At 31.5% G+C, this 122676-nt stretch overlaps 12 protein-coding genes and 1 non-coding gene across 19 annotated transcripts; 8 read left to right on the forward strand and 5 right to left on the reverse strand.

Moving 5' to 3' along the window:
• Positions 1-18812: 18812 nt before the first annotated feature.
• Positions 18813-23082, forward strand: LOC100808651 (indole-3-pyruvate monooxygenase YUCCA6). The gene is made up of 4 exons (XM_003527773.5): positions 18813-20049; positions 21038-21286; positions 21904-22026; positions 22201-23082. Exons 1-4 carry the CDS (start codon positions 19324-19326, stop codon positions 22423-22425), a joined length of 1323 nt encoding a protein of 440 aa, XP_003527821.1. The 5' UTR covers positions 18813-19323; the 3' UTR covers positions 22426-23082.
• A 10180-nt stretch (positions 23083-33262) lies between these two features.
• Positions 33263-33335, reverse strand: TRNAF-GAA (transfer RNA phenylalanine (anticodon GAA)). The gene has a single exon. It is a non-coding gene; the product is annotated as a tRNA-Phe (tRNA).
• Positions 33336-35587: 2252 nt separating this feature from the next.
• Positions 35588-42181, reverse strand: LOC100809192 (DNA ligase 1). Of its 2 annotated transcripts, XM_041016338.1 has the most exons (9): positions 42163-42181; positions 39874-39944; positions 38728-39761; positions 37506-37556; positions 37312-37419; positions 36390-36485; positions 36107-36205; positions 35973-36032; positions 35588-35866 (listed from the first exon to the last, which is right to left on the reverse strand). In XM_041016338.1, the coding sequence occupies exons 3-9, from the start codon at positions 39739-39741 to the stop codon at positions 35801-35803; spliced, it is 1494 nt and encodes a 497-aa protein (XP_040872272.1). In that variant the 5' UTR covers positions 39742-39761; positions 39874-39944; positions 42163-42181; the 3' UTR covers positions 35588-35800. The 2 variants fall into 2 exon arrangements, with proteins under 2 accessions (XP_040872272.1, XP_040872273.1); XM_041016339.1 differs by lacking the exons at positions 35973-36032; positions 39874-39944; positions 42163-42181 and having other exon boundaries at positions 38728-39741.
• On the reverse strand, positions 39874-45495 carry LOC100784426 (GTP-binding protein At2g22870). Of its 3 annotated transcripts, none has more exons than XM_041016340.1 (5): positions 44942-45495; positions 44392-44461; positions 43523-43685; positions 42163-42410; positions 39874-39944 (listed from the first exon to the last, which is right to left on the reverse strand). In XM_041016340.1, exons 1-4 carry the CDS (start codon positions 45369-45371, stop codon positions 42192-42194), a joined length of 882 nt encoding a protein of 293 aa, XP_040872274.1. In that variant the 5' UTR covers positions 45372-45495; the 3' UTR covers positions 39874-39944; positions 42163-42191. The 3 variants fall into 3 exon arrangements, with proteins under 3 accessions (XP_040872274.1, XP_006581420.1, XP_006581419.1); XM_006581357.4 differs by lacking the exon at positions 39874-39944 and adding an exon at positions 41279-41483; XM_006581356.4 differs by lacking the exon at positions 39874-39944 and adding an exon at positions 41279-41910.
• A 2904-nt stretch (positions 45496-48399) lies between these two features.
• LOC100809730 (beta-adaptin-like protein A) lies at positions 48400-58583 on the forward strand. Its single transcript, XM_006581360.3, has 12 exons — positions 48400-48575; positions 48679-48804; positions 49742-50258; positions 50747-50871; positions 52752-52950; positions 53825-54053; positions 54195-54361; positions 54525-54734; positions 56159-56272; positions 56382-56558; positions 57056-57508; positions 57870-58583. The coding sequence occupies exons 2-12, from the start codon at positions 48749-48751 to the stop codon at positions 58158-58160; spliced, it is 2538 nt and encodes an 845-aa protein (XP_006581423.1). The 5' UTR covers positions 48400-48575; positions 48679-48748; the 3' UTR covers positions 58161-58583.
• A 1821-nt stretch (positions 58584-60404) lies between these two features.
• On the forward strand, positions 60405-66634 carry LOC100810262 (proline-rich receptor-like protein kinase PERK15). The gene is made up of 8 exons (XM_003527776.5): positions 60405-61915; positions 62555-63007; positions 63211-63297; positions 63885-63955; positions 64143-64228; positions 64494-64638; positions 65027-65188; positions 66150-66634. The coding sequence occupies exons 1-8, from the start codon at positions 61165-61167 to the stop codon at positions 66414-66416; spliced, it is 2022 nt and encodes a 673-aa protein (XP_003527824.1). The 5' UTR covers positions 60405-61164; the 3' UTR covers positions 66417-66634.
• A 3466-nt stretch (positions 66635-70100) lies between these two features.
• Positions 70101-75616, forward strand: LOC100784956 (signal peptide peptidase). 2 transcript variants are annotated; one of them, XM_006581361.4, is made up of 12 exons: positions 70101-70248; positions 70492-70599; positions 70876-70991; positions 71099-71250; positions 71339-71424; positions 72193-72320; positions 72590-72640; positions 73037-73123; positions 73258-73327; positions 73958-74094; positions 74191-74268; positions 75409-75616. In XM_006581361.4, exons 2-12 carry the CDS (start codon positions 70560-70562, stop codon positions 75487-75489), a joined length of 1026 nt encoding a protein of 341 aa, XP_006581424.1. In that variant the 5' UTR covers positions 70101-70248; positions 70492-70559; the 3' UTR covers positions 75490-75616. The 2 variants fall into 2 exon arrangements, with proteins under 2 accessions (XP_006581424.1, XP_003526473.1); XM_003526425.4 differs by having other exon boundaries at positions 70224-70383.
• A 9101-nt stretch (positions 75617-84717) lies between these two features.
• On the forward strand, positions 84718-89704 carry LOC100810784 (sulfite exporter TauE/SafE family protein 3). Its single transcript, XM_003527777.5, has 12 exons — positions 84718-85516; positions 86383-86542; positions 87011-87211; positions 87291-87355; positions 87602-87629; positions 87731-87810; positions 87886-87972; positions 88064-88117; positions 88295-88516; positions 88885-88978; positions 89096-89236; positions 89346-89704. Exons 1-12 carry the CDS (start codon positions 85301-85303, stop codon positions 89429-89431), a joined length of 1434 nt encoding a protein of 477 aa, XP_003527825.1. The 5' UTR covers positions 84718-85300; the 3' UTR covers positions 89432-89704.
• A 2069-nt stretch (positions 89705-91773) lies between these two features.
• Positions 91774-95096, forward strand: LOC100785488 (uncharacterized). Of its 2 annotated transcripts, none has more exons than NM_001255281.3 (6): positions 91774-92165; positions 92719-92846; positions 93111-93214; positions 93366-93453; positions 93634-93695; positions 94636-95096. In NM_001255281.3, the coding sequence occupies exons 1-6, from the start codon at positions 92053-92055 to the stop codon at positions 94786-94788; spliced, it is 648 nt and encodes a 215-aa protein (NP_001242210.2). In that variant the 5' UTR covers positions 91774-92052; the 3' UTR covers positions 94789-95096. The 2 variants fall into 2 exon arrangements, with proteins under 2 accessions (NP_001242210.2, XP_040871923.1); XM_041015989.1 differs by lacking the exon at positions 91774-92165 and adding an exon at positions 92286-92357 and having other exon boundaries at positions 94636-95032.
• Positions 95097-98174: 3078 nt separating this feature from the next.
• LOC100786016 (la protein 1) lies at positions 98175-101751 on the forward strand. The gene is made up of 10 exons (XM_003526427.5): positions 98175-98445; positions 98534-98612; positions 98725-98874; positions 99056-99195; positions 99613-99761; positions 100093-100194; positions 100273-100660; positions 100913-101060; positions 101346-101424; positions 101546-101751. Exons 1-10 carry the CDS (start codon positions 98395-98397, stop codon positions 101640-101642), a joined length of 1383 nt encoding a protein of 460 aa, XP_003526475.1. The 5' UTR covers positions 98175-98394; the 3' UTR covers positions 101643-101751.
• Positions 101752-103903: 2152 nt separating this feature from the next.
• LOC100811335 (transcription factor MYB3R-1) lies at positions 103904-110637 on the forward strand. Of its 2 annotated transcripts, none has more exons than XM_003527778.5 (12): positions 103904-104132; positions 104898-105097; positions 105485-105539; positions 105931-105988; positions 106265-106359; positions 106500-106603; positions 106795-106923; positions 107000-108734; positions 108813-109090; positions 109432-109546; positions 109626-109859; positions 110286-110637. In XM_003527778.5, the coding sequence occupies exons 2-12, from the start codon at positions 105021-105023 to the stop codon at positions 110403-110405; spliced, it is 3000 nt and encodes a 999-aa protein (XP_003527826.1). In that variant the 5' UTR covers positions 103904-104132; positions 104898-105020; the 3' UTR covers positions 110406-110637. The 2 variants fall into 2 exon arrangements, with proteins under 2 accessions (XP_003527826.1, XP_040872275.1); XM_041016341.1 differs by having other exon boundaries at positions 104901-105097.
• Positions 110638-111597: 960 nt separating this feature from the next.
• AAT (aspartate aminotransferase glyoxysomal isozyme AAT1 precursor) lies at positions 111598-116340 on the reverse strand. The gene is made up of 12 exons (NM_001250612.1): positions 115983-116340; positions 115452-115523; positions 115176-115237; positions 114996-115079; positions 114803-114902; positions 114585-114705; positions 114312-114475; positions 113899-114036; positions 113566-113687; positions 113102-113196; positions 112678-112798; positions 111598-111829 (listed from the first exon to the last, which is right to left on the reverse strand). Exons 1-12 carry the CDS (start codon positions 116187-116189, stop codon positions 111745-111747), a joined length of 1371 nt encoding a protein of 456 aa, NP_001237541.1. The 5' UTR covers positions 116190-116340; the 3' UTR covers positions 111598-111744.
• Positions 116341-118041: 1701 nt separating this feature from the next.
• LOC100786533 (eukaryotic translation initiation factor 3 subunit L) lies at positions 118042-122081 on the reverse strand. Its single transcript, XM_003526428.5, has 6 exons — positions 121090-122081; positions 119959-120298; positions 119179-119327; positions 118970-119063; positions 118404-118475; positions 118042-118305 (listed from the first exon to the last, which is right to left on the reverse strand). Exons 1-6 carry the CDS (start codon positions 121938-121940, stop codon positions 118261-118263), a joined length of 1551 nt encoding a protein of 516 aa, XP_003526476.1. The 5' UTR covers positions 121941-122081; the 3' UTR covers positions 118042-118260.
• Between the last annotated feature and the right edge of the window lie 595 nt (positions 122082-122676).

A 122676-nucleotide genomic window follows, 5' to 3' on the forward strand; every position in this document is an offset into this window, starting at 1 on the left:
TAAGTTTTGAGTTAAGTGTTAGAATGTCTTTTACAATTATCTTACTCTCTAGTGATTCAAATAGTTGAATACTTGAAAAAAAGACCTTAAAGCAAGGGAGAAGAAGAAAGTTACCTTGTTAGTCGTTACCCTTTTTGACAAATACAATTATTTCTTTTTTCTCTTGAGATTCTAAAGTTCTTAGAATATAAAACCTATAACCTGAAAAAACTTGAGAAAAAATTATTTGAGTTATTAAGTTTGCCACTGGATTGGACTTCTTGGAAAACAATGAGGTGTAGCAGGAAGTAATGGTGGGGGTGCAGGAAGCAACATCCCTGTTTTCCCAGCTCTGTTTTTGTACATACGGTATTGGGTTGGCCACTTCTCGTGGTTAGTCTAATATTTTACTAATAAAATGTTTTGCCTTTAAAAAAAAAGAATTATCAAAATAGGAATAAAAATAATTTAAATGTTAGGTAAAATACTAAGAACAAAAAGGCGAAAAAAGTGTATAGTAGAGGCTTTCATGAGATAATAATACCTTACAAATCTCTTCATAAAATTGAGTCACAGATGTATATCATATACTATATATTTACATTATATTATTTTGAATTGTATTGCATTCTACTATAAATGCCTTTAGAAGTTATTATATTTTATCATTTAAATAAAATTATTTATTTCAAAAATATTTCTAAAATTTTATCATCAAATATAAACTAATTTGTTAATATTAACTCTGTTAAATTAATTATTTTAAAATCTAAAGTGGTTCTTTTTGCCGGGTCCAAAAAGTTTTTCATGATTATTTTTGGTGGGCAGGAATCAAACGGGTTATCCATTTAATGTGGACCGATAATCAGAAAACACTTTCCTTTCACATGAACGAACATTGTAGTTGGGCCGTTTTCTGGGCCTTTTGTTTGTTGGTTGGCTTGATTGGAGGCACTGCTACGCGCACCCTGCACAGCAATTTCACAAATTTCCCATTTTACCCTTTCATAAAAAGATAGGGATCAGTTGATCCATATAAGTCCAATCCGAAAGTTTTTTTTTTCAAAAATGTGTTACAAATTAATTTAAAATTAATGGCCCAAGCAAGAATCTAACATGTGACTTTTAGGTTATTAGCACAACACTCTAACCAATTAAGCTAATAAACCAATTATATTGTAAAATAAATAATGTTGCTATACATAACACTAAGCTTTCTAATAAATAAAAAAGTACGGATTAAATAATTCGTATGAGTTATATCAAAATTAATTGTTACAAAATTTATTATCTAAATTTATATGCGCATTAAATATACATTAGAAAACTTAGTGGTATGTATAACAATATTATTTATTTTATAACATAATTAATTAATTGGGCTCTAATAATACTAAAAGGCTAAAATGAGAAGTTTGCAAAATTGGTAGGTGTCCCAGCAATTTCACTGGGTGCGTGTAGCAGTGTCCCTTGATTGGATTGATTTGTACTCTCTAGCCCCACTCCTCAAGAAAGAACATCCAATGACATGATGGTACCATTTTCTCTCCCCCCCCGGTTCGTTTGTTATGGAGAATGGCGAGTGGATTTTGATTATTTATTCCCAATTGATTGCAAAAAGGTAACAATGAGTTGGGTGCTTGAGTACCACTGTACCACCCTAGATAAGACCAAACAAGTTATAGATAAACTCATGGTTTTTACCTCAAATGAAACCAAAGCACGTGGTAAAGCAATGAGTTAGGCAATTTTGGTCCTTTTTTTTTCAAGTTTAACATTACTGAACGTGCTTCTCATCCTAGGCCAATGCACAATAGCTACAGTAGGCACTACCCTTCCTCCCACTTGACATCTATCTCTTGTAACTCATGATAGAGGCTACAACTCAGCTAATAACTAGTAAGTATCTAGCTAAAAACAACACTTTAGTCCACTAATGTGTCTTTTTGTAAGGCTTTAGTAAAACCCTATATTTTAAATTGGTAATCTTTGGTGGGGAAAAGTGGTATCCCCTAATTGAAGCTAAATTTGGGTTCCTTCATGTTAAATTTAAATTAGTTTCATGAAAGCAAGTAAATTGGTGTGGTTTGGATGACATTTGGCAGACCAACAATGGTGGGGCGGTTTGCTTATTCAATAGCTTCTCCCTCATTGGCTATTGCTGGCGGCGACGGTGAACTAAGTTTGAAATCCCTATAAAATAAATTATGCAAATACAAAGATTGATAATGAAGGAACAAAATGGAACGATGGACCTGTTTCATCATTATCTCGTTTAGGAAATGAAATCCATATTCATTTTGTTTTCAGTTATTTAAACAAAGAAAAAACCAACCAATGTTCTAACAGCATTAAAGTATGGATATTTTTTTATTGGAAGACAGAAAATTATTTTGTTCATGATAATTTTTACATTCTTCCATAATTTATATAATATTTTTTTTTAATTTCTTAAATAACGACAGAACATTAATTAACAAAACTCTTAAACAAAATATGAACAATCTCCCAAAGGAAAAAGAGAGATGCTCAGTTAGTGCGTTACTGACTTATTGTATCACATTGTATTTTTGTTCGATAGGCTACTGATATTTTTTATAATAATTCTATTTGAGTCAGCTTATGAGTGATAATTTTTTTTTTCTAAATATTTAATATAATTGGATGACAAAATTTTGAATTTGAGATTACTGTTTAAGACAAAATAACTCCGCACTAATTGATGCATTGATTCGTCTTATTTTACAAAACCGTGCTTTTAGTTCTAGTTCAGACTTCAGAATTGACAAATTAAAATTTAATATACACTAAAACAAAAGACGTACTCAAGTTTGTACGAGTATCTTTCCATTTACTCTTTTTGTTAAACTCACAGCTCAAGCAATCTGGCTGATAAAAAAAACCAACTCAGGCTATCTCTTTTGCGAAAGTTAACAATTAATTAGTTTTATCAATAGAGACTAGGTATTTTTTACTGGAATTAAAAGACAATCTTGTTCGTTTTTTTATTTGCAAATGATTATACCTTTTTGAGGGAATAATATATGCACTATTAGTGCAAATATCTTTTATATTATCCTCAAATCACAATCCTGTACGTGTTTCCAATTACAACCCTGTGAGTTTGGGTCGATATTTATAAATTTGATTTTAATTAAAATTAATTTGAGATAATATGATTTATGTTTAAATATTTTTATTTTAAAAATAAGCTAGTAGAAAATTTTAGTGTATAATTTTTAATCTAATATAAAAATTATCTAAGTTACTTCAAGTCAAAATTAACTTCTTAATTTGAAATTAAGCGTGTGAACATTTATCTAAAACTAAGTTAATATATATTTTAATATGATTTTAAATGATTTGACATGATTAAAAAAACATACGCAATAATATTAACGGAAATGAAAAAAATTAATTAAGTTTCCGTAGCAAAAAAAATAAATAAATTGGCCACTTCACTAAAATGGTGGCCACTTCTAATTCCATTAATTGCCCATTCAATAAATAGTTGTTAAAACATTTCAGCGTCCAGTTGTCAACAATAACTTTCCTATAGGCCCAATTCTTTTTTCCCTCTCTATTGGACACTATTTTTACAACCCTACATTTCATTAGCCATGGACATGTTTATCACTTATCAAAGCATTTCATCGCCCTAAATAATCCCCAAGTTCTTTTTTTTTTCCAAGCTAATAGTCCCCAAGTTCTAATAGGCCGTTTTAATGCCAATTTTATTGCTTTTTATGCTTGTTTTACGGCAATTTACACTCATATTAATTTTAAAAAAAATAAGATTATATATAAGTTGACCTGTCAAAACATAGATCAAAATGAGTTGACCTATTTTGAAATGCAAGTTAAAAATTCTACTTCACCTCATATGTGGTCTAGACAATTTTGTTTGAGTATTGTAGAACTATTATGAGCAACAAACTCTTCATTTAAATATTTAATGTAGTTAAGTGTCTATAATTCAAACTCAGGACCTAGTTTGCATCTCCATCGAGCTTAAGGACAATAGAACAAGACGCATATATAAGACTTCCAGGATTGGTTTTTAAAATGCATCGAGAACTTGGAGAGGACATTTGTGCCATGATTTGCAGTTTGTGTTGGGCAATATGGTTTGGCAGAAACCAGTTTGTGCTTCAAAATAGGAGGCTTGAGTACGTATAATCAGATTATCCAGAAGATGCTCTCTAATCTGAGAGAGGCAGGAAAGCATAAAGGCCCAGCTATTCAGGAAGTCCAAGACGAGGTTATATCGAAACCACCAACAAAAGTAAGCTATAAGGTGAACTTTGATACAAAGATTAAGAAGAATATTGGCACAGGATTGGGGATGGTCATTCGCGACCATAAAGGTCAAATCATTGCAGCTGCCACAAAATTTATGGACATGGAGTTGTGCCCTATAGAAGCTGAAGCTTTTTCATTGCGATGGGCATCGATCTTGGTGTGGGAGTTGTGCGTTCATGGTGCAATTTATGAGACGAATTGCCTGGACTCTGTCAAACATGGAATAACCAAAAGAACAAGATGGGAAGAAACTTATTTCACAGCTTAGTTGAAGATGTAAGAAGATTACATGGTGATCCGGGATTTGTTTTTTCAAGAAGACAAGGAAACAAAGCTGCTCATATGTTAGTCTATTTGTCTTCTTTTTTTCTTTTTCTTTTTCTTAGATAGATGCCGGATTGAGGAGGTCCTCATCCAATTGGACCCCATTACTATTAATGATGTATCCTCATTATTTGTTTCTTATGAATAAAATCCGCACCTCCAACGTAAAATAAAAAATAAAAAATTAAGCATACAAACTTGCTTTCAATAAATAAATGGGTCTAAATTCATATAAAGTTGTTGGCTTAAATCTTTAAATAGATCAATAAAGATGTAATATTAAACAATTTAATATGATAACAACAATAAATTATTTTAGTGACATTCATTTATATAGGTCTCAGGCTTCAAAAGTCTTTTTAAATGTGCTAGCCTAAAGTCACTTTTTAGTTAAATAGATTTCAAATAGCATTTTAACTTAACTTATCTAGTGTAAATAAGTCAGATCTAACTTTGTGTAAGTTAGGCTATAAATTCTTGAGGAGTCACCTATCATATTTCTATTCATATATTTATATAAAGTAATTTTGTTAAACCTCATAAAGTATGAGTGTAATTTTTCTTCTTTTTTTAATGTCTCAAAAGACGTTCTCATTCATATGTTAATTAATTACTCTAGCTAAAAATGCTTCACTTAAAATAATCCCTATACATGCATTCAGAACACATGCTAACCTTTTATTTTTTAGGAAAATGCTAACTCTTGATAAATAAAAAGTACATTGTTTTTCATTTTAGTGTTTATCAATACACTTGCATTACTACCAAAAAACCAATACATTTGCGTCGTAATTTTTAATAAAAAGATTTATTTGCTAGCGAGATTAATTTCTTACTAATCAAATAAAAAAATAAAAAGGCAAACCCACCGTAGTCGTGTAGTTATTAATTGTGGAGGATGGGATTGGGGAAAATGAGCTTGGCAAGTGATTTAGCATTTGATTTTAATTTCTCGAATATTTGATCATACGAAATAATATTAAGTTTTTTTAGAGGAAATAATATTAAGTTTAGACACCTTTTTTTTTTATCTATTAGATCTTACTAAAAGTACATGTTAGACATAGATTTCTTGTAAGCTTAGTAAAGAATTCCTTTTCCTTTTCAAAATGCTGTAAAAATGTTCCTTTACCAAGCTGTCACCAACCTTTTATATAGACTAATTTGTTGCTTTCTTTTTTATATATATATATATGTAGTTAGCAGGTTCTCAACAGACTCTGAAGCTATTCTTTATATATGAGTTGAAATATTCTTTATACTTTATCAATAAATTTTTGGCTTATATAAAAAGATAGAGCATAAGTTATAAACTTATATTGCAGACCCGTACAGAATATGAGTTAGGAAGTATTCGGCAGATAAAATTTAATGTGAAAGGAAGCTAAGGTTATGTATGGCTCAGTTTTTTTAGAAGTTATTTTAAAGTTAAAGTTTAAAATAACAACTTTAAAAACAAAGTAGAAGTTAGTCAATAATTATTATTGTTTTTCAGTTTTAAAGCTCTTTTTTAAATTAAAATCTATTTGATAAAAATATTTAAAATTTATTTGAAAATAATTGTCTCACTCAATATATTTTTAAAATATAATTTTGAAATATAAAAAAATTATTTGAAAATAATTTAATGTAAAAAAATGTCAAGTTATATTTAAAAATATTTAATAAATATGTCATTGTAATTAAAATTCAAAAACTTAACTACAAAATAAAAGTTAAAAAAACTGAATTTAAATTAACTTTAAAGAATAAAATAATTCTATTTTATTTTATATAATAAAAAAGAATAAAATAATTAATATTTTTATTTTTAAAAAAAATTAAAACAAATTAAGATTTTAAAATAAATAAACACACTTTCAAATAAACTAAAATTTTGGAGAATATTTTATATGATAGGGTGCTTGCTTTGCCATTGTAAATAATGATATTCTTCTTATAATTATCCTTTTCAGTACTTATTATTCCATTGCTAAATTTCACAAGTCTTAATTTTTTTACTGTTGCATCCTCCAACGAAGCTATGATCGCAGACAATTAGTAGTGGTTTTGTGCCTTGTGGCCTACGTTGTAATAGCTAAAAAAATCTTCCTACTTGTTTAATTAAAGGTTTAATTGTATTTTTTTAATAAAGTTTCATAATATTGAAAATTTTCATCTTCATTTTTTTTTAATTTGATCTCATTTTAGAAATTGTCTCAAAAAAAAGATAGTGACTGAATTAGAGACAGATAACATAGCGACCGATACATTTCGGTCGCTATATTGCCCAGTCAGCGACCAAAAGTTTTGTTTAAAAAAATTTAATTAAATCTTAGCGACTGAAATAGAGACAGAAAGTCTCGGTGACTAATTCAATACTTAGCAATAAAAGGATCAAATCACCGGCGATTCAGTAATTTTTGTTATGGACTTTTCAGTCGCTACATAGTTACGAATTCGAATTTTTGAAGTTGAATTATCTCGGTTTCTATATCCGTTGTAAACACAAATAACGACTGATATTTGTATCAATGGGAACCATTTTCGGTCGCTAAATTACGTTTATATAGTAGTGGACAGTTCTTTTTACATAGAGGCAAAATTTTAGATATTTTATAAATTATGAGAAAAAATTTGCTAAAAAAAATTTAGGAAGCACAATTTGCAACATTGTAAAACTTTGAAGAGAAAATGCAATTAAACTTTAATTAAAAAGTCTTTTTAAGTTTTATTTTATAAAAATAAATTACTTATTATTTTATTAAATTTTTTACAAAAAGTTTGTGGCCCAACAACTTCTTCGAAGATAAACTCACACAAAATCAGACGTAACATATGTGACGAAAAGCCTAATTAATTGTATACATTTTATGCTCCCATTACATTTTTTTATAGAAGGTAAGAGGCTTGGATTCAACTTTTTTGAACGTACTACATGGAGTATTATAGTATTTGTAATTTTGTATAGTTTGTGACTCTGAGGCTAAGGGGAACTCGAACCCGAACAAGATACTAGAGAAAAAGACTGTTTGGATTCCAAAGTTCAAACTATTGTTGGGTATACAATTCTTTATAGTGATATGGTTGCCTTACTTAGCAAGAATATGAATGACACCATGAAACTCAGCTTGTGGACAAATTAAATATCTAGTCGCTATATATCATACTAATATTATACTCGAAACCCTTTATTCACATATTCTTAATTGGACAAATGTGCTTTAAAATCATGGGAAAGTTGCATCCCCACGCCTATCTAATCAAGCCTTTGAGAGCTTATAGTATAGTAGTAATGATTAAAGTTGTTGATATTTAAATACATGAGAAGAAGTGGAGAATATGACCCATGTTGATTCTGTCCAATATATATATGTAAGTTGCTCCATATAAACTATAAAGAGAGTGGAAGCAACGATTTTTCTTCTAAAGTCACGTCCTTTGCTTTCCTATAATTAACCATGAGTTTGTGACTACTGATCACTACTGCACCTTTGCCTTTTAGTGTCGGTTTGATCAAAACAAGAGAAATAGAGTAAATTGAAAAATAAAATAAAAAACTAAAAAAAAGTAAAAAATAAAAATGTTTGATTGATGGGAAAAAAAGTAAGTGAGTGAAAATAGATAATTAAAAAATAATATAATAAATCTTATAGGTTTTAACAAAATATTAATTTTATTCATTCTCCTCCTCTAATATTTCTCCAACCAAACATAGGATTGGAGATTATTTACTTCAACTTGAATTGGATTGACTAATGAGCTTAACAATAAACTAATTAAATTGATTTAGTTAATTACTTTTTTTATTTCAAATTCAACCTAAATCAAGTAAAATAGATTTAATTTACAAATTTATCTTTTTTTTATATATATAACTTGAATCAACCTAATGAAACAATTAGTTATTTTTTAAAGAATGGATTAATTACACCGGTGTAACTTTGACAACTATTATATCATCTTTATAACTTGAAGTAAAATGTGATTTTTATTGATTTAAACGTTGAATTATATACACATATTATCAATATCGTTTATGTCAAATTTTATAAAAAATGAACAACAATAAAGTAATCAAATAATCTATATTTTAGTATATTTTGAAATATTTATATTACATTGATTTTAACTTACATGAAAGAGGTAGAAAATGTTTTGGATTAATATAAATTTTGCATATACGATCTATCTAAAAAAATTTAATCCAATGGTGAGTTTAGAGAAAACATAATTAAGTTAAAAATTATAAAATGATGTAATAATTATCAAAGTTACAATTTGATCCCTTCTCATTTTAACTCTTAAAGTAATATATTTGAGTTTATTACTTAAAATTTTCTTATACTTTTTACTTTTCTTTTTTTTTTGGTCTTTTTTTTTTATCTTCTCGTGATCTTATTTATTGTTAGCAAGTGTTTTCATAATTTAATTTTATCTTGTTTAATATGTTTTTTTTTACCACATTTTGGGTAAATAAATTAATGAGATATATAAATTGATAACTATAGAAAACTAAATATTAAGTCAAATGAATAAGTAATCATTAAAATGTTAAGAAACATTTTACGTTGAATTAACAAAATTTTAAAATATACAAAGTAAATAATAAGTGAAGATAAATTTTTTAAAAAACAAACTTTTTATTGTAATCCAATAATTCGAACCAAACTAATTGGATATTAATTGGACCGTTTTATTCAGATAGACAAAAAAAATTATTGTATAATTGTGAGATTTTGGTATCTCAACTATTAATTATACTAATTGATCTTCTATGTATCATCACATTTACACAATAAAAATTTAAATCAACTGTGACACAATTAAAATATTTGCCAAAAGAAAAAAAAATTAGAGCATTCTGGTTTTCTAAATTTTTGGAATGTTCTAAATTTTAATAAAAATACGTGAATCTAGCAGCACCTTCCTTTATTGAATTTAAAATTAAGTCCATTCTTGTTGCCTTTTCAAGTGTGGAAAGGAAAAAGAGAAGAGCAACGCACAACGCAAAACGAGACACCATTCTACACTTAGATGCCAACAAGTTCATCTCACCAAAAGAATTTTTAAAAAAAGGAAAAAGAAGGGGGAAATAGAAAAGAATGGAAAAGGAAAAGGCGAACCAAGAAGAAGACATCTGATTTCTTTGTAACTTAAACTATACTCACACAAAGCCACGAGTTAAAAAAAAAGCGACATATTATACCTTTCATGTTTCTTAACTCAATCAAATATCAAAATCAAATGTTCCTTCTACTTTGGCCGAAAAAGCATCTTCTAAAACCTCTACAAAACAACTCATACTAATAATAATGATAAATAACAAAAATATTACTAATGCTAGAAAGTGCTCTGCATCCTTAATTCTTTTGAAGAAACTTCAGAGTGAAGTTATTTCTTTCATCGAGTATCTTTGGACTTTCCTTGGCTGCTTGTGACACTGGACGCCACATCTTGTGTCTTAATTAACACTGGTTTAAATGTTTTTTATCCTTATGATTATTTCTGTTTTGTTTTTCAATTTTTATTTATATTTTTTTAGTTCTTAACAAAGATTTTTAGTATGTTTTGATGGAGGTGCACCAATGGAAGAACTAAAAGTGACGGGGCCTTTGACTAGGTCAAGGTCCAAAAAACTTGAAGAGGAATTTAAGAGAAAACTCAACACATTTGGAAAACATGATCATGAAGTAGAGGAATTGGATTTGGAGCGGTTAAATTTGAGCCAAATCTTAGAATAGATTATTATGTGTAATTTAGTATTAACCTTTAGTTATATTTGAAACTTTGTAGACCTTATTATTTCATTTATTTGTTGGGTCTCTTTTGATGTAATTTAGTCTTTTATGAGAGAGTTTTAGTAATTTTGGTATAAATAGTTAATTTTTAATTTTGAGAAGACTAAAACTCATTTTATTGAATTAATTATAAATTGTGTGAGAAAACTCTCTCTTGATTCTTGAGAGCACTTTTTTTATTCTTATATTGAGTTACTAATTCAAGTGATGTATCTTTTTTTAACTTATCAATTTATCATTAATTATGTCGTTGTTCTTTATTCTTCGTCTCGGGTCTTCTAGTTTGTAACAGAATTTTAGTATGTTTGATTTAAGAATAAAAGGAAAAAGAAGTGAAAGGAGAAAGAAGGAAAATGTGTGAAAAAGTAAAATTATATTTTAGGTTATTTGGTATGTGACGAAAATGAGAGGAAATAATTTTTTTCTTTCTTCTTATTTGACGGTATAAATGGAAGCGAGTCTAATTTGTTTCATTAAATATGCAAGTGCTTAGCCCCGTGTTGAAGTACTTTCTCAGCCAAGGGCTTTACTTTTTAACCTTTTGCTCACGTCCCCACTAAATTCTATGATGATTAGATGGAAATTGTTATGGTGTTTCACTATTAACATATAAATAGGATAATCTCCTTATGCTTTCGGTTTTTAATGCATAAGCAAAGTGAAATGCATAAGAAGTTCAACCCAACAACCATATAAAATTTACTTAAGCCCTCTTAAAGTACAGGTAAGCGCACGCTGGATTCTGATTTCTACACATAATTAATGGCACAATCACTTTTAACCTCTTAAAATATGCATTGTTGAATAATTGATTTTTTTTTTGTCCTTATATAAACATAATAAAATTATTTTAAAAATCAAAACAGCCTTTATGTGTACTTTCATTTTTACATAATTACATATCATTCTAATTTGTAACATTTGCCTATTAAACTAACATAAAAGATTAACTTAATATATTTTCTTATTTAATTAATTAAATATTCGAAATATTTATTCTTCTTAATTTGTTTATTCAGTTCTCAAATATTTATTAAATTTTAAACATAACGAGATATTCACATGTCATAAAAAACGTAACTTTCTCTTAACCAAACTATTTTTTTTAAATTATCTAAAAACAGAAAGTTTCAAATGCTGTGTATTTTTATATTTTAATTCATTTTTTACTATCAATAAATAATATTTATTAATTAAATTGATCTATTCTTAATTATTTTATATTTTTACAAGCACTTCAAAATATTCATGAAATAAACCAAAGAAGAACTTACTAATTAATATTGAAATTGAATTTTTTTTTATCATATCCAAACCACTTATTAAAATTTCTCTTAAAAATTATCAATAAATGTCTTTATGACACTGATTTTAAAAAATAAAAATATTTAATAGTCATTATATTGAAAATGAAAAAAAAAACATATTTAATATTACTTTTTATAGTCAAATAAATAAAATATAATGTATTTGATATAAAAAAATATGATACATTAAAACTTAAAAAATAACATATATTTTTAATATTTTTATATCGTTAACAAATGTTTCTAAAATTCATATTGGGCTGAAATTTTCCTTGCCCAGGCCAAACTGGTTGGCCTATAGTCTAATATATATTATAACAAGTAAATAAAATACGTTTTAATGACTATAAAAAAATTATTTAATTTACTAAGAAAATATTAATAGTTTTTATTATTCACTTAGATTGAGGGGGGAGGGAAGATAGAGTGAAAAAGAAAGGTTGAGAGAGAAAAAGAGTTAACAAAGTCTGAAGATGAAAGTGTTCACAATGAGTCCATAAAAAAGATTAGAAAAATCTAAAATTTTCATTTTATATGTTATTGGAAACATATTATTAGAAACATTTTCGTTTTGCTTGAAAAAAATCTCTGTAAATTGCTGATCATTTTAAAAATGTTTTGAACATGATATCGAAACAATTTATATATATATATATGATATTTTATATTCACATAAAAATTAAGTTTCTCTCCCAACTTTCCATCCAAATACCATAAACAAATCCAACTCTTGATCTCTTATTTTTCATACTCTTCACAAAGTAAAACTTAATTAAAAGCTACTATAAAATCACTCAAAGAGAAGATCAATCTGAACTTACTAAACTAAAAATCTAATTTTTTAAATATTATCCGCAACAGTAACGATAAATGAACTTCCGTTGATAAAATAAATGATTGTTTGACCTAAAATATTATGTCAAATTAATGCACTCGCGTCAAAGGCTAAAAATGGTGTGGTGTTGTTGGATTAAGAACAACAAATGATACTAAATACCGGCCCCCAGAAATAATGCAGCCATCAGTGATTAAAGGCTTAGGGCAAGAAATCAGGTTGACGAAGGGATTTGATTAAATTCTATCAGAATAAAACCGTACTCAATCGACCTAATTCAATATTTTTGTTGTATGTGGCTACAAGGATGACAATTACCCGCATGAACGTTCCAAGATGATAGCTTTATTAACATAATTAGTGTGTACTATGTATCAGGATATGCATTTTTTAGAAGACCTAAAAAGGTTGCATATGAAATCTCACTTCACACTATTTTATATTGAGTTGTAATAAACCTACCAATTGTTGTAATTAAAGTTATCCGACAATATTAATTGTGCTTAGGTAAAGGCGGGGTCTGTATATACCCCGAGTATTTAATTAAATAATTATTAGTTCAGGTAAGACAGAATTTATCCAGTTCAACCCCTTGTGTCATAGAACTTTCATGCTGGGATAGTGGGATACTTCAAAAATAGTATAAATAACGAGAAAAAAATTATTTTCATATTATCATTTTTTTCATGGGCAAGAAAGCTTCATTACGAATATCCTGTGAATTCAGCACAAGTGCTACTTCAGGGTTCCGATCTCATATTTATTTTTAGGGCATTACCTTTCTGATCTTTACCTTTGTTTCGAATTGCTTGGTTTGGAAGAGTGTCATATATATAGAGGTGACGACAGTTATCTTCTGGGGCAGTGACGGGAAAAATTGTACTGTCAGAACTTTAACCCTCTAAATTAGACAGGAGCTGAATTAAGAATGAATGGATATCTCACGGTGTTGCATATTAAGTTGATATAACTCAAACGATGTGTCATTTGGTGAGAAGTGTGGTTGTATTCAATTATTTTCACAATGTTCAAAAAATTGTTAGGTTGATACAAATTATTGAGAAATAGTTATATAATATTCATCACTTGCCCATTTGTCTTCGAAACGTTCATTAATTATAAGCTTAAACATCAAATCAATTTACCTACATCCCAGCCTCATAAGTTGTGATCAAGCCAAACCCTGTCCAGAAAAAATTTTGTCGATAATGAAACCAATCCGTTTATACTTGAATTGCACAACATACAGTTCTAATTTTAAGTGGAGGGATATACATAAAAAATTAAAAAACTTTGTAAATTAATGGAAGAGGTTTGTTTTAGTTACATAGATTTTTTATTTTTACAACTTTTACCTACTTAAAATCGACGGATGATATTTTTTTCACTCAATTTTTCACCGCATCCTAAAAACTTTGAACCACACTCATTTATATCGTTTTAAGTCTTACCACAAGAGGCCACAACTAAGGAGAGACAGAGGATCCACAATTAAGACACTTTCTAACAAAAATAAATTTAAGCCAATGACGCAACTACAAATTTTAGTTTTTCCAAAAATAGATGATCTAAGAATTTCTCAAGCTCTCATCCCCTGATTAAAAGTTGAGCCGATGGCACAACTAAATAATTTGAATGTTGAATTGAAGAATAAAAACTGTGCTAATATTTTGGCCAAGAATTGTCAACCTCAAAGGACTACGGACAAGAAGCCCCATCCCTCTCTCACCTACTCTCTACTCTCAACAAAACTGTGGCATTAATTGTACAACTACCATGTTACTATTATCCTTATTACTAAACAACACCGTTGTTTTGTCATATATCTATATATCCATTTGTATCCAACAAAATGTATGATTGTTTCACTTTGATGATGAGTGAGCCAGTCAAAACATGTATAAATGCACATAACAGCACACTATATTTTCCCGAAAGACAAAGATATTGTATGCAGGTCTAAATTGGCCATCACATTTGGCCAAATTCTCCTTTTCTTATAGGGTTGTGTTTGTATGTGCATTTTTTTTTTTGGATAAATGTTAGTTTTGTTAAAATATGAATGAAAGAATTTGAACTTGTAATCTTTTCTTTCCTTTTATCTTCAATCTATTATATCTTCTCATGGGTATGTGTAGTAATTTATCTTCAATCTATTATATCTTCTCATGGGTATGTTGTAGTAATTGGGAAGGAATGGAAAATAAATATACACAGAAATGATAGACCCATGTAGCTATCTGTCACAAGAGTATGCTTCCCCTTCTCAAATTTCTAGGCATGTGCAATTCCTATTCATTACGAATAAACTTAATTTGATGGAGATTGGACGACAAAGGATGTAGAACAATTCATTTTGTTGTATACATACTTGAGTAAGACATTTGTTCTATATATCTATATATATCTTCATAGCCAGACATTTGTTCTATATATCTATACGTACCAGTTCATAACCATTTCGTTTAATCTATATATAGCACAAATTTTGTTTATTAATTTGATTAACTGAAGAACTCGGTGTTAATTTTCTCTCTCTTTAAATTATGTATAAAAACATGAAGATATTAATTAATGAATCAAAAGTGAATTTCTTTAGTAAGAAATATTGGTAATATACTACGTACTACTGTAATTTTCAATACACTCAAAACGTGACTTATGATTAAAAAAAATTGTATAGATTCCTTCTTTAACTAATATTTTTAGAGTGTTCGCTAGCAAGAGTACTTTTAAGTAATTAAAAGTACTAGTTAATAACATGTATATTAAGGTTAATATTAACAAAATCGTGATAATAATTAAGGAGCTTTCCTAAAAAATACATTTATTAAACTAGTTTCTTTTATCGACAATTATTAATTTTATTATTTAAACTACATTTATTAAACTGCATGATCATTAAAAACTTCTCTTCGATAATAACCGTCTATAATGTCAAGTCCAAGGTGGCCCTCCTTTTCTCCATGTCATTTATTTATATGGCCTTCATTTGCGTATATTCATTCTCTTGATATCCTTTTCCATGATTAGGCCACTCATTGGCGATTTGGGGAGTTTAAGGGAATGTGTATCTACTATATATTTAATGAGTTTGTCAATTGACAGTAAACTCAAATGATTGCTTTCTCGTGACCCTACATAAATTTTAGCTTTAATTTAGTTTGAAAATTGAAAAGCATTAACATGATTTTAACTAGAGTAATTAGTCTCTATTAAGGAAGTAACACAAACAAAAAAAAACTAAAATTATTTCAAAATTTTCTAATAAAACATCTGTTATTATTTTTCTAATATTTATACATACTTTCTCGTCTCAAATATAAGTTAATTAATATTATTTAATTTCATTATTTTTTTAACTACTACCTTTCATTGAAAAATGGTTATTGAAAATATACTCCCATTTAAATAAAAGATATTTTTGGGATGATTTTATTACAAAGGGTGAACTGGTGAAGCTAATTATGATTTGCTTATTTTAGACTATATACATTTTCCCCGTATATTCCATAGATGTCACAAATTGGATGGTTTGACCAAGTCCAAACCCATCGAGCCAGATTGAACTGACGCAAAGTTTATTCGAATAGAAATTTTAATATTTTAATTATTACTTTTGCTTTGTTTTTAATCGTTTTATGAGGACTCTTGTGAGCATTAAAAAATCATAAGCTAACTGTAAATTAGTAAAATTTTATTCTTTAAACTTGTCTCTCTTTAATTTCCTCAAAAAAAAAAAAGACTTGTCTCTCTTAATATAAATTTTGTCTATCGAAAATGAATTTAAAAAGTTTACCGAGTATCATGGATAGGGCAATATACACAATTCATGAAAAAAAAACTTAAAATCAAAACAGAGAAGATATCTACAATCAGTGGATCAACAGAAATCGAGTTTGAATTCAAAATCTAACAAAGGGATAAATTAAGTCACTCTCATTCAAAATTATAATTTAATAGATAGGGATACATGTAAGCTCGGACAAAGCAATTATTATCTGTTGAAATTGTAAGAGTTTCAAATTCTTTGTAACAAAAAGTGCTGGATACCTCTCTTCTTTTTAAATTTATTTGAATAGTAAGTTTTAAATAATTATTTCATTTAACATTTTTTTTATAGAATGTAATTAAATAAATTTGATAATAAAATATGTGACATGGTTCTGATAATTGTTTATGTCTAATATTAAAAAAACACTTATATGCCTGGAATTTCAGTTAGCATTTTTTTTCATACTATCAGTTGTTCATGTTTTAATCATCAATCGTAAAATGTATTTTATTATTTCCATATTTAAAAGGAGCCCAATACACTTTGTTTATGTTTTAAAATACAATATTATTTTAGTATGCACATTGCACAAAATAAATATTTTTTATATCATTAAAATTCACAATAAATAAGTATTTTTGAATATATATATATATATATATATATATATATATATATTATAATTAAAATTCAAAATAAATAAATATTATTAAATGTAGACATTTATTTTAGATTCATAATAAATAATTTTAATTGTGATATAAAGTAAATTTAAATATTGATGATTTTTAAATTTCAGAGACTAAAAAAATATATACCCTAAATTTTGGGTTTAAAATAATAATTAAACCTTAAAAAATTAATGATTATTAACATACTTTTACTTTTCAAAGTATATAATTTCACTTTAAATGAAGCAAATTCAAAAGTATCCACTAATTTTTAGTCAACTTAAATTGTTTGACAAGACATTTTAATTAGTTTATAATTTTTTTATTAACTGAAAAACCCATTTAATAGGTTGTTCAGTAAGCAATTTTTTTTAATAATTTCTAACTTTTTTTTGAAATATTAACTTTTAATTTTTAGTTTTTTATATTTTCTTATACTTTTATGATTGATATATTTATTCATATTTCTTGTTATATTTTAAAAATAAATTATGGTTTAATTATTTTTCTATCATTTTATATTTTTCAGATATTTTAATAATTAATTTTAATGAACATTAATAACTTAATAAGTTAATTTTTCAGTTTTCAACTAATTTTTGAGTTAGTTTTGTGAAACATATATAACCCTGCTTTATTTAACATGAGTAATATTAATACAATAATTGATGAGTAATGCTATCAAGTAGTTGTTAATTTATTCATTGAGATTACTTTTTTTTTAAAGAGTAGTGAAATAAAATTAACTATCAGAATTTATCATAAATGATAAAATGAAAACACATAATTTAAGATTTTAAAAAAGTTATGTGATTTTCTTAAAATTATCACATGACTTAAATATTAATAATATATGTATGTTACATATTCTAGATTTTCCACTCTACTCTCATATAAGATCTGTAGATCTGTTTTCTACAGTTTTTTTTTTCATAAAAGAATAATTTCTGTTTAAAAAAATTCTTGCATTTGTTCCAACCTCCCAAATTAATCAGCAGATCGAAGATAAAAAAAATTCTTATAAAAATCAGGAACTATTTTAAATAGTTTCTCATAAGATCACCCAATTGTTAAATAGTTATATACAATCTTTGACTGTATTTGAAAATGGAAAATAAAAATATACTGACGTGGTTACAATTCGGATAGAATTCAGAAACCACCCAGCCAAGCTGAGTCACTATTGCCCAACGAGAACTATCGCCAACTGCTATTTTCTAGTTATTGTCTGTTAAAACTAACTCTTTTTAACTGAAACTGGTATCACATTGGATCTGTTAACCAGTTGCAAAAGCTTGAAAAGGAATAATCATTTTCTGCAATCTACTCTTAATGAATCTTCCCTAATATTGACGAATACAGTGACGTCGTTTCCATGTGGGGTTAAATATGTAAAATGCCCAACTTTAATTAATTAGCCTACAAAACTTTGTGATTTAATTTCTATGTGCATTCATTTAGTTTATTTAATTTAAATCAATAACAACATATATACTACTTTTTTTATTGAATAAAAAAACAGATAATTTACAATAGAGAAATTTAATCACACAACCCACCATGTATCATAAATTTATTTATTTTATAATGTAAATATTAAGTTCTTTATAATAATTCATGTATGATGTTGAATTAGTTATGTTAAAAAGCTCAACAGTAAACCAACAAATATATACTACTTAATTAAATAAATATGTATTATAAAATGTCCCCACCATGGTTGCTTCTGTTTTTACCACTTGGATTTGGTCCATATAAAATTCCTTGTATGATGCAATAGGAATATATATATATATATATATATATATATATATATATATATACAAAGAGATATCCCCCATCATTCTCAGTCTCTCTCTGTGATGAATGCTGATTTAGCCCCGTACTTGGTGCTCATCCTCCCGCTTAACCCTCCTTCATATTGAACCATACCATACTCACACACTAGATACATACATAGAGAGAGAGAGAAAAGAAGAAATTATCATTCTTGTTTAGTGGATAAGACCCTCTTAATCCACTCCAATTTTAACGGAAATATTTTTCACACAGGCCAAATCCTCCTTCGGATAAGGCACCAAAAAATTACCCCTCAGCTCACCCTAATCCTTCTACAAATCAAGACTAGAGAGAGCCAGAGAAAGAGAGAGAGAGAGAGAAACAGCTTTCTCTCCAACGTGGTTTCTTCTTACTTACCCGTTTCTCTGTCTCAAGCTGAACCTGTTCCTTTTTTCAGTTCTCCAGATATCTCTGGTGGGCCGATTGTTTGAGACTCATTAATCCTCCGATATATCCAGAGACCTGAATTGTTTGTTTTTCAATTTCCTTTTCTTTTTTCATTGCATTCTTCATGGAATATTTCTTGAGAGAAATAGAAGGAAAGCAAGCACATGACCCGTTGTTCATGAACAATTACAACAAGTCGTCGTCATCGTCATCGTCGTTTTCGTCATCATCTTCTTCCACCGTGTGGGTTCATGGGCCTGTGATAGTAGGAGCCGGGCCTTCAGGGCTGGCAGCAGCAGCATGTCTGAGGGACAAAAGTGTCCCAAGCGTGATACTAGAGCGATCCAATTGCATAGCATCTCCATGGCAGCTCAAAACCTATGATCGCTTACGCCTTCACCTTCCAAAGCAATTCTGCGAGCTTCCCTTCATGGGGTTCCCTTCTCACTTCCCAAATTACCCTTCAAAGCAACAGTTTGTACAGTACTTGGAGAATTACGCGGAGAGTTTTGGGATTAGGCCGAGGTTCAATGAGACGGTGCAGCATGCGGAGTTTGACGGCAAACTCGGCTTGTGGCGGGTGAAGAGCGTGGACAAGGTGGGGAAGACGACGGAGTACATGTGCCGGTGGCTGATCGTGGCCACCGGAGAGAATGCGGAGGCGGTGGTGCCGGATATCGAAGGGGTGGAGGAGTTTGGCGCTCCTATAAAACACACAAGCTTGTATAAGAGTGGGGAAGAGTTCAGAGGGAAGAGGGTTTTGGTGGTGGGGTGTGGGAATTCGGGGATGGAAGTGTGCTTAGATCTTTGCAACCATAATGCTACTCCTTCTCTTGTGGTTAGAGACACAGTAAGAACTCTAACTCTCACTCATCTTTTCGCCTTTGAATTATGGTTATGAAAAAATAGAAAACAAGAAAGAAAAACCTGTGCTTGTTTTTTTTTTTTTTTTTCTCTTCTTCTTTCCAAAAGTTCATGTCCCTCCTTATTTGGAATTTCTGATTTAATATGAAAAAGGTTCGTTTGCAACAAGACGCCCACTTTTTTTATTTCCACCTTTTTTTAATCGTGTTGTGTTGTTGTGACTTTTGTCATGTTTCGAAATATACACCGTTTGCTCTGCAAATTAAACCAACGATATGTTTTTCTTTTAAATTTTTTCTCTTCTCATGCAAAAATTTTAAAAAAACTTTCGTAAAATATAGTTTTCAAGGTTCGTACTTAAAATTTTGCATTACTCATCACTATCTCACTATCAGAAAAACGAAATTGCAAACATTTTTTTCTTCGTTCTGAAAACAAAAAGGAATCAGTCCAATTAAGATTCATGTAATTAGATATCCACAAATTTGGCTTTTCTAGTCTAACACACAAACTTCACACAAATTATCAAACCCTCGCTTCATTCTAGTATCGATCGGCTTCAAGTTCCAATAGATTGTTAAAAAATGATTCAGAAGCTTTTTAATTTTATATTCTTTTTATTCACATTTTTTTTAATATTCTTTTGAGGTAAAAACACGAGTCTTAAAACTTGATCTTGCACTTTCTTGGATTTTTAATTAAGCATGCGCAACATAGGTGTGTGTGTGATCAGTGATATTTTCATTATTTTGAACCCAAAACTTCTTTTTCTCTTGATTCGATTTTTCTGAGTGTTCTCCCAAAAAAATCAGGAGGTAAAAGTTCTCGTGCATCAACTCCCACCTTTTAATTATTTTTAATTCTTTGTGGTACTGAAGTTGTTTTGTTATAACTTTTTACAGTTTACAATTTACAATCCAGTAATTAATATTGTTGGTGTTAAATATTTTTGTTCGTGGTTTGGTTTGGTTAAGGTACACGTCCTACCACGAGAGATGCTGGGAAAATCAACTTTCGGGTTGTCCATGTGGTTGCTCAAGTGGTTACCCATGCGACTTGTCGATCGATTCTTGCTAATGGTGTCATGGCTTCTGCTTGGTGACACTTCTCATTTGGGATTGGATAGGCCTCGTTTGGGTCCCTTAGAACTCAAAAACCTTTCAGGAAAAACCCCTGTGCTAGATGTGGGTACCCTTGCCAAGATTAAAGGTGGAGACATTAAGGTACTAATTCCCCCTTGCCTTTTTATCAAATCAATTTCATCTTTCTTTTTTAATCTCAACAAAGATATTATTTTTCATTTGATCAACAAATCTTAATTTATTAGTTTTGTTAGAAATTTCAGTCAAGAATTTGAACCCATGACCTTTCTTTCTTTTTTCTTCCTCCATTTTTTAACCACTAAACAAATCTTATATTTTTTATCTTATTTTTCACTTACAACATGCTTTTTCATTCTAAATGGTGCTACCTAATTTTTTCTTTTGCTTTTTCATCAAGTGCCACATTAAAACTAATTTTCAATTCCCCCTCCTTTTTATATTTAATGAAATGACCCCCTTATTGTGTTCCCTTCTCTCTTTTTTTTCCCCTTAGATTTTGATTTTCCATCATTGTGCGTTTTCAATCAAATTGTGGGCGGAAAGCACAAGATTTAGAGTATTTTTGGTTTGTTTAATAATAAAAAATATCCGAAAGCTAGTCGACAAAAGACGTTCAGTAATCACTAATCATTGTTTTGATCACGTTTGGTGGGGTTAATTATTTCCCTTAGATTGGTTTGTTTGAAATCAACGCACAAATGAAAATCTGAGTGTGTCAAACTCAAATTTTGATGTAGGTACGTCCAGCCATTAAGCGACTTAAACGTCACACTGTGGAATTCGTGGATGGAAGGACAGAGAATTATGATGCAATCATATTGGCAACTGGTTACAAAAGCAATGTGCCCTATTGGCTTAAGGTGTGACACAAGACACTTACCCGTTCCTTCTCTTAAATTTAAATTCATATACTATTAAATACAACAAGTTAGTAAACTTTAGCAAAATTATTTTTTGAATGACTTTGAATTCTGAAATTGGTACTATAAAGCAAAAAAATATTAATACACTTAAGTGGTTGGAAAATTGTGTAGGAAGAAGATATGTTCTCTAAGAAAGATGGGTACCCTAGGAGGCCATTTCCAAATGGGAGGAAAGGTAGAAATGGGCTCTATGCGGTTGGTTTTACCAAAAAGGGTCTACTAGGTGCGTCCATGGATGCAAAGAGAATAGCCGAAGACATTGAACAGTGTTGGGAAACTGGGGCAAATCATAGAACTACTCTTGCTCCTTCACACTTGCCGCAACCAAATTCATAATTTAATAGTATTAATTTGGTTTTGGCTAAGTGTAAACACACTACGAGAAAGGGTTCATCAAAAGAAAGATATTGGAAGGAAGGGAGAAAAAAAATCATAATTGATGTTTGGGTTTGGCCAAGGGGCAAAAGAGAAGAGAGATTTATTCAAGTTGGTACATAAATGGAAATGGAGACTTTTGGTGGTATTACGCTATCATACGTGTTCAATGCTAGTACCAAAATGATGCTCCTCCAATATCCATGCATGGGGTGAAGTGGGCAAAAGCGAAAGAAACATGAGGAAGAATTTACTTTGATGCCCTTCAGCTTAATTTTGATGGAATCTTCGGTCATGGGGTTGGGAAGATATTGAATTGAAGTTGAAGGAAAGAAAGATGGTGGATTTTTGCTGGGGCGGGGGGACCTAGCTTAGGTCCTTGGTTTTATGTACTTCTTGTACGTTGCATTTTTTATTTTATTTTTTGGCCTAAGTAGGTTGACTTACAAGAGAGAGAGTGTGAAAGAGAAACAGAATTAAGAGGACATGTTCAGTTTAACCTATATTTCCTTCTTCTTTTTCCCTTTTTCCTAGAAATAGAGTATAACATTTTTTATGTTTTTTTGGTTGCATGTTTGGCTCTATGAATGCTTAAGTCGTTTGGCTTGGGGTTATCTTTCTTTATTTTGTAATCAAACTTCGGAGAAAAAACCAAAAGTTAATTAAATGAGAAGGGGGAAAAACTTATAGCTTGGGATGAAGTGTTAGATTGTGTACCATTTTCATTACCACTTCCATGCAATTTCATTGTCGAAATGATTTCATTACAAGTAGGAATGAGGACCACTCCCTCTATTCAGCAGAGAAGCTTGAGAATGTGCGTTTGAAAACAGCCAGAAGCAATTAATTTCAGGGAATTGCAGTATATTTGTAATCACATTTATTACCTACTCACCAACTTCATTAAATTGGCACCACCATGAGAGTTCAAGCAACGGGAAATGGCTGGGACAAGCCTTATGTAGTGGCTTTGCATCATCAGTCGCAACCACCCTTTTACAATTACCACTCATAAATATGAAATATGTAATTGAAATTTTAATTTAGTAACATTATTTTACTTTTTGCCTTGCTTTGTCAGAAAGAGAGCAGTGTACAGAGTCACACAACCCACCTACTATGTGTAACTTCTGATGGGAATCTAATGTGTGGAAGTTGATTAAGATATCAAAGTGATAGAGCGGAACAATCTTAAAAATATTTTTTCACCAAGTCTCTTAATTAAAGTATAAGATTTGATCTCATAAAATCACAATTTATCATTAGTGGGACTCAAACACAGGTTGGCAAAAGAATTCATCCCCTCATGCTTTAATTAAAATTAATTTTAAAATGATATCATTTATATTTAAATATTTTATCATCAAATCAAGTTAAAAATAAAATTTGATATAAATTTTTTGAATTTGACATAAAATTATTTTAATTCTAGAATTAATTTTAAATTATTTTTCAATATAAAATTAAACATATAAAAACATATTTAATATTAATTTTAAACCGAAAATCAATTCTCAAACCTTAAATCAAATATTTATTTAGGGTATCTCCTGCTCGAATACAATGCAAAAGTTCCAACGATTTTTCAAATACATTTTATTTTAAAACAGATCATTTCAGTAAGACAATTAGTTGGATGTAAAAAAAAAAAAATCAAATACGTACTAGTTACATCAAAAGAAGTGATCAAACTCTCTAGCTAGTCACATTGATTTGATATGATCTGAATCATTGTAATGATAATAAGAAAAAGGGGGAACTATTTATCCAGAAAAAGAAAAAGTGTAACAGGGTATGGGGGGTCAACGTCACACCCTAGTGTCAAACTGTCAATTCTGGGAGGTTAGAATAGCAATGATGATGTGCTTATTCCTTTCCAGGAATGGCTTATAGTGCCCAAATTTATGGTTCTAAGCAGCTACCGTTAATTACACTGATGATGTTTGATTTTACTCCAACTTTAGAACAACACTTGTGATTTCAACGTGACCCGCTCGTCAGAAAAAGGAGAAGTCATATCATCCTTGCTTTCCTTTTTTTTCCCTCCAGTAATGTTACTGTTAATTAAGCATTGTGGGGGAGGTACATCACTTACATAATTGATAGGTGGTTGCTAATGGTGAAAACTGAAAAGGAATAAAAAGAAAGAAAGAAAATCAGTGAAAAAAAAGATTATTTAAAATATTTATGATGTATAATTGTTTAAATAACTTGTTTATTTAAAATTTATGGGTCCTATTACATAAATTTAAAATTTTACATAAAAATTTACTTTGATGTTAAAGTTATTAGATGAGTGTTTAACTTAAATCATATTAAACTTTTTAATTAAAAAATGATTCTTGTAATTGGTGAAACACCCGCATTGAAAATACTTTTTTATATTTTAAGACTAATCATGACTCAGGTTAACTTCAATAACTTAACTTGATTTTATCTATAAATATCAAATTGTTTGTGTGTGTGTGAGAGAGAAAAAGAATGATATATTAACAATGTAAAATTGTTTACACATCCATTTAATTATAATTTATCATGATAATATTGTTGATTTTTATGATATTTATTTTAAAAATCATATAAATAGTAATTTGTGATTGGATGAAAATATAAAATTGTTTTATAAATAACCATCAAAATTTCTCTCTCTCTATATATATATAATTATTTTAATTTTTAATTTTTATTTACTATTCTCTAAACCCAATTTATGTGACAAGATATCTATTATCATTAAATTGTTACATCTTTTTTAGTTTTTTTCTTCTTCTATTTTTCCATTTTATGTTTTTTAGATATATAGCTCAATGACACTATCAAATCCATTTCGACTGCGATTGGGTTGGATTGACATGATCAAAATTAACAAACGATCAAACTCAAATATTTTCAATTGGTTAGAGTTCAAAACTCCTAAATTTGATTAGACGCATATTTATCTACAATTTTTGTTTTGATTACCGATATATAATTTTTTAAAGATCTTTACCTCATAAATTATTACCAAATTAAGTTGCCACTTATGTTATTTAATATATTACCTATTTTTCAACAATAGTTCTTGGAATTGGAATATTTGGACGGAATCTATCAAGTTCTTGTGAGCTAAACTCATGGTGTACTTGCAAGGACTCAAACACAAATGAAGAATTAAAGTTAGAGAGAAAATATCTCAAATCCTATCCATTAGATAGGTCTATTTATATCATTCTTTATTTGGTTATGTTGACTTTCTTACTTAAGGTGACTTGGGAAATGCATATTCTTTGGGCAAATGATACCAGAATTGCTACCTCTAATGCATTTTTTGCTATGATTTAGTGTTTCACATCCCTGTAGTTGTTTGTCCACCATGGGAAGATTCTCAATAGCGTATTTTAAGATGCGATTGATGGTTTTTGGTCATCGGGCTATGCATTAGCTTAATTCACCATATTGTCTCCAAACCAAAGAGTTAACGTACACCTATATAAATTAATTTTCATATTAGAGTTATATATTAGCTTAATAATCACCAATGGTTTTTCTCTATGATTTAAAAAAAAATAAAAGATAGTTTTTACATTCACCAGGTCACCGTTGAGGTGAAATAGGTAAGAAGAGAAAGATTCAGCATAAAAAAAAAGGTGAGAAGAGAAAAAGAAAAGAAAGAAAGGATTTTAGTTCTCTTAAAGTGAACAAATGTATAAATTTAAGAAAGTAAATAACGGGAATTACATTTTGATAGAAAATATATGCATGAAATCACAAATAAATTAAAGGTATTTTGATTATTTTTTATTTTTTAATTTACTATTTTCAATCAATAAAAATACAAATACCTCTGTTCATACTTTATTTGTGTGAAATCTTGAAGTAATTTGCAATTATGAAATAAAAATATATTTATTATTAATTAATTTGGATTAAAGTATTTCCTAATCTTAACTAAATTTAAATCATAAGGAGGTATGTATCAGACTAGTAAAATGGCTATTATAAATTCATTTTTTTAAAAAATAATATATAAGTTCTTACCTATTTTTTTATATTTTATTTGATCCTAAACTCCAGGTGATTAGCCACCAAATAAAAATCCAGTTGATTTTATAGGTGAAACTTGACGAGTCTAATTCACTCATAACAATCCAATCCAAGATAGAATAATTAAAACTTAAACTTTAAGGCTATTAATATTTTTTATTAATTTTTTTATGTAAAAAAAGATTAATATGTTAACTAAAAAAATCTTACAAATCACTTTTTCATTAAAATATAAATTATTTTATCAATTTTTACTTTAGGCCTCATTTTATGTTGGCTTGACCCTGAATTCAGTTTTGCTATCAAATTATCTTGTCAAAGTTAATTAAAGAATCCCAAACAAACTGGAAAAGAAAAAGCAAAAATTAAGGAGAATTTCATACATGGAAGCTCTTCAACATGGATAAAACATTTCACGTGGGAACATTTAATCATGACTAGGTAAAACAGGGTTCATGTTCCAGTAATAACAGGCAAAAAAAATTAACCTTTTATCCGGTCTAGGTTCCTAAAATTCTGTTTTATCTTTAAAATATAACTCACATAAGATATATTTCTTATAATAGGTTTATGAAGTTAAGACCGACGTTTATAGTTCAGACAAGGAAATTATAAAAATAAATCATTATGTTAAAAGTATAATCTTTTAAAATTTTAAAAAATTATGAAAATAAATTAATTTTATCTTTTTATTGCATAATATATTCATAATTATAGATAATAAGTTTATTATTATATTTTTTATATTTTATTATTTATTTTGTACTATTATACTAACTCAACTAATCTTAGCTACGAACTTTCAATTGGTTCTTCAAGGGGTTCAACAATGACATCCTAATGCGCCATTGATTGCTAAGATTCAAAGTTTCAAATCTCTTGTGCATGAAGCGTTTGGTGACTCTTATCAATCCTCCTGTGGGCTGTGGATGTTCAAGCTAGTCTTGCAGTTGATGCTTTAGACACTTTATTTCTCCGTTGTAATTAATCGTTTTTCTTTCACCAACATAAAAAAATAAAAACTATAAGTTTCAGTTACCAATTATCATTTTAACTACTTTTTGTTTAACATAGCCATAAATTCTCATAATAGATAAAAAAATATGAAAATAAAAACTTTGACTTTTTTACACAAGAGTATGTAATGAAGTTATTTTTCCAAAAACAACACTTACGGTATATATTAAGAAGAGTTCAGTCAAAATTTAAAACCAAACATCAAATTCTTTGATTTTCAAGAAACATGTATAAATATGACTAACTAAATAAATTTTAATATTCCTCTACCAAAGTCATGATTCTTAATATTCATAATTTTCGGAAATAATTTTTTCCATATATGAAAAAAGTTTATCTTCTACCGAATCCTTCCTAAGTTAAATTTCATACGAACAATAAAAGTACAGTATGTATATATATCATTGTTATATTTGTTAACCAAAAAGGGAAAAGTGTATCGTTTCTGACCTTGAACAGAACCTAGTTGCACACATGAAATTTAATCATGAGTCATTTCATGCTGCTAAAATTTAATCATGAGTCATTTCATGCATTGTTGCATGCTTGCAATACACTGTGAAGTGAGCAATGCGTATAAATATGATGTGTACTAATCATGTAGAAGAATGTCCGAGAATTTGACAATGCATATACTTCTGTCATCTATTATATGACATTACATGGGTGCTAAGTTAGGATTTTTATTTTTTGAAAAAATTGCATCGGTATTGTGTCTGACAGATGCAAACGTACGTCGAAGAGCTTCGTCTTATGCAGCATATTTATATTTAATCAAAACAAACAGAACGTGAGATTCACCCAAAAAAAGAAATAAAAAAACAGAAAAAAAGAGAGATTACCAAATACCAGTTGACATGTTGCCTACAAAATCATTGAGCCATCTACATTGGGCCCATCTTTGAATGTTATCACCTGTCCTTTCCCATTCCTCACTCCCTTATTATTTCCTACTTACACTCCCCCTTATCATTTCTTACACGACATCGATCTATCTTCCAATTCGAATCTTCATTTGACCATTAATAATAATATCATATAAATAACGAACAAAAAAAAAAGATATTTTATAAATGAGAGCATATGTTATTGGGAGAAAGTTGAATATTTAATTACCAATCCATTAGAAACAAGAACATAAAAAACACCCAAAACAGAGATGTTGTTGCGAGCTTTTTACCTCATACTGAAAACCTCTAATCACCAATCAAAACATTGAAAATAAAGAATCACATGTTTTGAACCTTCTGGTGAAATTTAAGCACGATCCATCTATGAATGCTTCTTTGGTTGTGATTTATTTTATGGTTATTGTCACGTAAGTATGCGAGTTGGTTTCTCACTTATCTCTTCTTTAATTTCTAATGGTGGTTGATTTAACTCAGAAAATTGTTTCTCTCTTAATTCTAATTATCTCTTCTTTAATTTCTAATGGTGGTTGATTTTTTTTTAGTTAATTTTAAACTTTCACGGTTTTTTATTTAAGGATCAAATGTTTTGTTTAAAAAAATAGTGCAAATATGTGTGAAATATTGGTTTGTCAAAATAATATTACTAAAATAGACATATTTTTTTATTACTTAGCAAGAATAAATTTTTTAGGAAATTATAATTTGGATTTTTTTTAGTTAATTTTAAACTTTCACGGTTTTTTATTTAAGGATCAAATGTTTTGTTTAAAAAAATAGTGCAAATAGTTTCATAATTAAGATAAACAACACTAGTAAGAGAAATGACAAATCAAAAATTTCATTAAAGAATTAAAGATATATAAAAATGAAAAAAAAAAACAATAGCAATTAATTTAAACACTATTTCAAGTCATGCGGGAGAAATTATACCTTCATTTATCAAACATGTATGTAACAAACAAACTTAATTAATTATAAAGTAGTCGAACTTTTTTTTTTTTTTAAGAAATAAGGTAGTCAAACTTGTGCTTTAATATCTCTGCAATAATTAAATAGCAGAAACCAAATCAACAATTAATTGGCATAGAGGAGTTGCAGAATTTATACGTACCTTACCCATTTGTCCTAGTCCTTGTCTTCGATATCCATGCTACTACAAGAAGAGCATTCACCTCAATCGTTTGGACTTTCAACTAATATTACTTAACATGTGCGCATATTAAAATACAGAAGATCCTGTAATAAATGAGAAATATTTTTTTTTCATTATAATTAAAATTATATAAGGGTCCTGTGGATGTGGATGCTTATGTGTTGGAAATCTACTTCAGGTTTCAATCAAAGTGCAAAATGGGAGATTAGGCCCTATCAGCCATCTTGAAGCAATTGCTTTTTTGAACAAAAATTGCAACTCAAAGTTCTGCACTTAGGAAAAGCCACTCAACTAAGGTGGTCCTGCTATGGTGTATAGTATTGCATCCACAAGCTTGATAGGGTAATTCAAAATGAACGTACACATGGTGCACATGGAAGCTAATCAGATTAATCCTTCAGGACCATTGTAGTTTGAAGGGTTAAAAGGACTCGATTGTCTGTGGTCCAAAACTCCAAATTATTGATTATCCTAACAGTTTTGGTGAATCCGTCTTGTAGCGGATTTCTCTCTATGGGCCATTACATTCTTTTCTCATTTCTTTATTCTAATAAGGTAGGTAGGAACTAATTTTCTCTGATTTTTATATCCCTGGCTTCCATATTAAAACCAATTTCTCTCTCTCATGGAGACACATTCTATAGCAAGATTCATGATTAAACTTAATTTAAATTACAATTTTCAATTACAAAATAATATAAAATGAATTTTATGGGATTAATTATGTTCAGTTTTCGGTATATTTTGATTAGAGGAGAGGAGGAATTTTTTAACTTTACCTTAATTGATTTAAAATTTTAGAAGGGAAGTAAATAAATGAATTAAAATCTCAATAACATAATTTATAATTTTGAAATTGTGCAAACTAAATTATTTTTAAAAATGAGTTTATCTCTCATATCTTTCGTTATTATTTATAAGAATATAACAATACGTTATCCTATTTAATTTTCCTTCCCTACACAACGATATATCCCTTCTCTATCTTCCCTTTCTTTTGGTTCTCTTAAATTAACTTGAATAAAGGAATTTCTCTTTATTTGCCTTCATCTCTCCTTTCCTTCTTTGAACTAAATAGACTGTAAAACAAACATCTTTAAAATTTAATTGGTGATTTGGTGGTTCACACACGTTAATGTATGTATAGACTAGAGAGATGGCATAGAGAAAGAATGGTGATCGGAAACAGTCAGCGTCAAAGTCAGACGGTAAGCAATATAATTATTAGTCAACAAAAAGGTCATCTATCAATAGTCCAAATCTGTCGTTAGGGTTGGATCAAATGATTGGCTTTCCTTGGAATGTTTGTCATGGAAAATCACCTCTTACACAAGTTCAATTCCCAAGATAATCTTATACTGCATTATTTCAAAAATTGACTTTTGAAAAATTAAAATTTCCTACTTGGCCAAAATTAATTAATTAAGTACCTCATTTTTTTGTTACAAACTTACAATAGAAGTAGCTTTTCACTTGTATTAATTTGTTTGGTCAAATTCAATTTCGTGGAGGAAAAAAATGATTTTAGAAGAAGAAGAATTTTAATATTTTTACTCAAAAATAAAATAATTTTAATGTTTTTTATATATAATTAACTCTTGATGTATAATATACAAATTGTATATTATGAGTGTAGTATAATTTGAACTCATTAGAGATGCCAAAAGGGTGGCTTTCGCATGCCAACCAATGCCACTTGCCTACTGTACACGGACAAGTCCCTCAGCACTTAACCCATTAAATTGACTAGCTGAAAAAATTAGTTCAAACCATGTTAGCCAGTGATGAATAAAACGTTTTTTTTATAAATAAAGTAGAAATCATTATAAAGTAAGTTAAATAATAAATAGTGATTAGCTTGACATACCTTGTTTTACCTCCTTATATATATTGTTCTGGGCTAATATTTTGATTCATACATATAACCAAGTTATTTTTCTTACACTCAACTTTTTTTCCACACCAAACATATTTTTAAAAAATTTAACATTATCCTTTTTTACTTCTTCTTAAATTATGGTCTTATACATCTAATAGGTTAATTATGTTAAAAAATAATTAATATTGCTATATATAATACTAAAATTTTTAATGTATATTTAATATACATATAAGTTTACATAATAAATCTTATAACAATTATTTTTGATCTAATAATATATTTTTTTACATATATAAACTTTTATTAACCCATACAAATTGGGACCATACAGATCATGAGTTCATACAATTTGATCTTACGGATTATTAATTTGTAAGTTATACGAATAAAAGGAAAAAAAAAAGAAACAAAGAAGAAATATATATATATATATATATATATATATATATATATATATATATATATATATATATATATATATATTTTTTTTTTTAAATATGTTAGATCTAGAAAGAATAACCCACAACCAATTTAAACCAAATGTTGATCTAAAAAACATAAAGCCCAAAACATGATCTCATGGATAACAGTCCAACACACAATTTCAATGGGGAACCTTCCCTATAGTGTATTAGGGCTACCACAAGCACAAGGCTGTTATGGCACCAGATTATGACCAAACTCCTTCGTATTGCATAGGAGTGTATTAGGGCTACCACAAGCACAAGCTAGGCTGTTATGGCCCCCAAAAGTTACGGGATTCCAGAAAAAGATAGGAAGAGAATAAAGTGGGAAAAAAATAAATAGAAAAGCAAACAAATCTATGTTCATAATCAGCCACAGTTTATACTCTCCTATGCAATATCATCGTTTGGGAGTCGTCGTTTTCGAGTATTGATCATCTAGTACTTGAAAATTTTCAAACAAAAAAGTTTAAGGATAAAAAAGTGTTGCACGCTTATCCTTTTTTTCGAGATGTTTGATACAAAGAAAAGAAAAAAGTGCGATATATATACGATATATGAAAATAGAAAAAAAATAAAAAGAGAAATAAGAAAAAGATAAGAAAGGTAGTTTTTTTTTTCATTTTTAAAGAGAAATAAAAAATATGTGATGTCTCCACACCTTTTTATTTTATATTCACCTATTTCTTTTCTTTTTTTTATTTATTTCTTATATACAGTCTCTCTATTTCTTCCTCCTCTTTCTTAATTCATCTTCATTTCATATCTACCAAACAAATCATTTGTGAGTATCTCATTGCTACTAGAAATTTCTTCAAGAAAATACACATGCACGTTGTTTTCTTTTTTCACCTTTTTCTCCGTACAGTTGTCCCTTGGATGAGTTTTTAAACGAGAGTACAGCAACCCAGTTATCAAATAATGTGAGCGTAATAGTGTGAGATAAAGTATAATTAATCAAGTGATGTGAAACTCGCGAAAACAAGGAACACTCATTGTAAGCTTTTGGGGTTGAGGACAAACACGCGGAAAAATAAAAAGGGTACAAACACACTACAGAGTTACACACTACTTGTGCTTAATTATTAGTATGATGACAAGCTTTTCTGGCTATTGCTTGCTGGTACGCAAATATTTATCAGTTTTTTTTTACTTTTTTCTGACACTGTTGCTTATGAATCTAACAAGATCTATGTCAAGAGTCATTAAAGAAAAAGCATTCATGAATGCTTTTCGTACCATCTCTATTTTTCAATGATTACTGTAGCCCTTTGGTTTGACAGAAGGAGGAACAACAAATAAGAGTAAAAAATGAACAAAATAACTGATAGGAAAAAATTAATAAATATGCGGTGAGCGTGGATCGAACACGCGACCTTCAGATCTTCAGTCTGACGCTCTCCCAACTGAGCTATCCCCGCTAATATTTTTAAGTTACTTTTTTATTAAGATATTAAATTTTAGACAGGACCAGAATTACAAGAATGCATAAATTCGTATATAATGTAAAATTTTAAGAAATTAATCGAAAATTTAAATATATGTCTTGAAATAAATTATGTTGCACACTTTTTAATTTTTTATTTAAACAGTATATTTCTAAAGATTCTTCTGAATTTCAATCTTGAAACTTGTTGGCTAAAGATTTTTGCAATAGCTTTTTCACATGTCAGGTTTGGGAATGACAAAAACTTTGTTATTTTGGTTGTAGTTTCTTGCAGCATAGATTAGTAACTTTGGATTTATGCTTGGGTGGTACGGTTGCAAGTCTGAATGCATTTTGATTTTTATTTTAATTTTCAATTTTGAATGTTTTTTTCCTAATTTTATTCTTTTGAGGTTCTATGTTACTACTTGACTAGTAACCACTTGAATTTTGAGGTGCCACGTAACTACTTAGTCATACATCTCATAAAAATTATCTTCTTTTGCAAATAATGTCTTAGACTTGATGAGACCTCGTCGTCAAATTTCAAAGATAATGTGAAACTAATCTCTTTTAATATTTCTTCTCATTCTTCTGAGAGATTGTGAAAGTTAAAACTGCCATCATCTTTTGTTTCTCTCTGCTAAGAATAATAATTCTTTATTAGCTTGTTCCTTTACTCTAGACCTTTGTTGAAACATTCTTACCCATTCATAATTTTTTTTCATGTTTGACTAAGGAGATATCAAATTTGTTCCACCATTTAACATGTATTGATCTAGTCAAATTGAATATTGATCTCCTCAAAGAGGTTTACCGAGTCACAAATCATATCATAATCCTAGAGCATAATTGATGTTATGGCTTGGCTGACCACAAATAATATAAAGCTATAGAATTATTAGTAGTAGTATTAGTATTATATAAATCAAAATTCACCAAAAAAAGTATTACATAAATCAAATGCAAATGATCCTAGATATTTCAATTTTTTTCCTACTACTCCACTACTCCACATCACCAACAATATAAGATCAGTTATGCTTACCCAATTAAGCCTTTACAATGAAGAATGTAGTTGAAAAATCACAGTTAAAAGAACAAGACTATAGTAAAAAAAAAAAAAGAAGCTTTTAATGAAAATAGAAAGTCTGGCAAACATTTTTTCTATTATAACGGTTGTCTTTCTAGACTTATTTTCTAACAAAATCATGTTTAACTCTGTTAAAATAAATTACTAGATTAAAAGGAAAATTTGCTATTAATTTTATGAAATAAATTTGATTTGAGTGTGAAAAATACAGTTAAAATAATTCAATATGATAGTTCTTTTTACCCTAAAAGTTATAGAAAATAAAATAATACAGAATATTTTCAAATTGTTTGAAATTTGTCAAAATAATAATACTTGAAATCATCGGAGATTTCACCATTGACAAACTACGAAGAAAACGCTATTTTTTTGTGACATAAAGAGACAAGGAAAAGAAAAGGTTGAAACAAGAACAAAACTAGGCTCTTGAAGAGTCCACTCCTAACGCATCCGCAAACATCCGCACCCGCGTTTGGCAAGTATATCAGCACATCTGTTGCCTTCACGTAGTGTATGCCTAACCTCACAGAACATTCTCTAGTAAGGATATTTTTAATTCTTGAAATAACATAGCTATGTCTATGTTGGGGTTGAACTTCCTGCTGAACCATTCGCCAGCATTGTTTTATTATGAAATTAATTTAATAAAGTTCAATTATGAATCATTTTAACTTATTTATTATGAAATTTACTAATATAAAATATAAGGAATAATATTTTTAAATAAACGAATGAACAAGCAATTATTTTTAACTAATCTAAATATGAAATGAATATAATTTTAAAAAAAATCTTCACTTGAGTTCAGAAATTTCCTTTAAATTCCTTTTTCGAACTGCAAAAGATGAAACTTGAATAATTAATAAAATTTCAAGGTCTAAAGATGTCGTAGGAAATGTGTATTTTCAAGGCAGAAAGCCAAAGGCAACCGTGAAGACATCATCTGCAGCTTCTACTCGAACAAGTTTCCAATCGATATATCTCGGTAGATAAAGGAACACTTATTTTGCTAAACATCATTCATTGAGTTTTGTGCTCTCACTTTTAACTATCCTTTTCAAGGCGTTAGTGTGAGAGATTCTAAATGTAAATTGTATCCAGCTAAAAGGGTTGTGAGTAGAATGCGTCATTAAAAGTGAGGAAAAACAAACACATTAACCAAAAGGAACCTTCCTAAACTATTGTTCCTTATGCTTTTAAGAACAAAAAGTTACAGCCAAAATTCCATAGCTAATGTTCACAAGTAAAGCATTTTGGAAACTCTCTTCCAATTCTTGGTAAATTCACATGAATAAAAAGTAAAAATTAAGAGATTCAATGGAAGACAACCGCCAAAGGCCACTGAACTCACCACATTGCCATGTCTATCACAAGAGATACTTCTCAACCACAGTCCTGCCAAACTTCTCTTGGACATCCCTTGGCGTTTCAATCTGGAACAAACAAGAAATACCACATGAGATATCACACTATCACAGGAAAAGTTGTTTGAAATACTTGCATTGCAAGTTTGAAACATCGGCAAGATGAGTTACTAACTGCATTCAGTGCTTTGAAGACAGCTTTAACTGTATTATGAGGATTTCTGGAACCAATGACCTATCAGGACAATAAAAATTAGATCTAGCACTAAAATTACAGGACCATGCTCAATTTTTCTAGGCAACAGTTACCTTTGATTTGACATTCTTCAAACCAGCTAAATGCAGTATGGCTTCGACTGATCTGCCGGCTTTCATGCCAGTTGTAGTAGGAGCGGGCCAGAGATAAACCTATGGAATAATGGAGAAGACATGAAATTTATATAATATACAGGATGAATACAGGCAGGATAAACTCGGTCATTACTCGTCAAATGCAATTAAAACAAAACATTTCAATTTTTCTAACAGAAGATGAACTTTCATGAGATAAATGGGGGAGGTACTACTAGAAGAAGGATAAGAAATTGACTACCTTGGTCTTTTTATAAGACGTTTGTACTGCATGTGCAATTGTATGCTCCTCATGTCGCTCTACATAATGCAAATTCTGGAAGCATTTCTCATACGCCTGATTGTAGTTAAATCAACCACTAATTCAATATGCTATGTTGTTATCAGAATAATAAATTATTAAACTGCATTAGACATAATGCACATAAGATTTTTACTTCGAGATAAAATAAATGTACTTATTGTTTTAAAGGCATACTCAAGAATATAAAATTTAAAACATTCAAAATTGGATTTCAGTTAGTTAATAGAGAATCTACAATAACAACTGACCAATATCTGATTTTCAGTTAGATTAGAAAGATGTAAAATCGGTTAATGCACCTTCTGCAACTCATTATCAACAGTATATAATGAAATAATGGAAATTCTTTGGATTCTCTTTATAATAATCAAAACGGATATGTTAATTAAATTAGTATGAAGCTTGTTGAAACACAAAATTTGAAAGAAATTCGTGCATGCTGAATAAGACATGTAAAGTTTGTGGAATCATTAGGCAGGTGTTTTCCATCGAACATATCTAATAACAGAACAGAAGTCATAGTCATCAATCCTAGCTCCTCCCACTAATTATGACCCAAATATCACAAGGATTAACCAAAACCTATGTTGATTCAACATCAGAATGTTGGCCAAAGACAAAGCCCCTGGGCAGTATAACTGCCATAAAAAATCACAAGATTTGTGACATAAATCAAAACTTCAATAAGCTTGAAACTAACTACTAGTAATTGAAACAAAGGCAAATCTATCTCTTCATATTTATGTCGGGTAATGAACTCATGAAACTTTTCTACATTGAACACAGAACAATTGGAAACAGTCCACAGCCAAACCACTTTAAGGAGAACTTGAAAGACCAAATAAGATACTGTGAATACCTTTTGAAGGGCAACTGGGACTGCAGGGCCTTTGGCTTTTGCAAAACCAATGACGCCATTATAGTTGCCACAAGCTACCATGGCAGTATACTTCACAACTTGTCCTCCCTAGATCAAGAGATTCAAACCAAACTAAGAACATACACAAAAGACAAGAGGGAAAGCATAGCAGGAAGCACAGATTTATGAAATACCTTTGTGACTTTACAAGTTCGGTTCATGTCTATCAATCTTGTATCAAAACCCTGGTAACATGTACAAAAACCCAAACAAAAAACAAAATCATAACTCAGCTTTATTAAAAGCAAAATAAGAATATGGGAGAAATAACAAAGTTTATTTAAACAAGAGCAATGAAAGTGCACAACATAAGAATCAATTAGAACTTCAAAAAAAGATCAAACTACAAGAATGCTATGCTTTGAAAAACATCAAAATATTATTTTGTGCTTGGTAAAAGAAAAAGAAAATTCCATGAACAACCAAAGAAGGCATCTCCAAATATATATAAATTGAAATCAAAACCAATAAGATTTGGAGGAAAAGACAAGTCAGTAAATTTAAACAAGCAGTTGCCTTGCTATGAATGCATAATGTACCTCACCTACACAGGCAGACCTTTCACTTCATAAAATTAGTAAAGAAACAGGACACTTGATATATTATTAAGCAGGAGAAAAGGGAATAAAATAAATAAAAACTAACCAGTTGAAATTATATAATTTCTATTTTTAGGAGTTCTTTTGCTTTTTTTTTTTTCTTTTTTAATTGTTGAATATTAATATTAGGAGCTCTCAAACTCAGAAGCTCCTCACTCTATCAGATTGTCAGGAATATCAGTTTATTTTACTATCAATTCATCACTCCATCTAATTCATTCCCCAAAATGATTCCAAAACCAAACATACAATTAGTCAACTAATCTGTTCAATTGGTCAAGAAATTGTTCTTAGTTGGTCAAAGATTGAAGTGGGGAAGTGCTTCAAAAAAATTTGTTTCGTATTTCTAACTGATCATAAAGATAAAGAATTTTTCTTTCTATAAGGATTACAATAAAAATAATCATTAGGCTAATAAGTAAAAGAAACGACAATGATAAAAGTTTTGCACAGTGGTTAAACGTATATAAAAGAGCAAGCTCCTATTAAGTGAATTCATCAGTAAAATGAGCCAGTAAGAGTGCATTAACCCTCAGTGCATGGTGAATCTGTGATCTTAACCTAATAAAGAATTAATCTACTCTTTGCAAGCTCACTTTAGAGAACACTTGACGTAAAAAATGAGTAATTGATTATGGTTCAAAATGCCAAGACAAATAGTGTGTTTGGTTCCACATTCCAGACATGATTTCTTACTTCTCAACAAGGTTTCCAAACACGCTAAAAAAACCAGAGAATTATGTAAGTACGAAGCTACCTTCCGGTAAAGTGGCTTTCTCTTCTGCTCAGTCAATTCATTTCTCTCCTCAGCGAGATCCTTGATCTCTTCCTCGAGCGCCTTCCCCTTCCTCCCAAATGTATACTCGAGCTCCGCCAACTTCTCCTCGAGCTTCCTATCGATAGCCTCAAGTTTGGCCATCAGTACATTATCCTTCTCCTTCATGTCATCAAACTCCTGCTCCTCCTCATCATCAGCATTATCTCCCTCCTCAATCTGCTTCTGCTTCTCCTTCTCGAACTCAGCCTCTTCCTTCGCGTCTGCGGTTGGCTGCTCGCGCTGAATCACGCCATAATTGGCAGGGTTATCAGGATCATAAGCCTCCTTCCACCGCACCAACCTCAACGCCCTATTAAGCTTGTTCTGCAAAACAAACTTGTCCTTCAGCTCTGTCGCGACCTTAAGCCGATTCATGAGCTCACCAATAACCCTATACTCAGGCCTCAGGCGGAAATGCTTGTTTTCGAAGTTATCTATTTTGGCCATCCACTTAAACGCGTCGTCTAGGGTTTCGGCTGAGGTGAATTTATCGAGAAGGTCCATGTGCTTGTCTTTTTTCTTCTCGAAATCACTCACCTTCTTGTCGGCGTCGTCCATGGTTTCCTCGTCGGAGTCGTCCTCGGAGTCGGTGGGCTCCTCGTAGCGGTTCAGCTCAGCAGATTCCTTGAGCATTTCCTTCTCGAGCTTCGCGATGAGGGGCCCCACGCCCATGTAGTCCTGCTCCGACTCGGCGTCGATGTCGGCGGTGTCGAGGCCGAGGCGCAAACGCTCGTTTCGCTCCCTGCGCCTGTCTTTCTCCACCTCCGCGGTAATTTCGTGCAGGAATTTGTCGCCTGTGGAGAAAAAAACCACGTTGTTGCCGAGGATAGGGGAAGAATGGGAGAGAAATGCAGTGCGTAATTGCGATCTCGCGGAGTTTTTTACCACGCCGGTGGCGGTTCTGAATCTGAATAAGTGCCTGAGACCGGTTCTTCCATGGTGGATGTAACCCATTCAGATTAACGCCTCTCACTCTGCGTCGAAACAATTGTAGTTGTGAGTTTGAGGAGACGAAATGGAATACCCATTAAATCATTGGTGGAAAGAAAAAGAAGTTCTGATAATTTGTTTAACATAGATACATACCTCAGCAGGAAAAGGATGGCGCCTGATGAAATGCAATTTGGATTCTCTCCGGTCTCTAGCTAGCGGGATGCCTAGAGAGGAAGAGGGTTAAGGCAGTGCATTAAGGGTTTTAAGTTTTTTTTTTTTTTTTTTTTTTTTTTTTGTGTTCTTGGATATTTAGGTAATTTCGTGTATTCAGTGAGACTAATGCTAGCAACAAGTCCTCAAGAAAAAATAAATCAATAATTAGTGTAAGAAAATTAGGGGATGCATTGCAATAGGATTTGAAAAGAATATTTTGGCATAAAAATATTTTATAAATTTTAAAAAAAATTATAAAAATGTAATGATTTTTAAGATTTTTTTTAAAAGACGTTTATTATTATAATTTTATAAATTAGATTTTAATGAATTCACAAAATTTAAAAAAATATTTTAATTTTTAAGATTTTAAATGACTTTTATAATTTTTTTTAAAACATTTAAAATTATTGTTAATTATACCAAAAAAATTTAAACATGTTTATAGCATTATTAAATTATGTGTATTGTTAGTATAAAAATATGTTTATATAGATATTTAATAAAGATGCATCTTAATGTCTTATCATATTAATGAATAAAAATATGCATTCTATTCAATATTGTGCAAAAAAAAATTATATTGATTGAGTATATAAATTAATTTTTTATAATAAAGAGTTAAAAATAATATAATATTTATTTTTCTAAGTAATTAATAAACATTACTGTAAAAATAGTAACTAATAAGTATTCTATAAGAAAAAATAGGTTATGATAATTATTTTAAAATCATATTAAGGGTAATTTTTTATTGGATAACAATTTAAAATATTTTACACTATCGTGATCATTAACAATTTTATAAAGTGTGTGAATATATTTTAGTTAAATAAAATTATATAGTTAATTTAAATTAATAAAAATATCACCAGTTTAAATTTAGAGGAGACGAGAAATTAAAAAAATAAAAATATTTGTAATTAAATAACTTATATTTGAGTAAAAAAATTAAAGTAATTAAAAGCTAAGTGGGTCTCCAGCCTTTACCTTAGCTCATATCTAATATGAAATTTTATAAAACTAATAAGGATATTAGTAGAAAAAAGCAATTACTAAAAAGCTAACAAGACATTTATTTTGGAATAATTTTTTTCCAAATGAGCACTTATTTTAAGTCGAGAGAAGTACTACGTACATCAGGTCCTAGTCGTATTCAGCAACGATTATGGTATGTTACTAAAAGAAGAAACTCCACTTTAGTCCTCAACGTTAATCCGTCTAATTTTATAAATGTTTACTTTAATCCATAATTTTAGCTGTAAAAAAAAAACCCTTAACTTCACAAAACATTTATTCAATCTTCAACTTCAATGAAAAATGCAACAATCTGATAAACATCGAGAGCATAAAGGATAATTTATAGATTTGATAAAGAACAACAATGGGAAAATGATACTACTATCTGATATCTCATTCTTCTCACTGTCGTATAAAGAGAAAAATGTTATAAGTTTTTACACGGGTGCTGTTTTCCAGTTGCATCCTTGCGTGTATTTTGATTCTTCAGCTCATCTCCAGCCGGAAAAAAAAAAAGAATATGCAGTGGCCTGCTAAAAGTAGGATGTTATGAACGTTCATGAAAAGTGATGGTTTTCCATGAAGTGATTCGGGGGAGAGGAAACAATCTCACATGGGTTCTTTAAAATCAACGACAATAGAACTTTCGAAGTATCCAAGTATTTGAATAAAAATATCATTACTAATTTACAGGTGATAATAACCATTTGTGTAAATCCAAAACAAATTTCATTAGAACAATCGTACAGGGCTGGGAGTAGAACCTCACACAGGCATGGTGTTGTACAGTATCAAGCTTTGTTCTAAATAGTTTTCTTTATCCGGCTTTCATTTCATTAGATTTAGCCTTAGGCCTTGTAGGTACTAGGGCAATGCAGAGAAGGCACACCATGGAAAATAGATAAATTGATAACCATATTAGCTGGTAATCAAGCAAGTCTATCTGGAAAAGCGTATCTGCGAGGATAAATATTAAATAAAATATTTGTTTTTGTGGACATAAAAAGCATGTCATTTTATTTTTGACACAATATAAAATGTTAATTAATTTAAAGCCGTTTCTCTATTACTGTAAAACAAGAGATATTGGACGAATTTAGAACTTAAATAATCAGCTAGATAGAGTCTCCTACTAGTTGGCTCTATGAGGGAAAACATAAAGCAACTCAAATCTATATATAATCACTTGAGGATTCAAGATTGACATACCTGCTCTAACTATGTCATGTTTCTCAGAACTAGTGCTTGAGCCAGTAGTTCCGTAGCTGGGCCATATGGAGGAGTATCTCATCACGACCCTGATTAGTAACGCTACTGGTCATGATCCACGGAGGCACGGATTGGAAGAAACCTCGAATCAAATCCTGAAAATCATTAACATTGTCTTCTGGTCTTTTGCCTCCATTCTTTTTCTTTTTCCGCTTGTCACATTTGGTGAAGATTAATGTCATTGGGATCTGAAAGAAAAACTATATTAAAAAATCCACTCTTGTTACCGAAAGAAATTATTAACTCTGTTCTGTTAACGAAGCAGCATGAGTCCCATATGGCTGGGTGTGAGACATGAACTAGAACTACTTTATGATGCTCCCATTAGAAGTAGGGGCTAGAGGCTTTTCATGCTTAATTACCTGACCTGTAGGACAGGACTCTCCTATACATCAAGTGATACTATAGCTTAGTTGTCCATCTTGGTGTAAATGGGCTACTGCCACTACTCTATTCAACACACGATTAACACAAGGGTGTAATGCAAGACACAGAGTTCCTATTTGGATTGAGGGAAAATGTTAGCACCATGCTCTTTTAAGTTTTATCATTAGGTAAAATTCAAGTGGGAATCATTATACAATGTGCCCCCACCCCCTTCTAATGTAATGGGTCTGACATGAATTTCAGCCAATAGCAAAGAATGTGCTGAAAAAAAAAATATAGATATATTAGAGGGTGTATTGTTAGCATTCCTCTTAAATGAAGACCCTGCTCTTGACAGCTTGGCAGGAGTGGGCTCTTCCATATAATATTTACATCACATTTTCTTCAAAGTCTATAATAACCTCAGTTCTTGACAACATTTAAATTGTAATAACTAGTTAAGTTGTAACCGTATTCTTATTTGTCCTCATATCATATAATGAGTTCTTAATGCAAGTTGTTACTGAATTTTATTTGTCCTCCATATAGATAACTGAGTGCTAGCTGAGCAAAGTCAGCCCCTTGTAGATATTATCAATTATCTAACTAAAACATCTCAGTGATTCCAGTTTCCATAACTGAAATGTAATATTCTTGGTATCATAATTCTCACATGCACATTACCTACTTGACACCAAGATGAAGTGGCAGTAACACCAATATGCCAGTTAATTATTACCTATAAGGAATTCTACTAGGAAATACATAGTTTTAGCTGCAACTACACAGAAAAAGGTAGGAAGACAAAAGTGAGCAAAACTTCCACACAAGGTATGCCATAACCATCAGATCAGGTAGCACATGCAGGATTGATGGTAAGTAAACATAAAGCACGTCACTTAATTCTGCTAATGAAGAAAATTTGACACATTACCTGATTCTGACCCAACCAACTGGCATAGTCAAGATCAATTTGTTTAGCAGGAATGCTAGCATCTATTAGAAGGAATACTGAAACTAAGGTTGAGCGGTTAAGGAAATAGTCCTTGGTGAATTTTTCCCAATCCATCCTAAGTTCATGTGGTGCAGATGCATACCTAATGACAAGAACATAATGGCAAATAAATGTCATTGGCTTAAGAATAACAAGATCATATTATTCATCAATAGTTATCCTTAAAAAACAGTATAAATTAGCATTTAAATAAAGGCAAAAGAAATGTCAAAACAGAGCTTGAGCACTTCAGGGACTCATGTGGATAATGTATCACAGAAAAAGCCTTTATAAAAATCATAAGACAACACATCAACATATGAAATTATTTGCAACCTTGAATATTTAATCAGTCAACCTAAGAGAAGTAAAAACACAATTGAAGTCTGACACTCAAATTTCATCAACAACATTTGCACAGCATACTAGTCCAACAACAACAACAACAACAACAACGCCTTATCCCACTAGGTGGGGTCGGCTACATGGATCAACTTCTGCCATAATGTTCTATCAAGTACCATACTTTTATCCAAACCATTAATTTCGAGATCCTTTTTGATAACCTCTCTTATAGTCTTTTGACACTGTACTCGAGCCATACAGCGCGTTGCTTCAGGGCAACGACCTAGCATTCACATTATTACGTAATTGATCCATGTCATAGAGATTCACATTATCCACAGCATACTAGTCCATTGATATCAAATATACTAGTCAATATTTCCAATCTTTAAGACTTCACAGAGGCCAGAATCTTTAACATACTGTGAGAGTATAGCAGGAGTATATGTGGTAGCAAGTCATACCCATAACCAGGCAAATCAACCAGGTACCAGCTATTATTAATCCGAAAATGGTTTATACATTGTGTTTTGCCTGCAAAAAATTGAAAACAGACAATTTAATACTGTCAATAAATGCATAGAACAAAGAATAATGTGAACTACAATAAATTAAAAATCACTTTATTATGTCTCAACACTGTGAATGCACTGATGCTATTATACTATATCCAGCACCTTAATAACCAATATTAGCCATTACTTGATTCTTTATAGTTTATACAATATCACCTAATCCCTACAAAACTCCCTTACCTTTGTCTGCATTGAATTCCAATCCACCAATTCATAAAACTCCATCCCTCCAAAAATACCCTAACCCTAATCTAGAGCAACAAATCCTCTCTCCTACCTCATCATAGAAACGGTTCAGATGCTTGAATACACGTAAATCTAAAATCTAACACGTCATTTTCAAATAAGTCACATTCAACCTTTCAACACAATTTTTTTCTTTACACTGCACAGAAAACGATAATTTAAAAAAGGATTCGTTGTAATAATAATGGCTAACCGGGTTTCTTCGAAGTTAAGGCGAGTTTCTTGCGGCGGACGAGGGAATTAAGGAGCGAGGATTTGCCGACGTTGGAGCGGCCAACGAGAGCGAACTCGGGAATTCCATCGGAGGGACAGTCTTCAGTCTTCACACTGCTTTTCACAAACTCGGCCTGCAATACCTGAGCATCGTTGGCGTAGTTACTCAGCAGAATGTTAGAACCGTTCAAGACTCTTGAACTTTCGAGGGACACGGTGGTCTCCGGCGGAACGAAGAGCTTCTCGAGGGATAGCTCTGTGGGGGAAGGGTTAACGGTTAAGGGTTGTGAGGTTGTGAGAGTGGATTTGGGTGGGCGTAAGAGGGTGGTTTTGGAGTAGGTTCGACGAGGGAGGGAGTGAGATAAGGTAACGAGGTAGAGAGGAAACCTTGGGAGGTATAGAAGGACCATTTCACTGTGTTTTTTGTTATCTCTGTGCACAAGTTAGGGACTCTCAGCAAAAATATCTTGGGCACTGCAGTGTTACTCCAAAACCCCGTTTGGATGATCATAAACTTTAGGGAAAAAAATAGACCAAGGAGAACAGATTTCGATCAGCTAATTATGTTTTGTTTGGATGGTGAAAATCTCTGAGAGAAAAAAATTGAGTGAAGAAAAAGAGAATCAGTGAAAAATTGAATTTTTTTAAATCATTTGCATTAAAAAAATAAAAAGTATATGTTGTAATTTGTAAAGACGTATTTTTCTTTAACAATTATTTCATAATATAAAAGAAAAAAAATAAATGTTATTCTAATTTTTTTTAATGAGTTCTTCAACTTTTTCTTTTCTCCACAAAATATTTTTAGGCTAAAGAAGAAGATTTTTTGTGCGTGATTATTTTTCATTTCCCCGCAACAGTTGCATCATAATGCTTATTTTTATAGATCATGAGATATTTGTATCATCTTTGCACTTTAGATTTATAATTAGTCAATCCTTAAATTTCGAGTATAAAACATAATTCATTTAATAGTCCCGCATGCGATATGCAAAGCAACATCCCCTCAGAGTGTGCTCCATTATTTCCTCACAAATATTGCATAGAAGGATAAATGATGGGCATTAAGGCCACGAGATTGATGGAGTTAGATGGGATTGTTGTCTCTTTCATTATCTCTTAGTTCACATGAAATAAAATTTGATCAACAATTACTCTCCTTGCGTTGGATTTAGCTTGAGTTGGTGCCTTTAGGCTCATTCTTTTTGTAACTAAAATAAAATTAGAGGATACTAGACTATGAGAGCTAGTTGAGGATTATTTGTTATTTTTTCCCTGTGATTGTGTTGCAAAATTGCTTTTGGCATGTGGTGAGTAATCTTAGGCCCGTGGGATTACAAATGTTATCTAAAATTATATTTTTTAGCCATGTATGGTCATTTTAAACATGCATATCGTCATTTTTTTTTCTCTTCTAACACACTCTGCCTTTTTTCCAATGACCCCTCATGATGATCATTCAAGGGTCTGTTTTTTTGGCTTTGCCTCCTTGACATGATCGTGCTTTCCTACTCCACCTCTGGTTTCATGTTAAACAGTATAATGGGCAACCCTGTGCGTGTTTTCCAAAATCATACTTGGTTAGTTGTCACCATCGACCCTTGGTGAGATGAAACCATTGTTTTAGTTTTATCAAATACCACTTTCAATGGCAATATCTGCCACGACAAAAATAAATACAGTTCCACCCAAATTCTAACAAATATTTTCTTTTATTGGATAAGGTGAAACATTTTACTCTCACTGTAGTCCCAAGAACATAACTTCGTTGAGAAACCTATTATTGTATACAGGACGGATCTACTTGTTGTATTGTGGGGGCAATTGGCCCACTTTTTTTTTTTATTTATATACGTGTAAGAAAAAAAATCTTCTCCATAAAAAATATAGGTATTGTTCTTATAAGATAATATTTAAAAAATATACAAAAAAATAATAAATTGATACTAATTTTTCTATTTTATTATTTTATTTTTAGAATTTTAATTACTATTTTGTTTTTTTAATTTATTTTTTATGTTTAATTTGACTTTTTAGTTTTAAAAGGTTCAACTAGGTTCTTTATTTTTTAAAATAAGTTTAATTTGATATCATTTTTTTCATCACCTTCAAATATTTTCAAAAAAATGAGATCAAATTAAATCCATTCTAAAAAAGACCTAATTAAAAATAAAGGGACTAAATTGAATTTAGTATATATAAATTAAGGGATCAAATTGAATCTTTTAAAAATAAAAAAGACTAAATTGAACCTAAAAAAATTAGAAGAGCAAAATAATAACCTAATTTTTAATACTCCAACTCATCTAATAGACATTCAATACAGGACAACGATTTATTTATAACTTACATCATATGTTTTCATTTTAGTGATTACACCCCAATTTCCAAATAAAGCAAGAAATAGGTTAAGATAACTTGTCATTTAAGATGTTTCTTTATAATTATTTTTGTAAAATAGTTTACCAACAACAGTTTACATAAGTGATAGGGACTTGTGTTATTTAATCAATTGATTCTTGATTTGAATATTAAATGAACCTTTAGTATAGAATAAACTGTGTTAGAATTTGAATATTTAACTTGTGAGTTCTTGATTCCTACCTAAAATTAATCATCACTTTGAATAGAAACTACTTAATACAATATCATGATCAATAAAAAATAAAAAAAAATGATTGGATGATTATTTAATTATATATATAGATATATGTTTTTATAATATCAACAATAAAACAACTAGAACATTAAAAATGCATAGAAAATAATTATAGTTTATAAAAGTCTAAGTATTTTGAATTATTCTTTTATCATATGTATTTTATAAAAACTTATGTCATAAAGGAAAATTATAATTTATCATAATATTATGTGTTTTTTTAATTGAAGGGTATCAAATAACAAGAAAAATTTTAAGAACATGCAGGGCTCACATAATTTTTTTTGCATTAACTTGTGAAAACCCCCGAAGAAATGAAATGTAAAGCGACATCCAATGATTATGTTAGTCTTTGCAATTTTTTTAAGTATGTTTTCTTATTATAATAATAATAATAACAATAATAATAATTTATCCTTTTCTTTTTTATCAAACAAGTTTAATTTAAATATTTTATCTTTCCAACCAAACAATCTATGTTTTTATTATATTTCTCATCTATTTTTTTATTTTCTTTTCTCTTCAACCTACTTTTTTTCTTCCTCTACTTTTTTCTCTCCTACTAAACACAGCCTAAGTCTTAAAGAGGCCGTGTTAATTTTAGTCTATTTATTAATTGATTTAATATTTAATAAAAAATATTAAGATAATAGTGCATAAAGCATCACATCAATATATACGGACCTACCGATATAATGGAATATCAATTTATTTATTTATTTATTATTATTATTAGTACTATTTTTTAACATCGTTTCTAGAAAGTAATGAAACGTGATTTATTTTATTTTATTTGCAGTGTCGCAAAAAACATGGCTTAGAACTTAGAAGTGGAAGAGAGTCCAATACAGGCAATCAGATCTCGCCACTTCAGCCTCTCATACGTCGAAAGTATATGCACCATGTGCATTTTTTTCTTAATTTTTTTTGGTATCGTTTCTTTCCACCAGACACGGTAATTTCTAATTTCCATCTCACCAAATCCTGACTCCATTTTTTGATTAAAAAAATTAATTATTGTAGCTACGATTACCGATCACTCTTCTATCTTCGTTCAGATCTCACTTTCTCTGAAGAAGCAAAGAGTCGATCTAACCGTGTCGTCGTTCCACTCAACTTTCAGTGGCTATGGCTCCACCGCCTCCGCAGTCTCATCGATCGCCCTCACCGTCGCAACCGTCAGGGTCAGTTCCCAAATCAACTTTTCTTTCTTTTTCTTTATCTGAATGATTCACAATTTCAATATTGGGCTCATCTACGGAAGCAAGTACATAACAATTGCCGCCTTTATCTCGCAACATGCATTAGACAAATAGGAAATTTCGCGTGTTTTGGTTTTACCTCACAGCATGCCTTCAAATGTTTGAACGCGCACTTCGCTTTGCTCTCATTAACAATAGAGATCCAATGCCGTTGAGTTTTGTCCTATTTGGCGTACAATTATGCAATCTACAGTGCTTGTGTGTTATGACTTAAGTAGTTGAGTTCTGTATACCGAGCCAGAGGGTGACTTGGCATAGTTTCTCGCGGATTCATCAACTTTGCGTTATCTCTTCCATTTCAGAAACTTGTTTCTGGAATGAGGAAAGGAGCTATGTTAACTACATTGAGTTGGTGCATTAGCTTTATATATATATATATATATATATATATATATATTAACCTCAAATGTGCTCTTGATATTGTTCTCCAATCAGAATTGGAGTTTCATTTCAGTTGATCTATGTTGACGTTTAATGCAAACTTTTATTACATAGAGCATGTTTGGTTTGTAGTTGAAATTGTTGCGACGCGTGTTCCAATTCAGATCCAACGGATTAAAGCAAAATGAAAACAAAAACAAGGGTCCTATCCTTTGGCAGAATGAATTTTGCCCCAAAAGTCATTTTGCACTTGATTTCCAACCATGCACGTAGATTACCGATGTGAAACTCTGATTTTGATTGAAAAGTATCTAGGGAACTGCATCCAAGTTTTACCGATGTGAAACTCTGATTTTGATTGAAAAGTATCTAGGGAACTGCATCCAAGTTTTGTCTTTATTGATATCCCAATTCTCTTCTGTCTACATGGTTGATTATTTTTTACCTCGAGTACTGACCTAATGTTTAATTTAACCAGGAAGAGTGAAGTCTCCGATCTGAAATCGCAGCTCCGGCAGCTTGCTGGGAGCCGAGCTCCGGGTGCTGATGATTCTAAGAGGGATCTCTTCAAGAAGGTGATTTCCAACATGACTATAGGTATTGATGTCTCATCTCTATTTGGCGAGATGGTAATGTGCTCCGCAACGTCAGACATTGTTCTGAAAAAAATGTGCTACCTATATGTTGGGAACTATGCTAAGGGCAATCCTGATCTTGCGCTTTTGACGATTAATTTTCTGCAAAGAGATTGCAAGGATGAGGATCCAATGATTCGGGGACTAGCATTGAGGAGTTTGTGTTCGCTCCGGGTGGCAAACTTGGTGGAGTATTTGGTTGGGCCATTAGGGTCTGGGTTGAAGGACAATAATAGTTATGTCAGGATGGTGGCAGTTATTGGGGTTTTGAAACTATATCATATATCAACTTCCACCTGTATTGATGCAGATTTTCCAGCAACACTGAAGCATTTATTGCTTAATGACCCTGATACTCAGGTGAGGATTCTATTTCTGTGGAAATTTTATCTTCAACCTATGATAAATCATAACAGTTTCGTTCAACTTTTTGTAAAGAATTAAGAGTTTAACTTAGAACCAAGCTAATCTAAATTGTCCAATGATTAATGAATTGCAAGCAAATAGGTTGTTTAAAAATTAGTTATAATAAACACGCAATTCATTAATAAACAGCCTATTTGCTAGCAAATGAGTGATTATTAAACAACTTTTAATCCTAACGATCCATGTATGGTATATAGTTCAGATTTACTCCTCTCAGCCTCATACAAACACTCCTCTCACTTGATATGCCCCATACCTACATATGTGTGTGTGTGTTAATTTTTTGTTCTTGTTATTGCTTTTCAATTGTTCACCTTCATATCAGAACAACAGCAGTCTTCCTGTTTCAAAAATTTAAAATAACAGCAGTCACCAAATAAATTGTACTTTACACATTTCTACTGTCATGCTTTTTTCATCAGGTAGTTGCAAATTGTTTGTCTGCTTTACAAGAAATTTGGACCTTAGAGTCATCCACATCAGAGGAAGCAGCCAGGGAGAGAGAAACTCTACTTAGCAAGCCAGTTGTATATTACCTTCTGAATCGGTAATCTTTTCTCAAGTAATTCCTTGCTCTCTGATACTTTGATGAACACTACTTGGGAAAGATGTGGTGCTTAAGTTATCTTTCCCTAAAGGACATCACTGTTTTTTATTTTTTGCACTGCAAAGGACAGCACTGTTATGTTCTTTCTTTTGCATTTTTTAGGGGAAGCTAGCATTCATCAGAACACAATAGATAAACTGAATTTTCTCAACCACCCTCCTCTTGGATTTCCTTTCATAGGAATTTTGTCTATTTCCATTTCTCCTTGGCAAAAAGGCTTATAGCTACCGTATAATCTGGTAGTTTAGTAGCTTCTTCGTCCTTCTGGAAATTATAAATCAATCATATGTAGTATGATTGTGGGAGTAATGGTTGACTGAGTAGTATCTTCACAAATGTGATAAAAAATGTTTTATTACCTTATTATAAGTGCTAACTGTTGTCCTATTAGACTATAAAGCGTGTTGATAATTGTAGCAGTCATTTGCCTACCAAAGGAGAAAGGGGGCCTAGGAATCAGGGACATCAAGAATTTCAATCTTACTCTTCTTGGAAAATGGAGATGGAATCTATTCCATCACCAAGGGGAACTGTGGGCTCGGGTGTTGGATTCAAAATATGGCGGTTGGAGGAATTTGGATGAGGATAGGAGAGGCAGCAATGAATCATTCTGGTGGCAGGACCTCCGCTCAATGTTTCAGCCTTTGCAGGAGGGTAACTGGTTTCAAAATGAGATATCTTGGAAGGTGGGTTTTGGAGCTAGAGTGAGATTTTGGGAGGATTGGTGGAAAGATGTTGGTGTACTGCTAATGCTAAAACACCCTAGGTTATATCTCATTTCCTGTCAGCAAGAACAGTTCGTACAGCAAATGGGGAGATTCTCAGACGCAGGCTGGGAGTGGAGCTTTCAATGGAGGCGATCACTTTTTGATGCTGAGATTGACGTGGCTGATAGGTTCTTGGGAGACACAGAAGGCATCTCAATTCATCCTGACCGACAGGACAAGTGGGTGTGGAAGGGAGATTCAAGTGGTAATTATTCAGTGGGGAGCGCGTACAAGCTGCTTTTGGGAGATTCCATGGACGAGAATCAAGATGGAGTTTTTAATGAGCTGTGGAATCTAAAGATTCCAAGCAAAGCATCCTTTTTGCTTGGAGATTAATCATGGACAGGCTGCCAACAAGATCAAATTTGCGCAGGAGAAATATCGAAATCAATGACTCTTTCTGCCCATTCTGCAGAAACAATGAAGAGGATGCAGCTCATTTATTTTTCAACTGCAGCAAAATTCTTCCGGTTTGATGGGAATCGATGTCTTGGTTAAACATTTCGGGTGTTTTTCCGCAGACTCCAAGACATCATTTCCTCCAACATGGTTTTGGGAGGCCTTCTGGAGTCAGGTCTCAGAGATGGCAGATCTGGTGGATAGCTTTAACCTGGAGTATATGGCAGCATAGGATGGGATCATTTTCTCAAATGATAGCTTCAATGGCAGTAAATTGATGGAGGATGACATTTTCCTTTGTTGGTCGTGGTTTAAAAACTTGGAAAAGGGTTTTGAAATACCTTTTAATCACTGGTCCAGTAATTTGAGAGAGGGATTTTGTAATCAGGGGAGGGATACATACATAGGATTTGGGTAGATTATAGACAACAATGCAGTCAGATTTATGGTTTTCTAATTCTAGTATTAAAGCCTGTATTAGGAAACCATAATTCTGCTAATCTTGGATATCAATTGTACTCCTTCAGTACCCCTGGTACTATAATATTTTATCTTTGCTGATAAAAAAAAGAGATAAAAAGAAAGCACCTGTAATATCTTGCAAAAATACCAATTTTAAGAAAATTTATCTGTTCTTTCTTTTTTCACCTGCAGCATTAAGGAATTTAGTGAATGGGCTCAGTGTCTTGTGCTGGAATTGGTGTCCAAGTACATTCCATCAGATAACAGTGAAATATTTGATATAATGAATCTCCTTGAAGATAGGCTCCAGCATGCAAACGGTGCTGTTGTCTTGGCAACTATTAAAGTATTTCTACAGTTGACTTTGTCTATGGCTGATGTGCATCAGCAGGTATGCTTTGATTTGTGTGTCTGTGCAAACATCTCATTTAATCTTCTTGTTTTTCATTGCAGCATTTTTTTTTATGCATAGTTATTTTTTCCTTAACATAAAGTTCTCTCGTCTGAATCATGCTTGCTTTGTATCTCGTAACGATTTTACTTTTAACTATTATCTTGCTCAAGCATATAGAGGACATATATTGGGCATTTAGATTTTTCAGCTGAAAGATTAGGCTTATGGTATTCATATATGGATGCATATAAGAAAGAAAAATAGCAGAGAAGGTATTCTTCTCTGCCCTGTGGCAAAGCCACCCAAAACTATCCCAATGATTATAGCCTACCCCTCTCATTTCCCCTCTTTTTCCTTATATCCCACGCAGCCTGACAATGCTTCCCACACTTGTTGCCACATATGCAAGTTTGTTATAGCCTAAGCCTACGTAATCCCTCTTTGCCCTTGCCCATATATCACCATGTTACATCGCCTTCAGTCATAACTCATGACAATTCCCTTTTATGTCTATCCATTATATGGTGTTGCATGTTTTTGAAGTTTTGTGTCGGTTTTAGGTGTTGATTTTGTGTTATGTTTCTGTGACCTCAATTTGTAGGTGACATATAATTTAAATAAATCAGTAGTTCTTATAAACAAGCTGGGGTTTTTGCTAGGCTTTCACCTCAATTCAAGCTCAGCCTCAAGCTTAGGTTTCGGCTGTGTTTGCATATGGCTTGGCCAATCTTAGCTTGGCTTGATTACATACTTATTGAAACTACCATTGTTATTATTTAAACCTTTTTTCTTGATCTTGAATTTATTTTTACTTGATCTTGTCAGTTTGGTTGCTTCTCTGTGATTTATGTTGCAAATTCTTCTTGTTTAGGTATATGAGCGCATCAAAGCCCCTCTCTTAACTCAAGTGAGCTCGGGAAGTCCAGAACAATCGTATGCAGTTTTAAGCCACCTGCATCTTTTGGTCATGCGTGCACCTTATATATTTTCCTCAGACTACAAACACTTCTATTGCCAGTATAATGAGCCATCATATGTCAAAAAGTTGAAGCTTGAAATGCTGACTGCAGTTGCAAATGAAAGTAACACCTATGAGATAGGTAAGAAACTTCAATTTGCTATAGAGAGAAAGGGTTAGGGGAGGGAGCGATTGATTTAAGATTTGCATTTGATGTTCTATTCCCTGGTCTGAGGCTGCCTGTCTTATGACATATTCATGAACTTCTTGGATCTCATTTCAGTGACAGAATTATGTGAATATGCTGCAAATGTTGACATTCCCATTGCAAGGGAATCAATTCGAGCTGTTGGGAAGATAGCATTGCAGCAGTATGATGTCAATGCTATTGTTGATCGACTTCTCCAGTTTCTTGAGATGGAAAAGGACTATGTTACTTCTGAAGCTCTGGTAAACATGACAAGTGCCTGCTAGCTACCCTGAAATTTGTGCTTAAGAGTAGTATTGCTTTGTTTTATATTATATGCAAACATGTGTTGAAAGTAAGGCATTTTGATTTGACTTAGATATGGTATGGTAGACTAATGCGAAGTTTGAAAGTTCATTTGTTCAGGTGCTTGTGAAAGATCTGCTAAGAAAATATCCACAATGGAGTCAGGATTGTATTGCTGTTGTTGGAAATATCAGTAGTAAAAATGTCCAAGAACCCAAGGCTAAGGCAGCTCTTATATGGATGTTGGGGGAATATTCTCAAGACATGCATGATGCTCCATATGTCTTGGAGAGTTTAGTTGAAAACTGGGATGAGGAGCATTCTGCTGAGGTAATTACATAACTTCTTATGCTTTACAGTCGTGCAATTTCCACATTTGAGATTTAGATTTTCATATTGAATGCCAAGTTATGCCCAGCATCATGGGACATTGTAATCTTAGTTATATATTCAGCTCTGCCCATGTTGAATTTATATTCTTTGATGGTAGGATTCAACCTTTTTCATTCAGCATATCAAGCTCTGACATTTAAGAAAAGGTCTCAACTCTCAAGTGCTTCATTCTCATCTGGCCATCTACAGCATGAATTCCTGTACATCATTCTATGATGTATAATCGTATATATGGAAACTTAAAAATATTATAGTGGATCATTTGGATGGTAAAACTCAACCATTGTGTTACACTTGGATTGTAGTTGAACCAGTTTCTTCATTTTTTTTCCTTTGAAACAATTGCAGAAGGAACATTGTGAACAACCTATGTTGAAATTATGGGCTTTTAGGTATTGAGGGAGAAATTGAATAATATTCTCTTGTATATTGTCATGTGTTACATATGATGATAAAAAACATAAAGCACTAATGCTTTTTTATGCCAATACTAGATCATAATCCTAACATAATAAAGAAACAAATCATTTTTGACTGCAAAGAAACAAATCATTAAATGTTCGGAAACATGTAAACTAATAAAATAGGGAAATTAGTCCTAGGAGATAATCTCTATGATACATTAAAATTTTCTAAATATAATCAGCATATTTATTGGATATTTTTCATATATTCTAACACTCCCTCTCAAGATAAAGCTTACTAACTTAATCTTGTTACAAATAAATCTTTTCTGATGAGGGCTCCACCAAATATGGCTGGAAAGATAATCATCCTGGAGAGTTGGTGTTGGAATGTTTCATGACCAAGTAAGGAATTCATCACTTCATGACTCATCAATGAGATAGGAGAAATCACCATTGGTATGATACTTGATAGGAAGCTGCTAGGAATCACAGCCAATTCATCATTGTACAACTCTGGCGAGTGTTTGATAGTGTATTGACCTTCACAAGACTCTGCTCATTTTGAATGAAGTGTTCTTCCATTTCATGCACTGTCACCTTGGTCGTGTTTTTGTAGCATGGACGGCTAGGTTCTAGATACCACTGATATATAATTTAGGTGGAAAAGAGAAAGAAAGGGGAAAAGAGAAGAAGAGAAGAGAAACAGTGAGATCAAAGAAACTGTGCACTGCACTTCCATTCTTATTGTTTCAGCCTATCTAAAATACAACAGCCCTACTTTATTTATAGCCAGCTACTCAACAGCTATGAAATCTTATCTAATAGTAGCTGGCTGACTAACATACATTCTTTTCTTGTTTATGTTTACATATCACAATGAATGGATTATTAGCTTGTATTTATGTTTACTTATTTATATTTTGAACAACTGCTGTCTCATGAATCATGATGCAGGTTCGCTTACATCTTCTTACTGCAGTTATGAAGTGTTTCTTTAAGCGACCACCTGAAACTCAAAAAGCATTAGGAGCTGCATTGGCTGCTGGGATTGCTACTGATTTTCACCAGGTTTGAATTGTTGTTACTGGTTACTACTTTGTATTGTCAAAACAATGAATTGTTTGAATATTTGCTTGTATTGCTGCAGTAAGTTAAATGAGCTTTTTGTTGATTGCAGGATGTTCATGATAGGGCCTTATTTTATTACAGGCTTCTGCAATATAATGTATCAGTGGCAGAGAGTGTGGTCAACCCTCCAAAGCAAGCAGTTTCAGTATTTGCTGATACTCAAAGCAGTGAAATCAAAGATCGCATATTTGATGAATTTAACAGTTTGTCTGTTGTATACCAAAAGGTAACTAATCTACTGTCTTCCCTCCCAGTGGCTTTAATGAAACAAATTATTCATTGAGTTTGGACTAATTTTAAGTACTTCGCACCATTTCTAAATTTAATAAAATATTGTACTATTTTTAACAAATTTAAAGATAAAATGGGGAGAAAATAATAATTCACCTTACCATTTAAAGTGTTTTTTCTGTTTCTTCCCTTTATAAAACATGTTTGACTTCTTAGTGTTTCATGTTTAGTCTTGCCTCAACTGTTGAATCACCTGAGATATTCTGAATAATATGCTGCAATTTGTTATTTACATTAGAATTCAATTTTAGCATTTTAAAAATATAAAACATTGTACAGCTAAACTTTCTTCCTCAACACCTTGTGGTGCGATAGATTAAATTAAACACCTTGTCTTACAGTAACGTTACTTGAAAGTTCAAACATGTTTATATTACTGTGATCCTTGTGTATATTAAAATCTGTCAAACTAACAATAGAAAATTCATGCAGCCTTCTTATATGTTCACTGATAAGGAACACCGAGGGACATTTGAATTTGCAGATGAACTTGGAAATCTATCTATTAGTGCAGAATCTGCAGATTCTGTTGTTCCAGCCCAGAGAGTGGAAGCAAATGACAAGGATCTGCTTCTAAGTACTTCAGAAAAAGATGAAGGAAGAGATCCTGGTAGCAATGGTTCTGTCTATAATGCGCCTTCCTATAATGGTTCATCTGCTCCTACAACTTCACAACCACTTGCAGATTTGGCATTTCCAAGTACTGGCATATCTGGTCAAGCTCCTGCTTCTAGCTTGGCAATTGATGATCTGCTTGGTTTAGATTTTCCAGTTGAGACTGCAGCCATGCCTTCACCTCCTCCATTGAACCTAAACCCAAAAGCTGTACTGGATCCTGGCGCATTTCAGCAGAAATGGCGTCAACTGCCAATATCCTTATCTGAGGTTTGCTTTGAAATTATCAGTTTCATTAATGTGATAACTTAGGCTTGAAAATATCTATTTAATTTGAATGCATTGGTATTATAAAAAAGTTTTACAGTATCATCCAATGATGTGTTGCCGCATCATTTAATGAATTTGACATCTTATAAGTTGTTAAGCTTATTAAGGGATGTGTGGCAACATATAATTGAATGATTGTGTAAAATTGGAGTATACATTTTTACATTGATAATAAATCAAAAATTCAAAATTGAACTATAGAAATGTTTTTGTGTACTCTTTTTTTTTTGCCACACCCAATGAACAAAAAATGTCAAGCATTTTTGTCTATATGTGGTCTATAATTCATTATCTGGTGCAGGAATATTCTCTAAGTCCTCAAGGAGTCACATCGTTGACAACTCCTCATGCACTTCTTCGCCACATGCAAAGTCATTCAATACAATGCATTGCATCCGGTGGTCAGTCTCCCAACTTCAAGTTCTTTTTCTTTGCTCAGAAAGCAGAAGCAGCATCAATGTATCTTGTTGAGTGTATAATCAACACATCGTCAGCCAAGTCACAGATTAAAATAAAAGCTGATGACCAAAGTTCATCCCAGGCATTCTCTACTTTATTCCAATCAGCCTTGTCCAAATTTGGTTTACCTTAAATCTTTATGGTGCCTTCAGAGCTTTGAAATCAGCTGTTATGAAATGTTGCAATCCTAGATTGAATATATAAGGGAATGGAGGATATTGACTCCATACCTCCCCCCTCCCCGAAAGAGAAAGAAAATTCAGATTGATGTATAACAGGAAAATGCAGGGGGGTTCCATTGGCTAAAAGATTTTGTAGTTGTTCTGTATCCAAATCATCGTGATCCATCAAATATTCAGTTGTAGAAAACCTAGTCTGGGTTGCAAGTTTGTAGAGGTTTTATGTTGATGTTCTGACGTTTATTCAAGTGTTCATTGTGTTCTAGGTCATTGCCATTGATTGACTTCTGGTTAATTTCTGTGCCGGGTTGGTGCTGAAATGTGAATCTGGACCCTTTATCAGTTGATTGCTTAATACACAAATGATGCTTGATGCCTGTTGTGTTGTGGCTTGTTGGTTTGCGTTAGGTGATTTTTTAAGTCTTTCATTACCTTTTCTAATTACTGCTGTGAACTGAAGTTTTTTTTAACGATACAATGTGTCACTTAATTTTTGTTTCAGTGATAGGGATCATGCTCTTTTTTTGGGATCAAAATCTTTAAGTACATGGTCAAAAATTTGAATCCTCGTTGGTTTGGTGCGAATGGGAAAAAAAAAAAAAAAACTTGTTGGAGGGAACAATTCAACTATGCGTGTTAATAGTTTTCTTGAAAATGATTGAAAATTTCGGTGATTGTTTGGACTAATCCTTGTGTCACACAAAAAATGGTACATAACGAGTATTCAATGGAAGCGTGAATTTTTAATAGATGCTCCCTTTAAATGTTCACTTTTAAATGAAATTTTGCATTGATAAAGTCTCTATAATGAAATTTATTTATTTTTAACCAAATAATGTTGTTAGGACAAAAACTGAAATATCTTGAATTCATATTGAATTTGTTTTGTATTCGTTTATTATAAATTATATTATACAATTTGGAGAATGAGATTCTCTTTTTTTTTTTATGTTTTTTAAAATTGGAAATTAGTTTACAATGTAAATTATTTATTATAAAATCTACTTTATATATTCAAATATATTTTTTATTATAAATTTTAATTATAATACAATTCATATATTTAAAACTATTTGTTTATTATAAATTTTAAACGAGTTTAATTTAAAATGACTTTTAAATAGTTGTTGTAAGAAGGTTTAACTATATTTTAATCTCTATTTTTGTTTTTGGTTTTCCAAATTTAAATTGAATTCTGTAATACCTCAAATTTAAAAATACTCTTTTTAGTTCCTTTTAAGTTCTAACTGATTTTGGCATATTAGGGGTATAATTTGTGGTATTTTTTTATTACATGAGAGATTAAAATTGAGAGACTATAAAAAAATTTTAATTTAAGTGATCAAAAACAAAAATAATCAAGAGATTAAAAATATATTTAAAATTTGTAAAAATGATAAATTTATTATATATATTGGTTCATTATTGAATGATATTGTAAAAAAAATTACATTGTTAATACATAAAATATTTATTTAATTTTAATTATATGAAAATAAATATTTACTATGTACAATAAATAAGTTAAAATACTAGTCTAATATTATTCTTAATCTTATTCAAACCAAATGGCAAGTGCATTTTATGATCACTTCTGGTCTTAAAACTAATTTAAACCGAACCGGAAACACATTTCTGTAAGTTATTGTTCCGCTGAAACGTTGCATAGAGATGTCGCATGCTTTAAACAGAGCTGCAAAGGTAAGAGTGTGTCTTTGTTCATGTGTGCCAAGAAACTTGCTTTAGTTTTGGAAAAATGTCTAAGCCAGAAAGTTAAGCAAATTATATGTTAAACCCAGGGTAACGAGATCGAAACGGTTAATCCGGCAGCTAGTGGCTCGAAACATTTCCCTTCATTTTTTATTTTGAGCGGCTATTCCGAGGTACATGTGACATCTTGGGATACGGGAAATATTCACCTCGGATGATGAGATGTTACAATTGTTAATGTTAAGTGTCTCCATCTTTGTTCTGACTATACTTTGTCTGTACTAACTTCTAATCCAAATGCAACAGCTGTATTCGATTATAATTGGTAAATACTAAAATGCTACTACTATATTTGATGCTTAGTAGCTAACATTGAAGATGAGGGTGCCTCATTGCCAGTGATCTGCCACACATCTTTTTCCCATCACTAGAGAACCACGATTACTTTCGTGCATTCCTTCGTTTAAGTTTTTTTTTTTTTTTCAATCTCAACCACTCTTCTATGTTCTATCTTAGTAGATTCTGAAAAAGGTCACTCTACGGGGACCAATACTATTATATATTTTTCGTAAAGGTCAACCACCACATGCAGGTCACTCTCTCTCTCTACTTTGATACCAAGAAAACATTTGAAATGTTTATGAATTTGTCCTAATAGTTGGTTAAAGAAATTTTGTTTTCTTTCAATGACTGTTTTCGTTCTTATTCTTCATGTACTAATTAAGTTTTTAACACAAGAAAACAATAAGAAAAAAATGTGTTGTAAGTTTGTTTACTCTTGTACAACACTTGTTCACTCTCATTATAACTAAGTTAAAAACCATACAAAATGTTATTTGTGATTCAATAATGTGCAAAATTGTAAGTATAAATCATTAAACTCTTAAAAAAAAACTGTTATAAACTTTTCTTTCTAAGTATTTGCTATCATTAGAGTTTATACAATTATGTCAAATATCCAAAAGATAGAGGTTTGTTGTCTATGATCTCTGAACCAACAAATTAATAAACTTATCCCAGTCCAAATACATGTGGTTGATAAAGTGTTGGTAACTAGAGTTGGATTGCACTAGCCATTAGTGGAGCAGTGGTGCTGGCACCATAGCGTTCGTAGCTCTTCATTTTCACTTCTCACTACAAATTGCAAAACGGCCACTATTATAATCATGTATTGCTTCGCTGCTTCATGTGCATCAATTTCTTCATAACCATTGTTTATTTTATACAAAGAAAAGGAAGACAAATTTCATGCTTGCAGTTGCACCATATTCCCCGGCGGCCCCGCCACCACTGTCGTTGCTGTTTGACATAACTCCTCCGCCGTCACCTTCAATGTATCCGACGCCTCCAGCACCTCCAGTCACCCCGCCGCCGGAAACTTTACTCGTTCAAGATTCGCCGCCGCCATCTTCAGTCACACCACTTCCTCTCACGGAGCCGTTGTTGCCGTCTCCCTCGCCGGAATCTCTGCCACCGCCATTGCCATCGTCCACTGTTACGCCATCGCCTCCAACTCCGACCGCCGAATCTCAGCCACCGCCGTTTCCATTTGCCACAGCTCCTGCACCGACAACGTTTCCGCCGTTTGCAGTTGCACCGTCGCCTCCAACTCCAACCGCCACTTTTCCACCTGCATTGCCAGAAATGCCTCCGGCGACAGCGGCGACTGTGACTGTTCCTTCGCCGCCTCAACATCCACCATTCATGACGGAACCTACTTTGGCAACGCCGTGGTTTCCTGCGTTGCCGGCATCGGCGCCGGAAGTGAATTTTCCGTCAACAGCACGAGGTGGAAGTTTGCCGGTGGCTGTGGATGTTCAGAAGCCTTCAACATTCCACGTGTCAAGTGGTCTCATTTTTGGGCTTGTAATTGCAGCTATCGTTTTCGTCTTTGTTTTTACTGTTGGATCAGTGCTACGCTGGAATAGGAAGAAAAACAAACACAATAATCTATCCACCCCTCACTATAAGGAATCATCTCCCTCTCTTGGATCCAAGGGTTAGAAAATCTTATCCTTTTACTTTCTTTGTTAATTAAATTTCCAATAAATTTATGGACAAAGCTTAAAATTAGATTTTTTTTCCTGCTCCTAATGGGTATTTTCACAAGTCACAGAAAGAGAAACTAATCTCATTTGCGTTAAATGAATCATATATTCATTTCTCACGTATAAACACATCAAAACCTTATAATTAAAACACTTTCCTTTCTTTCATAAGTTTCAATAGGTATTTTGGATGATGTTATCCAATAAGAAGTTTTACTAAACTATGTTAACCTTGAATGTAGATCTTTATTAAATGAATTATTGAGAATAAACTTCAATTTTTATAGAAAACACTAAAAAAATGCTTAGAATTCTATCTAAGTTTTGTTCATTCTTTAATATAGTTTCATTTCCATAACTCATGCTAACCTCTAATTTAAAGTTTTATTGCCTATTTAGCGAGAGAAAACTTCACTTCTAAGAAATATTACTAATAGAATTTAAAGGTTGCATCTAAGTTTTTTTTCCCCTATATTGAAGAGCATAGTTTAATAGTACATGTGATAATAGAGTTCAATGCTTTTCATGTTTCATTAGATTTGTTTGATAATTGTTGAGATGCTTGCACACTAATTTAAGCTCATCATCAGGGTCTCATGTTATTCGAGTGTCACCAAATCCAACGCTGCCACCACCGCCACCTCTCACTGAGGGCGGTGGAGCTTCTGGCTCTTTTAATTCAGTATCTGTGAAAGCAATTCCAAATCATGCTCCAAGAGGTGCCTTTGGTCCCGCGAATGGTATTTTCACGTATGATGAATTATTAGTGGCCACTAAATGTTTCTCTGAGTCCAACCTTCTTGGAGAAGGTGGTTTTGGGTATGTGTACAAAGGAGTTCTCCCATGTGGAAAGGAAATTGCAGTTAAGCAGTTAAAATCAGGAAGCCAACAAGGAGAGAGAGAGTTTCAAGCTGAGGTTGAGACCATTAGCCGAGTGCATCATAAACATCTTGTTGAATTTGTTGGATACTGCGTTACAAGGGCAGAGAGATTGCTCGTTTACGAATTTGTTCCAAATAACACATTGGAATTCCACTTACATGGTAAGTCTAAAGTCTAAACTAATTTAAGGTAACTTCATAAAAGCTTTTCTGGTGTGCTGATGCTTGGCAATGGCCTAGTGGTTTCTTGTGACATAATGTTATTTTAAGTACCCTTGCTTTGTTATGTCTAGAGTGGACAGGTTTTTTTGCTGTTCCATTTTACAGTTGCATGGTATCGAACATGACATAAAAATGTATTGCAGGGGAGGGGAATACCTTCTTAGAATGGTCGATGAGGATTAAAATTGCCTTGGGATCTGCAAAAGGGCTGGCATATCTACACGAAGATTGTGAAAATTCTTCCCTAATCTTTTGCTTTCTTGATTTTTTTAAAGCCTGTCTATATCTATTAAAAATTTGTTGCTGCATATCTCATTACAATGACAATTTCAAAAAGAAAAAAAGGATTGAGCGCCAATAAATTCATTCAGATGAAAATTTAAATTTTAATATCTAAAAGTAAAAAATATGCGATAAATTAATTCATCTATTAATTTCTGTCCATTACTGTTAATGAAAAAGTATTTCAAAGACAAAAATAACTATTTACCTAAAATATAATTTAACATCTTTCTAGTTAATGAAAATTAAATTATATTATAAATAAATAGTCATTTACGTCCCTGAATGTATAATTCGTCTTTGAATGTTACATTTTTTTATTTTTAAGGATTAAAATTTAAATTTTCATCTTTTGAAGACGAATTTATTAGTATTCCATACGTTTAGGAATGAAAATTATTATTTATTCAAGAAAAAAAAATCATTTCTCACATGAATCCCTTGAAGTTTACATACTTATGTCTCATATAAACACACCGTGCTTATGGGGATTAGGAATGGTAATTGGTTTCAATTATGATCATAATGTCCACAGGTAATCCGGCAATTATTCACCGAGATATTAAAGCATCTAATATCCTTCTTGATTTTAAGTTTGAACCCAAGGTAAGCCATACTATACTATCTTGTTCCCATAATTGCTTATTACTCTTTAAGACAGAACTTTTGTCTTCTATATTTTCCCAGTGCATCATCCAGCACATGAAGTGTTCCTATGTTAATACTTTGGTCTGAGACGTGTGTTTCTCTAATTCTTTGGAAATATATTGATGATGAGCTTCTGTTTGTTTAGGTTTCTGACTTTGGCTTGGCAAAAATCTTCCCTAACAACGATAGTTGCATTAGTCACCTCACCACTCGAGTGATGGGAACCTTTGGGTAAGACCACTTTTCATCTTACTACACTACACGTATCATAAATGCACTACTTGACATTGGTCCTCATTGTTTTATTAATAGAATTGTTTTTATGTAAATAAGCATCTCACAGTTTAAAATCAGGCATGCAGAGTATACGTGTTAACAAAAATGGGTAAAAATGCGCAGTTTGTATGTTCCTATACATCAATGATGTGTTGACAACGTTGTCTACTGTACTACTATGTCAAGAGCAGCTTTAGTCAACTTTAGAATTTCGTTGCAGGTATCTAGCTCCGGAGTATGCATCAAGTGGTAAATTGACAGATAAATCAGATGTATATTCCTATGGCATCATGCTTTTAGAACTTATAACCGGACATCCACCAATCACTACAGCAGGATCAAGAAATGAGAGCCTCGTCGACTGGGTGAGTTGACCAAGTTCTTTCCTATAACATGTTGGAAAATGTCATTTTGTTTTTTAATCAGTTTGAGTGCTCATGCGTGTGGATGGTTACTAGGATGATAATAGATATTTTATTGTTGAAGTACAAATATAATATGAGATGAAGTCCCATAACATAAAAATGAGAAAGTTTCAAGGTTTTGGGTTGAAATGTGTATTCAAATTCAGTAGCTTGGTTATTCATTACCTATTAATGTAAATTTCGGTGGTGTTTACTCCTCAGTTTAACAACATTTACCAACTCAAAGCTGTAGTGAATTTGAGGGGCAGTTTTTTCTTGTTGCTCACAAGGTCTATTTTTCTGCTAACCCTCATAGTATAAAAATGACATTGCAATATGGTGATTACAGGCTAGGCCATTGCTTGCTCAAGCACTACAAGATGGTGACTTCGACAATCTTGTTGATCCAAGGTTGCAGAAAAGTTACGAAGCTGATGAGATGGAAAGAATGATTACCTGCGCAGCTGCTTGTGTGCGCCATTCAGCCAGGCTTCGACCTCGAATGAGCCAAGTAATAATCTGTTTGTTGTTTTTCATTTACATCAGCAATTCATAAGGGGAGAAAGACGAAAGAATGAATCTAATTAGAACCTTTTTCTCTAAATCCCTTGCTAGATCACTGAGAGTAATTCTGACAGAATGATAATTATAGAAAAAAAGATATGGAAATAAATAAAGGCAATTTTCTTCATAGAAATCAATTAAGGACATTAGACAACACTTAAAAATCTTAGAAGTAGTTCTTTAAGTGTTTAATTATATTGTTCTTCAATCCCTTGATAGATCACTGAGAGTAATTCTGACAGAATGATCATTCTAGAAAAAAGATATGGAAATAAATTAAGGCAATTTTCTTCATAGAAATCTATTAGGGACATTAGACAACACTTAGAATCTTAGATGCAGTTCTTTAAGTGTTTAATTATATTGTTCTTCAATCCCTTGCTAGATCACTGAGAGTAATTCTGACAGAATGATCATTATAGAAAAAAGATATGGAAATAAATTAAGGCAAAATTCTTCATAGAAATCAATTAAGGACATTAGACGACACTTAGAATCTTAGATGCAGTTCTTTAAGTGTTTTATTATGTTGTTCTTCAATCAAAATGAATTTTCACTTCAATATTTTGTGTAATGAAAATTTGTATTAAAGGTCAACATAAATTACCAAAGTAAAACACTTATGCAATGGTATCTAAGTTCTGTCCATAAATTAATATCTTGGCGAAATTCTTTGGAACTACTTTTTTGATGGATTTGCTTCAACCTCTTCCTAAATAAAATGTATCCCCAATCCTCTTACAAAATTATGAGTATAAAATATTTCAACCTTCAATTCGGACTTGCAAGTAGACAATTAATTCTTAGTAGCTAGATTTCCTTTGTTAAAATCCCAAAACATGGAATGTTTTCAAGAAGTATAAATACATATATGAGTCTCTGATCACAAAGTTCACAATTTGTAACAGATAGTTGGAGCCTTAGAAGGAGTGGTTTCTCTAACCGATCTTGTTGGGGATGTTACAACAGGGCTTACCACAGACACGGTATACAATTGGTCAAATATTTTAGATTATGATGCTGGCCATTACCAGCAGGACATGAGAAATTTCAATTTGGCATTATCATGTCATAAATACAGCTCCAGCGGGTATAGTGAAACCACTAGTGCTTATGGGCTTCACTCATCAGGCTCAAGTAGTGAGGCTCAGCAATCATTTCGAGACATAGTATAAAAGAGGTCAAAGATAGTGGAATGTATTGTGAATTCTGAACTATGGTAATTATGTTCTGCTCAAGATGTAAAGCTCGTACTGTCCAGAGACTTGAGTGACTAGATGTTCAAATTCTTAATCAGTTTTCAATTTTTTTTAACTTATTATTAAAAGCTTCCTCGGCTTACTGAATTAGAGGTTTCAAACGTGAATTAGAGTTGATATATATTTTGGCAAAATGATGAGGATTGACACTTCGAACAGTGGGTCCAAAAACACACTAGCAGGCACACAAGAGCACTTATAGGAAATTTGAAGTTCTTTTTTTCTGATTCAACACTACAAGACAGCAGCACCAATAGACTTTATGGATCTTGCATGTTTCTTTATTGTTTTCAATCCATCTATCAATTTACTTATCCATATGCCATCGAATATGACTGATAATATATATATATAGATAGATATATAAATCTGATGCGCAAGATGCACGTGGAGTCGGCATATCTAAGGACACTCACTATTATCAAACCATGTTAACATGATCATTCTTTGTTAAAAGAAATGATAATTCTCTATTATGAAACCACGTCATTCATCCTTACCTGCAATTATAATTCTTATTTACATTAATGTTTCTTTAATTAGAATGCTTCAATTTTTCCATTACATAGCAATGATGAGTTTGGATAATTTGCTTAAGATCTTTTTTTATGTCAATTTGCACAAGATCTTTGAACCTTATTATTGTCATAAGTGGCGGATCTAGTAACTTGAGGCGTCGGTGTGGGCAACAAAGCTAACTAGGATGTAGTGGTTTTAAATTAAATATACTAATTAACTAAAGGTGCTCAAAACACGAAAATTTAAGATATTTATTTGTAGTTTTATCAAAGTCAGAGGAGTGCATTGCACACCTTAAATTATAGATAGGCACATCAATGGTAGGGATGTTCAAAGGGTCTTGTGAATCCGTGATTTTACCTGATCTAATCATATTCAATTTAGGTTGAATTTTTTTAAATGTTTATATTAAACTTAATTAGAATTCGATTATATACAGGATGAGTTATGAGTTTTATTTTTTTAAGTTGAATTTAACTTATATTATATAATTAAATTTATTATTATATATAAATTAATTATTAAATAAAAATACATTAATTTTTAGTTCATATGATTTATTAAATTATAAAATTAAATTACTCATGATTTTTTTTGTTTTTTAAGTTATTATTTTATCATGTCTTGATTTTGTTTATATTTTTTCATATTAATATAATATTTTATCTCTATCTAAAATAAAAAATATCGTATTAGCATTAAAATTATTAATTTTATTAGTAAAATAATATCACAATTTTATCTCTTTTTGAATGCATTGAGTCATTATATAATTACAAAGTTTTAAAAAAAATAAATTCTTATTCTAAAAAAATAATTTTTACAAAATAAAAAAGAAATTAGATATTTAGATCTGAATAATAATTTTGAATACATTAAGTCATTATATTATATGATTGGATTAGATGATGTATGTATTTTTTTTTTTACAAATTTGATTCAACTCAACTCGTTAAATTTTGATCATGGATAATAAATTTAACCAAACTCAATCCAACCCAATCAACAACCAGCCTTAATCTATAGTTGGCATTAATCATTATCCACGAAAATGAATGTTTCAGTTTTGTAACTCTAACTCATTGTAATTGTAATTATTCATAAATGAGGGATATCAATGCTAAATTTTCAGTTTTTACACCTTGTAATTAAATGTAATTATTCATAAACGAGTGGTATTAATGTTGAATTTTAAATCGATGAAGAGATGAAATATGTTTTACTAATTTTTAAGATGATTTTTTTTACGCAATGAAAATGATTATTATTATTCATATTATTGCTAATTATTAATATTAGTAATGTTGTTATGATGATAGTTGTCATTGTTATGGTTTTTTTTTTCATCCATCCAAGTTTAAAGATGATTAGAAATCCATTCTTTAAGAATTTCCTTAAGTAAATAACTTTCTTTCTCTTTTTTTTAGAGAAAGGAATTTTCTTTCTCTTAAGGTATCACTTAATTGTCCATTATAATAATCTTCTGCTTAATATTTAATTTATTCACCGAATATTCTTTTAGGTCTTTATCTAGATTTTAAGCCATTCCTTTCCTTTCAACCAAATATTCTATTTGTCATTGGTATTATGAACGTTGTTGTTGTTCTTGTAATTATTATTATTATTATTATTATTATTATTATTATTATTATTATTTATGTTTATAAAAATCTGCACATATGTTCTTATATATATACCCGAATTGTATTTATTATTCCTATGATCATTCACATGTGATTTAATAAGTTGGGTTTATATCTCAAGAACACAACCTGGCTTGGCTGAGTGGTTCAATTCATTATTATTTTATATTAAGACTTATGAGAGGCGTAATTTCTTTTTATTATCATATTATTTACATTTATCATTTTTTTATCTTATTTAAGAAAATCAAATGACTCAAACAACTAGTAGAAACATATAATATTATTAATTTTTTTGTTTACATAATTTATTATTAATTGAATTATTTATGTACTCGTAAAAAAAGTTGAATTATATATATGTAACTGCTTTACTATGAATAGGTTGTTTACACTTGAATGGAAGGCTTGTTAATGTTATTGCTGTTACACAATTAATATACCCTTCTTAAACTCCTTATTTAATACATTTTATAAATTTAATATGTTTTAATACTAGGGGTATTTGCGGCCGGTTCAGATTGATTTTGGTCAAATTTTTAAAAATCAATCCAATCAAATTTTATTGATTTGATTTTATTTGGTTTATACAATTTCTTATAAATACAATTCATTCATGAACACTTTGGTTTGGGTCGATATAATAGACTATCCATTTAAATTTGATATTTTTTTATGATTATTATTTTATATTATGATTCATCTAACCACATAATATAATTAACATAATATTATAAAATATTTAAAAGTAATAAAATTGATTCATTTAATACCATCAACATAATATCCTAAGGTAAACTAATATAAATTAAAAAAAATTCAAAGAGATTTACTATCAGAATCTTAATCACAATTATTTCCTGCCAACTAATTTATTGTATTAAGCTTTACTACAATTCAGATTTGCTAAAAATAAATGAACAAAACTTGATCCAATAATATTATAAATATGACAAAAAAATAAAAATGAAAAAAAATGAAACAAACAATAATATTCCTGAAAGTAATATGTGATTGTTTTGGATTGGTTTGAGTAAATTCAAAATCGCGAATGAGTGATACTTGTGAGTACCCTTATTTAATAGATTACATATTTTATTTTATATATTTACTAATTTGATTATATATTATATTTAATAAATATGATATTCTATAGTAAAATTTACCTATTATATTTTAAATATGACATTTATTATTACATATAATATAATTATTAAATTTAATATATATTTTAATACATTAAAAAATTCTACATTTATTTTTTTATTTTTTATTCATTTAACGGTTTGACTACATATTAAATGCGATATTTATTGAATGTAATATATTTATAAATAAAATTAAATAAATAATAGTCGTGATTGAGATTTAACAAAGACAGAAGTTCCGAAATCTTACGTGGCGGCTTGCGAAAATTTGATTGGGTGAGATAGCTCAAACTACGTGGGTCGGTTTAGCAATAGCAGAGTCAAAGTTTGATGTATCGTCACCGTAAGTAACCGCGGCCCAATTGATTTCTCACAGCACATAACAATCACGGCCACTTTGCCACGTTCGCAATCAAACCTCTCTCTTTCACTCTTCCGGTAAATCTTAAAACCCTACTCTTCAATTTCTTTTCTTTTTTTATTTTCATTTTCCCAAATCAATTTCTCTCTCTTTCTCCGATCTGTTTTGCTTCTGGGGCTACCCGCTCCTGCAATTTGCTTTTGCGATTGGAGGTTCCTTTCTTTCTTTCATTCACCACGTTTTATCTCTCTCTTACAAAATTGATCGATGAATATTTTTTTATTATTTTTTTAAATTTTTTTGCTGTTTCTTGATCGCAGTGGAAGGCCATTCTCGCAACGTTTGAGTTCAGCAGATCCAGAATTTTTCAGAAACCAGGTTAAGGAGAATGAAGAATACGGAACGAATTGCCAATTTGGCTTTAGCAGGTTTGCTTCTCGTGTTTCATGCTTCAGTTGATACTCAAAATTTATTATAAGAAAAACCTTCAAAGTTACTACTGTCATTATAAGAAACCTTCAAAATTGATTATAAAATTGCTTCTCTCTTTTGGCATTCTAGTACAATGTAGTTGCTATATCATCCATTTTCTGATGGACTAGATGTTTTTCGAAATTTGATTCTGAATTACTAGGGTCTCGGATTGGGGGAGTGGGTCTTGTTTTTGTTTCTCAATGTTGATGGCATTTTATTTGTAATCACAGGTTTAACCTTAGCGCCGCTTGTTGTGAAAGTAGATCCGAATTTGAATGTTATTTTGACTGCTTGCCTCACTGTGTTTGTGGGATGTTACCGCTCCGTTAAACCAACCCCACCAACTGTAAGTAGTGATTCTCTGCTTATCCTATTCTTTGTATTGTGTTTTTCGTGGTCCAAGATATGATTTCCGTGAATCGTGTTGTTGATGTGTTGCTAATGGTTTTGCAGGAGACAATGTCCAATGAACATGCCATGCGTTTTCCCTTTGTTGGGAGTGCAATGTTATTGTCACTTTTCTTACTCTTCAAGTTTTTATCTAAGGACTTGGTGAACACTGTATTGACAGGCTACTTCTTTGTACTTGGGATTGTTGCACTTTCGTATGTTCTTTCCTCCATGCCCAATGTGCTTGTCATTTAGATTCAATAGAATATTTTTTTTAACATATTTGCTATTTTATGTCTACAGGGCAACATTATTACCATTTATTAAACGTTTTCTGCCAAAGCATTGGAACGATGACGTTATAGTCTGGCATTTTCCATATTTCCGTTGTATGTGACACCCTGCCTCCTTATTTTGTTTTTTCTTAATGTTAATATTCTTGCTATGAACTTGTGGTGTATCTAGCCTTTGGCTATTATTACCACTGATGACATTGACTGCTACTAGTTTTGTGATGTACTCGATGAAATATCAAAATGTTTGGGTTCTTTATTTAATGTCGAATTGACAATGAATATATTTTCCTCTTTTAACTATATATGTAAGTTTTAACCCTCCATTTAGTGATATTAATATCGATGAGTTGGTTATGGTGTATTTGCCTATACTTATACTACTTGCACGACATTATCATCTTGTAGGTTCTAATTGCATTCTTGAATGAATTTTGAACTATTTTCTAGAGAAGGGATTTGAAATTAACCCAGTATAACACAAAATAATGATAAATACACTCATACCTCACAGATCCCACATGGCTTATCACAATAATTAGAAGGGTAGTCATTCTATGATCATTGTAAAAATGGTTGACTAGCTGGCTATTCTAGCTATGCCCACTAATTATATGATTTTTTTATTTATAAGTTCTGTTGGTCAAAGTATGATCAGTAATTTCTTTGGCTAATTATTACACTTAACTATCTATGTTGTTGGTTTTTTAATACCTTATTTATTATCATGATATGATTATCCTCTTGTGTTGAATTGTTTGTATTGTTCTGTTACTTTTAGCTGTTTGCACTTGATCTAATTGACATTAACTTGCTTGTATCACGCAGAATGATATACTTTTGCTTAACAATTTTCTTACACAGCTTTGGAGATTGAGTTTACAAAGTCACAGGTCGTTGCTGGAATCCCTGGGACTTTTTTTTGTGCATGGTATGCTTTGCGGAAGCATTGGCTAGCAAATAATATATTGGGTCTTGCCTTCTGTATTCAGGTTTGTTGCATTTTCTATATATAAATGTCTGATTTTTTGGTCAATTGCGCCAACCAATTGATTATATTTTTTATACTAAATTTTGGGTATCCATTTTCATGGTTTGAAGCAATAAAATTTTAGAATTAAGCTTATTGCTTAGAAAATTAATTTAAAAATAAATTAAAATATTCTATCATATATGCTATGAATGTTTGTGTAATACTGTGAATCATTTTTGATTACTAGACAGTATTTAACACCGATGACTACATATTTATCACTTACAGGGAATTGAAATGCTTTCTCTTGGGTCTTTCAAGACTGGTGCTATTCTCTTGGTAGGTGTTTTTCTTTCTATCTTTAGTAATTAATGGTGCTCAAAGCTTCTTTTTAAGAAAACATATATACCAATAATCCTTTGGCTGAAGATAAACCATACCAATTGTCTTTGTCTCGTTCATCAAGACAAGCATTGACCCTTTTTGGTCTTAATGGAATACATTTAAAGGCCTTGACCTCAATTTGCTCTCTCATCTGATTTCTTAAGTTTCTTTGACCTTTTCAATCAAATGTGAGCTCATAAAATGTCGCTGATTGCATATTATGTTTTATTCCATGCAGATATAATAGAATTAGTCAGTTATTAAAAGATCAAACATATGCTTTTCATTGTATAATTCTCTCTTTTTGTTTCAATATGGTCTTTGACTCTCTTACATTCATGTATTTTACAGGCTGGTCTATTTGTGTATGACATTTTCTGGGTTTTCTTCACTCCAGTGATGGTTAGCGTTGCAAAATCATTTGATGCTCCAATAAAGGTTAAGTTTTTTGCTAATGAAATGGAGATTTCTGTTTGTCTTTGTGTGAATTTTAATTGTATATTTACTATGATATCAGATAAGAAAAATGTAATAAATCTATTCCTAATATTGTCATTCAAATTATTTTGCAGCTTTTATTCCCCACAGCAGATTCAGCAAGGCCATTTTCAATGCTTGGCCTTGGTGATATTGTTATCCCTGGTAGGATGACCCTCAAACTCTCTTCCCCTTCACAAGTTTTGGAACTTCCATTTAAGGAGACTTGTTCCCTTTTCTACCTTCTTACTTCAATGCCTGAATAACTCCTTATCCAAATAATAACAGACTCCTAAAGCTAATTTCAAAATTAAAAACTCTTGTGGTGATACTATCCCACTCCCCAACTAAAAACTCCTTCGTAAGAGACATTTTTCTGACCCTTATTTTTCTCATTGTGTGTAACTGTTTTGTTGAGTTAAACTGTTAAATTTGTTGAGTTTGCCTAACTGGTCTAACTTTAACATATGGCAGTGGTGACTGTATTTTAATGTGGATTTTATAAATATATTTTGCATTTATAAATCCAATCAGGTATAGTAGATGCAAATTCATGCTTTTGCTGGTTTAGTTTTACAGTTACAACGTTGAATTAGATTGATAAATAAGTATCTGTCCTTAGCTTTATGAGGATCTTTGACAATTTTGATGTGTTTTTACTTCCACGTTTGAAATGTTTATGCTGCAACCAATTGATGTATAAGATCCATGCATACATGTGAAAGGAAAAAATTTCTGTATAATCATTTGGTTGTTACTTCTATTTATTTTGACTACATATTTTTTTCCCTCCAGGTATTTTTGTAGCATTGGCTTTGCGATTTGATGTGTCCAGAGGAAAACAGCCCCAGTATTTCAAGAGTGCATTTGTAGGATACACTGTTGGCTTGGTCCTTACAATTGTTGTGATGAACTGGTTTCAGGCTGCACAGGTAACTGTGGTGTGGGGTTGTGAAACTATCATGGATTTTTGGTGATCAACCTTCTCTATTATTTTTCACACTTTCTAATTGTATTTCTTTTGCCAGCCGGCTCTTTTGTATATTGTACCTTCTGTAATTGGGTTTTTGGCTGCTCATTGCTTATGGAATGGTGATGTCAAACAGGTTTGTTTTCATTGCGTAGTTTTTCGATTTCTCTGGTCTCATATCAATGTTAATCATCCTTTTTATGCATCTAGTTTTCTTTCAATCATTAGTTTTACTTCAGTATAATGCTTCATGTTTTGTATTACTATTATGTAATTTGTATATGAGAAGTCTGTAAATTTGATTTATATCACGTGTTAAACTATTTACCCATCAATAAACAATAGGTGCGACATCAATATAATATTGCTGTAGACCTTTTGATGATTTTTTAGGAGGCATGAAATAGTCACTAATATTGGAAATTGAGTCATTGACAATATACCAAAGTTAAATTCTGTAGAATATTAGAGTTTGTTTGTTTCAAGTCATACAAATTTATTACCGGGAATGCGAGTTGGGAATGGATCATTCTCATGTTTGATACAAGTTATAAAAAATTATTCCGGGCATGATCTATTCCCTGGAATATATATTACAAATTTCTCTTTCTTTTTTAAAAGGGTGGGAAGTTATTTTATGAAATAACTTCTTACTATCACTTTATTCTATTTTTTTAGTATTTTTATTTTTTAATTGAAATAAATTTTTAAAATATTCCAAGAAATGTTAAGTAGTTACCAAACATGTTGAGGGGAATAGTTCCTAGGAATATCATTCCCAGGAGTATAATTTAGTCCGCGTAACAAACACTCCCTTAATTGACATGATCCTTAGCACCAGTGTACCAGTAACAATATGTACTAATTTTACCTTTAAGTAGATTGCTGAACCCTCTTTACATTTAAAGGTGCACCAAGTTATGAAATAGCTAAGCTATTTACAGATGATTATATTATATGTATCCATGCTTTCAAATTAGTTTATGAAGGATATCATTACCAGCAATTTAAGCAAACATGTAGAAGATGGGCTTCTGTTTACTACTTTCTAAAGGAAATTTTGCTTGTTATACACAGTTTTAAAAGGTTTCATGCAATGTATTTTGTTGGATTGGAAAACGACTATATTTTGGAAGTTATTGGAGATGTGATTGTGTCATTTTAAATGGTTACATATTAAGATTTAAAGATGGCTAGGATTTATGCCTACCGTGTATGCTTCCAAAATGTGGTTTAGCTAGTTCTAACAGCTTTTCTTCCTTTCTATCAAACGCAGTTGTTGGAGTTCGATGAGTCAAAGACTGCCAATTCACCTCAAGAGAGTGATGACGACAAGTCTAGCAAAAAGGTTGAATAAGTTGAAGCGTGCCCAATACCAATACTTTCGAGTCACAGAAAACCGTTACTTTTAAAGCTAACTTATTCAGCAGCACACCTATGTAACTGATTTTGATTTTAAAAAAATGTATTACTTATTTTTCAAATTGGCATTTTGCTTTTACTGCCTGACTGCCCGCCCAATCTGGGTTTCCATAGCAAACTTTTCAAGAATTTTCTTCTCTTTTCTCTCGAGCGCACTCGCACATGCAATTATGCTCTGCCTAAGATAATGAAAATGACACATTTTCAGCGGTGTTCTGTGAATAATTCTGAAATCTAGTCACTAGTTAATATTCTGTAGCATCTGCAATTGTTTTATTTGACTTTAGTTTGTTTACCATCCAATAAATGGATGCACCATGTTTAACACTCACAGGTAGAGCTGTCAAAACGGTGAGCACCCTATAAATGATCAATTTGATGCGACCCACTTAAGGTTGAGTCTTGAAATAAATGACCTTGTCCGATCCACCACGTGTTGGTGGTTAAACGGGCTGGTTCACAACCTACTTAAAATAAAATTAAATAAAATTATTTTTTTAAAAAGAAAATCCAAAAATTCATTTTTTTAGAAAAATTAAATTTTGAATAAATTAAAAAAATATTAGTTAAATTAAAAGTTTTACTATTCACACATCATAGCTAGCTACAACAAGAACTATGATAACAAAAATTTAGAAAAATAACAAGGATTTTATGTTTACATAATAATCTAAAATAAAATAATTTTGAACAAGATATTAAATAAATAAATTAAAATATAAAACTTTGAAGTCTTAAAATAATAATACAAAATAATAAATATATTTTGTAAGTGAATTATTTTTTTAGGTGAACCAACTAAATCCAACAGCTGGAATGAATTTGATAAGTTTTTCAACCAATCGTAAATTCTATATTTTTATGGGTCCAATTCGATCAAAATTCATGATGGGCTCGGTTATCTCGTGGGTTTAGACCCATTTTGATGACTTTATGGGTGGATTTTCTCTTGGGTGTTGCTAGGTGCACCAGGAATGTTGCTTGTGCACCCAGCATACAAAACAAATTTTCTAAAATGCCCTTCATACGGATCATCCGTATGAGTTATACCGATCACCTCCTGATCCATAAGTGTTTTTCCCAAGCAAGAATCGAACTTGTGACTTTCGCGTTATTAATGCAACATTCTAACCAACTGAGCTAATAGGTCAATCATGTTATAAAATAAATAATGGTGTTATATATAACAATAAAATTTCTAATGTATATTTAATGCGCATGTAAATTTAAATAATAAGTCTTGTGACAATTAATTTGATATAACTTATACGATTAGTATTAAATATACATTAAAAATTTTACTGATAACAACATTTATTTTATAACATAATTGGTCTATTAGCTCAGTTGATTATAACTTTGTATTAATAACTTGAAAATCACATAAAGGACATTTTGGAAAATTCACTTTATATACTGGGTGCAAGCAACGTGCCTGCTGCACCCTTTCCTCATTTCAACTAATTTTTTTTCTACACCCTCTAAGTGAGGACTTAAACCATTAAATATATATTTACGAGACCCGAGCCTATTGTTATCATTAATTACTTATTGGTTGGCTTTTAAAAACATGTCAACAATGTTCTTAATACATGGAAAGAAAAATATAACAAAATTATATAAAAAGTAAAAAATAAAGATAATTAAGATAAAAAGTAGATATACTACTCACTAGGATCAATTTAACGATAAGGGTTAAGGTAATTTGTACGAAATTTTGTTACTGTTATTGTAAAAAAAATTAATAGGCATAATTTTTTTCAAGTCAAAACCCACTTTGTAAGACGTGACCGATAAGAGAAAGGAAAACAGACTCTCCATCTTATTAGTAATTTCGATTGGAGGAGAATGAGAGAAAGAGAACAGGAAATATTTTTTTTTTTAATTTTATGACATTTGATTTAGAAATCTAAAAAAGGGAGGAAAACATAGAAGAATGAAAATAAAAGAGTACGTTGAAAAATTGTATTGTTAACATGTTTTAAAATATATTATTTTATTACAATTTTTTTAAGGTATCCTAATTAAGATAATAGACTAAATCAAACACATCACCAATGATTGATTAGACACAAAGTATTTAAAATGTAAGATTGTAAAGTATAAGACAAATGCTAACTATTAGGGGAAAAAAATATTAAATACTGCCGTTAATGTACCTTTTTCATAATTCTTAATAAGTATCTCAGACATTGTTTAACAGCATCCTAATTCCTAACTATAAATATCGGTGGAAGTAGTAGCACATGTTTTTTGTAAGCAAATAGTAGCAGCACATGTTAAAGTTATATTTTTTTTTCTTTTTTTCATTACTTTTCTTTTCATCTTTCAATCAGTTGCAGGTTGCAACTCAATAAATAATAGCAATAATTTAGTATATGCGTCAGCAGATTATTATAATGTGAATCTCGAGGACACAACAAAGGTACTTACTACATATCTACAGTATTCAATTTAATATTTATAATTAGCTGGTGCTGGTAAGTATAAGGTTTCGACATGTATATAATTTTTTTTTTATGAATCGACACGTATGTAAATGTTATCATGTCACTTAAGAAAGGCTTAAATATTTTCCTAAAATTTAAATATTTTATTTTTCAATGTCTATAATTTTTTTGATTATTTAATTTTTAAAACATATTTTTATTTCTTCAGTTTTTATCATTAGATAATTATGTAAAAAATGTGATGAGAAATAAAGTGGTACCTCACCGTATTAGTTTTTTTTTCATTCATTCTCACCGTACTAGTTGTCCTTAAAAAGTAAATAAAATATGTTGGTTACGAATATTTTAGAATATTAGTTAAAAATTAATAAAAATGCATTTAAAATCATTAGTTAAAGTTTAATAAGAAAATTATTAAAAATACATCTAAAATCATTATAGTATGTATTAATAATATTTTCTAATAATTTTATAATTTTAGTTAATACTCTATCGAGTTACAATAAATAAATTACTTTGGAGATGTAAAATCCATAAAAATAACATAATTCTTTTGAAAGAAACTCACTTATTTATTATCCGAAAGAATTAAAGACAATATTATAAAATTTATAATATTTATATGTGTTCAATCAATTGAATTAAATATCTTTTAGTAAAATAACTATTTAATTGTTGATGAGAAATTAATTGTTAATATTACATGTGTTTATCTATTATTTTTCACATATTTTTATTTAAAGACAACCTTATTTGATAAACTATCATATACTAAACATCTTTAAGCTAAGATTCGAAGTTCATATCTTGCTTCACCACTTTGTGAGATGTCCCAACTCCCTTTGATCTACATATGTGTCTAACACACTTAATGTTGATGTATGACTAAGGTTTTTCATGGCCATACATCATTTGGCGTATTTTTTACATTATATTATATATTGGACAATTAATTTTTTTCTTTTTCTTATTAAAGCAGACATCTAACTAGGTTGAAATTTGTTCTTTCAGAATATTCACATGTGCAGATTCAACATCCAAGATCCGAATCTGAAAGAAAACAATGAAGATGTCAAACAACTGCGAGATACAGATACAGTGGTACAGAACTATGGCCATTGCAATAACTCAATAATTCTTAATGCATTCCCAACAAACATAGACTTTTATATATCATTGAGAAGATTTAGCTTGCCGTTAAATAATATATTAATTTCACTCCCCGTTAAATAACACGCACTCGCGCAGAGTCTAGCATGAATCGCGTTGGATTATTTTATTTTATTTTATACATAAAAAAGTCTGTCTAATTTGCTACTCGTTGTTTGACTGAAAATTGTTTGAGTCATCATCTACAAATTTAATCTTAATTGATTTTAATTTTAGCTAAGAATAATTCAAAACAATGATTGATTCTGTTTAACTGAACGGAAAAATTGTAAGTTATGTTGATATTAAATATTACAGACTCGACCACATTAACCATCTCCAGTAGGTTTAATTTGTTCAATGGTTTGGGGCTTCTTCTATTGGCTATTGCCTGTCTTGGAGAAGCATGTTCCAATAAGACGTGTTATGGGGGAATAGAGATCGAGAAAGTTGTTTTGCCATCAAAATATAAGATGAGTTGAATGATTAAAAAAAAATTACCAATTTGATCTCTTATACTAATAAAATTAATATTTTAATAAATTAATATTTACTCATAAAAAAAAGTTATTTCATCACAGTGTTGCACATTAGGGAAGTTCTCAATGAAGATTGGGAGGTAATACACACTACGGATTCAAGCACTAGAGGTTGATGTATGTACGGCTTGGTTGCTCTAACTCAACTAGGCAGTAATTTGGTGTTTTTGTGAGATTTTTTTTTGTTAAATTATTTATTTCATCTCTATAATTCATGATTCTTATTTTTTTAATTTTTATAATTTGAAAATAATATTTTTAATTTCTATAATTTATATTTTAATTCTCTTTTAATCCTTCTAGTTCAAAAGAAAATTAAAATATATATTATACAAATTAAAAATATCACTTTCAAAGATTAAAATAGAATTAAAATATAAATTATAAAAACTAAAAAAATCACTTTCAAACTATAAGGATTAATATAAAATTATAGGAACTAGTAATTTAAACTTTTTTTATTTTTTTGTTTTTAACATGGTCTAAACGCATTTCTAAACAGCCTACGTTTCAGTCTTTGATTAGCAATTTCTTATATCTTGACAACCTTTCAGACACGTTATACATACTGTATCTAAGCTTATTCGACGTTGATAAACCATACTTGACGCAACAACACACTGAATTAATAATCGTAAGGTGACGTTGACAAACACCATAATACCAACCCTACATTCTAAAAGTGGCATGAAAGATGAAACCATGATAATTTAAAATGACAAAGCCAAAAGAAAGTGACTTTTACAAAATGGAATAGTAAATGTGACTTTAAGCTTTATCATACAGACATACACCTTTTGAACTGTGCAGAGGGACAACACAGACAAATTGTCTGACTTTCATTTTCATATCCATGCACCTTCCGAATTTCATCCTTGAAGTTTCAAATTCGATTATTTTCTTCTTACATCTAGCTTATTCTGTCGTTGTTATGCTACATGGATTAAATATTTGTTTAAAAGTTAAATAATACATAATTGATTTTAAATAATTAAATAAAATTGAACTATATATATGATTAAATTAATTAATTTGAATCTTATATTTAATATATCAAGCATTTAAAGCATCAAGTGAAGGAATAGAAACCCAACTTTGCTAGAAAGGCAGCTGGACCATTAGCATCGATCTCTTCCAACATAGGCTAGCTACTTGCACCGTCCATTGACTCTTGATAATTTCTGTGATCACATCAAAATTTTGAGTATGAAATTCATTATCAGAATCTTCCTTATGTAAAAAGAAGAAGAAAAACTTTAAAAGCATCAGATTCCAAAGAGAACAATTCTAATTCCTCTGTCCCAACTACTACTACTACTTGGTAAAGATCACACCATTCTTAATTGCTATTAATTCAGCAAGAGGTCATCTCCATGACTATCAAAACTAGAAAAACCAGCTATATATCCAGTTCCCCCTTTGAATCACATCAACTGAATTGTTTGAGTTTTCTAGCTATAATTTCAGAGACATGTACACATCACAATCAGTCTGTAATTCATCGATCTCTTCTATTGATCAATGAAATTCTGCTTTTAAAAAAGAACTATTCATGATTTCGACCTAATACAAGAAATATATAATTCCTTATTTAAAATAAGTTATTATTGTACGTTGTTACTATTTGCTATTTAAAAAATGATTGGATTTCATTTTTCACCACCACTAAAATTTATCAAGCAGTCATCGTTATTGACAAAATTTAGTTAAATTATTAATGATGTAAGTTTTCTGACAATATGTCATTGCTCTTTGTTTATAAACAATTTATCTTCTTTTGTTTTAGAAAAGTTTGATCCTTATTTTGGTGCTTTAATTTAACCTTTAAGTTAAAACTTAGAGTTTTGTTATATTCTTTCATAACACTGTTTGTTTATTTATTTATTTTAAACATTATCAAAATTATATACGCACACCATTCTGTATTGCCAAATTCATATACTTGATAATTTATAAAATTAATAATGTTTTGAAACTATCCAATGATACGTGGACGTAGCATAAACGGAATAATACAGAGGTATATAATTTATTATTTAGAAAACATCATGATTGTATTGACTTTTGGGTATTGGAGAACATAGAAACAATTAAGGTAGAATAAAACGCTATGTTGCGCTGACAGTGACACCACGTTTTTTTTTGTTTTTTTATAGAGTGGCATCACATATTACAAACTTCATAATGTGCTGGCTATATATTTATATATGCACTTATATCATTTGATAGGCACTTGAGATTATCGTTGATCGTGCAGGTCCTACATCGAATTAATTTCGATAGGTTATGGTTTATTTTTACTGCAGGTTATTTTTTTTAAACTGAGTATAAGTGTCAAGTATTTATTGATTTATTTAATGATTAGATTTTGTTACAGAATTTGATTGGATTTTTTCAGTGAGTTTTTTTTTTCTTCATTTATAAAATTTGAATTTCGAATTTTACTTAAAAAAACTTAAATGTACACTAACATAATATTTAGATAGGCTATATAAATTTCCAAAAATGAAAATAAATGCCGAAAAGAAAAGTTACCGTGTGTAGCATATATAATATTTTTTTATCCAGCAAAAAAAAATTTGATTATCTTCTCATTATCATTAATTTTCTTTATAAGTTTAATTCTATGTTAAAAAATTAATTTTAGATCCATAATCTGAATTAAAATAAATAATTTTTGTGTTAGACTAAAAAATTATACTATGTCCTACTAATAATTTGTTTTATAATATTTAAACATAAATTACATCATTTAAAAATAATTTTTAACCAACATTAAATTTATAAAATTAATTTAACTTAAAGTTAATATTATCAACTCTCACTCAAACATATTCCTACATTATACCTATCTCTCAAAAAATATATATTATTTTTTTGAAGGAATCTCTCGATATATTACATAATCTAAAAAACACATTTCTTTTTTGGATTTCTTTATGTCCTGACGACGTTGGAAATAAAAATATTTTGTAATTCTCCACCAAGCAACTGACGTCGGAAATTCTTATTAGAGTGAATATAATAGAATATTCCTCACATTCTAACTACCGGAGGAGGAATCTTTAGTTTCCCTTGGTTTGAACGAAGAAAATAAATTTAAAACATTATATCTTAAATTTCTTTTTCTTTCTCAAATTTAAAATGTTTTCAATCTGGCAAATAAATAATCATGTCCATTTCATGCCGCCCTGCCCCCAATAAGTCATTTAAAATGCAATATTAACCTAGTTTTGCTATACTCAAAATTTTATTTAAACGATGTAAAAAAAATTATATTCATTATTATTTTGAGTAATATCTTATTTTAACACTATTCGTCTAGTTTAAAAATTTTAATTTCATGGAAACATTTTTATTCCTCTTCAGAGAAAAAAATGTTTTTTTAAAAAAATACTTGTTATCTCGTGGAAAAAAAACTTACTTTTTAATTTACTTTAAAAAACTATTTTATCTAACACATTAGTAAAAAGTACCTTTAAAAAAAAAACAAAAGATTCAATCTTTGTTTTGACTAATAAAGTAAAAATGATTATCATGCGAATATTGGTTTGGTGGTGTCTGTCTTTAATCCCCCATTTGTCTGGTCGTGGTCGTGGCTCTAGTAAAATCCAGCATCTTTCATATATCGAATAAAAAAAACCCAGCATCTTTCAGGTTTAATGTACTAAAAAAAGGTTAAATGAGTTTAATTAGTCTGCAAGTCAGTGGCCCCTCTCTCTCTCTATACTAAAATATCTAAATATGATGATGTACCACTAGGTTAATATTCAATCCGATGGAAGAAGATTTAAATTTAATTTTCATTTTTTTAAAGTAAGGAAAATGTTATTAAAGATCAAAAGTGAAGAAATAAGATGATCTAATTTAATTGATTGAATAATTATGCATCAATTATTATGAGTTTATTATAAGCGTGTTAATAGTATCTTTTGATTCTCATACATTTTTAAAAAGCATCAACCATTCCACCAAAATTCAATGCACTTGATGTCCTTCATGAATATAAAAGCCATATAGTAAGAACTTATCTTCAGTTCAATAATATTACCCTATTCTCTCTTAAAAACAAAACATCCAGTTCATGTGTGCTGGTCTCCAAACCTGAAACATATATAGGAAACAATTTTAGGGAAAAAAAAATATTATTAAGAGAATGTTGTTGGTCATTAGTCATAAAAGAAGTTTTTTTCTTTTCGTCTTTCTTATTTTTATCACTTACGAAATTAAAATTCAATTAATATCTTGTTCAAGATAAATTAAGTTCTTTACTATGTGGACCACCAAGTATTGATAAACAAAATTATTTTTGAGTGACTTAAACCCAAGAGAAAATAAGCTATGCATTGAAAAAAACTCCCGGATGAATAATCAAACATATATGCTCACCCTAATATAGGATTTTTTTTAATATATATAATATCACAGGTATCTTGATGTTGGTTTGGATTTAAAATAGAATTTTATCTATATAAATTACATAATAAAAGTCAATATTAAAAAGGTTGATGTATATTATTACAGTAGCATTAATTTTAATTAAACTATAGCATAAAAAATTACATATTTTAATTAAGTCACTTAAAAAGTTTTTTTTTTAAAATATTTGATAAAACTTTTGAGAAACTTATAATTTATTCGACCAAAAATTTGTTATCCTCACTTATCAGTCTATATAGTAAGAGCTTTTTTTTCCTTTCTTTTTCTTAAACAGCATATCAAATTTTTAGTTTGGTAAGTATTAAAGAGAAAATATGTTGTCAATAAAATAAATTTATATAGTCATTCACATGTAACTTTGTGTGTATGATAAATTTGTTAACTTTTATAATAGATAAATTTGTTAATTTTTATAATATTGATGTATAATCATTAAATTTATTAAAAATAAGAAAGACTAAAAAAAATCTTCTATGACTGATGATCATATGAAAAACATTTTGTTAATAATTTTTTTCCTAGAACTGTTGTTGATGTCTGTCTGTCTAGTTTTAGTGAATTTCAACCGACTCACCAAAACATGTAATTCAGAAATTTTTTTAGGGAAATAATAGAGTAGTTTCTCTCTCTCTTTTTTCTATTGCAAACACAAGGAAATAGTGAATCTCAATTATTTTGATTGCTTATAAATGGTAGCTAGTAGCATGGCAAGGAAGGATGACTTAGAATATAACGAGAGAGACACAGCGCGCAATTCGCTGCTGATAAACCCGCTCACTGCAAATTGTTGTGATCCCTACCCATCCATCCTTCATTTCCATCTCGTTTTTTTGTTTCAAACAAAGAAATCTTTATTTTTTTCCTATTATATTTTCAATCACGCGAAAGTGAAAGTTCTTCGGTTGTTGCTATTGCTCATTCATTTTCTCAGGGGAAGAAAAATCATTTTTGTTCCCCCGGATTACGTTCCTAGATAATAGCTTTTAGCCAAATATCAAATATCAAATATCAAAACCACATTTTTTCTTCGGTTCTTCTTTTCCTTGTCCGAGTCTTCTCATTAGCGGTCAAACACAGACTCTGTTGATTTCATCAATCACCGGAAGGTTATACAGTTTAGGAAAAGTAGTAATTTCAATTGAAGAAATACATATAATATAACAATACGATGGCCGAGTTTGGAACGAGAACGGGATCTATATGGACGGTGCTGTTCTGTTTTGCGTCGGTGGTGGCGATCGTTGCTTCAGAAAGAAGCATTATGAAAATGGAAGTGGCGAGATTCAATGTTACCACCTCCCGAGAGCCTCAACAGAGTTTCCTCACCAAAGCTTTGAATTTCTTATGGCAATCTGGAGAATCAGGGTACCAACACGTGTGGCCGGTAAGATCTCCCTTTCGTGTTGAATTCATATGGTTTTGTTTTTCTTTAAGCCAAAGGTAAACAAAAAAACTAAGCAAGTTTCTTTGCTTTTTTTTATTTTTATGTTTAGCGATTGGTGAGTTTGAATTTGGATGTGGATGCGGATAAGCTCATTTGACTTCTTTGATGTTCTCTTTTTCTTTACTCCATTTTGTTGATTGATATGTTTTTTTGTGAATTAATGTTTCGATTGGATCGAATGAATGACAAAGCCAACAGAGGAAGTTAATAATGCGTTGATTGGATCGGATGAATAAGGCTATTAGAATTCTCTGTGTAATTTATGAATAATTAAAATATTACCATTTTACTATAGTTTTTAATTTTTTTTATTACTACTGTATTATAAGTGCAAAATACTTAGTGAGTGACTAATCTTCAAAGAAAAAAACCTGACTGAGCATAACTTAAAATTTAGGGTCTAGTTTAAAATGTTTGTTCAATATTTAGAGGCTATTAAACATGATTTCCCATATTTTTAAGATTACTTAGCTACTAGTTTTTCACTTTATGAGCTACTCAAGAGAGAATAAATATTTCAAGGATAAATTTCATGATTTATCCTAGAACATTTTGGATTGAAATGAAAGAGAAAATGGAAGAAAAATAAATTGTTATTTATGTATTTTTCCCTCTCGTGTAAAGTGAACATGGGAAAAAGTATTTGGCTGAAAAGGTGGTGATCATGGATTTGTTCGCTTTCTGTGGTGGACTTTCACTTTATTGTTGCCATATTGTCACTATTGTGAATTGGATAGATATCATGCCATGCCATGCCAAGGAAAAGGAAAAATTATGTTATGGTGGATGTTATGTTACTTTTGCAGGATATGGAATTTGGATGGCAAATTGTCGTGGGTACTTTTGTTGGGTTTTGTGGTGCCGCGTTTGGAAGTGTTGGTGGTGTTGGTGGAGGTGGCATATTCGTCCCTATGCTTAGCCTAATCGTTGGATTTGATCAAAAATCATCCACAGCTATCTCAAAATGTAAGATTTGACTTGATTATTAGTTTGCTTTTTTAGTTTTACGGTTTATTGAAAGAAAAAAATATTACTGCACACTCTTATAGCAGTTGGATAAAATAATTATTTTCTTTTTCAATAATACTATTTCATTTTTAATTATTTAAAGCCAACCATTAAACTTATATTAACAAAATTAATTATTCTTGTATGTCCTAACATCATTAAATATACCTTTAAAAAAAACATCATAAAATATGTTCGACTGGATGCAATCCTATTATTAATAGGATGAAGAGAAAATAAGAAAGAAAATGAAAATTTGGATTAAAAAATAAAAGATTTTTTTACAAATAAAGTTTTCCTTCTCTTTTCTTTTCATAAAAAATGTTTCACAATATTCGTACTTTTTTCTCTCTATTTTCATAAAAGACTTGCACCTTTCAAGAGCCCCCACCACATTTAATTACCAAGTGTTCTATTTTGTGGCAGGTATGATCATGGGCGCAGCCGTGTCAACTGTTTACTACAACCTTAAGCTAAGACATCCTACGTTGAATATGCCCATCATTGACTATGATTTGGCACTTCTCATTCAACCAATGCTCATGCTTGGCATCAGCATTGGAGTGGTCTTCAACGTTGTATTTCCAGATTGGATTGTGACTATATTGCTTATTGTTCTCTTCTTAGGTAACAATTATTTTAACTGTGATTTCAATTAGTCATTCTTCTTTATGCTACCCCTCTAACGGATTTTATTGTCTTGCAGGCACATCAACAAAAGCATTCTTTAAGGGGATTGAAACATGGAAAAAGGAAACCATAATGAAAAAGGTCTCCTTTAACTAATCATTTATATTTTCACTGCATATTTTTTACTGAGATGTTACCATAACAAACAACAGAATTTAACGAGAAGAAAGTAATGTTTTGTTAATAACTTTGTGTCTTTGGATTTATTGACCATAAAAGATCAATTTATGAAGGTTTTCTGATTAATAGTTTAATTATGTGTGTTTTTGTATATATTTAATATGGAATTTATGGCTAAATGTCTGAACACATCTTGTTTCAATTCAGGAAGCTGCTAAACGTCAAGAATCAAACGGTGAGTTCCGACTATTCATTAGCACACCAAATCATATTAAAGTTTTACCATATCAATTTCTTTCTGATGTCAGAGTACATGCAACTTTCCTTTTGGTGTAGGTTCTGGGGCTGAAGTGGAATACAAACCTCTTCCCAGTGGACCAAATGGTGCCAATGAAAAGGACACCAAGGAACAAGAGGTCATTATTCTCTGCTCTAGTGAGTTCTTATGGATGTGAGGTGATTTTCATATCTAACTAATGTGTATTTTGCAGGTGACTATTATTGAAAATGTATATTGGAAGGAGTTTGGCCTTCTTGTATTTGTTTGGGTTTCATTCCTTGCACTACAGATTGCCAAGGTTTGTTTGCTCTTTCATATCTACTAGTACCAAAGAATAGTTTATATCATGCAATTTATCTAACTCGAGACCAATAATCTCCTATTGACAGGAAAACTATACGACTACTTGTTCAACATTTTATTGGGTACTGAACTTGTTACAGGTAATTCTGTTCAAGAGTTGGCACCAGAGCATTACACTACCCTTATATATATACAATAAGTCTCTTTGCTTTTAGTGATTGCACATGTTATGCTATTATTGGTGCTTCTTTTAAAAATAGATCTGGATGTAATATTTGGAAAACGTTTGAAGCATGCTTGTTTTCCTTGTTATGCAGGTTCCAGTTTCAGTTGGAGTAACAGCATATGAGGCAGCTGCCTTGTTCAGTGGACGTAGAGTAATTGCTTCCACGGGAGAACAAGGGAAAGATTTCACTGTTCTCCAGCTAATTATCTATTGTGTCTTTGGTGTACTGGCTGGTGTAGTTGGTGGCATGTTGGGACTAGGAGGAGGATTCGTTATGGGTCCACTTTTTCTGGAACTGGGAGTCCCACCTCAGGTGAGTTTCAAACTGCATTTTGTAAGAAGTATTTAGGTATATATCAAATGAAAAAAGTATTTATATGATAAAGGTGTGAGGAATAAATCAACACTTTTTTTCATCAGACAAACGTTAGTTTTTGTTAACAGAAAAGATTGAACAGACAATTTTTCTAATCTTTTTTTTTTAATCATTCAACCCACCTTATATCTCTTGAATAAACCCACACTTATTTAATAATCACATAATTACTTAAAAATGTTTCATGATTTTTGTAATTTAATATTAATCCTTTATGATTTGACCTGTCTGACTCTCACGTAATAATAGTCCCCTATTAGTTTTCGGTTTGAAATTATTCACAGGATTGAATGTCTTGTGTGCAGGTTTCTAGCGCCACAGCCACCTTTGCCATGACCTTTTCCTCATCTATGTCTGTTATAGAATACTACCTGTTGAAACGTTTTCCAATTCCTTATGGTTAGTGTCCGAGAACTTCTAAGTTCTAATTAACTGTGTATATTTGATGCAACTATTCGATTAATTAACTTGTTTGCCTCTAACTTATGTGTTTTGTTAAATGTTTTGTTACAACAGCTCTTTACTTCGTCCTTGTGGCTACTATTGCTGCCTTCGTTGGACAGCACATTGTGAGAAAACTAATCATCTTATTTGGGAGAGCATCTCTTATCATCTTTATTCTAGCCTCTACAATATTTGTCAGTGCAGTCTCATTAGGTGAGCATGCATCGTAACTTTCTTTTGGTTTTTCTCAAAACTTATTACATGGGTGACATAATATTAACGTGCTTATGAATTCTTAAACGTTTTTTCACTCACGTGTTAGGTGGAGTTGGCATTGTAAATATGGTACACAAGATCGATAATCATGAATACATGGGATTTGAGGATCTCTGCAAATACGGGTCATAGCACATATTGGAAGATTATTTTGTCGTATTTACATTATTATTCAAGGTCCCTACCAAAGCCAAGAACCAAGGTGGCCAAAATTGACTTCAATTTCGTGCCATGGCTACAATAGTGTTAGTTAGGTGTCATTTATTTTATTGCTTGCCAAGTCATGGAGTGATTCGGTGGGGAATTCAGATACTGAATTATTCAAAATATTCATTGTGTTCAGCTTCAGCTTTTGTATCATCTAAGATTTTTTAAATTATAAGTTCGCGTGATCTTAATTTTTCATTTTTTGTGTTGTTTAATGACAACTTGGCAATAATTTCGATATTAAAATATCAATTATAAGAGAAAACGTAGGGGAATCCAATCCAATCCTTTTATAAAGAGGAATCAAGGTGTGGGGTCAACTTCTGTACCATTCGCGCTGTGATCACGGAAAAAGCTTTCATACGGAGCATGCATAAATGCATTCGTGTATGGCTTGAAGCTTACTGGTCATTATTAATTTAGTATTGGTAAAAATTCGGGTTAATCCGGTTTCTTTTACTATTTTGTTTTATCCGTAAATATTAATTATTCATTAATTCAATTCATTTGCATTTAAATAAATTTGGTTGGGCTAAACCGCTCATTAAATGGATCATATTTTTATCTAATTTTTGTCTAATTAACTTACTTTACCCACGAGTTAATGGACAACTCTACAGGCCCAGTAATTAAAAAAAAACATATAAAATATTCAAAAAATATGTAACATAAGATTAACGACAAAAATATAAGAAAATATGCACAAATTAATAAATCTGTAAAATTTAAAAGAAAACTTATTTTACATCACTCAAAAAATCCATGTCTTTAACTTTTTACATAATAAATAATATTTTAAAAAATATTTTTTATTTGAGTTGGACCATAGATTAAAAGACTCAATTATATATTCAAACTCGTATACCCATCTCTAGTGATTATGCATAAATAAAAATGCAGAGTTGTATTTGCATACTATTTTTTCCGTGTTATCTTTTTGCGGTTATACCACTTCCAATATCATAAAATTGATTCTAAATGAGGTTTGTTTCCATAACACATTGGTTCAAATTAGAGGTGGAAAACGACCTACTTGACCAAATGTGGTCCAATACAAGCTAAGGCTTCCCGAGTAAAAAAGTTATAAATTAATTTGGATTTCTAAAATGAAACACTAGCCTCGTAAAAGTTTGTTTTTTTAGAGCTAAGTTCACATTGTACCATAATTGAATCCGACTATAAATATTTAAATTTAATTTGAACTCAAAATTTAAGTCCAATTCCAACATTGGATTGGATGAATTCAAAATTGGTTTGATTAGTTCAATCCATTTTGTCACTTTTAGTTCAAATTAATTTATGTGCCAAATATAAATATAAAATGATAGAAAATATGCACAATTGATATTAAACGAGTACTATTATGTACTCTATCATAGGGCTAATTTATTGATATAAGTTATTTTGATATAAAGGGTTGCATCAACCTAAAGTGTAGGGATTTAATGAAATCAATGTCCAGACACTTGTTTTTAAGATGCACACACGCAACCAATTGCAATGAGTTATATTTTGATCTAGAAAAAAAGATACCTTATAATTACCCCACAACAAAATTCATATTATCTCTTTAGAGTCCAAAATCCAACTCATTTCAGGTTTTTAGAGACATGGCAAATGTCATTATAGTAAGTAAACATTTCTAATATAATTGTTATTATGATAAAATCATTATTGACCTGAAGTGTGACAATATCTTTTGCAAGCACCTATACCTGATGATGACATTTTGATCATGTTGGAGAGTTTACCATTAATTGTTTTGTTAGACAAATGATAGAATAATATGAAGATACACGAGTTAGATTCTAAAGTGTTTTTTATAACCCAATCAAATTCCTCCAAAAGCACGTTAATCAAAGTAATACTTTGATTTTGATTGTTAAATAAAGATTGAATTAATTTTATGCGCAATATAGTAATAATGACCCTAAAAGAAAGAAAACCATAACATTCACAACAAAGATTCGATAAAATTGAATATAAATAAAGTTCGGGAATTAGAAAAATATGGACCAATGATTTTATACTTGTCTAACTGTTATTATTTGATTAAAATTGTGAATTTTTTAAAATAAAAAACTAAAATTATGAATAAAAAATTATTAAAAAGATTAAAATTACAATTTAACTTAAAATTTACAAGCATTTTTCAGTCATTTTACTAATAAATTGTTAGTTGAATGATGTTAAATTTGATTCTTTTAACAAAGTGTTAGAGTTGGAGTATGCAAAAGAGATGTGTTATTAAAAATGTTCACCCGGATGGTGCTAATGGATCATGGTAGAAAAAAAAATTGTTTGCATTTGATGAGAAGCTGAAAATTCCAAAGCAGGTATTATTATATTATTTGTACTAGTAGCCAGTAGCCGCCACAAAGGCGTATTCTTGGGCTTTAGTAAAAGGTGAAAGGGAAGGTTCCGTGATTTTGATTTACGCAGCGATTCGGATAACGAAAGCAATTTTGATTTGTGTCGAGGAAAGGACAGGTCTTAGAACCCTTCTTTTCTTCCTCGTGTGCGTGAAAACGAAGCAACGCCACACGATGGTGTTCTACTTCAAAGCGCGCCCTGAAGCCGGCGATTTCACCATCTTCATGGGCCTCGACAAGTTCGAGAACGAGGAACTCATCAAATACGGTTTTCCCGAAGACATCTGGTAACCCTAATCTTTTAATTCCTCCATTTTTTTTTCAATTTAATTTCCGTAAATTCTCTGCTCCCGACACAGATTATTCACACGACCTATGTCTGGAACTCGATTTGATTTGATTTTATTATCAGTTGTTTGTGTAGCGAAGATTTTTATGCTGTTTCGCTTCGATGTTTTGCATCACCTAGAAAGTTGAAGGTGAACATTTGTTAATTTGGTGGTTAATCTTATCATGTAATAATTAATAGTCAGGTGTCTTCACAATTGTGATTCAAATAATTCTGTTCTTATTGGAACACGATCTTTATTTTTGCGCGTGACATAATTTCGGTTGTTTTCATATAAGAAGCAATCAAATCTTTTGGGATATGATATTATTTGTTGGCTATTTGTTCTATTATGGAATAGAAGTCCCTTTACACATTTATTTCGAAAGTGCGTTGCCTGGAATTGTTACTGCATTATATTTTGGTTTGATTTGATGATTGCCTAGATAGTTGTATTATTGTTATTTTTGCTTTCTATGAGGTTCTTTAATGATAAAATCTGTGTATTGTAGGTTCCATGTTGATAAAATGTCTTCAGCCCATGTCTATGTCAGGCTGCACAAAGGCCAGACTCTCGATGACCTGAGTGAGGCTTTACTGGAAGATTGTGCTCAGCTTGTCAAAGCAAATTCAATTCAAGGTAAATGCCTGACTGAGTATATTCCTCTGGTTTATTAGTTTTAATTGATTTAAAAGTCAATTTTATGTATCATTGCAAAGCTGGTAAATAGCATGTCACGATGCCCTTATTTGGGTTTCTTTTGTTATATTTACAATTGGAAGTTGGTCTCGTACTAGTTTCAAGATACATATATGTAGTAATTTTTCTTCAGATTCATGTATTTCCTTCCAATTACAAAATTCTATGTGTGTAGTGCTCACCATTTTTCTTTATTCATGGCAGGAAATAAAGTGAACAATGTTGATGTTGTTTACACTCCCTGGTCTAATTTAAAGAAAACTGCTTCAATGGATGTTGGGCAAGTTGGTTTTCACAACTCAAAAATGGTGAATTTTCTTACACTTAGATATTTTGCGTATTCTTTCACTTTTTTTTTCCAGTTCTTCGTCTTTTGCCTTTTTTTTCACAGTGGGTGGGTAGATGAATGGTTGAGCTTCCGTTTTCAGAGTATCATTTTCTGGTTTTCGTGTATTTTAGGTTCGAACTGTGAGAGTTGAGAAGCGGATAAATGAGATTGTTAACAGGCTAAACAAGACAAAAGTGGAAAGGAAACCTGATTTGAAAGGTACTTCATAAGTTTGCCCTCTTTCCGTTGAATACAGTTTTCTTTTGAACATTTAAGTTTTAATAGCTAAGAATTCTATTTCTTTATATGCTTACAAACTTGATTTGACTTATCCGATCTTGATATGTAATAATATGCTTACAAATCTCATGTATATTAAATATACCCAATGTGCTGCAGGTGAGCGAGAAGCAGTCGGTGCAGCTGAGAGAGCTGAGAGGAAACAACAACTGAGAGAAAAAGTGTGTATTGCTGGATTGTTCTTTATCTTTTGTTAATTCATTGACAACCAACTCATGGCTGCCATTGCCCTTAATATCTGTGCATATTAAATTATGGTTAATAGACTTGGATCTAATAGAGTAATAGTGTAATTTACTCTTGATGCATTGTCAGTGCAAAAGGTTTTACACTTTCATCCAATTGCATCATTTAATAAGTTTGACATCTTCATGTAGTTTTTTACCTATTTAGGCCTGTTTGAATACATTTGTCCGTTAGCACGTAATGTAGAAGAAAATAAGAATATAAAGTGATTTGAACTTCCATAAGCTAACTAAAATCAATTTATGCTCTGAACTTTTATGGAAGCTCTCTCATCTAACTTTTCCAAAAGCTGAAGTGCATATGTTGATTTTAGCTGATGGGAGAAGCTCATTTTGTTTTTTCTTATTTTCTTCTCTTATAAGTGCTTATGGAGAGGTTTATCAAAACAATGTTCTAAACTAACTAGTTATCATATCAATGGATTTAATTGAAAACTTTTTATGCTGATGGAGCATCAAATTAAACTCATAACCTCCATGTTGCGTACCATTCTGATGCGTAGTTTTCTAAATTATATTTTTGTTTGGCCTCATCCACTGCTTTAGTTCTTTTGAGTTACATTGTAGCTTGTTGCCCTTTAGGATATTTTGTTCATGAACTTTGTTAAGAAATAGAGGATCCAACCCAAGGTTTCAAGGGTGTTTGACTCTGCAAACTTTGCATGATAAAATGAAATGTATGCTTAGAGGTGTAGCATATGTGAAATTATATTACTATGCTTTAATTGATAACTTGCCCTAGTGTCTTCTTGCTTGGTTTATAGTTCAATCTGCATATGAAAAAGATGCTGGAATGAAAAATGACGTTTTTATTGAACAATTTTTCTTTTATTTACCCACATGTTTCTCCATCCAGAAACGCCGTGAGGAATTGGAAAGGCTTGAAAAGGAGAAACAAACAGAGCTTAGGAGCTACAAGGGTTTGATGGTTGCAGAAAATATGACATCCAACAAACAAATTGCATCAGGAAGCAAATCATTGCAGGAACTGGAGGAGGATTTCATGTAATCAATCATTTTATTGTTGGGTTATAGGCAGATGACTGGTGGCCAACTTACCACCTGGCAGATTTATGTTGATTAAACAACCCTACTTTGGATTCTGAAGCTGCATTATCTTGTTTGAGGAAACCAAGTAGTGTGTACACAAATTGTGATTGAGGGATAAAGGAAAAGGATGGGGGCAATGTAATGAATGGACTATGTTCCTGGTAAGGGCAATATACCTTATCTATAACTATAACTTTGCTTAAGACAATGGTTTTTGTTATTGATATTCTCACAGTCGATTAAAAAACTGAAATTTCTTGCTATTTTTATCATGGTCGTTTACGCCTGTCCGGTTTTGAAATTTGTTTCCCTCTTTGAATTGATGTTCACTGCTTGCGAAATTATTGGGGACATTATGTAGTGTTTATGGTACTGGCAGAGAAGCTTTCTATTCTTCATGATATTAAGACTAATGATGGGACACCAATTTAGCGAGATCATACCCTGTAAGATTTGCATATAAACAAAAGTACATGCAATGGAATATCTGCTACCGTATATTAATATTTGCATGATACGATGAACTCTTGTTCGGGAAGTAAAAAATGTAATTAAGTATAATAATTAAATATATGAAAAATAAATGACCATATTTTTAGACAATATTATGGAGTGATGGTACTAATATATTTAAAATTTTGTTATGTAGGATACATACTAATTATCACCCTGTATTTTTTTAAGAGATTATTACCCTGTATTTAGGAGTGAAAATTGGGCAAATCAGTTCTCGAGGGTGTAAGATTTAGGTAATGTTTAGTTATTAGTTGAGGGACCTTCGAAACGTAAAATGAAAAAAATAATTGTTTGATTTTAAATTTGTTCCGATTGTAAACTGAATTTGCCTCAACTATGTCTTGAAACTCCCTTTGAAACAGAAAAGGTAGGGTTGCCTTTACAAACTTAATTTTTAAAATGTTGTTTATTTAAAGTTTGTAAACTTTAATCTAGATGTATTTCTTTTCATTTGGTATAAGCTGGATTTATTTATTCAATGGGTGAGGACAATACTTCTTTTTTAAAAAATATTTGTTTAAAAAGTTTAGGGTGTGTTTGGTTTGTATTTTTATTTTTTGAAAACAGTTTTTATTTTCAAAATATTAGAATTATGAAAATATATTTTGTTTGACTTCTTGTTTTTTGTTTTCATGAAATAGAAACACTCAAAATTTATGATATATTGACTTCTTGTCTTTTTTGTATTTTTAGATTTGTTTAAAATTATATTCCTTTCCATCGTATTTTCATTTTACCCACCATTTTCTGTTTTCAGTAAAAATGAACAAAAAACCTTTCAGATTATCCCTTCATGTATGTCTTGTATAGTTCAGATATATGCATATATGCAATGCACAAACCTTTTTTTAAAGTCTTTCATAACACTTCTTTTCTTTTGTTATATAGTTATAGGCTTTTTCTAAGTCAATAAAAAAATTATATGTAAGTATCTTCCTTTAGTTTTGTACCCTTTCATTAACTTTTGTAAAAGATAAATGTCTTTTGTTCTAGACCTTCTCGCATAAAATCAAATTGGTTCTCTGTTATCCTTGTTTTTTAATCTATGCTCAATCAACATTTTTCATAAATTCACAATGTAACTCATAAGTTTCATACCTTTGTAGCCAACACAATTTTAAATATCTCATTTGTTCTTAGATATTGGGGCCAAAGTGTTCTTCCTACACTCATGACATTTTCTTATATGTCAAAATCTCATTGAGAAGTTTAGGATACATTTGGGATAATGACAAGTTTTTTATTTTATTTTCAAATGTAATTTTTAAAACAAGATATGTTTAATAAAATTAGAGCTAAAATAATTATTAACTCAATTTTAAAATATTTTTATATTCGTTTTCAAAAGGAAAAAAAATGAATTCTAAATTTAGTTTTCAATTTTTTAAAACACACTCTTACTCTTTTGTTACTACTATTTTTAGTAGGTTTTGTTATTTTTTGTTTTTAATTATTTTATTTGTCAATATTTTTTCTTATATTGTATTATTTCATAATCAAGAGAGATAAGATGGAATATTTAACTCATTTTATTTATCTTTAATTTGCAACGATTTTTTAAAACTAAAAACAAAAAAAAAACTGAAACTAAACTGATTTTGGTTTAACAATTTTCAAAATTGAAAATAGAAAACCACTCCAAACGGAAATGAAATTTTGTTCTTTCGTTCACTTCCAAACTTTCTATACAAAAAAAAAGAATATTTTTGGACAAACAATTTTTTTATATGATTTTCTTTTTTAAAATGCTAAAATACATTTTTATTTCTTTTATTTTCTCAAATCTATCATTTTAATCTCTTATTTTATTAATTGATAAATTTTATCAGTCAATTTTTAAAAGTTTGTCATTTTATTTTCTTATTTTTTAATTGACATTTCGTTTCTCACTTTTAAAATAAATCATAATTTTAGTCTTTATAATCAATTTCAAAGGTAGATTTATGTATTGTGTAAACATGAATTGATACATGTTTATTTATTATTCACATGACAATTTTTTTTTTAAAATATTTAATTGCTAATAAATTTAATTTATTAAAAAAAAGAATTAATAACATAGATAATCAAGTTTGAAATTAAGAAAGAGGATTAAATTTACAAATTTTTTAAAGTAAGAGACAAAATGTCTCAATTAAAAAATATGAAAAATAAAATATAATTTTTAAAAAAATGGAATATAAAATGTTTCAATTAAAAAATAAAAGAATTAAAGATCGCGGATTAAAAAAAAAAAAAGAGAACTAAATTACATTTAAGTCAAAAAAGAAAGATTTTCTCTTCTCTTCTCAAACAATGAAAAATTGTTATTTTTGTTCTAGTATACTCTATTTATGTGAAACCTAACACATGATTAATTAATAGAGATGAAGGTTGACGTCATTCTCTTTTAAATACACATGTAATTGATTAGAATTTATTGAAAAACATTAGTTTTGATATTCTTGCTTCTTATTAAATAATATTGACTCATGAAATGTGTATATAATATACTTGTTATCTATTTAATAATTATATTAAAAGTTATATTATGGATGATTTCTAATTATTTAAAAATTACACCGACAATGCATATTTTTTCCCCGAAAAGTTAAGCTCAAACTTTATATAACCAACTCAGTTCTATGAATTTGATTCTTTTAAGGTGAATAAATACATAAAATAAAATAAAAATATTTATTATGAATTTAAAAATGATTTATATTATAAAGTACGTTTATTAAAATTAACAGCAAATATACACTTTATTTATTTATTTTGTACATACATTTATTCGTTTTGAAAGAGATAAATTTCATTCTCATCTCTCCTTTAATTTGTTGAAAAAAAAGTGGACGCTGTCGGTTTGGAGTTGGAGTGCGTAGTGGCGTAGTACATTCAGTTATCTTTATCCCCCCATATTTCGTGTTTATATTATTTCTAATTTCTAATCTAAACTGAGCTTTTAAAATTACAAAAGAAACACCATACTTTAAAGCCCAGAGTGCAACGTACTTTGCAAAAACCCTAAACCCTCTCTCTTTCTCTCTCGGCGACTCTGCACTCATCAATGGCAACGCAATCGTTAGACGAAGAAACAACTAAGAAAGTCATACGACAGGTATCACTCATACTCCAATCTTGCTTTCTATTTCAACTTTTATTTTTCTATGATCATTCAATTTTCGAGTTTTTTCTTTTTGGCTCAGGTTGAGTTTTATTTCGGCGATAGCAACCTTCTCACCGATGGTTTCATGAGGAATAGTATCACTGAAAGCGAAGATGGCAGTATCCTTGTTCTTCAGTATTAACTGTTCTTATTTATTTATTTATTTTAAGTGTAGCGCTTTTGTAGAGTAATTTGAATTTTTCATTGTTGGCCTTGACTGTGGTCTCACAGTGATTAGTTTGGCGCTGATTTGCTCGTTTAATCGAATGCGAAAGCACCTTAATTTGGGTGATGTAAAGCCCGAAGAAGTGGCCCAAGATACCGTGAATGCTGTTGCTCAAACTTTGAGAAATTCAGCTACACTCAAGGTCTCCGAAGATGGTTAGTTTACTAAGCTCAGGTTCTTTTTGTTTTTTGGTGATTGAGAGATGAATTCGTCATAAATGAACTTATTTGCTGTTTAGTTGTCACTCAAATGTTTATTTTTGTATGTTCATAGGTTAAATGAAGAATGATTAATTATATCCTGGGTTTTTCCTTCTTTTTTATTTGTATGTTTCAGGGAAAAAAGTTGGCAGGAAAACTGAACTTCCAAAGCTAGAAGAGGTTGAGCAGGTGGAGATAAGAACACTTGCTGTATCGCCATTTGAACATGATCTGAAGCTTGAAGATGTGGAGAAACTCTTTGGTCAATATGCCAAGGTAATAATATTAACACTGGGGAGTCCGGGACCTGTATCATGATTTACATGCTAACTTTTGAGTTAAAAAGCACTGTGTTTCTTTTACTTATCCGAGTTGTTAATGTATGGTGTGAGCCAACTGGAGTCAAAACTGCATGAAAGAAGTTTCTTAATGTTCTTGATTGACAGGGAATTAAGACTATATACAAAATGCTTCTCATACACTTAGGACATTATGCATCATTTAAAGATAAACCATGACATTGTATTCCTCTGGTTAATTTTTGAGTGCTTTAGATTTATGTAGTATGTATTACTTTCAATGAGTAGACAATCCGTGTTGTCTAGCTGATAGTTCTTTAAGTGCGAAGTATTTTGTGTGAGCTCCTTTCTTTCTAATTTAAATTTATATTATATATATATTTTGGGGTTTCAGGTTAATAGTGTCCGGCTTCCCCATCATGTTGGAGACAAAAAGTTCTTCTGTGGCACTGCTCTTGTAGAATTTTCTTCAGAGGAAGATGTAGAAAAGGTCATGAAGGAAAAATTGGTATATGCTGGGGCTGAGTTAGAATTAAAACCAAAGTAAGAAAATTCTTATAGCCTCCCAACACCTGAACCTGAAATTAATTATATTAAAAAAAGGTCAAATATTTGGCTTCTTAAAATAATTTCTAAAATATGTGCTATGAGGGGTTCCTTTATGTTAAAGAAAGTATTGCAATAAGAATTGCACATTTATTCTCTATATTTCTGAAAAATATAAATAAAAGGAGTTCCGTTGGTGCCAAGTTCTCCTGGCATAGTTTTATGAAGAATTTAAATTCACTTCATTGCTGCTTGTAACTTGTGCTTGTGTTACTAAGTTTGAGAATTTTGGTATTTGAGACCGTCTGATTATATTTGCCCAATTCAGGAAGGACTTTGATGCAGATAGAGAAAAAGAACTAGAAGATTATAAAAAATCTCGTCCACCTGTGGGTTCAAATCAGCAGAATAACACAAATGTAGAAGAAGAGTAAGAAGCTACCAACTTTTAATCGCCCAAAAGAAAGTACATATAGAAACTGATAGTTTTCATTCAATTTCATAACAGCTACCCTAAAGGCTTAATTATTGCCTTCAAACTAAAGAGCATTTCAGATGAAATTCCTTCAGAACAAAATGGTGTTGACCAACAAGCCAAGGACAATAGTGTTGTCTCCAAAACAGATGAAAACCCCCACTCTGAAATTACTTCAGGAGAAAATGACCAAATGGTAACAGAAAATGTTGGCGATGATGAAGAAAACTCTGAGACGAAAGAAGCAAAGGAAACTGAAAGTGAAGAAAACAATGGGATGAAAGAAGGAAAGGTAACCGAAGGTGAAGACAAGAAACGACAAGCTGGTGGAAAATTTTCTGCCGCTGCTTACAAGGACAACATGGATGTTGTCTCACGTGAGGATTTGAAGAGTGTCTTTGAGAAATTTGGTACAGTGAAGGTAATCGGGTTTCCTCCTTCCTCCAGCCTGTAGAACCGTACGCCTTCTGTTAAATGTTTGTTCTAGGTTTTGCAGCTGTCTATTATAAGTTATAACTATCACCCTCTCCCCCTGGAGTTTGTTTTACTGTTTCTGGAAGGAGGATACATTTCTTTTTTGGATTTGTTTGATTACCCTGATGGCAGTTAGATTCCTGTAACTGAAATTGTCAAACTTTCTTAATTGATTAAATACTCTTGATTTCCTGCTTAGTACATTGATTTCAAGATTGGAGCAGAGTCAGGATACATTCGCTTTGAAGAAACTGAAGCTGCTCAGAAAGCACGTGCTGCTGCAGTTATTTCAGAAAAGGATGGCTTGGTTGTAAAGAATTATATTGCTATTCTAGATCCAGTGACTGGTTAGTTCTACTTCAATTTCTTTTTTTCTTAAACAGTTATCTAATTTTTGTTTGGATTTCGTTTGTGGGCTTAAAATACTATTTCTCATAATCAGTTTCCAATGTACTCTATTTAAATTGAAAAAAATATTGCACTCGATGAACAAAACCTCTTAACTAGGAGGAAAGGGATTTGGATATGGGAGAGAACAGTAGCTGAGATTAGTACCAAAGTGGTATCTTCTGACAGTGAAAATTGGATCGGGTTAAGTTGAGAGCCACTTTTATTTGTTATGGTGATCACAGGTGAGGCCGAAAAAGAATACTGGAACCTGCTTCGTGGTAATCAAGGCAAGCACCGTGAATTTAAGAATAAGCAGGGAAGGTACGTGACTGGATTCAACGATGCCGTGAATTTGACTTTAGCAATTGTCTATACTTTTTTACTGTGTTGTTGGATGCTCATAAAAAGGTGGAACTTAAATTAATTATATCTCTCTTTGCAGGGGAGGATGGCATGGTAGAGGGGGCAAACATGCACGCTCTAGAGATAACGGGTCTAGAGATCGCCGAAATAAGGCTCAGAAAGTTGATGCTGCATAATGGGTTGGTTGCCTGATGTATTATCCCCTAATATATACTCAAGTTTTGATTTTATGGTTCGTTGTAACATGGCACATTATCATTACTTGCAATATTTCTTTATAATTTATAATTTATCGCATGCCATTTATTTCTCTCTATTCAGTCTATTGTTTGTGTGGTTCATACTGAACCTAATTATGGATTAGAATATCGCAGAGTAGATGATTCGATAAAAAGTTGATAACTAAAAGCCCAAAAAACAAAAAAAAAAATTATATAACCCTAAGACATTATTTTCACCTTTTGTTGTTTCTTGCAATTCTATTCATTGAATTGTAGAGAATAGAGTACGATATGCGGTATCAATGTCTAATAATGGTGTATATTGTTGGGGGTAATAAGTAAAATCTGAGGTGGAAAAATACTTTGTTTTTTTAAACTTATGGAAAAAAATATTTTTGCAAAAAAAGAGTGTCACTAGGAAGGAAAAGACAAACGATCAAAGATAGAAGGAAAACAGAGTGTCGATGGAAAATTGAATGTTCACACTTTAAAACATCTCAAAACATATGTAAGAATATAATAAAAAATATAAAATTAAGTTGTACACTAAAATAATTAAAAAATATAAACATTACGAAATAAGATTACTGTGACTTGAATTAAAATTAGTAAAAATCAAACTAGTTGTGAGTCGATTTTGAAATAATTATTGTATAAAGGATCCTGAGTACTCCTAGTTTTGAGAGAATAATTTTTTTATTATATAATTCTCTTATTTTATTTATTAAAAATACCAAAAATAGAATGAGAAAATTTTGAAAAAAAAATCTTTTAATTTTGATAAAGAGGACATTTAAATCAAGGCATATCTAAAATGATATAATTATCTTAAAAAAGTATATGTTAATTTTTTTAAAAACAGAATTTATTAAAATCATTAATGCACTTAATAATCATAATTTCAAATAAAAATGCTTTATTTGACAAAATTCTATAAAATTAGTTCTCCAAAATTAATTTGCCACTGATAACTAATATTATAAGAACATTAATTAAGAAATATGGAAAAAAAATTTATTAAAAAGAACCATTAGTGTATTCTTAAAATAATTTCGAGTGTATCTTAATGTAATTTTAACACTTTTAAAATATTAATTCTTTATTTAATAAACATTGAATAACAAGACCCAGTTAACTTTGGTTGTATAAGAATAAAACTTAAGAAGTATTCGAACAGTAGCCTATCATTGACTCAAATTATATGGTCAATTTGAATGATATACTAATTGATCTGTTTATGTGTAAATTTGTTGGTATTAAACAGGAATAAACGCGACAATCACATATGCCATGTTTGATATTTCCCATGTTGCGTTCGGATTTCTGAGGCATATCTAAAATGAGTATCAAACTATCTTTGACTATTAACACAATCTTAGTTAACATGAAACTACTATTATTAGCATTAAAGAACAATTAGTTCAATTGAAATATTTCAAAGTTAGTTCATCCATCTCTTTTGATATAAACCTTTTTCAATATTTCTACGCACTTCGCCACGATATACTTATTGGTATTTTCTTGATACAATATTTATTTGTCAGCTTTCTTTTCTTCTAAAAAACTTGTCTATTATTTTACGATAAACTCTACTTTAAAAATAACCGAAGTTTCAAATCTTTAATCATTTTAATTTTTATGTAAAAATTAAAATTTTATTCTGATGCTATACTATTTTTTGAAGTATGTATTAAATGCATGAATAAAAGAATAAAAGATATGGTAAATTTTGATAAAAAAAAAAAGATATAGTAAATTCTTTCAACCGTTTTCTTGTATCAGAATTACATTAACCGTCGTGAAACGTAAGATCGACTAATTTTAAAAAAGATTTGATTTTTAATGCTTATTAAATGTAAATTTAATAGCACTAAGAGTAATAATAGCTATCTTTACCTTTAATGTAAATTTTTATTCTCATTAAATGTAATTTTAATATTACTAATAGTAGTAGCTAGCTTTATCTTTATTGTAAAAAAAAAAGCAGGATCACTCTAAATAAATAAAACAATGAGTATAAATTTGAAGAAAGAAAGAAAAAAGAGAGAGAGAGAGAACAGAATAGTATATTTTTTAAAAATAAAACTTGCCCGTTGTACTTTTCGAAAAAAATGTACGCTACCGTGCCGAGATGGAAACATTTATCCGACGTGTCGAGATCTGAACCTTTTATATGCCAAAGATGTTCGAGCTTTAAGCATAGGGTTTGAAACGCAAGAGTCCGCCCCTTTATGTTTGAATAGAGACGAGGACCGTTTAATTTAACTCTTTTTCTCTCTTTTGTTTTCTTTTCCTTCCATTCTTCTATTCTGGGTTGTGTGGTGGTTGATGTGCATTTGCAGATCTTGTTTACTTCGCCATCGCTCGCGTGTGGATCTGCAAATGCGCACCGTTTCGATCGCTTCAGCTTCGTCTATTATCAATCTTTCTCTGAAGCTCAGTCCGGTGAGATATCCTTAACGGTCACATTTGCATCTTCGTGTTCGTTCTCCGATCTTCAAATTGTCTTTTCTTAACTTTGATCTTGTTAGGCGAGGAATTTTACGAATCCTTATTGGATTCCGAGTTTTTGAACAACTTTAATTTGAATTGCTCTGTCTTTTTTCTTCTTCTTCTATTATTTTAATTTTAAAATCATGTTTGTGATTTTGAAAGTTTGAATTTGTCCTCTTCGACTGAGATTCTAGTAACGAATTATGTAATTGGGCTAGTGGTTGATGGTGGATGTAGCTTGTGTGGTGCAAGCGGTCGAGCTTCAAAAATGGTGATGTTTTTTGGTTAATGAAAAAATTCTGTTCTTAAAATCATGTTTTCTTACCTTCGATCCTGATCGCTGTGGAATTTTAGGAATCTTTATTGGATTTTGAGTTTTTGACAACTTTAATTTGAATTGCTGTGTGTGTGTGTGTGTGTTTTTTTTTTCTTTTTTAATTTTAAAAATCATGTTTGTGATGTTGAAAATGTCAATTAGTCTTCATCCACTGTAATTTTAGTATCGAATTATGTAATTGAGCTATTGGTGGATAAGTTAGATGTTGACTCGTGTGATCGAAGTGGTAAATCTTCAGAAATGGAGATATAATGTGATTTTTTGAAAATTTTGAATATTCTTTTCTCCGATTGTTTGGTTGAGAAAAAAAATCTTTGATTCTTTTTTTTTTCTTTCTATTTTTGCTTTTAACTTCTCCTGATTCCTGTGTTTGTTTGCAGAAGTTTGTTCATGGGATCTCTTAATTGAGGGAGGGATTATAATGATTTGGAGAAGCAACTGGAGAGAGAATTGCAGTCCAGTGGGAATTGGGGTATTCTATTTTAGTTATCTGCCAACAAACTATGGAAGGTGACCAGACAATCCCTGCTGCATCAGATGTGGTGATAGAAGGTGTTCAGAAAATTAGAGCTCTTAATGGGTAATTCTTAAAATCATCTCTGTTTAATTACATTCGTTCTTTTAATATTATGAAGGCCTTTAGCATTAGCGTGATACGTGAGTGAAGTGAAATTATACTGGTGTTTAGCCTGTTTCTCTCTAGTTCAACACTTAACAATTGACATGTTTATAAGTGGAGCTGTTACATGCTATCTTTTTAAAAATAATTTATTAATTTCCTAATAAATTTTTTATGTTCCAACTTTATTCTTGCTCTCTCTGTGTCCTGTCCTTTCTCTTGAACAAATAATGTTTCACATATAAAAATAAAGAAAGACAAAAGAAACCTTTGTAGATAACCTTAGTAAATTGTTTCTATGAACACAATGAAGTGAGTTTTTTCTTACGGTGAAATACATATATGTAGGAGGACTACTGGCCCTACAAGGCGCTCTACCAAAGGACAATGGACACCTGAAGAGGTGAGTTTTTTTTAAGCACTTAAAACATATTTCATTTTTGGAAATATGGTAATGTTTTGCTTGTGCTACACTTTTTTTTTTTAAATTTATCTATTTATAGACTGGTAATGTTTTAATTGTACTATAAAATTCTGTAACTGGTGAAACTAAGCATGTTTACGACTTATTCAAATGAATTTTGCATGTAAAAAATATGTTTACTTACAATCAGTTATAGTTTATTTTTTTGAATTTTGTTACCACAAAAAATGGTCATAATACATTTTTTTTAATATTTTTGATATGTTTGTGCATTTAGAACTTTAAGAGTTAAGAGCTTCTAGGATATAAAGTTTGATTGATAATTATATTGTATATTATTTGGTGATATTCATGTGTTTTGTTTTTGCAGGACGAGATTTTGCGGAAGGCTGTTCAGCGTTTCAAAGGAAAGAACTGGAAAAAAATAGGTACTATTTTGGTAGCAGACCCACTTATATAGTGTGCATTTCCAATTTTATTAAGTTATATGCTTGAAATTTAATATGCTTAACGGGGAGATATAAATTGGGGGAAAAAGGACTACGTTTCATGGGGTTCAATATTTTGGTCCCCTCCACCAGTTTGGTATTTCTACTCTATTTCTCACATACACACAGAGACATATTAAGCACTTTTAATTTACCCAAACTAATTATGCAATATTTTGTTATGTGACCTGTTCTGATTGCCGAATTTGTATGTAGCTGAGTGTTTCAAGGATAGAACTGATGTACAATGCTTGCATAGGTGGCAGAAAGTCTTAAATCCAGAACTTGTCAAAGGTCCATGGTCTAAAGAGGTAATCTCTACTTTCCATTTCTTGCCCGTGCTGATCTTATCTCTACATGTTAGTATTTATTTTGATGTAATATTAGAATGTATAATTTTTCTGTTTACACATCTAATGTGAAGTCATCTATCGAATCTGAATGCAAACAGGAGGATGAAATAATTATTGATTTGGTGAATAGATATGGACCTAAAAAGTGGTCTACTATCGCACAACACTTACCTGGACGTATTGGTAAGCAATGTCGAGAAAGGTATGGAGGCTATTGGATTTCTATTGCTTTGCGTAAGCCACTAGCATCATTAATGCATCTTTTGTGATAAATTAGAGTATAATAATAAAATATTTTATTCAGATTACCTTTATTCTTATTGCCTCATATCATATTGGAGAATTTCGATAGATGTAGTTAATTCTCACTTATATAATTTGTAAAATGTATAGGTGGCATAATCATCTTAATCCTACTATAAATAAGGAAGCATGGACGCAGGAAGAGGAGTTGGCTCTCATACGCGCACATCAGATTTATGGGAACAGATGGGCAGAATTAGCGAAGTTATTGCCTGGAAGGTAAATACATATTGAGTTCCTTCTTTTTTGGAAGGTAAATACACATATTGAATTACTTGTGCTTATGTGGCAACAGGACAGACAATTCTATAAAAAACCATTGGAATAGTTCTGTAAAAAAAAAATTGGATTCTTACTTGGCATCAGGCCTGCTTACTCAGTTACAAAATGTACCACTTGTTGGAAATCCGAATCAACCTATTGCTTCCATCTCTTCGAGGTTGCAGCAGAGTGGAGATGATAATGGTCCCAGGGGAACTGAAGGAGAGGAAGTTTCACAGTGTAGCCAGGAGTCAGCTAATGCTGGTCACTTTTCATCAGCCAGAGATATGAGCAGTGTTGTTTTACAAACAGGAGAGGAATACAGACCAAGTGAAGAACCTAGTCAAGCATCCTGTTCAGAGCCATATTATGTGTCTCTGGATGAAGTAACTGCATCCCTTCAAGACATGGCTGGCCAAGAGATTTGCACTTCTCAATTCATTGAACAGAAATATTCACACAAACCTAGAAATTCCTCAAACGGGGACTGCCAGCTTGATTTACTTGACTTGACCAATATTTCCTCACTGGACTTTGGGCAGGAATCATCACAGATGCAAAATGATTGCGTAGCTCCTAGTGAAAATCACAACATTGTGAATGTTCCGTTTCAGACTTCGATGGGGTTAGGTGTTGCAACGACCATGGGACCTACATCTGTTAAACCAGAACACATGTTGATGTCTGATGATGAATGTTGCAGAATCCTATTTTCAGAAGCAATAAGTGATGAATGCTTTTCTTCTGGAGATTACAGTAAAGGTGTAAACATGGTTAACTTGTCAGGATGTACCTCATTTCTTTGTCAGTCATCATTACCATCTGTCCCATCAGTAGTTTCTTCTGCTGGTGATAGGTTGACGTATACATATACAGCCGAAGCCAATCAGTTGGTTGGGTCTGAGGATCAGCAGTTTGTCTCCAGAACACAGGACAACATAATTTATGCTAATGACTTGTCCAGTTCTCCTTGTATCCATAGGATAGACAGCACAGAAATGCAAGAGCCATCAGATGTTGTGAAAGGTGATTCAAAATTGGTCCCTGTAAATAGTTTTGGCTGTGGATCAGACGCTAAGCAAACTTCCTATCCAACGGATGAAAAGCCAAATATGCTTACAGAACAGGAGGACAAAGGTGCCCTATGTTATGAACCTCCCCGCTTTCCAAGCTTGGACATTCCTTTCTTAAGCTGTGATCTTATACAATCTGGGGGTGATATGCAGCAGGAATTCAGTCCCCTAGGTATCCGCCAATTTATGATGTCTTCTATGAATATGGACCTAACTCCTTTTAGATTATGGGACTCACCTTCTCGTGATGATAGTCCTGATGCTTTGTTAAAAAGTGCGGCTAAAACCTTCACAGGTACACCATCTATATTAAAGAAACGAAACCGAGACCTTTTATCTCCACTATCAGATAAAAGAATTGACAAGAGACTTGAGATTGAAATGACATCAACCTTGATAAAAAACTTTTCCCGATTGGATGTCATGTTTGATGACAATGAGACTCAGGGAGCAGATTTGCTTCCTGCATCTTCAATGCAAAAGAGGGACTCTGGTACCTCTGTTGAAGGTGATAAACAGAATTGTGGACAAGCTGTTAAAGTGGAACAAGTAGAGGATAAAAACAAGTCTGCAATTTTGAACGACAAAAAATCAGAAGACGATTCGGGTGATAACAATTCTCTGGATAAAATTAAGCAGCAACCTCTTGATGTTGATTCTGAGATAAAGAATGATGCTAGTGCTGCTGCTGAAATTGTAAGTATTATTCTCTTGTAATAAGCTGTTAATCGAAATTTGTAAATATTTACTTATGCCGTTATTTTTTTTTGTCAGGTGCAACAACCATCTGGAATTTTGGTTGAACATGATAGGAATGATCTGTTACTGTATTCACCTGATCAGGTTAATTTGAAATCAGAAAAAAAAATTAGTTTAAGCGCTAGAACTAAAAAAAATCCATGCTCAAGGATTAACTCACCATCTGCTTGGGTAAAGGAGCATGAAAGACTTTCAGTTGCTGTTACTTGTGTACAGTCTATCAGTTCATCAGGCCCGGGGGAGAATTCGGGTGATCACATTGGAAACGATGGTGGTCTTGAAACATGTAACATGTAATTTTCTTCAAACTAATTACATTATCATTTGCTAACTGTTTCCATTTTCCATTATTTATTTGGGTTTTTATTAACAAGGCCGAGTTATTTGATCAACCTCCAATAAGGAGTGAGGCTTCATCCATTTAACCTTATTTGATGTTACTGTTAATAGTTTAAGCTGCTGCAATGGAAAGTTCTCCCGTTATGCGGCACTTGAAATATTCATTTATCTAGTTTTTGTTATTTGCAACGTTTTGAACTCTAATGACAATTGTTGCCATTGACCTTTTGCTTTAATTTTCAAATTATTCAGTGTCAACTCACTGTGGTTCTGACAACTGCTTGTTTGATTTCAGATTTGGTGGAACACCTTTTAGGAAAAGCATTGAATCACCTTCAGCATGGAAATCTCCTTGGTTCATGAACACTTTTTTGTCCAGCCCCAGGATTGATACTGAAATTACAATTGAGGTACTGTAGGTTCTGTTGGATAATAATTTTCTTGAAGTAGATTTTAATTCACCACAATAAAAACAGAGCATTTTTACAGGATTTTGGGTATTTCATGAGCCCTGGTGACAGAAGCTATGATGCAATCGGGTTGATGAAACAGATCAGTGAACAAACTGCGGCTCAATATGCCAGCGCTCAAGAGATTCTGGGAAATGAGACTCCTAAGGCATTACCAAAAGATGCTTCCAGAAACGACAGGGATGAAGATCAGGAACATATCGATGCTCATAATCAGCATGGGAACCATTGTCAGTTGGCTTCAAGTGCTCTGGTAAAGCTTAACTTAGTCCATTGTCCTTTGATCGACATATTCACTTGATCCTTTCCCATAAGTCCTATCCCTTAAGTTTTTCTTGAAAGCTGAAGCATATGTAGATCTATATATTTCATCATGTGGCAAGAGAAACACAAATAACATATTTAGAATATAGATATCATAATATTTCACCATCAAGGAGAAACACAACTATCCTAGTTAAAACTATAAGTGGTTTATTATGTGTGTCTGTTTAGAAACAAAGCTGCAGCTGAATTCCATCCCCCTTTCCGGTGTTAAAAGTGACACACAAAATCTTCACTAATAATTTTATTTTTCACTTTAAAAAGCATAAGCTTAAAAGATTTGAGCCATTGGAGATTTCAGGATCCCTGCACTGCAGTTATTTTCTTATGCTTAAAGGAAATTATATGTTTGCAGGTGGAGCGACGTGTACTTGACTTCAGCGAATGTGGAACTCCGGTCCGAGGTGATAGCAGCAAATCCTCAGCTAAGAACTTTTCAAGCCCTTCTTCGTATTTGTTGAAGGGCTGTAGATAGTTGATCGTTTGCACCGAAATGCTATAAAGCCTTCATCTCCAAGTATATTTTATATATAGTTTACTATTTTTTTTTATCTATCTTATATAGTGATAAGACTTGAATTTGTAATTGTAACAAAAAATTCTATTTAAGCTTGTGACGATTCTTGATTCTTAATTTGTCACCTCTATAGTAAGCAAATACACATGAGATGATTTATAACATTCTTCTTGGGTTATATTTTTTTTCTCTTACCAATTGTCCGCGACAGTCAGCACCTACAATTACAAACAGCTATGGAGGTAGGTGAAAGAGCAAGAAATCTCAAAATCTTGCTCTTTATAAATCGTATTACAATGATAAAATAATATTATTATAAATGAATTATCAAATTTTTTAAGTCATCATATTTTAATATCAAGAACGCAATTGCTATGCGAGTTGATTAAAAATAGGATAAATTATTTGATTAAGTTTGTCGTTATTACTACTTATATAAGTGCAACGTTATTATAAATTTCCTACATTATATTTGATTCTCACGAATAAAAGAAGATAAAAGTCATTGGCTTTCTTTCTGGGTTGTCTATTGATCTCATTAGTTCACTCAGTTGAGGAATGTTCCTTGAGTCTTTTGAGTTAAAGGAGCTGATTGGTGTTCAACCAATGGCTAAGTACCCTAAAAAAGTACTTTCTAGGACAAGACTTAGCAGAAAAAAATTAAGTTAAACACTTCCTTCTAACAACCTTAACATGAAATGAATGGTCAATACTCTTATAAATATTTTCGTACTTTCTCTCAACCTCTGATGATAGAAGTATAGAAGTATTGAACATCCAATATACTCTTTCTCTACTCATCTCTGAACCACCGGTTTTTCTCAATGTCACTTTATCCTTTTTCTCTGATAAACTCATTCTTAATCTTATCGGAGATATTCACTCGTGCACCATTCTCATATTTACATTATATTTATTCATAATACTTGGTTCCATATGACATCCCGAGTCTTTCTAATAGTATGATTTAGACATTCCGTTTCACACACCCCACCACAAATCTATCTCGCCACATTTGAGTTTAAACTAATCCATCGGATGTTTGTTTCTTTCCAACAAGGACCCTCGGAAAAAAAAATCCCCCTAAGAAACATTTGATCATGCCACATTGGGAAACGGAATAAAAATGTTATAATGCTAAATCTCTGGATGGAGCCCGGTAGGCAGAAAAGTTTCCTTTAAAAATCTCACATCAAATAAAAGGTTTCATTGTTGATGTTGACAATTATTAAACAAAAATAATGGAAGTTCTCCTATAGGGACTAGGGAGCATGTTGAAAACTGTTGTCAACATGTTTTAGACAACTCGGGTTACAGCTGCATGTATCGCATCCGCCAGAAGTGGGACAGTTTTGGAACTCAGACCAGCCATGCTAATCCTCCTGCAAAACAAACCGTGCATGTTAAGTCATTTGGAATTTCGGCATAAAAGCATAACTATATATAAGGGTTGTCAAACACGTGTTCAACATAATTGACATTTCTCTTTATTATCCATAACTAAAATATGTGTCTGTGTCTATTTATATAAATCATATCCTGAAGAAAATTAATGACAATGCCTATGTAGTAGATTTGCTGAAAAACGTGTTCAACATAGTTGACATTTCTTTTTATCATCCAAATTCCAAGAAGATAAATCTAACTCGGGGACAAGTTTTCTTCCAAGAGGGGAAGAATTGATATGGAATAATATTTGTTTAGACAATGGTTGCTAGGATACTTAGTTGTTTATCTGACAATGTTTGTTTTAGGTTTATTCCTTCTGGTAAAGATGATTTAGTCAAGTTGTTAAGTTCTATTATCTTGTTCCTTAGTGTTAGGAAAAGTTAGGTGAAAGAGGCATATATATATATATATATATATATATATATAGACCTAAACTAGCTACTGTGAAGCATTCAAATTCAAGTATACAGTAAGTAAAATAATAGTTCTTTGCTTTAAGTGGTATAGCTACTATTCGTGTAATGACTATTTTCCCCCCTTCTTTCTATTATCCTGCATCAAAAAGGGTTTCAAAAAATGTAACCTCTCATCATGGGACATATTCAACTTCATGTTTATTTTACACCGGAAAAGAATTAGACAAATACATGGTAAGCAAGATAACAAGGAGCATTGCTGCCATATTCACAATTGACTGGAGCATAGAATATGCAGAAAAGAGAATGCGTATCATATTCATTTGAACTCATTCAATGAAGTCATAATAAATAGAGTATCTTACCCATCAGATGTCATGTATATATGGAACTCTTTAGTCATGAAGGAAACTTGTTCCGCATTCAATCCAGTGAAAGTAAACATTCCAATCTGTTTGATAATGTGACTCCAATCGCCAGGTGTGCCTGACCAGTTAAAGGAGAAATCAATATAACTGAAATAAACGTATCACAAAAACAGAAAACTAGAAAGAACAGAGTAAGATAGTAAAGAATGATCAAACAATTAATAGCTTCTTGCGTACTAGTGCAAGTGCAACAATAATGATACAGATCCATCCAAAAAGACAAAACTTAAGGAATTGAAAAAGGAACTCAGTAGAGGCTGACCTCAGAAATGAAAAGCATAAAAAAGAAAAAAAAAGGATACAGATCCATCCACAAAGACAAAACTAAAGGAATTATAAAAAGAACTTTGTAGACGCTGACCTCTGGAACATAAAGCATCGAAAAGTTCTTGGCGCATACTGATGATGCGATCAGCCATTGCCTTCAACTCAATAGTCCAGTCATTGAACAAATTCCTGAAAGAGAAGCAAAGACAAGTGGGAAATTTTAACAGAAAAAAGTCACCTAGCAAAAGAATGTGTACTAAGAACACCTCCTAGGCAGTATTCAATATATATGACGAAGCAATCACAACCAGGAAAATCATCATCTTGGATAAAGACAATGCTCAGTATAATCTCCCTTCTAATCAAACATATATTGGAAGAATGGCCTCTATAAATACCAAAGTAGTTACAACCATCAAATTCATTACCACTTGACACTACCATTCAAGACTAGCATTCATCAGAAAAAAAAGAAGTGGGGAAAGAATAATAAGATAGTCAACAACAAATCCTTCTTTGTGTAGTTCATCTTAGGAAAGCAGAAGCTTGGCTCATTACCGGTCCTTGAGAATGGCAGCCACAATGGATGCACCATGAATGGGAGGACTTGAGTACATGGGCCTAATCACTAGCTTCAGCTGGCTCTCAACCCTGCTTGCAACATCAGCTGACTTGCAGACCTAGGTGAGTTTATTTTAAAAAAATTAGGGCAACTTATCAAATCACTAGAAGCTTCTGTCATCAAAGAAAAATAAAAGTGTAAAGTACACTATCTTCCCTTAGGATACAAAGAAAATAACAAGATTCAATGGGACAAAAAACATGCATAATTCAATTATCGTCACTAATAAAAAACTTCATTCTCTCCATTTAATGCTTTGAAGTTCTTACAATGCTTAAGGCGCCAACACGTTCCCCATAAAGACCCAGATTCTTTGCATAGCTTTGTGCTACCAGCAATTCGCCTCCATCAGCAACAAACAAACGAACAGGTTGGGCATCTGCATCTAGACTTCCACTAGCAAAACCCTTTAGAACAAAAAATGATAGTTTAAAAAAATATGTTTTTAATCAAAGAATAGGCATCTGAGACATAGTAAAGATAAATTCTTCTGTGGACATGAACCACCAGGGAAAATGCCAAGAAAAAGGAAGCTAAGCACTCAAAGTTTGATTTCTTCTGCCGGTGCAAAACACCAGGATTCAAGAGATTTCAAGTGGACGGATTTGTAATTTTAATGCACACACACAAATTTCACAATGGTGAGAAGCAAGAAGTTAGTTGCAAGCAAAAGGGGGCTTACCTGATAAGCACTGTCAAAGAAAGGTAACAAAGCTTTTGATCTTATTAGCTGCCTAATCTGCTCCCATTGCTCAAGGGTTGGATCCACACCAGTGGGGTTATGTGCGCATGCATGTAGCAAAACAATAGATCCAGATGGAGCAGAACCAAGGTCTTCCAGAAGTCCTGTAAGGAACAGAGGGAAAAATAACATTAAATAAACTTGATGAATATGAAATTGATCATGATACAATAAGTAACAGACACTTCACAGCTTGATACAATAATTTACAACCTTGAAAGTCAAGTCCTCGTGTTGCTGGAGCATAGTAGCGGTATGTTTTGACAGACAAGCCTGCTAAGTTGAAAACCTTCGGGTGATTGCCCCAAGTTGGTGTTGGCAAGTATATAGTCCGCTGAATTGACAAGTGCAGTAAAAAATGTTAAGGTGGGATCATTAAATTAACATCGGTTAAAAAGGAGGACAAAAAAGTCAAGGACAAAGCACTTTACTTGGTGATAGTGTTTAGCCAAAAATTCACCCCCAACTCTTAAAGAACCAGTTCCAGACAAGCATTGAACAGTGGTAACCCTGTTGTCTTGAATAGCAGGGCTATGACAAAAAATGTAAAACATAAACAATTAGGTACTGATTAGGAAAAATCTTTACAAACAAGAAACCACTGATTTTGTTTCTATTATTAACCTGTCAGCCCCAAAAATAAGCTTAGCACTCAATTTATTAAAATCAGCAAGCCCAACGATCGGAATATATTCCTTGTTGCGTGACCTGAAAATAATGCAGAACAGAACATCATAAAAAGTTCAGAGCATAATGTCACCGGAAATGAGAAGAAAGAAAGTATATTTATAGTGAGGTACTAACACGTCATTTATGAGTTGCTGTTCAACTCGCCTCACTACATTCAAAACAAGAGGTTTTCCTTCCTGGAACGGAACAATTCACAGTATTAGTAAAACTCACAAGTTTCCAGTGGAAGGATTATATTCGATAATTGTTAGTTACATTACAACAGGACATTCTCATGATTCATCCGCTAGCATTTTCAGAAACCAAATTAAATTTAACTACCGATTATATTTATGAATTAACATAATCTAGTAAGAAACAAACAAAAGTGTAACCAAATATCACTCTCACCTCAGTTCGGTAAGCACCAACTCCCAAGTTGAGCTTAACTGGACTTGGATCTTTGTTATAAGCGACAGTTACCTATTTTTTTCAAACACGCAACGAGAGTCAATAAAACGGAGCAAAAACTGATAACGTTTCGTATGAAAGTAGCTCAAGATTAACCGCTTCGGTGTAAAATTTACGTGAACTAATTCTCAAACGCAACGCAACAAGACACAGGCAAAAGGTGTCGTGCGGCTTCGAAATTCATACGTAAACATAATCAGAGCTTAAGATCACGCAAGGAAACAATGAATTTGCACAATAATCAATCCATACCTAGATTCAGTAAACAAAATTAATATCGAATAATCATAATCATCCAAAAAAAAAGTCACTCAAATGATCTATAGATCGTTGAGAGCGAGATCTTAGAAACTCGGAGAACGAAAAGAAAAGAAGAGAAAAAAAGAGGAGGAAATCGCGATCTCGTGTCAAGCGTTATATAATAGTTATGAAATAGAATAAATAAAGAGTGATGCGAGAAGAAAATAGTACCCCGAGGATAGGATCTTCGGGAGCACGAACGAGGTGATTGAAGACGGAATCAGAAGCGGAGGTTGGAGAAGCGGAGATGCTGTCGTGAGAAGCCATTTGCGGAAGGAAGTGTCTAGCGAGAGTGTTGAGTCTGCGATCACAGGGTGGTGAAGAAGAAGAAGAATCCAAAAGAGAGGTGGTAGTTTTGAGAATAACCGGTGGGCGCATGCTGCTGTCTGTATTACTATTAATTATAATTTTCTCGTCTGTAATTAAAGTGCGTGCGTAATGGAAAAGTATTCCCTCCACGAATTACAAAGTTGAGTTTTTCTTATTTCATTTTTTTTCTTCTCCTTCCCCTATTATGTAAGAAGAATGAGTTTGTTTTTTCTTCGCTACTATTATCAAATGGAGTATTAATATGTAATGGATGGCGATTGAAATGTCACCGCTTGTATCATCGTTTAGTCGGTGGGTCTCCTTATCGCTTTCTTCGCTACTGTTCGTCGCTTCTACTTTCTCGATGCAATAAAAGCGTGATACATACCATCTTCTAACATAACCTATTATTATATTATAACTAGTCATTGAAATTAACACCGTGCAAGGTGACAGCACATATATTTTATTTTTATTTTTTAAAAAACATATTTTATATTGTAATAACAAAGCTGAGTAGTAGGAATATGAATATATAAAATTTTCTGTAGCTTTCGTCATTTAAAAAGAATGATAGTATTGGTGGCACTTGACTAGATTGACCTTCACGACTCACGAAAGAATATTTTAATTAAAGTTAATCTTTTGGACATAAATCTAGTTCGATCATGACTTTATCAATGCTTTGGACAGAGATCAAATTATATTATATAATTATGTATATTTAGATATTATCTATAAATAAACCATAACATTTTAAAATAAAAATTATATTAAAATAGATTTTATAATATATTTTAAATAAACTATACTAATACATACACTCTTATATATTATAAAAAGAATAATATAGTATAAGCCTTAAAAGAAATACTTTACAATATTTCTTAAAGAAATGTTTTTTTAGAAGCACTACAAATATTATCAAGAAAGTGGTTTTGTTTTCTTCTTTTTTGAGTTCACCCTAGTAGCATATTTCATATCCATTTTTGTTAATGTATTATCATGAACTGCATAAAAATATTAATTTCAGTTCTATTTTAAAAAAATCAAATCAAGAAACTTTGTAATTTATCATTAATTGTTAACAAGATAAATTTAAAATGTCATGTCATTTACATAAGTTAGGTAAACATTAATAGCCTGTATATAATTGTTAATCTTGACCAAACCTTCTAAACTAGGTTAATGTTAATCCCTTTCGAACTAAGTTAGGTGTTGTGATAAGCACCTTACACAGTCAAGTATTTGAGTCGACCATGATACCTTCGCTTGACATCATAATGCAAGGGCCTAAACTCTCAAGGTCTATGTGACTTCTATGGGACATGACTCATACAACTCACATTGTCTTTAAGTTGTCAGTTTGAAGTTTGAAGTATGATCTCGATCCTCATATACTTTGCATAGGATTATTCCTAACTTCGACAATGATCTTGCTTCTCATGCCCTCATTGAACATTACTTCAAGCCTAAGTTGGATGTGTCACCATTTTGATTCACATGCCCTTTTATCTAGGTTTGGGTTTCACTTTGAACTGAGTTAGATGTCACCTCAAGCAACAACCTGAATCCTTAAGTCCCTCCCTCATTTAGGTTTAGACCTTAATTTAAGCTTGAGTCGAATGTCACCTCAGTCCTTTTCCGTATCTAAATATAATCCTATTTTGATATCATAAACTTGGATCATTTAATTTTATTTATAAAAAAAATCAATTTAGTTACTTCTCCTAAAATTTATCCAAATAATATAGGATTTGAGAGCCCTGTTTGGTTTTTGATCTCGCTCAGATATCAATTTATTTCGCCGGGAAATTATTGCATAATCTATACTAGTACAATCTAACTTGCTGGGAGACGGACAAAAGTGTTAAAGCTATATAATAAATCATGAATCAAATCGAGCAACACACATGAAGAATTATTAACTTCTGTAAGCCCTCTTTTGAAACAATAAATGGGTAAGTTAATTCGTAAAACCAAGTCGGGGAAAGAAAATTTTAGAATTACATGTAGAAAGCTAACTACATCCTCCACCTCAAAACAGACTCCTCAGCAAAAACTCCGCCTGGAGAGCAAGTAGAAAGGGAAACCCACAACGGAATACTACCAAATCCTTTAGCATCTTATAGGCAGTAACTCACTCTAGCTTTATACCGTCCATCTCATTGATCACCCCTTCAAGCTGCAAAACAAAACACAACAAAATGGTCACATACAAGGAAACAGGAAGAAATCTTAGCAAATATGAAAATTATGCAACAGAATGCATTATAAGCATACCTTGACAATCTGACGCAAAAAGTAATCCCCATAACGTTTGGCAGGCTTAGACTCCATAACATGAATTGTGTCCTGCAGGAAATGAGAAAGATGTTCAGAATTTGCAGCCCTGGGCAAGATAGAAACTGGTGAACTGCCATACAGTTCAATTCCAAAAACCTAACTTTTGCATGACACTATGAACCCCTTGTCCAATGTTTACAGCATTGGCACAAGGTAGTCAAGCAGGGAGTCCATTCACCACTGACACCCCTGTGCCTTTGGATTATTCTTAATATACATAAAAGTAAAACATAAGTCAATTAAAACACAAATGGTAAGACTAATCAAAAGACAATCACTGGTGTACTGCTGACTCAGTAATGTATTTGGTGGTCTGAGCTCAGACTTGATCCTTATATCAACAAAGACTTAGAGAGCAAGGAAATGCTATTATTATCAAAGAAACAAATTCAACTGAAAAGGACACTCATGCCAAAATGGCCCAGAAAATCTGTTAACATTCCCAAATAGCATTTGAAATAAGAGAAAAGGAATATTCAGGAGAAAATAGTGAGCAAGCTTACATCATTAATATAGAAATCTAAATCGGCATTGGATGTAATTTTCCCATCACTATCAACAGCATGTGTCTTGTGCTTGTATGTCATCAAGATAGTCCTGTGGCCAAGCATCAAAACGGAAGTGCATGAATAAGCTTATGCACAATTTATATTTTATAAAAAAAAATCCTGATAACCAAGGGGAATGCTAAAATAATTGGATGTCTTGCAACCTTAAGGTGGGTTCATCCACTTCCATGTAACTTGCAAGTTTTGTGAGGGAGATTGTTGAATACACTTTCAAGAAGGTCCGGACACCTGATAGCAACTGTTGTTGCTTTGCTTCATAAAGGAACAGTTTCAACTGAAGTCTATAGGCATCCTGACAAAACAAATAACATTTAGTTATTCACAATTTCACTTGGAAAAAGGGGGAATGTAAGGGAGCAAAAAGAATATCCAAACAATTATTTCTAACAAGTTGAGCAAGTCTGCCAGATCAATGCAAGCCTTTAATGAACCCATAAACATAGAAGGCCCAAGGTGTAAATAGAAGTCTAAGGTCAACATTATGAAAATGAATACCAATATTAAATAAAAAAAATCAAATTCTTGACTGAAAAATTAAATAATAAAATACAGAAAATACACACTCTAAAGATTAAGGTATCTAGCATGCTCTTTAATGAAATCAATGATAACAAGAACTCTAAAATACCAAAATTCACTTCAATGTAGTTCACTAACTGCTCAGTTGACTATTGTTTAGTAGATCATGTTCTCTTCTTCTGTGTGCAGTTTTTAGTTTTTAGGGGATGGATAGATATTCCTAACCAGATAAAACTTCACCCATCAAGATTGTGGAAGGAGAAAAAAATTAGTTATTAGCTCAATAAAGAATTTGAACTTCAAATTTCAGTTTAAGTGGAGCTAACTTCAAATTTGAAGTTTTGGGGGGCTATGCACTCACTCCAAATGCTTTTCTAGTGACCCACATTGCATCAAAGGCATACCTGATTGTAATTTACAAGAGGCTCCTCAAAACTAGGTGCTGAAGGGGTAATGAACTTGGGGCATGCATACGAGAAGAGCTCATCATAGATAGCAAATGCCTCATCATCATATCTCTGCATTCTAACCATCTTTTCACCATACTTCTCACGTAACTGAGAGTTCACAGTTTCATCAACAAGCCTGCTTTGGGGGCAGAGTGAAAGGCTAATTGCCAGCAAGGCATACATTTGTTCATTTTTCTTCAGTATCTGCTCATATTGGGGTGATTTCTGATGATACTGCTTTGTCTTAAAGATGTACAAGAGAATTTTGTTAAATTCACGAATTGCTTCCACATATCTGTAAAATAGGCTACAGGTTAGGCCATGTAATGAGATAAATAAGAGGAGAAAATAATAATAAAAAACACCATCTTGAGGAATAGAATTCTTCAATAGAGACACAGTCTTCAAAACAGCCTTTTTAAATGGAGCATTATTTTAAGCCAACATGCGGCAAACTTTATCCAAAACAATGCACGGGGGAATATGTTGTATTATTGGTCTGATCTTCTAAAAAGATGAAATATTGCAAGTGCATAGTACTCCTGAATAGTTGAGTGTTTACCCATTTCTATTTTTTTAACAAATTAAGGAAATTCAGTACAGAAGTAGATCAGTTTCGGCTAAATGGCTATTATGAGATGGAACAAGACAAATTTAATTTCATTAATTCAATTTATATGACTGTGGAATAATTAGAAAATTACAAAAATGAAACCATTCCATTTTAAACAACAAAGACAAATTAATAGTCCAACGAGGAGTTTCACGACAACCCACAACAAAAAACCACCAATCCTTTTTTGGGTGAATAAACATTACCAATCTACGCTAGCAAAAAAGAAGGCCAATTACAATGGACAAGGTGCTTCAAATGGTAAAATTTTATTCACAAGCTAAGGCAAGAGACATCATCCACAATCTTTAATTACAAATAGCAATGGGAACATATGACCCCACCCAAACGACCATCCAGCATCGATCAGGATTCAGGACTAAAACAAATCCATTCAATAGCATTGTGAAGCTATCAATTCAAGAACACCATGTGATTATATATAAAAACAAACTCACAAACAAAAACATTACCTGCGGAGCATGAGATTGGCGAAACCATAGTGATAAATAGTGGTGATGTGACTCCCAATAACACTAGTATAAACCCCTTGCTGAGTAATATCAATAGGAAGCAAGCACTTGAGCCCAGTATGATAATCCCCCAACAAACAATGAACCCTAAGCAACCCCACCATACTAAAATACCCTAACACCTTTAGCACATTACTCCCCCCGTTGTAATCATACCCATCAGTCGCGGTAAACTGCTCAAGCCCCTCCTTCTCCTGCTCCAGAATCTGAATAATAGCACTCTTCTCCACCAGCGCCTGGAGGAAGTTGAGAACACCGAAAACATTCCACGCCTGGTCGAACTGTCGCAGGAGTGCAATTTCCTGTTCGGTCTTGTTCTTCATCTTGGCCCTGTACTGGCAGAAGCTCTGGAACTGGTAGACGAACTCATCGACCATGTCCCATAGCCACTGGTTGGGGAGCTGCATGTTGACGACGCCGTGGAGGACGACCTGGAAGAGGCTGCAGTAGTTGTCCCACGAGTCGATGCGCTGCCGGAGCGTGGGAGTGAGGCGGGCGTAGAGGTGGCGGAACCACATCTCGCGGTAGAGGAGGCAGAAGACGTGGTCGTTGTCGACGTAGTGAGCGACGGCGTCCACGGAGGGCCAGGGGGTGTCTTTGAAGAGACGCTCCGAGAGGGTCTGGAAGGAGCTCTCGTACATCTGGTGGATCTCGTACACGTTCTTCTCGCGGATGTGGCGGTAGAGGTGGACCACGAAGGATTTTACCGAGTCGGGGACGAAGTTCGGGTCGTACCCTAGCTCCTGCGGTTGTTGCTGCTGTTGGCGCTCTTCGAAGTCTTGGTTCGCCATGGTTGGAGGATGGAACAGGGTTCAGGGGAGGGGAGAGAGGTGCCGAGACAGAAGAAGAACTAGGTTAGGGTTTGCGTGCACACAGTCAGAGAGGAACTGAGTATGTTTAACGCTCTTTACCGAAGCAAAAAAATAAAAAGAAAATGAATAAACTGCTCTAAATCAATTAAGGTTATTCAGGCCCGTCACAAGTATTGGGCTTCTGGCTTCTTACAAAAGTTTAATAAGTTGGATAAAAAAGATATGGAAATTTCTCCAAAAATATAAAGTGAAAAATTGAAATACAATACCATAAAAAAATTTAAATACAATTTTTTTACTGGAATTGAAATACAATTTGTAATTGTATCTTAATTTTTATCATCATGTAAGCAATAGGGTAAGAAAAGTAATGGTATGAATATCAATTTTAGTTTATTTTAATGTGCATAAGTCCATTTATAGTAATGAAGGTCATCATTTAGGTAAATTTTAGTGTGATATTATCAATTTTCAAATTTTAATAGATAGAATTATGTTTAAACACTTACATTATTTGCTTGGGTTAATGACAACACGAACTGCAAGCAATATTAATCTTTAATCTCTGGTGGTCTACTTTGACTCAAAACAAACCAAAAACTTATATTATTTGCTTCGGGATTTTATTTATAATCTTATTTCCATCTTTTAAAATTTGAGAGATAGTGATAGGAATTCAGAATTGAGGATCATTAAGTTTGGAAAAATGTTTTCT

Source organism: Glycine max, chromosome 6 (genome assembly GCF_000004515.6).
Source record: "Glycine max cultivar Williams 82 chromosome 6, Glycine_max_v4.0, whole genome shotgun sequence".
Classification (NCBI taxonomy): Eukaryota; Viridiplantae; Streptophyta; class Magnoliopsida; order Fabales; family Fabaceae; genus Glycine; species Glycine max.

Coding starts and splice junctions, on each gene's coding strand:
- LOC100808651 (XM_003527773.5), top strand. CDS start 19,324: ATGGAATATTTCTTGAGAGAAATAGAAGGAAAGCAAGCACATGACCCG. Junction 21,287..21,903: donor TTAAAGGTGGAGACATTAAG/GTACTAATTCCC, acceptor ATTTTGATGTAG/GTACGTCCAGCCATTAAGCG. Junction 22,027..22,200: donor ATGTGCCCTATTGGCTTAAG/GTGTGACACAAG, acceptor AAAATTGTGTAG/GAAGAAGATATGTTCTCTAA.
- LOC100809192 (XM_041016338.1), bottom strand. CDS start 39,741: ATGGGTTACATCCACCATGGAAGAACCGGTCTCAGGCACTTATTCAGA. Junction 37,420..37,505: donor GAACTTGTAAAGTCACAAAG/GTATTTCATAAA, acceptor CTCTTGATCTAG/GGAGGACAAGTTGTGAAGTA. Junction 35,867..35,972: donor TCTTCAAAGCACTGAATGCA/GTTAGTAACTCA, acceptor TGTTTGTTCCAG/ATTGAAACGCCAAGGGATGT.
- LOC100784426 (XM_041016340.1), bottom strand. CDS start 45,371: ATGGTCCTTCTATACCTCCCAAGGTTTCCTCTCTACCTCGTTACCTTA. Junction 44,462..44,941: donor CTTAACTTCGAAGAAACCCG/GTTAGCCATTAT, acceptor AATTTTTTGCAG/GCAAAACACAATGTATAAAC. Junction 43,686..44,391: donor GTTGATTTGCCTGGTTATGG/GTATGACTTGCT, acceptor TCTTGTCATTAG/GTATGCATCTGCACCACATG.
- LOC100809730 (XM_006581360.3), top strand. CDS start 48,749: ATGGCTCCACCGCCTCCGCAGTCTCATCGATCGCCCTCACCGTCGCAA. Junction 52,951..53,824: donor TGGCTGATGTGCATCAGCAG/GTATGCTTTGAT, acceptor CTTCTTGTTTAG/GTATATGAGCGCATCAAAGC. Junction 56,273..56,381: donor TTGCTACTGATTTTCACCAG/GTTTGAATTGTT, acceptor TGTTGATTGCAG/GATGTTCATGATAGGGCCTT.
- LOC100810262 (XM_003527776.5), top strand. CDS start 61,165: ATGCTTGCAGTTGCACCATATTCCCCGGCGGCCCCGCCACCACTGTCG. Junction 63,956..64,142: donor ATTTTAAGTTTGAACCCAAG/GTAAGCCATACT, acceptor CTGTTTGTTTAG/GTTTCTGACTTTGGCTTGGC. Junction 65,189..66,149: donor TTCGACCTCGAATGAGCCAA/GTAATAATCTGT, acceptor AATTTGTAACAG/ATAGTTGGAGCCTTAGAAGG.
- LOC100784956 (XM_006581361.4), top strand. CDS start 70,560: ATGAAGAATACGGAACGAATTGCCAATTTGGCTTTAGCAG. Junction 72,321..72,589: donor GTCTTGCCTTCTGTATTCAG/GTTTGTTGCATT, acceptor TATCACTTACAG/GGAATTGAAATGCTTTCTCT. Junction 73,328..73,957: donor TGGTGATATTGTTATCCCTG/GTAGGATGACCC, acceptor TTTTCCCTCCAG/GTATTTTTGTAGCATTGGCT.
- LOC100810784 (XM_003527777.5), top strand. CDS start 85,301: ATGGCCGAGTTTGGAACGAGAACGGGATCTATATGGACGGTGCTGTTC. Junction 87,811..87,885: donor AGGACACCAAGGAACAAGAG/GTCATTATTCTC, acceptor TGTATTTTGCAG/GTGACTATTATTGAAAATGT. Junction 88,118..88,294: donor GGGTACTGAACTTGTTACAG/GTAATTCTGTTC, acceptor CTTGTTATGCAG/GTTCCAGTTTCAGTTGGAGT.
- LOC100785488 (NM_001255281.3), top strand. CDS start 92,053: ATGGTGTTCTACTTCAAAGCGCGCCCTGAAGCCGGCGATTTCACCATC. Junction 92,166..92,718: donor GGTTTTCCCGAAGACATCTG/GTAACCCTAATC, acceptor TGTGTATTGTAG/GTTCCATGTTGATAAAATGT. Junction 93,696..94,635: donor AACAACAACTGAGAGAAAAA/GTGTGTATTGCT, acceptor TTCTCCATCCAG/AAACGCCGTGAGGAATTGGA.
- LOC100786016 (XM_003526427.5), top strand. CDS start 98,395: ATGGCAACGCAATCGTTAGACGAAGAAACAACTAAGAAAGTCATACGA. Junction 98,875..99,055: donor ACTCAAGGTCTCCGAAGATG/GTTAGTTTACTA, acceptor TGTATGTTTCAG/GGAAAAAAGTTGGCAGGAAA. Junction 99,196..99,612: donor TCTTTGGTCAATATGCCAAG/GTAATAATATTA, acceptor TTGGGGTTTCAG/GTTAATAGTGTCCGGCTTCC.
- LOC100811335 (XM_003527778.5), top strand. CDS start 105,021: ATGGAAGGTGACCAGACAATCCCTGCTGCATCAGATGTGGTGATAGAA. Junction 106,360..106,499: donor AAGGTCCATGGTCTAAAGAG/GTAATCTCTACT, acceptor GAATGCAAACAG/GAGGATGAAATAATTATTGA. Junction 106,604..106,794: donor GGTAAGCAATGTCGAGAAAG/GTATGGAGGCTA, acceptor TAAAATGTATAG/GTGGCATAATCATCTTAATC.
- AAT (NM_001250612.1), bottom strand. CDS start 116,189: ATGCGCCCACCGGTTATTCTCAAAACTACCACCTCTCTTTTGGATTCT. Junction 114,476..114,584: donor ACGAGGACTTGACTTTCAAG/GTTGTAAATTAT, acceptor TGTTCCTTACAG/GACTTCTGGAAGACCTTGGT. Junction 112,799..113,101: donor CGATGCTTTATGTTCCAGAG/GTCAGCGTCTAC, acceptor TTAACTGGTCAG/GCACACCTGGCGATTGGAGT.
- LOC100786533 (XM_003526428.5), bottom strand. CDS start 121,940: ATGGCGAACCAAGACTTCGAAGAGCGCCAACAGCAGCAACAACCGCAG. Junction 118,476..118,969: donor TAGATTTCTATATTAATGAT/GTAAGCTTGCTC, acceptor CATTTCCTGCAG/GACACAATTCATGTTATGGA. Junction 118,306..118,403: donor TTTTGCGTCAGATTGTCAAG/GTATGCTTATAA, acceptor TTTGTTTTGCAG/CTTGAAGGGGTGATCAATGA.